General features: G+C 39.5%; 2 protein-coding genes across 2 annotated transcripts; both read left to right on the top strand.

Moving 5' to 3' along the window:
• Nucleotides 1-20,501: 20,501 nt before the first annotated feature.
• On the top strand, nucleotides 20,502-37,199 carry epcam (epithelial cell adhesion molecule). Its single transcript, XM_062970478.1, has 9 exons — nucleotides 20,502-20,902; nucleotides 31,050-31,157; nucleotides 32,257-32,500; nucleotides 32,947-33,012; nucleotides 33,446-33,506; nucleotides 34,423-34,524; nucleotides 34,655-34,849; nucleotides 36,281-36,322; nucleotides 36,742-37,199. The coding sequence occupies exons 1-9, from the start codon at nucleotides 20,842-20,844 to the stop codon at nucleotides 36,781-36,783; spliced, it is 921 nt and encodes a 306-aa protein (XP_062826548.1). The 5' UTR covers nucleotides 20,502-20,841; the 3' UTR covers nucleotides 36,784-37,199.
• A 5,190-nt stretch (nucleotides 37,200-42,389) lies between these two features.
• Nucleotides 42,390-118,460, top strand: msh2 (mutS homolog 2). The gene is made up of 16 exons (XM_062970472.1): nucleotides 42,390-42,721; nucleotides 43,665-43,819; nucleotides 46,930-47,208; nucleotides 49,954-50,100; nucleotides 53,733-53,882; nucleotides 58,823-58,956; nucleotides 79,610-79,806; nucleotides 83,151-83,260; nucleotides 95,595-95,718; nucleotides 97,539-97,689; nucleotides 97,842-97,939; nucleotides 108,130-108,375; nucleotides 110,506-110,710; nucleotides 111,828-112,075; nucleotides 113,654-113,838; nucleotides 116,890-118,460. The coding sequence occupies exons 1-16, from the start codon at nucleotides 42,460-42,462 to the stop codon at nucleotides 117,058-117,060; spliced, it is 2,862 nt and encodes a 953-aa protein (XP_062826542.1). The 5' UTR covers nucleotides 42,390-42,459; the 3' UTR covers nucleotides 117,061-118,460.
• Nucleotides 118,461-129,839: the final 11,379 nt, after the last annotated feature.

Genomic DNA, 129,839 nt, shown 5'->3' with positions numbered 1-129,839 from the left:
GTGGATCGCTCCTTCCACTCCCTTTCTGAGAAATGGACGTTTGATTGCTGCAAAATGGGTGAGAGGGCCGTTACAATGTTCAATGGCTATAAAAGCCGCCTCCCATCAAACCTAGTGCCATAAAATGCATTCAGTGCTAGGTGTGTAGAAGAAAACACTACAGGTGCAATCAAAGTCCATTTGGCAGCTAAAACACCATAGTACTTTTTATTTTTTAGCTGGCTAGAATTTCACTCAGCCACTTTCTTGAGCGTTGAACAACAACAACAAAACATTTGCAACTGGGGGATGGTCCTCCATCCATATTCCATCATGTATTCCCTAAGTGTTACTACATGTAATATGAGTGGCCGAACAGGTAGACCACTCACATTACCAAAAAAAACCCCTCAATACTTTTCAGTGGAGTCAGCTTTACACAAGGAGCATCCAGAAAAAGGCATTGTGTAAAAACTGTTTTGTGTGTGTGTGTGTGTCAGGAGCGACTTGAGAAACTGCAAGTCACTTCTGGTGTGAGAAAATTTGCCATCTGCAAGGATGTTGCCCAGGGGACACCCAGATGTTTTATCTTCCTGTTGGAGGCTTCTCTCATGTCCCACATAGGAAGTTGAAGCTGACAGATGGGAGCTCATCTCACTCTCCGGATTCAAACAACCGACCTTTTGGTCAGCAGTCCTGCCAGCATAAGGATTTAACCCTTTGCACCACCTCAATACTTTTCAGTGGAGTCAGCTTTACACAATGAACTTCCAGAGAAACTCATTGTGTAAAAGCTGGTGAACGATTAATCCTCATTTATTATTTCAATGGGTCTTAGTTTGGAATAGGTAGTTACAGGACTATTAAATACAGTTTTGTCCTCCATATTTGCACATTTGACTTTTGCAAACTTAATTTGTGCAGAAGTTCCAGTGCAACCTCTACCTTAATTTGAACACAGATATGTGCTGGAAGACATAGAAATGCATAGAGAGAACACTTTTCCAAGAAGTCATAGGTCCTCTAGCACCATTTTCTAGTCAACTTCCAGTGGAAGTCACACTAGAGGACCTAGAGAGGTGGTCTCTCAGATTTTTTAAAATATATTTTTAAAATTTGCAGCTTTCCCACTTTTGCAGGGCAAGGGGGCTGCATCCCTAACACCAATTAATATGGAGTCTGACTGTAACATGAATGCAAAAGTGAACTAGCAATCACACAGCCAAACTCTATATGGTTTGAACATTTTCAAAATGAGAGCAGCTGAATTACCTCAATTGCAGAGGGGGGACATTTCCCACATGCTCTCAGTGCGCACTGGTGTTTGCCATTTGCAACACCACAATCATAGTTAGCATCTTATTGTGCAATATTATGGTCAAAATGTCAGAGGGAAGTCTCTTGAGACTATGGTGAGCACTGAACAAAACCTGTGTAGAATACTCTCGTCTGTGGTCAGAGCCTTATGTTTGTTCTCTCGTTGTCTCTCTCTCTGTATGCACATACAGCAGGGTGTGTAGCAACTGCCTTGTTGATGGTGGAACCAATAAAGCTGCCTGTCATAAAAATAACCGGTGCTCCAACTTTAGTCACTGAATGGGTGACCTTCAATAAATAAGAAACTTCTGACTGATCAGGAGCGATACTCTTGATTAATTAAACTGTAGCCTTTTTTTGAGAATTGTTTTTTTTAAAAAACAACAACAAAAAACAAGTACTTAGACCACAAGGAAGGCTGAGAGGAGAAAGATAGACAAAACTGAACTGTGGTGCTGGAGGCAAATCCTGGGAGTGCCTTGGACCGCAAGAAGATCCAACCAGTCCATCCTCCAGGAAATAATGCCCGGCTGCTCACTAGAGGGAAGGATATTAGAGGCAAAGATGAAGTACGTTGGCCACATAATGAGAAGACAGGAAAGCTTGGAGAAGATAATGATGCTGGGGAAAATGGAAAGAAAAAGGAAGAGGGGCCGACCAAAGGCAAGATGGATGGTATCCTTGAAGTGACTGGCTTGACCTTGAAGGAACTGGGGGTGGCGACCAATAACAGGGAGCTCTGGCATGGGCTAGTCCATGAGGTCACAAAGAAGTGGAAGCGACTGAATTAATAAACAACAAACATAGGTAAAACATGGGCAAGAAGAAGCCATTTTCTACAATACATTAGTTAAAATAAATACATTCATCATCATCAAGAGACATTATAGAATTATTTTATGTATTAGCAGATTTATGGGGAAATAATATTGCCATAGGTTGACCAACAACTTGAAGGCACTGACCCACACAAGTGCTACATATTCTTCATACACAACATTAAATAGAATCTATTCTTTCCTGTTGTGTGCCTGTTATTCCTGACCTAAGATAACCCTAAGGTGAACCTATCACAATCACAGAGTTTTCTTGGCAGGATTTGTTACAGGAAAGAGGTGTGTGGGTTTCCACTGCCTTTCTCTAAGGATGAAAGAATGTGACTTGTCCAAGGTCACCCAGTGGATTTCCATGTCTTAATATGGATTTGAATCCTGGTCTCCAAAACCTAGTCCAGTGCCCACACCACTGTACAACACTGGCTCTCCACAAAATATATACCAGTGCAATATTCATGTAACAGATACTGGTTCAATATTCAATCAAGGAGATTCCATCTGAACATTAGGAAGAATTTCCTAACTGTGAGAGCTGTTCAGCTGTGGAACTCTCTGCCCCAGAGTGTGGTGGAGGCTCCTTCTTTGGAGGCTTTTAAACAGAGGCTGGATGGCCATCTGTCAGGGCTGCTTTGATTATGCTTTTCCTGCATGGCAGGGGGTTGAAATCGATGGCCCATGTGGTTTTTTCCAACTCTAAGATTCTAGGATTCTATAAAATCATAACTCCGAGTATACAAGACCTGAAAAGGACAGCTGATGACCACGGACTTTGGAGGCCTCTCACTCACAGGATCTCCATTAAGTTAAAGTTGACTTGGTTAAAATAACAAAACCTACCCATCTAGAACCATAGGATTGTTCTGTCAACAAACTGAAAATCATTTAGCCAACAAACCTTGTGGGAGCTCTAAAAAACAAGAATTCGGTGCTAATTCCTTAAACACAGTTCTAAATTACATATCCAATGTTTTCTTCTACCTTGTGATAATAGTTGTTGCTGTGATTGTTGGTTTCTTATCCCTAAAAGAGACAGAAAGTGTCTTATCCCAAAGAGAAACATAATAGTTTTACTTGTCTCCTTTGCTCTTTTCCTTTCTCATACTTCGCTTTGTAAACATTTAATCAGTATCTGCATTGTCTAATCTTTTACACACTGAATATATATACATGGCCTAGTATAAATATATTCAAACTTTAATCAACTATGCAATGCTCTCTGGAAAAATGCCACTCCCTATCTTACTAGCTGTCACCAGTTAAAACCACAGACGAGGCTGATTCAGCTCTTGGCAAACGCATATCACGCTTTGTGGAATTTGTTTTGTACCTTGCTCTACAGAACCAGTTCAGCAAGGAGGCTCAACTGTAGCTTGTGGCCTGGAGCTTTTAGCAATTGCATGGTGATGATGGTGATGATGATGATGATGAGTTCTGTCTCTTCAAAATTTCTGGAGAACGTAAGACACTAAAGGGTTTGGATAAAGGCTAGAGGAGAAGAAGTTGAGATGGTTAAAAGGACTTTGCTAGCATCCAAAGGCACTAAGAACATCTGGTGTATCAGATTTATTCTGCTGCAGGATACATTGGGTGGTAGGAAACCATCTTATTTCACTTTATCATCTATCTCAACAGTGTCTACATTGGGGTGAGCAATCTGTAATCCTTCAAATGTTGCTGGACAGTACCTCTCATAAACCCTAGATAGCACAGGCAATGGTAAGTGATGACAGCCCTTGCAATCCAACAACATCTTGAAGACTACAAGTTGCCTACCCAGGCCTATAGTGACTAGCAGCGGCTTTCTGGCATCTCTGGCAGATCTTTCCAGGGATTGGATTTGGATATTTCACATACAAAATGCCATATCGTAAGATATTGTGGTCTCTCTCCTTCAAAGCCTCCAATGAAGCTGTGGTCGTTGTTTCACTGACTCCCTTGTTTGTTGTCTTCAGGTTGTTCCTAACTTATGGCAACTTTAAAATGAAACTATCAAGGTATTGTCAAAGGCTTTCATGGCCGGAATCACTGGGTTTCTGTGAGTCTTTCGGGCGGTATGGCCATGTTCCAGAAGCTTTATCGCCTGATGGTTCACCCACATCTGTAGCAGGTATCCCCAGAGGTTGTGAGGCATACTCACAGCAACCCAGAATTTATCAAGGTATCTACTATTTATTTCATTTATATCTTACCTTCTCCTGGGATATGAGGTGATATGAAAAGAATCAACTGTGAAATGATGTGTGGCTACGGCAGGGTAAACCTACACATCAGCATAGTGCTCAATTTGCAGTAAAATCAAGATTTGCTGGTTTACCCCCATCCCACCCCAATATTTTTAAGCCATGGTTGGTTGAAACTACGGGTACAGAACCTTTCAGGGTACAGGACTGACTGTACCAGGCAGAAATTTAATCACACACAACAGCAAAAAAACCCAGAAGAAGCGCAAGTAGAACTTTTTTGTTTTATCTCATTTGAGTCCTCCAAAGCATGGAGGATAGTTATGTAACCCCCCCCAGATGTCCTGACTGTGATGACTTTTTGTAAATGAAACACTGTCTCTAAGTGAATTTGGCCTGCAATTACATGCAGCTTTGTTTGTCTTGTGAATCAGAAAGACATGGAGTTCTTATTTTGAAAGGATTTCCCTTCTTCCTTCTTATTTTGAAATATGACTCAAGTCTTAACTTGCTACACATATGTGGGGAATTCCTGGCTGGTGCGGAGACACGGCTATTCAGTGGTGCAACCAATCATTTCCCTGACATAGCTTCAATTAAATCTAATTCCTAAAGAACAATTTAACATCAGAACTTTCCATAGTATAATAATTTCAGAGCAGAGCTTCAAAATTTACTTTTAAATTAATTTGTGTGACTCATTACGTTGCATGGGAATAATTCATTACTGTTACTCAAAAAGGAGAAAATGAATAAGAAGTGCAACAAGGGGGAAAAGAGTTCTCAAAATTGCAATTAATAAGGAAGATGATATAAAACTCCTGACAGTATTTATGCACGTACTTTTGAAAATAAGTAGAAAATATTACTCATTGCACCTATAAAGCAGTTTCACCCTTCCTTCTTACATTTCAAAATGTAATTTTGTCATACATCATTAGAGCAACTAGTTGCAGTTAAATACATTGACTGGCATTCTGCTTTGATCTTATGTTTCATAAATGGCCTTCTGTTATGCAAAATTGAATTGAGTAGTTTCACAATGTCTGAATTCAGCTGGGGACTGCTGTGATCTTACAGCTATGGCTCAATGGTAGCCACTGGCATGACTGATGTGCCGTGAGCCAATGTGCCATGGGGATAAGTGAGCATGGGACAACCTTTGATGCACATCAGAACATTGGCTTGGAAGTGAGTGCCAGAATATGACAAGAGGGACCAATGCATATCAGAAGTGCCCAACACATACCAGAAGTTCCTGGTGGGCGTCTTTGCAATTCACTGATAGTTATGGATTGGTAAAGTTATGAGATGTAGGCTGTAATGTAGAAAGTCTGCAATTGGCTGTAACTCATTATTTACAAGCTCTGTTTCAAAGCTTATTGGTGGAACAATGAACATATTTTAAAATTACTTCATTCCTCAAATGTGATAGCACCACAGAGGAATAAAGGTGACTTATGGCAATCTTAAGGTAAACCTATCACCGGGGTTTCTCGGCATAATTTGTTCAGAAGGGATTTGCCTTTGCCTTCCTCAGAGGCTGAGAAGGTGTGACTTGCCTACGGTCACCCAGTGGATTATTATGGTGACGGGGAATTGAAATTTGGTCTCCTGAGACACAGTTCAAAACTCAATCAACTTTACCATGCTGGCTCCCTACAAATGTATTATATTGTACCTTTATTTTTATAATTATTTTCTGAAACTGTTCACAATATATATAAAAGACGAGGAAACAGATCTTTTGATTTGAAACAAGAATGTTGTGCAAATCTTCCAGTGTCAACGCCAAAGTAGTGCACCATCAAGTTATGTCATGATTTTGCTTTACTTAGCATGTTTACAAGATTATTTTCAGTTTCCTAAGGCCTTTACCTTTTCTCTCCTTAATGCAAATAAGGGATTTGTCAGTAAGCTGGAAAGAAGGGGTCCTTCTTCTGACACTAAGGAAACCTCACAAGCCTCTATCAGCAAATAGGCATTAAAAAAGAAGGATGATGGCAGCCACTTGGTCAACCAGAATTACAACTAAGGACCTCTTAAGAGGCTCTTATCCTGTTTTTAACACATTCAGGGGACTACAGAAAACCTGTATGTAGGTGGGTTTATATTTATGGCAATATTTTATGTGCTGCATATAAGAACAATGAAGTCACCCAACTATGTGTTCTTTTGCAAGACGGAACTTTAAAGATAGTTATTAACCCAGATGCATGCCATCCCTTTGGTCATACCGATATAGAATGTTTTATCTTGATGAAAATGTTGTTTTTCCACTTTTGAAAACGTTGTCAAGGTGCTCCCTGTGAACTTCTCAGATGGACATACTAAGAAGCAATACTTGTACATGTCTTGACAGGTTGCAAAGGAACTCAATGTCTCTTGCAGAATTGTGAGAGGAAACAGAGAAGATTAATGCCACAAAAGTCCTGTGTGCATAGAAAGTAAACAGAGCTCGTTGCTGTGCTTCAACTTGTCAAGTTAAAGCATTGAAATGCAACTTAGCTCCTTCTTTATAACAATATGAAAGATAAAGACACTAGTTTTCTTAGTTATTTCCCATTTTAATGCCTAAATAACTGCCATGGAAACGAGTGCTTAGAAATCTTTCTGGCTCATATCCATTCATAAAAGTTCTTCTGGTCAAATTCTGCTGTGATACACAACAGTAATCTTCTACATGTACTTGCTTCCCAAACATTTCGACAACATATATGGAGAACTTCCTGCTTAGCTGTGGAATGAAGCAAAGAGCAGCTCCACAGCTAAGCAAAGGGAACAGATAGCATCTAGGAGAAGATAAGAAAGGTCTTCTTGACTCCAACTGAAGACCTTTCTAGACTAGCTTTCTCTTACATTACCAACTACTTGTGATCAGGACATGAATCAGCACCCTTCAGCTCTTCTATGTTCCCCATCAGCTACTTTTGAGTCTCCTTGTGGAGAGAAAATGCAAAGGTAAAGGTTTTCCCCTGACATTAAGTCTAGTCATGTCCAACCCTGGGGGTTGGTGCCCATCTCCATTTCCAAGCTGAAGAGCTGGTATTGTCTGTAGACACCTCTAAGGTCATGTGGCTGGCATGACTACATGTAGCGCCATTTCCTTCCCGCTGGAGCAGTATCCATTGATGTCACATCTGCATGTTTTCGAACTGTTAGGTTGGCAGGAGCTGGGGCTAACAGAGGGAGCTTACCCTTTTTGGTAAGCAAGTACAGCAGCTCAGTGGTTTAACCTGTTGCGGCAACATCATTAACATCATCATCATCATCATCATCAGGTACTGAAAAACATACTGCCTCTAATAAGAGGTAACATCTGTCCAGCCACTAATTAATTTCATTAATTTGAAATAGGTATTGAGGCTCTTTAAAAACACTTTGAAGCAAGTGACAGACAAATAAGTAATGACAACTCATCAAAATTTTGGATTCATTGTGAATGGCTAAAAAGATCTGATATAGAATACATTGTGCTTCAACCACACACACATTACTATTTGAAAATGATACAAGATTGGGATCGAGGTTGGCAAGCTAGAGGGAATTAAACAAACTGATTAACTGAACATAGAAAGGGGTAATTCCTCAAAGGAGATATCTCTATGAAAAAGAAATACTGACAGATAGGACAATTGGAATTATATTTTTAGTGGAGGGATGCACCAATTGGGAATTGTGAGCACTGATACCTGCATGCCATACAGACACACAGGCAGCCTATGATTATCATGACACATATCCATTCACTCACACAATTAACACTTACTTCAGCTGCAGGTTAGCAATGCCAGGACTCAAGCGTTCCTCTGGGCATGGTCCACTTCTCACAATCAGAACAGATGAAAGGAAGGAGACACACCACAGAGTGGGCAGGGAGCCTGTAGAAAATCCATCTTTCCTTGTGATGAGGGTTGAAGGCTTGACCTGAGAGGGAAATGTATTGTTTTGATAAGTCATCCATAGCTTATGCTACAGAGCAGGTTGTTGGGAAACAGGTGGTGGGACTTGGAGTACATTAGGGAAGAACTGGAAGTCAGTAGGACTACATTCACCTTTTACAAGACAGAGGCAAAAGAGATATGATTTAAATGGCAAAAGAGAGCAGCCTCCAGGAATTCCAAACCATCTGGACCTGCAACCAGTCACAAACAAGAACACAGGGGCTACTGGTGGAGCTGAAGTATGTTGGAGATCCTTAGTATGAATCCTGATGGCAGTGAACAACAGGTGAAAGGGGATCCTTCTGACCATCTACGAAGAGCCATTCAATCAGCAGGAATACTCCACAGCAAACGAAATCCCTTTGTCCCTATCTCCAGAAACCCATTTGATAATCCTGGTTGTTGTGTGACAGCATGGCCTTGCCAGAGAGCAACAAAATCCACTAACAAATAACCCTGCCCACTGACTCCTACACCCAGGCTGACAGCAGCACCCTTTTTACTTTTGTAGCATGACTTCAGAGAAGTACAGCCAGGTCCTCTGAGCTCTGATAGATACATGAATTGACTCATGAGGTGCAATATAGTAAGATCCTACTATAGTAAGATCATACTACAACTACATAGGAAAGAAGCATTATTTGTCTCCTATTCTCTGGCAGTAAAGACAAATCATGTGGCAACATGATTTAGGGCGGAAATCTTGAAGTCTGGTCCCACATCCAACTTGGCCTGGTTCTTCATGTTGTGCTTGGAAATCTGTGTCAGAATAACAGCTGGGCTGGCAGAATGATCTATTAGCATGCCTTTCATGGCGGCAGCAGACCTACTGTTCCACTGATGTAGTGGTGCTTCCACTGAGTCTTATGTCTCATGATCTGACAGATCTCCAGGTCAGGAGTGCAGTTTGTAGTCTGCTTGGTCAAGGAGGACACAGGAGGCTCATATATTAATAAGGGTTCCTCTCATAATGTGGGTGGGAAACTGGCATGTATTGGCAGAGGTGAATTAGCACCCCATGGGATGGTGGAGTGGTACAAACCCTCCTAACATGTAATCCAATTTTAAAACCTTTTTAAAAAAGGACAATCCAAAAAGGCCCTCCTATATCCTCTGGGGCTATGAGGAATGTTTTCCCCATATTCTATGCTTTTGGGGACTTTGTTAGGCACTGGGAGACCCTTTTTTTCAACCACAACTTGACTTTTTACAGCCAGAGAGTAAATGGGAAGTCAACTTTTGCTTTACTTTCTGGTTGTAACAAAAAGTCTTTCCTGCACTCCAAATAGCCCTTGGCCCCTGAAAAGGAGGTGAGAGACAGGTTTCTCCATGGCTGCTCCCAGTCTGTAGAACTCCCTCCCACAAGAAGCCTGGTTGGATTCCTCCCTGTCTTTCCATTTAAGCAGCATTTCAGCATTTAATATGATGTGGCTGAGCAGTATTTTAAATGGGGGGAGTAGGTCATGATCCTCTTCAATCCGGCTTCAGGCCGGGTTACGGGACAGAAACGGCTTTGGTCGCCTTGGTGGATGATCTTTGGGGGGAACTGGACAGGGAAATGTGACTCTGCTCGTCCTCCTAGACCTCTCAGCGGTGTTTGAAACTATCAACCATGGTATCCTTTGGAGCGTTTGGTGGGGATGGGACTTGGAGGCACTGTACTGCAGTAGTTCCAGTCCTTCCTCTTGGGATGTCTCCAGAAGGTGGTGTTGGGAGGAGTCCTGCTCAGGCCCATGGCCAGTTGGCTTTGAGGTCCCAAAGGGCTCATCACTATCCTCGATGTTGGGTAACATCTACATGAAACAGCTGGGAGAGATCATCCGGAGTTTTGGATATAGGTACCATCTGTATGCAGATGATACCCAGCTCTACTACTCCTTTCCACCTGATGTCAAGGAAGTAGTTCCGCACCTGAACAGTTACCTGAGGGCAGTAATGGACTGGATGATGGCAAACCAATAGAAGCTTAATCCAGACAAAACGGAAGTACTGGAGGTCTTACGCAGGATCAATCTGGAAATAGGGTTACAATTTGAGCTGGAAGGGGTTACACTCCGGCAGTGACCAGGGATGTCTTTGCACAATTAAAACTTGTGCACCAGTTGCGCCCATTTCTGGAGAAATCCGACCTGGCCACAGTAGTACATCCAGTATGGACTACTACAATGTGCTCTATGTGGGATTACCCTTAAAAAGTGTCCAGAAACTGCAATTGGTTCAGCACAAGGCAGCCAGATTGCTCAAGATGACTCCAGGGAGCACATCACTCCCTTGTAGAAACAGCTCCACTGGCTCTCGATTACTTTCCGGGCCCAATTTAAGGTGCTGGTTTTAACCCATAAAGCCCTACACAGTTTCAGTCCAGGCTACTTGAGACACCTAATCTTACCATATAGACCAGGCAGACCCTTAAGGTCCAGGAGTGAGACGCTAATCTCCACCCAGATTAGGGACAGCCTTCACTTAAAACTGTCCAGAGAGGGCACTTTCTCGGGCACAGCACCAAAGCTCTGGAATACACTGCCAGAAGTGATTAGAGCAGTGTCCACCCTTATGTCCTTTAGGAAAAATCTGAAGACGTTCCTGTTTGGAATAGCTTTTAAAAGATCTGTAACTTTATAATTATATTTTCTCTCCCTCCGGGAAGTTTTAGAGTGTTTTTACTTATTTTAATGATACTTTTAAAATCATACAAGGAAGGACTTTGTAACCTATTTGGGTTAATTGTAATGGTCTATTTTATATTATATGTTTCTATGCTGTTGTAAACTGCCTTGAGTCAGTTAGAGAAAGGCGATATAGAAATTTCTGAAATAAAATTTTCTGGTTTATTATACATGTTTTTTAAAACTGCTTTTTTGTCTGCTGTTATAAAAATAGAAATTTGCCCTAATTGTACTAAATGTTTATTTTTAATTTTTTTTGAAAGATTATATACAACTTTAGATCCCATGTTTGGAGAAAGGCAGGATATACATTATAAATAAATAAATGGGCACACACCAGGGATGAAGAGGAAAAATGCATTACAGGTTGATTGAGTCATTTAAGGAAGCCACAGCCCTGTGTTTGCAAGACCTCATCAGGAATATTGATAACAGGGTGACCTGAAGGTCTTTTATGTATATGAGGAAACCAGCATGTAAAGGCTTGTCTAGGACATTGTGAGGCTATAGGGTTCAAATGCTTGCTCAGTTCTGGAAACTCACTGGGAGACTATGGGCAAGTCATACTCAGAGGAAGACAAGGACAAACTCCCTCTGAATAAATTCTGCCAAGAAAATACCTTAGGGCAGTGGTGCCCAAGCTTTATTTTAATCAGGGACCACTTGACCAGGGACCACTCTCCAACATTAGTACCAAAAAAGTTACAAATCAGTTTTTGGTCAACTTTAGATTTAGTTTTGTTTTTATGGGGAGCTGATTCAGAAAATTGCATTGGATAGACCACATCAGCTCTAGCTTCTCATACAAAGTATATGCCACCCATTAGTCACCATCTGCTCGCCCACAGAAAACCATATTTAATAATTTAGAGCTGTTGTGGTCTATCCAATGCAATTTTCTGAATCAGCACCCCAAATAACCCCAGGAACAAGCCGAAAAACGAAGACACCAAGGTGTCCCCACTTCCATGCACCACATAGAACGGCTCCACTCAGCGGGAAGGAGAAGGAGGAGAAGCAGCAGTCAGGAGGCTTGTTGTTGCGCCTTTCATGGGTAGTCAGCCTCTCCCCTCCTGACATTCCTGTTGCCTCACCACCTTAAGATGGTTTCATGAGACCAGTTGCTCTAGTTGCAATGGTGTAGTAACAGTGAGGTTGTGGACCATATTTTAGTTCTTGGGGACCACTAGTGGTCCATGGACTACAGGTTGGGAACCACTGCCTTAGGGTCATCATAAGTCATAAATTTAAAGGTATATGATAACAACAAGCAGACATACATTAAATCCAATTGATAGCTGCCATGTAAATAAGACTTACCTTGAAAGAATCCTAAATTGAGACAGATTTGTCACAGTTTGCAAATGATAGTAATGATTGCATTGGCTAACACACATTTTGGTGCCTCAGATGTTAGTCCTATTTTGGGGCATATTTGTCCTTTTGATTCTAAAAATAGCATCGCTTTTCCCCTATCAGCTCTAGTTTTTGAGATACTGAACATATGACATATACCACTCATCTACTTGCCCATAGGAAATCATGATAACTATATCTAAGAAACTAGAGGTGATGTGGTTTATTCCATGCAAGTTTCTGAAACAATGTCCCAAATTACCCCATGAACAGGCCTAAAAACCAAGACACCAAGAACAATGGGGGGGGGGGGTGTTATTAACAAAAGTGGGCTTGGATTCTTGAATTATAATTAAAACATATTAATACATCTCTAATGTTGATGTTTTTATGTCTTTAAGGTTGGTTGCAGTTCATATAGCTGTAGGGAGAGGAGGGTGAGAAATAATAATAATAATAATAATAATAATAATAATAATAATAATAATAATAATAATAATAATAATAATAATAATTGACAAGGAAAAACATGGATGTGGCTCACAAATGGAATTTTGAAAAAGGAGACAGAGGGCCTGATTCTTGCAGACCAAGAACAAGCAATTAGAACAAATGCCATCAAAGCCAGAATTGAAAGGTTGACTAGATTCCAAGTGTAGACTTTGCAAGGAAGCAGATGAAATGATGGATCACATCCTCAGCTGCTGCAAGAAGAATGCCCAGACGGACTACAAGCAGAGGCATAATACTGATCCATTGGAACTTGTGCCACAAATATCATCTGCCTGTGACAAAGAACTGGTGGGATCATTAGCCTGAAAAAGTTATAGAAAATGAACATGTTAAACTACTCTTGTCAGAATCCAGACTGACAAGAGTTTTGGAGCACAATACTTGACCTCACGATCGTATTGAACAACAAAGTATGGATCGTCAATGTTGTAATCCTGGGCGACAAAGGGATTGATGAGAAGCAACTGGAAAAGCTGACACGATACGAGGATTTAAAGATTGAACTGCAAAGACCCTGGCACAAGCCAGTAAAGGTGGTCCCAATGGTGATCGGCACATTGGGCGCAGTGCCTAAAGATCTTGGCCAGCACTTGAAAACCATAGTCGCTGACAAAATTACCATCTGTCAGCTGCAAAAGGCTACTCTACTAGGATCGGCATGAATTATTTGCCGATACATCACATAGTCCTAGACACTTGGAAAGTGTCCAACATGTAATCCAATACAACAGGTAGCATAGTGATCTTGTTTGCTGTGTACTCATCTTGTTGTGTATCAATAATAATAATAATATAGTTCAGGTTGAGCTAACCAACCAAGATCAGAGCACTAGAGGTGCTGGGGAAGCTGAGCACTACGTCATGAACAAGAGAGAGATTACCAAAGGCTCTGAGAAAATGTGTCATCGAAAAGCAAGAGATCTTTCTACCACCAACTGCATATAAAACCAATGAGTAACAGTTTCCTCTGTCTAGCAAAAGCATCATGTGTGGCTTGTCTCGGTGACGTGACACTGAATTATACTCCTCCCCTCCCAGCATCCACCCTTGCACTTTGCTTCTCTTTTGTATTGCTTTACCTCTTTGGCTTTTATCTTCTGGATCTCCCTTTCTGCCTCTTCTCTCCCTTTCCTGTTCAGAATGCCCTTAGGTCCTGTACGAAAACAATGTGCTGAACTCTGAAAAAGCCCTGCCTGTTTCTTAACACTTGGATACTCTTGTCTGCTGTGGTTTGGAGAATTATACATCTTTTTGTGCACTTAAACACCTAAGGCAACCCTATGAAAGTTAAACTAGAGCAGGTATGGAGCTCATAAACAACTTTTACTTAATAGAGATTCATTGCTAACCCCTGTATCCATCTTCAGATTAGTTCATGATAATTAGAAAGTCAGCATGGTGTAGAGCAGGCATGGGCAAACTTGGGTCCTCCAGGTGCTTTGGACTTCAACTCCCACAATTCCTAACAGCCTCAGGCCCTTTCCTTTTCTCCCTCGGCCTGCTTAAGCTGCAGCTGTTAGGAATGGTGGGAGTTGAAGTCCAAAACACCTGGAAGGCCCAAGTTTGCCCATGTCTGGTGTAGAGGTTTGAGCATTGCATTAAAGTTCTGGAAGCTAGCTATCGAATCTCTGCTTTGCCATAAAACCCACTGGGAGGTGAGTCACACTCTCTCAGCCTCAAAGGGAGAGAAAGTCAAACCCACCTATGAGCAAATCATGCCAGGAAAACCCTTTCATTAGGTTGAAATCTATTTGAAGGCACATAATAACAACTGGAAGCAAATATTTACTCCAAAGTATCTAAACATGCATTGGCTTTGTTTTTCTCTTAGTAACAATAATGCATTTCTTCTGGAACCCTTTCTGTCTCCTCATTCTTACATATTAATAGTCACTTGTGCAAAAAGAAAGAAAATGAGAAGAAAAATTAAAAAGGGATAAAAGAGGAGGTAAAATGAAAGTAAATAAGAAGTATTTGGCCATGTATCTTCAAACATAAATGAAACATAGGCAATTTGCTAAGGTCCACCCTGGTAAAATTGGTTTTTCCCATCTACTTTTCACTGTATACTTACAGGTGGAGTAATCATTCCCATCTGTGACTGCTTACGGATGCTGAATATGTAGGAGGTAGCTATTTTGGATTAATTGAACTGAATAGAAGGGTGTATTCTTATATACGTTTATAGAATAGTGTCGTCGTGAATGTGAGAAAATCCATTTTTTCCAGGAGTGGCAAGTGCCTGAAAACTATTTTTGTTCCATGTGTTATCGAAGGCTTTCATGGCCGGAATCACTGGGGTGCTGTGAGTTTTCTGGGCTGTATGGCCATGTTCCAGAAGCATTCTCTCCTGATGTTTTGCCCACATCTATGGTAGGCATCTAACATATGACTCTCCCAGGTAGGAAGTAGCCAGGGTTTGAAGCTGAAAGCCCATTCAATGTTAATTAAGGTAGCCAACTGCAACATTCACACTTGCCTCAAACAGACAAGACTTCTTTCTCTAAACCTGGACATTCCACAGATCTATAAAGCCCACCTGCCTAGTTTCCAACAGACCTCACCACCTCTGAGGATGCCTGCCATAGATGTGGGTGAAACGTCAGGAGAAAATGCTTCTGGAACATGGCCATACAGCCCAGAAAACTCACAGTAACCCTATATTTTTGTTTCACTGAATTCTGTGAAATACTTGCCAGTGGCACAAACAGAGGGACAAGGCAAAATGACAAATTTGTACTATATTCATCTTTAGTACTACTCTAATTTTTGCAGCATTTTACAGAGTAATAGGTGCTTTACAACCTCACTAATGTTTATGTACCCAGACTATAAGTATTTATCTTAAATACAGATGGAAAGGATATGATAATTGATTTTGTGTGGAATTGCATAAAAAAGGAGAGGAATTCCTGGTCTTTGTCTCTGACAAAGGGAACAAGGGCTGAGGGGGCGTTTGTATCTGCTTTCTTCCTGCCAATCTGAGTACATAAAGACCAAAGAATAATCCAAACCTAATCACCAACCAGAAATAAAGCAACTGTAAACAGCTTGCCTTCTCCTACTCCAAGCACCTGTTGTCTAAGGGTGCACCTACACTGTAGAATTAATGCAGTTTGACACCACTTGAACTGCCATGGCTCAGTGCTATGGAATCTCAGGAGTTGTAGTTTGATAAGACATCAGCAGTCTTTGGCTGTTGGAAAACCACAACTGCCATTATTCCATGACAATTAAAATGGTGTCAAACTGCATTAATTCTACAGTGTAGAACCTGCAAGTGTTAGGGAAAGGACACAACAGCACCTGCCACTGACTAGAGCAGGAGTGTCAACCTCATTTTCATTGAGGGTCACATCAGCCTTATGGTTGCCTTCAAAGGGCTGTTAAATGCATTAATGGAGAATCTGTGGAAACAGAGGGCTAATTATATTTTTATAGGGAGTGGTGCTGTTTAGGTTTTACCTAGTTTGGGTCCCCAGATGTCACTGAAGGACAATTCCCATCACTTTTGATTATCCACCAGTGGACTGGGGATAATGGGACTTGCATCCCAACAGCACTTGTGGCTCTGAGGTTGGGGAAAAGGGCATTTTAACATAAGACATCATATCCACAAGACTTGTATCTCAATTCAAATCCCACTATCCTGAGTAAACAGAACGAACTGCAGCCTTTCAGATGTTGCTGTGTCACACCTCCCATCAACTCTTGGCATGATGCTGGACGATGAGGAAGACAAGAGTTGTAGTCTAGCATCTGGATGGGGACATACAGAATGACATGGTGAGCTGGATTTGGCCCGTGGGCCTTGCATTTGACACATGTGGACTAGAGAAACAGAGTCCACCAGGAATCTAGGAAACTTCTATTCAAGCAAAAACATCAATGAGAGTGTCAACTCTGAATATTCCTTGCCTAGGAAAACACTATGAAATTCAAGGGGCTGCCAGAAGTTGACAGGTGATATGAAGCATATATATTATATACGAATACACACAGCCAACCACATACAGTATAGAGTCTCACTTATCCAAGCCTCGCTTATCCAAGCCTCTGGATAATCCAAGCCATTTTTGTAGTCAGTGTTTTCAATATATCATGATATTTTGGTGCTAAATTCGTAAATACAGTAATTACTACGTAGCATTACTGCATATTGAACTACTTTTTCTGTCAAATTTGTTGTATTACATGAAGTTTTGGTGCTTAATTTGTAAAATCATATCCTAATTTGATGTTTAATAGACTTTTCCTTAATCCCTCCTTATTATCCAAGATATTCACTTATCCAAGCTTCTGCCGGCCCGTTTACGTTGGATAAGTGAGACTCTACTGTATTTCAGTTTAAGTTGGATAGTCTGGGATGAGACCCTGGGATAAAGGGAAGGATAGTATAACGCAAGCAGGGGCAAACTTGGGCCATCCAGGTGTTTTGGACTCCAACTCCCATCATTCCTAACAGCCTCAGGCCCTTTCCTTTTCTCCCTCGGCCTGCTTAAGCTGCAGCTGTTAGGAATGGTGGGAGTTGAAGTCCAAAACACCTGGAAGGCCCAAGTTTGCCCATGTCTGGTGTAGAGGTTTGAGCATTGCATTAAAGTTCTGGAAGCTAGCTATCGAATCTCTGCTTTGCCATAAAACCCACTGGGAGGTGAGTCACACTCTCTCAGCCTCAAAGGGAGAGAAAGTCAAACCCACCTATGAGCAAATCATGCCAGGAAAACCCTTTCATTAGGTTGAAATCTATTTGAAGGCACATAATAACAACTGGAAGCAAATATTTACTCCAAAGTATCTAAACATGCATTGGCTTTGTTTTTCTCTTAGTAACAATAATGCATTTCTTCTGGAACCCTTTCTGTCTCCTCATTCTTACATATTAATAGTCACTTGTGCAAAAAGAAAGAAAATGAGAAGAAAAATTAAAAAGGGATAAAAGAGGAGGTAAAATGAAAGTAAATAAGAAGTATTTGGCCATGTATCTTCAAACATAAATGAAACATAGGCAATTTGCTAAGGTCCACCCTGGTAAAATTGGTTTTTCCCATCTACTTTTCACTGTATACTTACAGGTGGAGTAATCATTCCCATCTGTGACTGCTTACGGATGCTGAATATGTAGGAGGTAGCTATTTTGGATTAATTGAACTGAATAGAAGGGTGTATTCTTATATACGTTTATAGAATAGTGTCGTCGTGAATGTGAGAAAATCCATTTTTTCCAGGAGTGGCAAGTGCCTGAAAACTATTTTTGTTCCATGTGTTATCGAAGGCTTTCATGGCCGGAATCACTGGGGTGCTGTGAGTTTTCTGGGCTGTATGGCCATGTTCCAGAAGCATTCTCTCCTGATGTTTTGCCCACATCTATGGTAGGCATCTAACATATGACTCTCCCAGGTAGGAAGTAGCCAGGGTTTGAAGCTGAAAGCCCATTCAATGTTAATTAAGGTAGCCAACTGCAACATTCACACTTGCCTCAAACAGACAAGACTTCTTTCTCTAAACCTGGACATTCCACAGATCTATAAAGCCCACCTGCCTAGTTTCCAACAGACCTCACCACCTCTGAGGATGCCTGCCATAGATGTGGGTGAAACGTCAGGAGAAAATGCTTCTGGAACATGGCCATACAGCCCAGAAAACTCACAGTAACCCTATATTTTTGTTTCACTGAATTCTGTGAAATACTTGCCAGTGGCACAAACAGAGGGACAAGGCAAAATGACAAATTTGTACTATATTCATCTTTAGTACTACTCTAATTTTTGCAGCATTTTACAGAGTAATAGGTGCTTTACAACCTCACTAATGTTTATGTACCCAGACTATAAGTATTTATCTTAAATACAGATGGAAAGGATATGATAATTGATTTTGTGTGGAATTGCATAAAAAAGGAGAGGAATTCCTGGTCTTTGTCTCTGACAAAGGGAACAAGGGCTGAGGGGGCGTTTGTATCTGCTTTCTTCCTGCCAATCTGAGTACATAAAGACCAAAGAATAATCCAAACCTAATCACCAACCAGAAATAAAGCAACTGTAAACAGCTTGCCTTCTCCTACTCCAAGCACCTGTTGTCTAAGGGTGCACCTACACTGTAGAATTAATGCAGTTTGACACCACTTGAACTGCCATGGCTCAGTGCTATGGAATCTCAGGAGTTGTAGTTTGATAAGACATCAGCAGTCTTTGGCTGTTGGAAAACCACAACTGCCATTATTCCATGACAATTAAAATGGTGTCAAACTGCATTAATTCTACAGTGTAGAACCTGCAAGTGTTAGGGAAAGGACACAACAGCACCTGCCACTGACTAGAGCAGGAGTGTCAACCTCATTTTCATTGAGGGTCACATCAGCCTTATGGTTGCCTTCAAAGGGCTGTTAAATGCATTAATGGAGAATCTGTGGAAACAGAGGGCTAATTATATTTTTATAGGGAGTGGTGCTGTTTAGGTTTTACCTAGTTTGGGTCCCCAGATGTCACTGAAGGACAATTCCCATCACTTTTGATTATCCACCAGTGGACTGGGGATAATGGGACTTGCATCCCAACAGCACTTGTGGCTCTGAGGTTGGGGAAAAGGGCATTTTAACATAAGACATCATATCCACAAGACTTGTATCTCAATTCAAATCCCACTATCCTGAGTAAACAGAACGAACTGCAGCCTTTCAGATGTTGCTGTGTCACACCTCCCATCAACTCTTGGCATGATGCTGGACGATGAGGAAGACAAGAGTTGTAGTCTAGCATCTGGATGGGGACATACAGAATGACATGGTGAGCTGGATTTGGCCCGTGGGCCTTGCATTTGACACATGTGGACTAGAGAAACAGAGTCCACCAGGAATCTAGGAAACTTCTATTCAAGCAAAAACATCAATGAGAGTGTCAACTCTGAATATTCCTTGCCTAGGAAAACACTATGAAATTCAAGGGGCTGCCAGAAGTTGACAGGTGATATGAAGCATATATATTATATACGAATACACACAGCCAACCACATACAGTATAGAGTCTCACTTATCCAAGCCTCGCTTATCCAAGCCTCTGGATAATCCAAGCCATTTTTGTAGTCAGTGTTTTCAATATATCATGATATTTTGGTGCTAAATTCGTAAATACAGTAATTACTACGTAGCATTACTGCATATTGAACTACTTTTTCTGTCAAATTTGTTGTATTACATGAAGTTTTGGTGCTTAATTTGTAAAATCATATCCTAATTTGATGTTTAATAGACTTTTCCTTAATCCCTCCTTATTATCCAAGATATTCACTTATCCAAGCTTCTGCCGGCCCGTTTACGTTGGATAAGTGAGACTCTACTGTATTTCAGTTTAAGGTGGATAGTCTGGGATGAGACCCTGGGATAAAGGGAAGGATAGTATAACGCAAGCATGGGCAAACTTGGGCCATCCAGGTGTTTTGGACTCCAACTCCCATCATTCCTAACAGCCTCAGGCCCTTTCCTTTTCCCCCTCAGCCGCTTAAGCGGCTGAGGGGGAAAAGGAAGGGGCCTGAGGCTGTTAGGAATGATGGGAGTTGAAGTCCAAAACACCTAGACGGCCCATGTTTGCCCCTGCTTGCCTTAAAAAGAACCATAAAGTTGAAAACACCAGTTTCCCTCTCTGACTTTCCCCACCTGCGCCATCTCTCAGGAAAGGCCATATATGGCGGCAGGTGAGTCTCCCAAGCGCCGCCTCGGGGACCAGGCCGCTCCCAGTTTCGCTCAGGTGGGGCGGAGGCCAGGTATAAGGAGCCAGCGCTGGGGGAAACCAAGCTGGAGCTGGGAAGGAAAGAAGGAAGAAAGAAAGGGAGGCAAGGAGGAAGGGCCGCCCTTGTAACCTGAGCAGAAGGAGGGAGAAGAGGGCGAGGCCGGCGGAGGAGAAAGCCAGGGGCTGGGCTTACCTGTGGAACCAGTCCAGCAGCTCCACCGAAGGAGAAGGAAGCCTCCAAGCCTGAGAGAGAAAGAGAAAGAGAGAGAAATAGTTCCTCGACTTGGCTCTTCAGTTCAGCCTTTTTTTCCTCCCCAAATCCACGCGCGATGGAGTTCCTTCCTGGGGTTGCTTTGCTGCTGCTTCTCGCTGCCACTGTTTCTTGCCAAGGTGAGTGAGTGAGTGAGGAAAGTGGGAGAGAAAGGTATCTGCACAATAGCCCAATGTTAAATGAAGTCCTTGGAGTTTGTAGTTTGGGGGAGGCACTCTTTGGCAGAGAAGGCCAAAGGCCTTGCCAAACAACAAGGTTAGGGTTATGCTTTACTTCATGTTTTTCATGATTGTCTGTTATATTTTCTAAAATAATAATAATAATAAAATAAATAAAAGGTTATGATTGTGCTGCTGAGTTTTATTTCAGTGGTCAGCCCCGTGTGAGGATAAGACTACACTATGGAACAAAATGTGAAATATTTTCTGTTCCTGGTTTGAAAATGTTCTTTCCTGCTTAATTGTGCGATGGATTCGCATTGAAAGTAATTAATACTAAACTCCAGAAAACTTGTTTTTGTGACTGCCACAAACTGTATGTCGGATTGGTTACGACACTATGAAATATTCATTGCAGTTTGATAAACCCTTTCCATTTTTTTAAAATGAAAGAACCAGTTAGGAAATAAGGCTTATGACCCAGGAACAAAAATTGTGTTACATGTTATAATTAATAATTTATCATGTCAGTTTGCTTTTGACCCGGTAAATAAATATATTAACATTAATAATAATAATGATCCAGGAACAAAAATCGTGTTACATAGTACAGTAGAGTCTTACTTATCCAACATAAACGGGCCGGCAGAATGTTGGATAAGCAAATATGTTCGATAATAAGGAGGGATTAAGGAAAAGCCTATTAAACATCAAATTAGGTTATGGTTTTACAAATTAAGCACCAAAACATCATGTTATACAACAAATTTGACAGAAAAAGTAGTTCAATATGCAATAATGCTACGTAGTAATTACTGTATTTACGAATTAAGCACCAAAATATCACAATATATTGAAAACATTGACTACAAAAATGCGTTGGATAATCCAGAATGTTGGATAAGCGAATCTTGGATGAGTAGTACTAAACTCCAGAAAACCTTGTTTTTGTGGCTGCCGCAAAGTAAATGTCGGATTGGTTGAGACACTATGAGATATTCATTGCAGTTTGATAAACCCCTTTTTTAATGATAGAACCAGTTAGGAAGTGAGGCTTATGACCCAGGAACAAATATTGTTTTATAGTGTTATTATTATGAATAATAATTTATGTATCATGTCAATTTGCTTTTGACACGGCAAATAAATAAATTAATAATAACCCAGGAACAAAAATCGTGTTACATAGTATTATTACGACTAGTGTTATTTATTTATAGTGTCAACTTGCTTCTGACACGATAAATTAAATAAATAATAGTAATGGTAATAACACTATGTAACACGATTTTTGTGCCTGGGCTATAAGCATCATTTCCTAATTGGTCTCAGGGCATCTCTAAGTTCTCCTGTGTGAGTTTTCTGGGCTATATGGCCATGTTCCAAAAGCATTCTCTCCTGACGTTTATGGCAGGCATCCTCAGAGGTTGTGAGGTTTGTTGGAAACTAGGCAAGTGGGGTTTATATATCTGTGGAATAATGTCCAGGGTGTGAGAAAGAACTCTTGTCTGTTTGAGGCAAGTGTGAATATTGTAATTGGCCACCTTGATTAGCATTGAATGGCCTTGCAGCTTCAAAGCCTGGCTGCTTCCTGCCTGGGCAAATCCTTTGTTGGGAGGCAATTAGCTGGCCCCGATTGTTTCTTATTTGGAATTCCCCAGTTTTTGAGTGGTGGTCTTTATTTACTGTCCTGATTTTATTTACTGTCCTGATTTTCCCATGTTTGTTTAAATGATAGAACCAATTGGGAAATGATGTTCATAACACAGGAACAAAAATCATATTACATAGTAGTGTTGTTGTTATTATTATAACACTATGTAACACTATTTTTGTTCCTGGGTTATAAACATCATTTCGTAATGGGCCCCAGGGCCTCTCTGAGTTCTCTTGTATGGTTTTCAGTCTCTTTGAGGAGAGGAAGGTGGATTATTATTATTGTTATACCTTCTCCTCCTCAAATAGACTCAAAACCATATGAGTAATGTGTTGTTGTGAGTCTTTCGGGCTGTATGGCCATGTTCCAGAAATGGTACATGGCCATCCAGCCTGAAAGACTCACAGCAACCCAGTGATTCTGACCATGAAGGCCTTCGACGATACATATAAGAGAACTCGGAGATGCCTTGGGACATGTTGTACCCACTTGTTGTAATGCTTTTATCCCACTTCAGCTGCCATGGAGACATTTGTGTATGGAGGAGGGTTGTAGATCCACTAAAGTGGCTGAAAATCCTAAATTTATATCTCAAGGGAGGCTTTGAAGAGTTCATATGGTTCGGAAGCCTAATTTAATTTGCAGGGATGGTGGCCTTGGGTACAAAATGGCGCCATTTTGGGGGGTGAATAGGCCTCAAAAGGCGAGTTTCATCTACACTGGCCGTTTAATGCAGTTCAGAACTAGCTTTCAAAGTTTCAGGTCTCTGGGATTTGTGTGATCACAAATCCTTGATTCTTGGGTCCCTTCCACACAGCTGAATAAAATCCTTGAACTGGAATATATGGCAGTGTGGGCTCAGGTAAGCCAGTTCGAAGTATGATATTGTGGGATTTTCTGCCTTGCTATTCTGGGTTATATGGCTGTGGATTCTGGAATTTCCTATGTAATCCTGTCCTTCAGTACCAGTTTGAAAGGGTTTTAAATGTTCACTGGAGACAGGCCTTTGTCTTCAGGGGCTGTGTAGGCCCTTTTTAGGCCTTTGTCTTCATAGGCCCTTCCTGGGGGATCAGTGTGGCTTTTTCTTCTCACAGAAGTCTGGGGAAATGGCCGCCGAGGCTCTGCCTTGAGGCCTCATGAGGGAAACGCCCTGCAAAGCAGTTTCTCCTGCAAACAACTCTGCCACCGGGCTTCATCATCGAAGCCATGGAATGCATGCAGTTTGGCACCACTTTAACCGACGTGACTCATTAGTATGGGATGGTGGGAGTTGTAGTTTGGTGAGGCGCCAGCATGCTTTGGCAGAGAAGGCCTTGTATAATTGCAACCTTCCAGGATTTGATAGCATTGAGCCATGGCAGTTACAGTGTTGATCAGGCCTGGGCAAACTTGGGCCTTCTCTCCAGGTGTTTTGGATTGCAACTCCCACCATTCCTAACAGCCTCAGCTTAAGCGGCTGAGGGGCAAAAGGAAAGGGCCTGAGGCTGTTAGGGATGGTGGGAGTTGTAATCCAAAACACCTGATGAGAAGGCCCAAGTTTGCCCAGGCCTTGTGTATCCTTTGTTGTACTCCTTGCACCCTGTTGAACCATATAGACCAGGGGTCCCCAAACTTTTTAAGCAGAGGGCCAGTCCACAATCCTTCAGACTGTTGAAGGGCCGAATTATCATTTGAAAGAAAAAAAAACTGAACAAATTCCTGTGCACACTGCACTTGTCTTATTTGTAGTGCAAAAACAACAACAATTAAAGAACAATGAAAGAGTAATACAATATTTAAAAATAAAAACAATTTTAACCAACATACATTTATCAGGATTTCAATGGGAAGTGTGGGCCTGCTTCTGGTCAATGAGATAGTCAAGTTAATTAGGATTGTTGTTGTTGTTGCGTGCCTTCAAGTCATTTCAGACTTTGGGCGAGCCTAAGTCTAAAATTATTTATTTATTTACTATATTTTTTTACTACATTTGTATCCTACCCTTCTCACCCCAAAGGGCTGGCTTACAATTTATATATCCAATACAATATATTATATTATTAGCATAGCACACTATTAGCATTATATATTACTATATTGAACTATACCACTATACTGTAATATTATTAGTAATATTATTAGTAATATATAATATATAATTAATATTATTATATGGTATTATTATTAGTGTTATATTGTATTACATTATAATATTATTATACAACACATTTTATTATAAAACTGAGGGCAGGGGCCAGGTAAATGACCTTGGAGGGCCGCATGTAGCCCCCGGGCCTTAGTTTGGGGACCCCTGATATAGACTTTTGTGTACACATCCTTGGGAATAGGTGTTGTCTATCTCACCTTTTCTAGGACATTCTTAAATAATTGAAAAGGCATCAATACTGTATATATGATTTCACGAGGAGTTCAAAAACCAAGCAAAATCCATAGGCACAGCCTTTCTTTTGAAGTTTTTCACATCATGAAATAATTGTATGGGCTTTCTTGCATAAAAATTATTATCTCTACAATTAGAAAAGAATTCTCTATGACCTCAGATAATAATCTTGCTGAAACCTTTGGCTTCTAAGGAGCTTCACTTTATTTCTTAATTAGTCGCTTTCCACCAAAGTGCTCCGAGCGACTTAAAATTTAAAATATCATTCCACAATATAAAAACAGTCAACATAAAAAACATTCAGCAGTGACTATTTGGTAAATTTGATCTGATTAACTAACAGCAAATGCTCAGCCAATAATAATACGTCTTCCAATAAACATTGGAAAGATATCCTAAATTAGTCACTAGTACCGATATTAAATTATGTGATTTTATGTGAGCTCTGATAAACCCTGGCCTGTTGGATCCCCAGCTAAAGATATCTCTTTCTTCTCGTCTTAAACACAAAATGTCCTAGGGCCCTTCTGCACAATCATATAACCCAGAATATCAAGGTGGATAATCCACAATATTTGCTTTGAACTGGGTTATCTGAGTCCACACTGCCATATAATCCAGTCCAATGTGGATTTTATACAACTGTGTGGAAGGGGTCTTAGATTTGGGGTTGTATGTTTTCTGGGCTATATGGTCATGTCTCATAAACGTGGGCGAAACGTCAGGAGAGAATACTTCTGGAACATGACCATATAGCCCGGAAAACATACAACAACCCTGTGATCCCAGCCATGAAAGCCTTCGACAACACTCTTAGATTCGTTGTATGCTTTGTAGGTACAGTAGAGTCTCGCTTATTCAACCTAAACGGGCCGGCAGAATGTTGGATTAGTGAAAACGTTGGATAATAAAGAGGGATTAAGGAAAAGCCTATTAAATGCCAAATTATGTTATGATTTTACAAATCAAGTGCCAAAACATCATATTTTACAACAAATTGACTGAAAAGGCAGTTCAGTACACAGTAACATTATGTAGTAATTAGTGTATTTACGAATTTAGCGGCAAAACATCACAATGCATTAAAAACATTTGACTATAAAAAACATGGGCCATGTTCCAGAAGCATTTTCTTTCAATGTTTCGCCCACATCTATGGGAGGCATCCTCATAGATTGTGAGGTCTCTTGGAAACTAGGCAAGTGGGTTCTATGTATCTGTGGAAGGTCCAGGGTGGGAGAAAGAACTCTTGTGTGTTTGAATCAAGTGTGAATATTGCAACCGGCCAGCTTGATTAGCATTGAATAGCCTTGCAGCTTCAAAGCCTGACTGCTTCCTGCCTGGAGGAATCCTTTGTTGGGAGGTGTTAGCTGGCCCTAACAAAGGATTCCCGCAGGCAAGAAGTAGACAGGCTTGAATCTGCAAGGCCATTAAATACTAGTCAAGCTGGCCATTTGCAACATTCACACTTGTCTCCAACAGACAGGAGTTCTTCCTCCCAACATGGACTTTCCACAGATATATAAACCTCACTTGCCTAGTTTGCAACAGATCTCACAAACTGTGGATGTCTGCCATAGATGTGGGCGCAACTTCAGGGGAGAATGCTTCTGAAATATGGCCACACAGCCCAGAAATCTCACAGCAACTCATTATTCCGGCCATGATAGCCTTCGACAACACAATGTCTTTGTGCTTTTTTGACTCACATTCATAGCCAAGGAGAGGCGCTCTACTCTGTGCATAAATTTTATCATCTTTTGGTTGACTAAATAAAGAGAATAGACTAACATGGCCTTTGGAACCAATTTTCTTTCCAGGGAGCCTTTCTTTGGATAGGGACTTTTTCTCCCAGTTGCAAAGGTTGAGGCTAGGAGGTTCCTCCTGTGGACTCCCAAAGAGGAAGTGCCTTTAAAATATATCTGATGAGCCTATACTTCCTCGAAGCATTATGTAATTGTGGCTGCAACATAAAGATTGCTTTAACTTTGTTCCCTCCCCACACATTGCAGACAATCGAATTGGCCTGTGTGAATATATAGGTTGTCAGCACTGCCTACATCCTGCTTCTGAAAGGGAGTGCCTGAAAGACAAAAGAGCAGGCAGATTGTTTTGCATTCATCCCTTGGTGTCAATTGAGTTGAATGGGGATGGGGGGGGGGGGCTCTTCCCCTCTCCCAATACTTGCATTTCCCCAGGAGTAACTTTGAGGTGTGATAGGTATACGAAGTGATAGATATGTTTTAATTCTGAAAGACACAAAGAAACCCAGTAGCTCCTTTTGAGACTTCACAGGGAGAAAAATGTCTAGCATGGCCTTTGTGGTTTTGGTCACAAAATTGAGTCAGTTGGCAGTGGAGTGCGGTCAAAACCAAAATTAGAAGGTGTTGTCTTTCTGGCCTTCTATTCTCTTTCCCTCCCCGATAGGTTGTAAGTAAGGGAGGCAGGTTGCTTTTGTAAGTTGTATGTTGCATTGCATAAAGTGCTTAAATTTAATCTGTTTGTATGCAGCTCTGGTTGTCTACCTCTAGATTAAAAGTGTGCAAAATCCAGCTGTGTGGGTTTTGCTAATATCCTCTCCTATTAAGAAAAGGGAAGCCTTCTTTTCAGGTGCGGAGAGGCCAACAGCAAGCTGGTAACTTGCCTTGTCATGAACACAAAGAAGATAAAAGGAATACTTCTTGTTAGAAAATGGGAACTTCTATAGAGATCATTAACTTGAGTGTTGAGGGTAATACTTCATTTCACCCTAGAGGTGAAGTATGGTGACCCTTCCAAGAGATCCTGTCCTCAGCTGATTCATGTATGTCTTTAACAAGGCTGTAGCTTCCTGGACTGAATCAAAATACCTGTAGTTCGCCTCCTTTTCCTCCTGTCTTCTACTTTACAAGCATTGTTGTTTTCCCCCAGTGCGTCATGTTGCCTTACACATCCAAATTACGACAGTCTCAGTTTAGTCATCTTGGTTTCTGATGAGAGTTGTGGCTTGGTTTGCTGTAACACTCATTCATATGTCTTTTTCACAGTCCACATTCTCTGTAACCCCCTCTCCAGAACCACAATTTAAATGTGTTAATTTTCTTCCGAACAGCTTTCTTCACTGTCCAGGTTTCACAGCCATATACAGAAATGGAAATAGGTTGGCTTTGTCAAGTAGGTTCCTGCCCTCTCTCACCTTCCAAACCCCAACCGTCAACTGCAGCGGTTCCTCCCAGCATAGCTATTGCTCCACCTGTGGAGGGTGTTGTGTGCTGAGGCATTCAACAAGAACAGAGCAGGAAGTTCCTCTTTATGTGTACTTTTCTCAAACAAGGCAATAGCTGGGATTTGGAAGATAAGGTGGGGACTGGGCAGGTACTTTTGCCCATCTTGATGAAGTTCCTACTCCTGCTCCTAGGTCTCCTAAGGCAGTGGTTCTCAACCTGTGGGGCCCCAGGTGTTTTGGCCTATAACTCCCAGAAATCTCAGCCAGTTAACAGCTGTTAGGATTTCTGGGAGTTGAAGGCCAAATCATCTGGGGACTCACAGATTGAGAACCACTGCTCTAGTTGATATATGTAATCGGGAGATGGCTTGGGCAATTGGCGCAGTTGTGTCTTACCGGTAGTGTAGTAACCTTTACTTGGGAGCAGAGCATGGCCTCCTTGGTTTTTTGGGGTGCTCTGGCAAATGAAGTACATAGGTAGATTACTAGAGTGACAGTGGAGTAAAAGGCAGGATGAACCCAAGTGAACACAGTTTAAGGGATGTTTCAGAACCTAGTTAGCAGCATTGAGAATATCAACTCCATCTCATCAGCACAGCTTTTCTAGGCAGTTAAAGTGCTATTACTTCCTAGACCTCACACTGCTGAGAAAGAGCCCCTGAAAAAGCATTGTAATGAATATGTTAAATACTTTGCAGAGAAAATTGCTTAAATTCTGACTTGGACTCCACACTGAAGGTGTGGTGGCAGTACAATTTAGACTCATTCCAATTGACATCAGGCCTGGTGATGGGACAGAAGCAACCTTGGTAGATGATGTAACAGAGCTGGACAGGGTGATTGAGTCCCTATTGATCCTTCTGGATCTTTCAGCAGCATTTGATACCATCAACCATTTTATTCCTCTAGGCCCTCTGACTGATACAGGACTTGCTTTGCTGTGGTTTCTGATAGTTCTTGGTTGAATGTTCCCAAAGAGTGATGCTGGGGAACTGTTGTGTTCAGCCTTTTGGCCATTAGCACGGGGGCTCCTCAGGGGTCGATATTGTCCTCTAGGCTTTTCAACACCTACATGAATTTGACAGGAGCATTTGTAGCTTTGGAGTATGTTGAGGATACCAACACTATCTCCCCTTTCAATTGATACGAAGGAGGTAGTGGTAATTGTAAAAGATGTGGTATATGCGAGTAGACTTAAGCATAATCTAGATACATACTGTTGAATAGTAGGAAAACCAATGTTGGCTTTTGGTTACAGCCTGTTCTGGGTGGGCTTGCACTCACTCTGAAAAATCAGGTTCATAACTTGTAGTTGCTCTTGTACCCAGTGCCTTTGCTTGAAAGGGCAGGTTGCTGGAGTGACCAGGAGTGCCTTTGCCTGTCTTCGGCCAGTGTGTCAACTGCACTCTTTCTTTTGGAAGGCAGCTATTGCTACAGCGATTCATGCCTTAGTTACGTCTTGATTACACTGGTGTAATTTATTCTACATGGGGCTGCCCCTGAAAAGTACTTGGAAGCTGCATCGAGACCATAAAACACTGGCCCTGCAAGAACTGCTCTGGCTTCCAATTTGCTTTTGAGATCAATTCAGAATGCTGATGTTGACCTAGAAAGCCCTAAATGACTTGGGGCTAAGAAATCAGAAAGGCTGCCTTCTCCATATGAACCATTTTTGGATTTTCAGAGGAGGCTCTGCTGTGTGTCCCAATACCTAGTGAAATTAAATTGGTAAGTGGATGTAACAGGGTTTTCTCTGTAGCAACTTCCAAGGAAGTTAGGTTGACCTCTTCTCTTTCAAGCTTCTGGTAAGCAGCTAAAACATTGCTGCTCTGCATGGTATTTGGTGTTTGGAAATGCTGTTTAACTGTTTCAGAACTAGATTCTATTATTGTTTTTAGACTGCTTTAAAGTGCATTTCAATGTGTTTTTTTGGGTATTGTTTTAATTGGCTTTCATTTGTTTATCGCCTCAGAAACCTTTGTGGGATGAGAAGAAATATAGAAATACTGTAAATAATTAAATATTAAATTAATGTGCCAAAAGGGGTTCAATTTTTCTCAGTTTCCAAAACTAAAGACGTTCTTAGGATGGAGACATTAATCTTGCAATTGAAGCAATACTTCAGGGCTAGTTCTGACATTATGTCTCCAAATGGAAAATCATTTTAAATTATTTTACAGGTGCATAACTGAAAGTAATGCAAAAATATAAAATCTGTTGGATATCCTTGCTTCTGTTAGATTCAGGTCAAGGTAGTGAAGATTGTGGTAACATTTACAACACTGTTACAGTGCAAATAATTTTATATACAGTAGGGTCTCACTTATCCAAGCCTCGCTTATCCAAGCCTCTGGATAATCCAAGCCATTTTTGTAGTCAATGTTTTCAATATATCGTGATATTTTGCTGCTAAATTCGTAAATACAGTAATTACAACATAACATTACTGCATATTGAACTACTTTTTCTGTCAAATTTGTTGTATAACATGAAGTTTTGGTGCTTAATTTGTGAAATCATAACCTAATTTGATGTTTAATAGGCTTTTCCTTAATCCCTCCTTATTATCCAAGATATTCACTTATCCAAGCTTCTGCTGGCCCGTTTAGCTTGGATAAGTGAGACTCTACTGTAGTAACTACTTTGGAACTGGCCTCAAAAGCTCAGTGCTACCTTATAGTGGGAGCTCAACTAAAATCCTCTGCTTTAGGGGGTATTTTACAAATAACTTGTTTCCAACTTGTGTAACAGTAAATGATATTGTGATACCGTTTTTGTTTCTCCCTCTAATATAATGATTATTGTTTGTCTTTTTGAAAATGGTAACTAAGAATGTTTTTTAACTGATGGGTTTTAAATGTTACAGAGGGATGTGTATGTGAAAAGAACAAACGGACAGCAGACTGCGTTCAAGTGGGCAGCAGCTGCCAATGCAAATCTCTTGGGTCTAATACCACAGTGAACTGTTCAACATGTAAGTACAAGAGCACAAGAAAGCCTAGAGAGCTTGCTTTACTGTTCTGAATATGAAATTGAAATGCGTTGCTGCATCACAACTTATATTTATTCAACATTAGCTTGGGTACTTGGCATTGCCCGGGTTATTTGAAAAAGTCATTTTTAAAAATAATTGTACAAACGTAAATAATTGTACAAAATGCATAAGGTTGTAGATGAACTACAACTGACATCATGCCAGGTTAACCCCGAGAAACTCCATCAGTCCTTAAAGTTTGTTATGTTGGGCAAGTTTGCTCTGGATTCATCATCAGTGGGGTTCAGTGTGCTCTCTGGCTGTAGGGACAACTCCCACTATGGTGAATCAGTTCCCTCAAACCCCTTGAGTTGGTCATGGGGATTCTGTGTGCCAAGTTTGGACCAGGTCCATCAGTGGAGATCACAATTTCCCTGGTTGTGGGTGAACACAACTCCCAGAAAGGAAGGTCAGCCCCCCCCCCCCTGCAAACCCCACAAATAATCAAATTTTGGCATATCAGGTATGTGTGCCAAGTTGGGTTCAGATCCATCAGTGTTTGGGTTCACAGTGCTGTCTTGATGTAGGTGAACTATAACTCCCCCAAACCAAGGTGAATTTTCCCCAAAGACCTCTAGTATTTTTTGCTGCTCATGGGGGCTATGTGTGCCAAGGTAGTTCCATGCCCATCGTTATTGGAGTTCGGAGTGCTCTTACGTAGATTGCAGGTGAACTATACATTCCAGTACCTATAAATCATGGTGAATTCTCCCCAAACCTCTCAAGTATGTTCAGTTGCTGATCAAGTCCTCTGTTTGCTGTGTGCCATAGAAAAGAATAGGAAAGGGTTATGGGAGAGGCAGTGGGCTGGGTTATGCAAATTCCACACCAAGGTACACTGGGATAAATGTGGTGGAAGAAACACATGAAATCTAGGATGAAATGGTTCCCATATGAAAGCAGGAGCTTGTCTGTGTAAGTGGACAATGCTGCCACACACACACACACATATTTTCACCTTTATTATGTGTATACATTTTAAAATGAAATGAAATGTCTGATAAACTTGAGATTTATATCAAGGGTCTTTCATTTTCAGTGACATCGAAATGCCTGTTGATGAAAGCGGAAATGTTTGGAACAGGTAGTGGCAGAAGGGGAAGACCAAAAACAGCATACATAGATAACGATGGCATTTATAACCCGGAATGTGACAACAGTGGTAAATTCAAAGCTAAGCAGTGCAATGGGACAACCACTTGCTGGTGCGTGAACAGTGCTGGAGTACGGAGAACTGAAAAGGGCGATCTGGACCTGACATGCAGCGAGGTAGTAAGGACAAGGTAAGTCTTCTCATGTGCAATCTAACATACCTTTGGTCCTGTGTGTTTCACCAAACAATTTTAAATGGGAATATCCAAATACCATATATACCAGGCATGGTCAAACTTGGGCCCTCCAGGTGTTTTGGACTTCAACTCCCACAATTCCTAACAGCCTCAGGCCCTTTCCTTTCCCCCCTCAGCTGCTTAAGCGGCTGAGGGGGAAAAGGAAAGGGCCTAAGGTTGTTAGGAATTGTGGGAGTTGAAGTCCAAAACACCTGGAGGGCCCAAGTTTGACCATGCCTGCCTTAAAGTGACTATGCCTCACAATAGACAAGAGTATTCGGTCCCTATCCTTAGACTTGCAATGTAAAGCTGTCTGCAAAGTGCATAAATATCATGAGTATTCTTTAAGCTCCGTATTACTGTATAGACTCACTGGGGTTTGTTTTAACTTCATTTTTCAGTTTTATTATTATGGAAATGAAACATGAAGACAGAAGTAGTCCTGTGGACCAAGCCACCCTTGAAAGGTAAATCTTAATAGTCTTCACAGTCAACATATCTTTTGTAGTATTAAAGATTTCCAACATAAAAAATTCTGATAATGGGTTCTCCTTAATGAGTGAATGATTTGCAGAACTGAGTCTAGTACTTTGTATATTTGTATTGTCTGAGTTACCACTATTTAAACCCTTTTCCTAGATGTTAAGCTTATATTGATAGCACAAAATAGGTGAACTAAAGAGTTGGCTCAGCCTCTATCACTTCTGTCAAGTATAAGAAAAGGTAGAGATATGATTGGAGAGTCCGGAGTTAAGGAGCCAATAAAAATTACTGAAGATTTCATGTATGTGTTGGATCACTTAAAGACATAGTGATTGCAGGTGACATGGGTTTCAGAATTGACCACCATGCTAAAATTATGTGTTTTAGGGTAAATGTTCTTGTTCTTTTAATTTCCAGGGAAATAAAAAATTCGTTCCAACAGCGTTATGGTTTGGATCCGAAGCACATCCATGTTGAGGTATGAATAGGACTTCTTGTGGGTCCAGGGGCAATGCTTCTAATTCTTGTATTCTTCCTCTTTGGTTGAGAACATTGACTTTTCAGGTGTAGAAATCATTTTGAGCCCCAAGATCGAACTTGCTAGACTTGCTAGAAACATGTAACTTCACTGTATCAAGATCTGTTTCAAAAACTATTTATACTAATTTAAATAAATATTAAAGTGGCTTATATAACAGGAGCTTGCTGAAAGCAATACAGTTGTGTGATAAATCAATTAAAGAAGGCAGATACATTTTAACTTGCCTTAACCCATGTTCAAGATACAGCTATCCAAATTTCTCATGGAGGAATTCTGGAACTGCAACCCCAGACATTCCTGAACCTTCTGGGATTGGCTTTAAGGCAGGCATGGGCAAATTTGGACCCCTCCATGTGTTTTGGACTTCAACTCTCACAATTCCTAACAGCTGGTTGGAGTTGAAGTCCAAAACACCTGGAGGGCCCAAGTTTGCCCATGCCTGCTTTAGGGGCTGCAAAATAGAAGTCATGTGTAGTCTTTTTGCTATATGTGCCCCACCCAGTAACGGGAGTCTTCATCAAACATCAATATGTAACAAGTCCTAATTTCATAATTGAAAATCTGGAATTCTTGTTTGTTGCGCTGTTGAATTACATGTTCATGTTCTCTATTTATTTGCACACTGTCAAAGCTAAGCATTGGGAAGCATGCAAATCAGGAACACCAAAAAGCTTTGATACTTGATACTTTACCTCCTGTTATACATCTTACTGAAACATAAATTGCATGTGATGAACTGTGAAGTTTTCAAAGGAATATTATACTTAAACTCTCAAGACTTCTAAAAACATTAAAAGTCAAAGAAAAGGTGATTGGATTGTGTGGTGGTAACATTCTGCCTTATTCTTTCCAGTATAAAGACCCTTACATTTTTATTGATTTGAAACAAAATGCTTCAGAGAAATCTTTTGGAGATGTGGACATAGCAGACGTGGCATACTACTTTGAGAAAGATGTAAGTATGCCGCTTTGTTAGAACAAGATGAAATGCAATGGCTTGTGTAAATTTAGTGATGTATTAAAAAGTTTATATCACTTGGAAAAATAGTTAAATTAATATATATATATACATATTTTTCTTTTAGGTGAAAGAGGACCCCATGATCTCAGGTGGCAGACTTGATATTCCGATTGCCGGACAAACTCTGAAACTCAAGGATGCTGTAATCTACTATGTTGATGAAAAGCCACCAGAGTTCTCAATGAAAGGCCTGACAGCTGGAGTTATTGCTGTAATTGTGGTTGTAGTCCTGGCAATAGTTGCTGGTATTCTTGTATTGGTACGTTTTTTTTGGCTTTTCCTTTGGAAATTATCCCCATTCTTCATACAACCGCCAGGAGCCCCCAGATGACGTAGTGGACTAAGTGACTTGAAGGTTGGGTTGCTGACCTGAAAGCTGCCAGGTTCGAATCCCACCTGGGGAGAGTGTGGATGAGCTCCCTCTATCAGCTCCAGCTCCATGCGGGGACATGAGAGAAGCCTCCCACAAGGATGGTAAAAACATCAAAACATCCGGGCGTCCCCTGGGCAACGTCCTTGCAGACGGCCAATTCTCTCACTCCAGAAGCAACTCCGGTTGCTCCTGACATGAAAAAAAAAATACAACCGCCAAAGTGTCTAATATTTAAATTGTTTAAAATATAATAAGCTTTCAGCGAGGTTGAGCTGAAAAAACTACTGAGAGAATCTGTCATAATGATGGTTGTGATGTGGTAAGGTAGATTAATGTTATGTTTGAGGGGGCATCTACACTGTAGAATTAATGCAGTTCGACACCACTTTAAGTGCCATGACTCAATGTAATAATTTGAATTGTAGTTTTGTAAAAGTTTGGTGTTGTTGCCTCACAAAGTACAAATCCCAGGCTTCCATAACAATGATCTATCGCAGTTAAAGTGGTCTCAAACTGCATGTGGTATCAAACTGCATCGATTTAACAGCCTACGGCTGTTAGGAATTATGGGAGTTGGAATCCAAAACGCCTGGAGGGACCAAGCTTGCCCATACCTGGTAGAGATCCAGCTTGAAACAATGTTTGGCAATCTTATCAGGTTATATTGTTTACTGGCTTGGTCCTAAATATATTATAAAGTTTAGGTTAATTAGAGATAAATAGCAGTCTCTCCAGTAAATAAAAACTTATTCTAGCAGCTGCCTAGGTGTGTTTGTGGACTTGGGAATGATTTTATATACAGGCAAATCACAAATTACATACAAGATTATGTAGGTTCTTTAGTTGAATTTGTATGGAAATTAAAATGGGTACATTCTTTGAGTGTAAGTAATTCCAGCTAAAAAATATTTTTAAAGCTTTAGATAGTATAGCGAAGGGTCAGCAAGCTCCTTCGCAGTTCCTCTCTAGACAAAGCACTCTTGTTTTATGCCAAACACACCACTGATGCATCAAACTCAATGCCACCTACATAAACTGGCAGCAACTCTCCATTTATTTATTTGAGCCTTTCCTAGCCCTCAATGGAGATAACCGGGGATTATTGTAGACACAAATGTCTTGCAAATAAAAGGTGATTCATTTTTTCCCCTTCAGTGTTTCGAGAGCAAGGTAAATTTGTTCAACAGCGTTAGTAATCACTAAGTGACCTCAGTGACATCAAGATAATACCTGTGAATTGTATCAATGTTTTCTTAGATCTTTCAAACATTAAAAAAATTTTTAAGACCTGACCTAATGTATTTTTTTCCACTACAGTTCTTTACTAGAAGGAAGAGGGGGAAATATGAGAAGGCTGAGGTAAGTGCTTGGTTTCTTTAAAAAGAAGAGGTACATAAAGCCTGGGTGATAAACTTTTCCTGTAATAATATATGCATTTGATTATTTCATGTACTAGTTAGAGCAGCAGTTGAAAAGCTGAACAAAATAGTTTGTAAGTTAGTATTAGAACTACATGCATCTCAAAACTCGCCATTCCATTCAAAAATAAACATTGCTCATTAGTTTTTGTTATCAAATTGGATTCAGAAGGGTTATCATAATCAATCTGGGGTTGAATTCTCCCAGAGCACATTCAGTCCCGTTTTACCTTGGCGTGCACAGTTGTATTCATGTGTCATAGGTTTTAACTTGTCTAAATTGTATTGCCATTGAGTGATTAAAATGTTTTCTAAAGACATACGTTTGAGAAAGAATAAAAACGTATTTTTTCTATGCAGATAAAAGAATTGAATGAAATACCAAGAGAAAGAAACTCGTAAATGCTGTAATAATAAACAGAAGAATGAATGCAGCAAAGGTGTAAAAACGTCTTGAAGACTAGGCATATGGACACTTCGGTTTTATATTTTCCTGTAGTTTAGTGAGAGGATTACTTTTTTTGAGCCTAGAGTGTTCCGTTTTGGGGGATGTAAACTATTTTAAAATTGGAGAACTTGTTTGGCCAGATTAGTGTCATTCCTTTGTCACAGTTACGATTGTAACACTAGCAATACCTTATAATTGGATATATGCTTAGACACCATTTCATGTAAACTTTTTGGAACTGTCTAGCAAATGTTGGTTGCTAGACAGCTCTTGCATACAGTAAAATGCAGCGTGTTTTCTAATGTTTGTACATACTTTTCTTCAAATTTGCTGGATTTTTTTACAAGTAATTAATAAATTCTGGAACAAACCCTTGTGCTCTTCTGTGGTATCAATAATGTTTATTTCCACGACACTCTTCCTGGTACTGTGTCTCTTCTCTTCTAATTCATTCATAGGTTCTGCATTGGTCAGACCTCACCTAGACTACTGTGTCTAGTTCTGGACACCACAAATCAAGAAGGATATTGACAAAATGGATTGTGTCCAGAGAAGGGTGACCAAAATGAGCAAATGAAGCCAAGCCTTAGGAGGAGCTGCTTAGAGAAAAGAAAGCTGAGAGGGGACATGATACCCATGTTCAAATATTTGAAAGGAAGTCATATTGAGGAGAGGGCAAGCTTGTTTTCTGCTCCTCTGGAGACTAGATCACAGGACAATGGATTCAACTGGAAGGAAAAGAGATTCCACCTAAACATTAGGAAGAACTTCCTGACAGAAAGAGCTGTTCAGCAGTAGAATATGCTGCCTCAGAGTATGATGGAGGTTTTTAAGCAGAGGCTGGACGGCCATCTGTTGAGTGCTTTGGTTATATTTTTTCTACATGGCAGAGGATTGGATGGCAAGTGGAAGTGAAAAAAAATGCAAATATTGCTAATTTTTTACTGCACAGCATACCTTTATAGGAATTTCTAAATTCTAATGTTTGTTGAAAGCTGACCATAGAATTACATTGGAAGACCTTGATATTCATAAAGAAATGCTCTTGTCTACAAATCTCTAGGTCCTCCAGGATGATTGGATGATGTTGACCATAAAGTCACACTGGAAGACCCAGAAAAAACATTTTTATCATGTCCGCATAAATGTGTGTGTGTGTGTGGGTGGGGGGGGGGCGGGCTGGAAGCTGTGTCCAAAAGAGAACTCATGTCCTTCTTGTGTTCAGAAAGGCTTACCTTTGAGGAAGGCTGCACAGGACCTAAGCATACTCATTTCTTCATCTATGATCTATCTGTTGGTCACAGTGATCTCCTTAGACCAAACCTACCATGCTTTTAAGAATTGTGTATTATCCAGTATTATCCATCTGTCTCTGCCTGAATAGAAACAGGATACAGTAGAGTCTCACTTAACATAAATGGGCTGGCAGAATGTTGGATAAGTGAATATGTTGGATAATAAGGAGGGATTAAGGAAAAGCCTATTAAACATCAAATTAGGTTATGATTTTACAAATTAAGCACCCAAACATGTTATACAACAAATTTGACAGAAAAAGTAGTTCAGTATGCAGTAATGCTATGTAGTGATTACTGTACGAATTTAGCACCAAAATATCATGATGTATTGACAACATTGACTACAAAAATGCGTTGGATAATCCAGAATGTTGGATAAGCGAATGTTGGATAAGTGAGACTCTACTGTAAGTGTACAGTACATGGATGCATGCAAATGTCTAATTTTAGAAATATCTTAAATAACATCATTCCTCCAAAGGAAGAAACTTTTCCTTTGGTTTGAATTTCTGAGCAGCACTGCAAATGATATGTAGGGGTTTGAGTATTTGATTAATTTGAAGCCCAGGGTTCAAATCACCACTCGGCCATGAAACTCACTGTTACATTCAGAGGGAGACAATGGCAAACTTCTGAACATACCTTGACAAGAAAAACTAGTGAAAAGTTTGCCATAGGGTTGCCATTGGTCAGAAATGACTCCACGTCACACAACAACAAATCATAGACAGGCAGTCCCCAAGTTAAAAACACCCAACTTACAAATGACTCATAGTTAAAAACGGATGAGACAATAGGAAGCGAGAGAAATCTACCCCTCGGAAGGGAAATTTACTCCTGAAAGTGTTATCACGGGGAAAAAGTGATGCACTGATCCTATATCACCAATCCTTGTTTCTACAACAAGCCAAATTTTTCAAAATCTATCACAGGGACAGGAAGTGAGGTGAAATCATCTGAACAAGAGCACAGACAGCAAAACAAACATCACAGGAGTGTTAATCCTTCTGTATGCTATCCAAAGCTATCTATCTATGCATATTGGTTGGAGCTACACTTAAAAATATACCTGTTTCAACTTACAAATTCAACTTAACAAATCTACAGAACCTGTCTTGTTTGTAACTTGGAGACTGCTTGTACTAAGCTTCATTTGTAACCCACAATGCTACAATCATTGTTTTTGGTGATTCTGTGCAATACAGAAAACATAATGGCTTCTATGTGCAATACATCTAGCCAAGGAATGTGTTCTTTTAGTCAGATTATACTGTATACTGCTATGGGGTTTGAGATCCTATCATGAGATGGAAGCCTTTACCCTCCTCCCAAGCCTAGAGTACAGTTCTTTTATTCTAAGAAACCTCTATTAGAGATTATAAGGCTTTTTAATGAGATAGTTCCAGTGGGAAAAGATGGGGAAGATAGATAAGGGATTAAGAAAAACGACTAGCTAGAAAAGACCATTGAAGGAGAGAGCTACAGCTAAACATCCTCCATACCTTCATCCACTGGCAACTGAAACTGGAGTGAAATATCACGGCATTCCAGCCCAGGGCAATTCTTATCAGGTTGATCTTCTTCAGAAGCTTACATTAAAATGTATACTTATCTGGATTTTTTAATACATTATTTCCTTCCTGCCCTCAATTAAATGACACTATGTCTGGAGCTACACTGCAATATAATCCAGATTATCAAATCAGAAAATCCAGATTATCTGATTTGAACTGGATTATGAGTCTACAATGTCATATAATCCAGTTCAAATCAGATAATCAGATTTTATATGGTAGCCTCCGGTGGCCTAGGGGATAAAAGCCTAGTGACTTGAAAGTTGGGTTGTTGACCTGAAAGCTGCCAGGTTCGAATCCCACCCCGGGAGAGTGGGGATGAGCTCCCTCTATCAGCTCCAGCTCCATGCGGGGACATGAGAGAAGCCTCCCACAAGGATGGTAAAACATCAAAAACATCTGGGCGTTCCCTTGCAGACGGCCAATTCTCTCACTCCAGAAGCAACTCCGGTTGCTCCTGACACGAAAAAAATATGGCAGTATGGATCCGGCCTATGTAACATGATTTTTGTTCCTGGGTTATAAATGTCATTTCCTAATTGGATCTATCATAAAAACACAGAAAAAAAAATATTAAACTGCAAAAACTTTGTTTTTGTGGGACTTCCTGCAGCACATTTTGCTATGGTTCTTATTGATCTCATTGAATTTCAACCAATTCAACATAGTTTGTGGCAGCCACAAAAACTAAGTTTCTGGAGTAGAACTACTTTCAATGTAAGTACTGCACAGTGAAACAGGAAATAACACTTTCAAATAGAACATTGTTCAAATTTTGTTACATAGTGTAATAAATATGATGGAGTCTTATTGTCAGTGGACGGCCACAAAATCCCAGCTAGCCTTAAGGAGGCCATAGTAAAACCTCTACTAAAAAAAACCAGTACTGGATCACACTCAACTAAACAACTATCGGCCGGTTTGGGCAAGGTTCTGGAGAGTGTGGTGGCTTTTCAGCTCCAGGGTTTCTTGGAAGAACCCTTTATCTGGATCAATTTCAATCTGTTTTCAGACCTGGTTACGGAAATGAAACGGCACTGGTCACCTTGGTAGATGATCTACGAAGAGAGCTAGACAGGGGGAGTGTGTCCCTATTGGTTCTCCTGGACCTCTCAGCAGCATTCAATACCATTGACCATGGTATCGTTCTGGGCCATCTCTCTGAGATGGGACTAGGGGACCTTCCACACAGCCATATAACCCAGAATATCGAGGCAGAAAATCCCACAATATCTGCTTTGAAGTAGGATATCTGAGTCCACACTGCCATATATTCCAGTTCAAAGTAGATAATGTGGAATTTTACTCAGTTGGGTGGAAGGGGGCTAGGTGGCACTGTGCTACAATGGCTCTGTTCCTTCTTGGAGGATCATATCCAGGTGGTGGTGCCAGGGGGACTCCTGTTCGACCCCTTGGCCAGTGGCCTATGGGGTGCCGCTGGGCTCTATTCTGCCCCCCATGCTGTTTAACATCTACATGAAGCCGCTAGAGTTTGGTGTCACATATATGTAGATTTTTTTCGTGTCAGGAGCGACTTGAGAAACTGCAAGTTGCTTCTGGTGTGAGAGAATTGGCCATCTGCAAGGACGATGCCTGGACGTTTTGATGTTTTTACCATCCTTGTGGGAGGCTTCTCTCATGTCCCTGCATGGAGCTGGAGCTGACATGTATACATATCATGGAGCTCCATATATACATGATATATGTAGATGACACCCAATTCTATTGCTCTTTTCCACCAAAAGCCAAGGATGCTGGCCGTCCTGGTCCTGAACCAGTCCGTCAACAGTTATACAGTCATGAAAGCCTTCGACAACACCAGCACTTATAGCCGGCATGGACAAGCTTCAGCCCTCCAGGTGTTTTGGACTTCAACTCCCACCATTCCTAACAGCCTCAGGCCCCTTAAGCGGCTGAGGGGAAAAAGGAAAAGACCTGAGGCTGTTAGAAATTCTGGGAGTTGAAGTCCAAAACACCTGGAGGGCTGAAGTTTGCCCATGCCTGACTTATAGTTTTACAAGGCCTATAGGCCCCTTCCACACAGCTGTATCTACTTTTAACTGGATTATATGGTAGTGTGGACTCAGATAACCCAGTTCAAAGCAGATACTGTGGATTATCCGCCTAGATATTCTGAGTGATGATGGCTGTGTTGAAGGGCCCTTATCCTTCTCTGCTAGGTTGCCTTTCCAAACTACAAACTCCAAGCATTCCATTTTTTTTTCGTGTCAGGAGCAACCGGAGTTGCTTCTGGAGTGAGAGAACTGGCCGTCTGCAAGGACGTTGCCCAGGAAACGCCCGGATGTTTTTGATGTTTTACCATCCTTGTGGGAGGCTTCTCTCATGTCCCCGCATGGAGCTGGAGCTGACAGAGGGAGCTCATCCGCGCTCTCCCCGGGTGGGTTTCGAACCTGTCAGCCTTCAGGTCAGGAACCCGACCTTCAAGTCACAAGCCTTTTATCCCCTAGGCCACCGGAGGCTCCTAGGATTCCATATAACACTGAGCCACGGAAGTGAAAAAGTAATGTAGAGCAGCATTCATTTTTCCTTGTTTCCCCCTCACACCCGTGGCAGCCATTTTGAGACGGCGGCCGGGACGGTCCACGCCTCTGAGAAACGCGTTCTCAGGAATGCTGCAGGAGGCCACTACGCGCGCTCGCGAGAACGAGAGAGAGCGGCGCCCTGATTGGCCACGGCGTGCGTGGCGACGCAGGAAGAGGTCCTCGCGGCGCCCTCGAGGTTGGCGGGAGATTTCAGCATGGCGGCCGACTTCAGCCTGAATTCTGCCTCCTCGCCGTCCTCCTCCTCCGCCGCCGCTTCCCCGCGCGAGGGCTGCTGGCCCGAGGGGACGGTGGCGGAGACGGGCTTCGTGCGCGCCGTGCTCAGCCTCCCGGAGAAGCCCAGCACCACCATCCGCTTCTTCGAGCGGGGCGACTACTACACCGTCCACGGCACCGATGCCTTCTTGGCGGCTTCGGAGGTCTTCAAGACACGGGGCGTCATCCGGGCGCTGGGGAAAGGTAGGCCGCGGCCCTGGGAGGCCAACTAGGCAGGCCAGCTTGGGCCCGCTCTCCGCGTGTTTTGGATTCCAACTCCCACAATTCCTAACAGCCTCAGGTCTCTTCCTTTTGCCCCTCAGCCTCCCAGGGCCCCTCAGCAGCTTAATCGGAATTGTGGGAGTTGGAGTCCAAAACACAGAGAGGGTCGAATGAGTGACCATAGGTAGGTAGGTAAAGGGTAAAGGTTTCCCCTGACGTTAAGTCCAGTCGTGTCCGACTCTGGGGGTTGGTGCTCATCTCCATTTCTAAGCCGAAGAGCCGGCCCCTGGGTCTCCAGGGTCAGCGCTGAGTCCAGGAGGACCCCCATACTTATGACCTTTAAAGCCCTAAATGGTTTGGTCTAGGCTATTTGGCCGACCACATCCCCTTGTACAAATGTGCCATGGTCATGAGATCTTCAGGAGAGGCACTTCTCTTGGTCCCACCTCCATCTCAGGCTCCGTTGTGGGGAATGAGAGAGCGGGCCTTCCTTCTTGATGGCTGCCCCTTGACTCTGGAACTCCCTACCCAGGGAAGCCAGAACGGTCCCTTCCCTGTTGTCTTTCCAGTGGCAGGCTAAAACCTTTATATTCAGGCAGGCTCTTAAAGATTAAGGTGTTTAAGATCAATTAAGGGAGTCCTGTGGTTTTTAACTTTGAATGTGTTTTAATGGTTTTAAACTGGGAATTTTTTTAATACTGGTTGTATTCAATTCTGTTTTAACGTTCGTATATTTGTATATTTTTAAATTATGTTGATGCTTTTATGCTAAGTTACTTTGAAACTCCTTCGGGGAATATAAAGCAGGGTAAAATAAATGCAATAATAATAATAATAATAATAATCATCATCAGTGAGAATGGATTATGCTCTCCCATTTGTAGTGTGCCAGCCAGATTCCTTAAATGTGTTTCTCATCCCTTAGGACCCCGGACGCTTGATAGTGTTGCCCTTAGCAAGAGTAATTTCGAATCATTTTTGAGAGATCTTCTCCTGGTGCGTCAATACAGGGCTGAGGTGTACAAGAACAAAGCAGGAAACAAATCCACCAAGGAGAGTGAATGGTACCTGGCCTACAAGGTATGTCTTCTTGGTAACTGGTTGGAGTAAATAGCAATAAGGCTGTAGACATGGCAGCGAGAAGTGTTTAAATGGGGCACAACAGTCAAGGCTATATCTGGTTTCATTGGTGTTCCCTTGCTGTCACTATGTGTCGCTCCACAAACTGTCCTATACTTATGCAACAGATTACACAGGCCAACAAAAGTAATCCTTGGTGTTTTGGGTTTTAGACCTGTTTCTGGGGTCATTTGATTCAGAAGTTTCAGAAGATTGCCTTGGATAGACCGCTCTAGTTTCTTAGATTTGTATCATAGGGTTTGTATCCTAAATTTTTGCTTTTTGTATGAAGTAAGTGTAGTTTCGTGTAGTAATAATCATCATCATCTTTATTTATATTCTAAACTAGTCTTCAGGCACACTAGAGCACTTTATCTGATTGCTAATGTTGAATAAAGGTTCTACTACCTTTGTGGTCAGCTTCGGTATGTGTAATGGAGGGTATGTGTACCATTCCATTAGGCATCAAAATGCCTTGTAACTCTCAAGACTTATATCCCCATAATGTATTATGGGATATATGGTCAAACACAAGTTCTCCAGTCATCCTGGAGATTTACTCTTGACTGATTTACCGCAAACAAATAGGGTGACATAATCTGCTTACACCAGTGGTTCTCAATCTGGGCTGCGGCCCAGCAGTGGGCAGTGAGAACGAAAATCCAGTCTGTGAACCTCTTTCCTCTGTATTTTATTTTATTAATTTTATTCCCGCCCCTTTCTGCAGAGCTGACCATTGCATTGGATAGACCGCGTCAGGTCTAGATGATTAGATATGGTTTTTCTGTGGGCGAGCAGATGGTGACTACTGGATGGCATATGTTCTGTATCAGAACATATGCCATCCAGTGCAATTTTCTATTCAGTGCACTTTTCTGAATGAGCACCTCAAATAACCCAACCGAATCCAAAGTTGACCAAAAACAGATTCATAACCCTTTTGGTATTAATGTTGGAAAGCGGGCCCTGGTCAAAAAAAGGTTGGAAACCACTGGCTTACACCAAGTAATTTATCTCCTTGGAAGGACTCGGGCAGCTTACAGCATAAATAAATGCAACGAATAATATATACGAAATTAATAACAAATCGGTATAAAAGGGTAACTTTTCTTTCAATTTTTAATGCTTCCTTCATGATTAAAATACAGTAATTTAAACACTACATTAAAATATTCTGATTTTTATGGGCATGAAGAATGGTATACAGCATATGTTCTTTGTCTCAAAAACTATAGTTGACGGGAAGATTGGTGCCATTTTTGGAATCACCAGGTTAAATATATCCAGAAACAGATCTATATGTTGGCCAGTATTATTATTCCATCGTAAGTTATTAATAGGATTCCATTCTATATGTTACTCTGACTGAAATATGTATGGATAATTTTCAGCTAACAGCCTTTACAGAGTTGTGCATATTCATCTGTATCAGGTATTTTTCTGCTACCCACTAGGATGAGTTTTGTACTTTAATAACTGAATGCACCTCATAGAACTGGAGAAAAGTTTCATACATTCATGGATCAGCACCAATTTTTAGACACTAGTCCCTCTAAGGGTTGAGTATCTTGAAGTTTATGGAAGACAAGATCTTGCTGAGGTGGTATGCCTGTTTCAGCTTGTAATAATAATGATAATAGTAATATTTATAACAATAATTGAATTGCAGTTCCCAGAATTCTCCAACCAATGTGGTCACTAGCCATGCTGCCCGGGGAATTGTAGAGATTGCAATCTAAAACAGATATCTGTTCTAAGCTGCAGTCTGGACCCATATAATGTCAGTCAAAAACCACATAGTTAACTTCTTTTTTATACAGAAAAGGTTATCTTTACAAAGATGAAGCCCTTCACTGCCATGCCTACTTTTCTGTGTACACCCACCTGCAGCCTGGCCTGACAGCCCAAAAGCAGTTCTATTGTTTCAATGAACATTAGGCCCAAGAGCCAGGGATTATACTAGCTGTTAGGCCTGTAGAGTGCTTGCTTGCAAGATACAGCACTAAATACCCAAGAAATGAAATTATTTCGGTTTCTTTACTTTTAAACTTGAAACGGCAACCTTAGGAAGATGGAGTCATGAAACACAATCCATGTGATATGATTAATTGCTGGTGCTAAATCTCTCTGCCAGGTTATGTGCACAATATGTCTGAGGAATATCATGTTTCCCTAGATTTGTCCATCTCTTTTTATTTGATTTGCATCATATAATACATTTCTCCTAAAAGTTGTGTTTATGGTTTTGGGCAACTCATGTAAATACAACAATTTCACATTTCATCAAGAAATAAAAAAGGGAGTCAGGACCTTCCTAAATTTTTCATAAATATGACTTGAATAGTAGTGCGTTGTGGCTTTAGCACACCATTTATATCCGGACATCTCCAGATGAAAGCTATACCTGTAACGTGGAAGATGTGTTTTTTATTAATTTCTTTCTAGAGCTCCAGTGTTATTCCAGAAAATCCCAGATCAGCTGTCTGGGAGAACAGTGCTCCCAATAGCAATATTTTACCTGACATCATTATCATGTGTGATTGTGAATTGAGGAACTGGTCAAAATGGTGTACCATAAATTATTTATTTACATTACTACTTTGTTTTTAAAAATTATCTGGCAGTTCATGTATTCTGGACTTCTCAGGGTCTTGTGGCAGTGTACCCACATTATTACCCCTTTTTAAATATTTTGGCAGCTTGCTTGGGATGTACAGTAGAGTCTCACTTATCCAAGCTAAACGGGCCGGCAGAAGCTTGGATAAGCGAATATCTTGGATAATAAGGAGGGATTAAGGAAAAGCCTATTAAACATCAAATTAGGTTATGATTTTACAAATTAAGCTCCAAAACTTCATGTTATACAACAAATTTGACAGAAAAAGTAGTTCAATACGCAGTAATGTTATGTTGTAATTACTGTATTTACGAATTTAGCACCAAAATATCACGTTATATTGAAAACATTGACTACAAAAATGGCTTGGATTATCCAGAGGCTTCTCATTCCACTGTACTTCAAAACTGGGTCTTTACCTATCTCTTCATTTTTCTTTTCTTTTCTCAAATAGGGTTCTCCAGGGAACATTGCCCAATTTGAGGATGTTCTGTTTGGCAACCATGACATATCCTCATCTGTTGGTGTTATGGGCATTAAGCTGTTGTCAGCTGATGGACAAAAAGTTGTTGGAGTTGGGTTTGTAGATACTTTAATGAGGAAGCTGGAAGTATGTGAGTTTGTAGACAACGAACAATTTTCAAATCTTGAAGCTCTGCTAGTTCAGATGGGACCAAAGGAATGTTTGCTACCTATGGGAGAAAATGGTGCAGATATGGAGAAGCTGAGACAGGTAAGCTCCAAAATTGGTAGACCGTTGTCTTTGTTTACAAAAACTTGTGACCCTATGAGTGTTATTGCATTGTACTCTCATAATCTCTCAACCTTGGTTCTGCTGGCTACAGTAGTTGGACACCGCAGTCAAACAAAACTTTGAAATCCATAACTTTGGTGTTGGGTTACGGAAGAGAAAAAGTTGACAGTACAATTTTAACAGGCCTGTACTTGTAAGCTTTCAATTTGTTTAACTATATACTCATTTTAGTTAAAGTTTTTGCTAAAACGCTGGTGAGAACTGGTGCTGCTGCCTGGTATTCCACACTAATTAAATTTACAGAGTTTGTGGGACATGGTATTACTTTTGTTCCTGCAAGTAGTTTGCAGATCTCAGTTTGGCTTACTTGTTGTGACCTTTTATGTCTTCTCTACCAATCATATATATGGAAGACTTGGGCTTCTTTCTTTAACATGTGCTGCTAAAACTTGAAATTGGTAAGAATCTAGTATCTTTTATTTTCTTGCCTTTTTCATACTCTGGTGTGAAAATGAGAAAACAGGCCGCTATTTCACCTGATCTTCATTCCATCCAGTTCTTTAGTGAGCACACAGCAGGAGATGTTAAGCAAAGGACTGTATGTTTGATTTAAACCAGCTTTGGAAAATAGCAAAAATGGGGACAATCCTTACAGTTTCTTTCCATTGCTAGGGAAGATGTTGTTTCTCTGTCATATCTTGGTGTGTAGAAGAGAGAGGTCATACTCAACTGCCGTGGATAGCGAGAGTGAAGAGAAGCTGATTGAAGGGCCTGTGTTGGAGCTAGAGTGCCCAGCAGCTCCCTCAGTCAAGCTTAGAAGAAAGGTCTATAGAGGTAGCTATCACTTCTCAGCCTACAGAGCAAGTACAAGCAAGCTCCTCTGAGTAGGCAGAGGAAGGGTTAAGTGTTCCAGCTTTTGTGGAGCTTCGAAGAGAGAAGGTCCAACTTTGCAGGTCCTCTAGATGAGCAGAGAAATGAGCTAGCTTTAGATACCACCTGATAACCTAGCATATAAGGAGTTCAAGTGTGGTATCATGTTGCTGGCAGCAACGTCAGTGTTGGAATTGTGACTTCCGACTGTTAGCTGTCTTTGATTTGTGATCTTTGGACTTAGGCTGTTTGGATTTTTGATTGACCTTGGACTCTAGACCCTGTTGGATTTGGCTTTAGAGATTTGGAATGGACGCTTTGCTTCCCTGGTGTGTTTCTCTGCTGTTGTCGCCTCTCGGTTGGACTCTTTGGCTTGAACTCAGAACATTTTGTAACTCCCCACTTGTAAACGGAGTCGAGGCTCGTGACACTCACTTGCAGGAAACTGTAAAGGACATAAATAATAGGACTGCTGCTGTTTCTATCTTTCCCCAAACTTTCCTGTCAGGGAGGAGGAAAAATCTTATATTTAGCTTAAGCCCTCAGGTGGTCGTGGAGAGTTCAATTGAACATGTAGAGGCATGAAGACAACGTGGAAGCAGTGAGATAAACACCTGATTCTTTTAAAATTAAGGGTGGAAACTAAAATAATGTGTCAGAATGTGCCCCAATCTCACGCAAGATCGCAACTTGATACTAAATGCTTTTATCTTAAATGTGTATTTGAAAGAACACTTAATTTATATATACCCTATTTACTCATGTATAAGTCTAGAGGTTTTAGTCAAAAAGAATCAGCCAAAAATACCTGGGTTGATGTATCTACAGGTCAGTGTGAGTGCTGTGTCTTAACCTTTATCAAAAAATGGAACCATCTCTTTCTCTGAGTAGAATGGAGAAAGGCAAGAGCAGTCCATCCCTGGACAACTATGGTACCATTTCTTAACATTTTTGAATGCAGTAGGGAAATATGGCAATTGCAAGGGGCAGCTCTGAATCAGCATTGGTGCCTTTCCCTCTGTGGAATGAGCCTTGGCTTATCCACTGGTCATGCACCATCATTCATATATGAGGTTGACTTACATATGAACAGATTACAAGCATAGTATCTTTATGCGTGTAATGTGTTCAACCAAGAAAGAAATACAGATCTATTTTGACAAGTAGCTGGATAATAGTAAATATGGTCTCCAAACAAAAATATTTTTTCCGAAAGTATAAGAATTATATGAACTTGATAAAAACAGTGGAAATAGATTTGCATTTTTAGTGAGATTTGTTATTGTATCATAGATACATTTATAACATTAATGCAGTCTTTCAGATAAATCGTCAACATTGGTAGTTACTCATCCCATTCCAACTACTTGCAGAAGCTCATGGCTATGTGGTCTTTGACTACAAGGCCCATCTGCCTTAGCCAGTATAGCTTTTGGTGACTAGCGATGTGAACTGCAGCATCTAGAGGGCAACATTATTTCTATTCCTTCTGTATATTGTCTGTTTTCCTTATTTGTTCATGGATAAGCTCAACAATCTATCTTTCTCAGTTGTAAGTTTTTTGGAAGAAATTCTGCTCATGCTAAATTTTATTGCTTTTTCATTCTGTACATTTTAAATCATACTTTTACCCTAGCATACTGGGAAGAGAACTGGTATGAAAGGGGCCCTGCCAATAGTTTGAGCTATAACTCCAGTTATTCTTACCCATTGGCTATACTGTCTTTGCGTTACTAAAATAATAATCAAGAATATCTGGACGGCATTTGATTATCTGCCTTGTGTTATTGCATGCATTGTTTGTTGAGAGAATCTGCAGTTTGGAAAGTTGCAACTTATGATTTCTATCCGCAGGTCATTCAAAGGGGAGGAATTCTGATTACAAACAAGAAAAAAAGTGATTTTTTACCAAAAGACATCACTCAAGATCTCAACCGTTTATTGAGATCAAAAAAGAAAGAGCATGTGTCTAGTGCAGCATTGCCTGAGATGGACAAACAGGTGAGTAACCTAGCTGAGCAATTTGCTTTGTCGCCTTTAATATACAGAGCAGCTCAAATATAAGATTTTTGTTGAAGGGTGTGAAGAAGTGGGAAAGGAAATGCCTATCCTTGTTTCTATGGTCATAGGTCCACTATTTTCTGACTAAAATCTACAGACAGTAATAGAACATAATACATCTATGCTTTGCACAATAATAATTGATTACACTACACTGAACACTACACACTACTAGAACAAGCACTAGCACTAAAAACGTATTTTTGGCTTTAGAGAAATGTAAAATATGCTAACTAGAATCCCTCAGTGCTGCTCTGTACTTTGTATTGTTTTGATCTGCAGTTACATGCAGTGCCTTAGAGCAGGTGTTCTCAAACTGTGCTCAGTGGAAACTCTTGGAGCTCTGTAGGTGATAGTAGGGACCCCGGGGCACCGTGCTGCTTCCCACCGCCTCCTCTTTCCTCCTGAGAAATACAGGAAAATTAAAGTGTTGAGCTGCTGGAAACAACAGCAGCAACAGGGGCACAGGATCCTTTCTCCCCCACCTGCCTTACCGCCCAGACCACCCCTTCGCTTTCTTTGCTTCCAAAACCCTATTTCCCTCCCATCACTCAGGGGATGCTTTGATTGTGTTTTTCCTGTATGGCACAAGGGGGTTGGACTGGGTGTCCCTGGGGGTCTTCCACTGAAATACTGTTAAGGTTATGTTGGTTAAAATAGTTCTTCATTTTAATTATTATATTGTTCTTTCTTTCTCATGCCTGAGATAGATAGATAGATAGATAGATAGATAGATAGATACACACACACACACACACACACATATACACACATACACACACACACACACACACATATATACACACACACACACATATATACACACACACACATATTATAATATGATATAATATAATATGATATATAATATATAAACATTTCTTGGGGCTCCAGGAGTTTGAGAACCCCTGCCTTAGAGGATTATAGTAAAATTGTGTCATAATAGTTTTATTACAGGAATGAAAGAAATCCCATCCATAACTGAAATCACCCGTAATGTGTCCGTTTCAATTGATGTAGCTTAACATTATGGGTGATTTCAGTTATGGGTGGGCTTTCTTTCATTCTTGTCTCAGTAGAACATCAAGAACCACTAGCTGGAGTAGTGTTAGTGGGAAGGACTCAGTTATTTACCTGCACACCATAAGGGCGGCGTGACCTTCATATGTAGCTCTACAATTTAGTTATTGAGACCAGAGCTTCTTCACACACCTGTTAAACCTGCCCAGCAAAACTACAAAAAAAATCTGGTGAAAAATCTGATCAATCCTGTTTTACAAGAGGAAACAAGTAGACAAATTAAAACACATCACATACCAGCCTTGGGCCCTTTTTATTCTTAGAAATCCTTGCAGATTTGCTGCAGAAGATCAAAAGACAAATCAATAGATCTTCACCTTTGTTTTTTTGGCCTGATTGTGTAGTATGAACTTTTCCCATGATGATGTAAATAAATACAGTCAGTTAGTCCTGTGAGTTTTGTGTAGCGCCCCGCCCCTCCCTTACTTGTGCTGGTAGAAGGAAAGGTCTTGAGCTGTTCTCAAAGTGTTGCTCCAGCGAGGTAGACCATAGGACAAAAATGCACTGTTTTATTTCTAGGGATATTGCTTGATGAAAGAAATCTTGATTAACTGGATTATCAGCTGCTGATTAAATGTTCATGTGAGCATAAGTAATAGCTCTGAAGGAAGAAATACATGTTTATTTTTAGATGTTACCCACATGTGATTTATTAGCAGGCATCATCTTGGAGAGCCAGGTGCAGTGAATAGAGTGAGACTCTGGTAGATAAGGTTCAAATATTTGGCCAGCCATGAAAATTCAGTGAGTGATCTTAAGCAAGTCACACTCTCTCAACCTTAGAGTAATCATAGAATCACAGGGTTGGAAGATATCACAAGCGCCATCTAGTCCAACCTCATTCTGCCATGTAGGAACACACAATCAAAGCACTCCTGACAATTGGCCATCCAGAGAAGGAGAGTCGACCACACTCTAAAGCAGCATATGCCACTGCTGAATAGCAGTTCTGCCTAACATTTAGGTGGAATCTTTTTTCCTACAATTTGAATTCATCACTCCATGTCCTAGTTTCTACATCAGCAGTAAACAAGGCAGTGTCAAACCTTCTCTAAATGAACCTTGCCAAGAAACTTGTAGGCTTGCCATAAATTGGAGTTGATTTGTCATTATAACATGACAGTACTTAATGCAAGAGAGGGAAAAGTGGCTCTTAAGATGACATTTGGCAGTTGTAATTTTAAAATCAGAATATAAAACATAGAAATTTAAATATTGCATGTGTATATTAAGAAGTCTCACTTGTTGGATAAATATATTGTAGCTGTGGTTGGTTTTGGAGCTTTGGTTTCCTGTTGTGTTTGGTTGCAATGCATTATATCCACCAGGTGGCACTCTTCCTATACGGGAGCTTGAAGGATCTGCCAAAGCCAGGTAGTAATTAAGAGGGGGGGGGGGAAAGCATTTTTAGAGTTGGGCTGTATGTGGAAATCAAAATGATATGGACTTGTTCTACACTGCCAAATAATGGAGTTTGAACTGGCCAGTGTAGATAACATATAATGCAGTTCAGTGCAGTTCAAACTGCATTATTTGGCAATGTAAATGCAGCCATGGTTTTAAAAGAAGTTCTCTTGAGCCATTTCTTGTTAATATCTTAAAATGATGTAATTGTTATTTATTAGTGAGACCTTCAGATACAATAGTTGAAAACAATAGAAGGTATACATTTGTTTTTCTATATGAACTTTGTATTTATAAAGGCGAAATGTCACGTAGCCCTCATCAAATAGTCTTGGAAAAGTTTCACATTTTTCCCTTGAAAAATGAAATAATTGCCCTACTGTGCTGTAGGGATAGGCAGGATTAAGTGTGTAAAATATTCAATTTTGCACTGTGTAGTTTGCTTATCACTTATCTATAGATGAGAAAATATTTTCAATATTTTTCCTGTCTTGTTTGTATATCACCTTGTTGCTGCTGTGTGCCTTTGGTGAGTTTCCCACTTACAGCAACCCTTGGCAAGATTTATTCAGAGGGGTTGAGAGAGTGTGAGTTTTTATGATGGAGCAGGGATTTGGTCTCCAAACTCATAGTCCAATACTCAATCTACTCCACTGCACTGATTCTCCTCACAAATTACCTGCCCACAGTTTAATCCTTGTTTTGAATTTTTAAAGGACATGATACTTTGAAAAGATCTGTTGTAGTATTTGTGTAGGTATTTCAGCTTGGAATAAACTGTTGTTGCTATTTTTACTTTAGTCTAAGGAGAACATGAGGAAAACATCATTTGGATGCTCTGTCCAGGACTTGATGCTGCTTCCTTATTTAGTGGCTTCCATGACACTTTTTTTCAAGCATCTTTGTAAAGGCAACTCTGTGTTAGTGAAATCATTCAGCAATAATTTAGAAGTATTGGTGGTCAGGAGGGGAAAATAATATATTGGTTGGGGTACATTCACCCTTAATCCCAGCAGTACATTAATGGCATGCTACCAGTCTGAATGTATTCAGAATAACCATTATCTTGAATTGTGTTTTCTGTTTAGGTTGCCATCTCTTCCTTGGCAGCGGCAATTAAGTATTTAGAGCTCTTAAATGATGACTCTAATTTTGGACAGTTTGAACTCTCTATCTTTGACCTCAACCAGTACATGACACTTGATCATGCTGCTGCCAGAGCCCTTAACCTTTTCCCGGTAAGTCATTTGCATTTGAGGCTGCCATCATCTATTACCTGTTATTCTCAGAAACTGTAAATAAGTTTGGAATTCTGTTACTTTATTGGCTTTCTATCCCATTGGTTTATGGACTGAGCCAGTTTCCATCTCACTGTTGTGCTGCAGGCTCACATGCTTGTCACATTAGATTTCACTGATGTTTCATGATTTAAGATCTACAGGGGAAGGACACAAGAGAGCCTTCTCAGTGGCTGCTTCTAATCTCTGGAAACCCCTTCCACAGGCTGACTCTCCCTGTCTTCCTTTTACCAGCATGAAAAATGTTTTTTATTCAAATAGGCTTCAAATATGTAATTATTCTCAGGGAAGGAATTGGGATTTGTGCTCTATATTTTGTATTAGTACAGTAGAGTCTCACTTATCCAAGCCTCGCTTATCCAAGCTTCTGGATAATCCAAGCCATTTTTGTAGTCAATGTTTTCAATATATCATGATATTTTGGTGCTAAATTCATAAATACAGTAATTACAACATAACATTACTGCATATTGAACTACATTTTCTGTCAATTTTGTTGTAAAACATGATGTTTTGGTGCTTAATTTGTAAAATCATAACCTAATTTGATGTTAAATAGGCTTTTCCTTAATCCCTCCTTATTATCCAAGATATTCGCTTATCCAAGCTTCTGCCGGCCCGTTTAGCTTGGATAAGTGAGACTCTACTGTATATATATACTGACTGGGTATGCATTTTCTTTCCTTCCTCTGTTTCCCTCACACACTTTCTTCCTCTCCCTCCCTCCCTCCCTCCCTCCCTCCCTCCCTCCCTCCCTCCCTCCCTCCCTCCCTCCTTCCTTCCTTCCTTCTTTTGCTTTACCTCATATACTTTTCTTTTATTTCCTTTCTCTTTCTTTTCTTTCCCTCCCTTTCTTTGTCCCTTCGTTTCCTTCCTTCCTTCCTTCCTTCCTTCCTTCCTTCCTTCCTTCCTTCCTTCCTTCCTTCCTTCCTTCCTTCCTCCCTTTTTTATTTATTTATTTATTTACTTACAGCATTTATATTCCGCCCTTCTCACCCCGAAGGGAACTCAGGGTGGATCACATTACACATATAGGCAAACATTAAATGCCTTTTAACATAGAACAAAGACAAACAAACATAGGCTCTGAGCGGCCTCGAACTCATGACCTCCTGGTCAGAGTGATTCATTGCAGTTAATTGCAGCTGGCTTGCTCTCCCGCCTGCGCCACAGCCCGGGCGGGAGAGCAAGCCAGTATTTTTTCTCATACATTTTTCCTCCCTCCTTTTTTCTTTCTTCTCCCTCTTCCCTTTCCCTGTCCCTTCCCTCACCCTCCCTTCGACACATCACATAGCAGCAGCCAATCTGCTTTGTTCCCTTTCTTTCCCAGTAACATGACAGAACCATTTTGCCTAGCCAGAGCCTATTTGCTTTGTTCTTTCTCTTCTCTCAGCTCTGGGTCCAAAAGGGGTGGTTTTTAAAGTTTATGCCACACCACAGACCTGAAGCCATTTATGACCAGAGCACCACACCAGAGTTCAGAGTAAAGGCAAACGGTTTATTGTAAAAACACACAAAAGATATATAGTAAAAAGCAGGGATAAGTAAGAAGGTGTAGAATCCAAAAAGGCAGCAATCAGATGTATCTTGTAAACCCAAAAGCAAGGCAGTTCAAGAATAGTCCCAAAAACCAAAAGAAACTTGAGTCTATAAGGAAAACTTGAACAAGGATACAGAACATGAACATGGAAAAACTCCCAGAATATTTGAGTCACAAAACCAAGAGAAGAACTAGAGAATCCAGACCTGGCTGTAACTTGAAAGCCTCGCTGCCTGACCTGAAGAGCAGGGTGCCCGTTAGCTCCTAGTAAACAGACATGAAAGCATTACATCTTCCCTGGAATTTTTGCTTCCTATAAAGGCATGTTGACCTGCAAAGCTGGCCATCTGCTTGAATTTGCAGGCAAGCTTCCTGGTTTAGGTCAGTGTCACCAGGTGCTTTCCCATGAGAATTTCTCATCAATTTGTCTTTGCTAGATTTCTTATCTGGAGATAATGATTCCAACTGTTGTGACTGGCCTTGAAGCCTTGAGATTCAGAGGCAATTACATTCTCAGGCCCATCTGTGCCTGTCTCTGTGTCTGAAGCACTTTGAATTTCTGACTCTACATGAGATGGAATCCCAGGGCCTGCATCAGAATGAATCCCAGGAAAGCCCACAATCCCATCTGACTCTTAAGTTATCTGTGAACCCATCAGCCCCTGCCTGCTGTAACTGCTGCTGGGCTACAACAGTTCAAGCCTCTCAATTATTTTAAATTGGAAAATTAAGGGCTCAGATTAAGCTGTGTAGGAGCCTTTTGGTATAAACCAACATACATACATACATAATTTGACTTTCATATATAGAGATGTTTTTAACTTTTACACCTTTACAAAATAGCATTATACTGTTTACAATTGTTTCTAAATTGGGATTGTATTGGCTGAGCCGCATAGGAGCTCCACTTGGGAGAAAAGTGGTGTATAAATTTAATAAACTAGCTTAGGTAACCGATGATGCCCTTGTTAGGTCTTTGGAACGCTATTTGTTAGAAAAATATTTATTCTTTTTTAATGAATGGTCCAATTAGAAAATGCATAAGGATCTGAATGAACTACAATTCCCACATTTGCATATGGGCAAGTAATAACTCCCATTGTTTTCTGACATTGCCACCCAAACCCCACCAGTAATTAAAATTGGTCACGGTGGGTATGCATGCCAAGTTGGGTCAAGATCCATTGTCAGCAGAAATCACCAGGCTCTCCTACTCAGAATGTCTTAGAATTTTTCTACTTAATTAGATTTATCTGCCAGGGTACATTAGGTGAAAACAAAATATTTACAAAGATGAGGGGGTGAGTGAGAAGAGAATGTTGGCTGCCATTGTTTTACCTCTAGGCATCCCTTGTTTGATATTTGGCTCTTAGTGTGAATACTATCCTCAAAACAGCAGTGAGCAACTGTATGGGAGCCTTGAGTTTATTTCCATCAAATTCCCCTCTCTGCATGTCATAATTCCTTCGTTATCCTCTGCCTTCCTTCTCAAAATGTTGTTAGGAAGTGACGCCATGTCAGTTCTGGTTACTAGTTTTGAGAGAGACTACAGTAACATTTGGGAGTATGGGTATATGTCCACTCTTTGTGAGTTTGTGGGTTTAGGGCAAAAATGGTTTGAACATGTTCTGATTTTGTTAAAATGTAAAGCCGAAGGGCCTTGATCAAAGGTTTCCCATGCTATTTGCACATGAAATTCCCCCATTCCTGTGTGGTGAGGGTTTCCCCATTTTTCAAGAAGTGTTTTTGTTAAATTGCCAGAATCGTAGATTCATAGAGTTGGAAGAGACCACAAGGGCCATCTAGTCCAATCCCTTGCCTTGGAGGAATACACAGTCAAAGCATCTCTGACAGATGGCCATCCAGCCTCTGTTTAACAGCCTCCAGAAAAGCAGGTTCCACTACATTCTGAGGCAGCATATTCCAAACAGTTCTTACGAGCAAGAAGTTCTTCCTAATGTTTAGGTGGAAATTCTTTTCCCGCAATTTCAATCCATTGCTTTGTGTCATTGTCTATAAAGCAGTGGTTCTCAACGTGGGGTCCTGAGATGTTTTTGTCCTGCAACTCTCAGAAATCCCAGCCAGTTTATCAGCTTTTAGGATTTCTGGGAGTTGAAGGCTTAAAACATCTGGGGACCCCAGGTTGAGAACTACTGCTGTAGAACAACAGGAAACAAGCTCCCTCCCCTCTCCAATGTGACATCATTTCAAATATGTAAACATGAGTATCAGACCCCCTCTCAGCTTTCTTTTCTCCAAACTTTTGACCATTTTGATTGCTCAGTTGTTTGAACCGACAAGTCAATTCTTGAATGGTTGTGCCCAGAACTGGACACAGTGTTATTCCAGGTTAAGTCTGAGCAAAGCAGAAGAGAATGGGACTATGACTTCCCTTGATTTAGACACTATACTCCTATTGATTCAGACTAGAATTGCATTGGCTTTTTTAGAAATTAAGAAATTTTCTTAATCAGATGCCACGGGGACATTTTCATTATGCTTGAGCCATGTTTTTGGTTTAGGGGAACCTTTCCTCCAAGCTAGAGGTGCCAAAAGACAGCAGAATTGTCCCAATGACCATATGTTGCGTCCCCCAGAGATGGAGTGAGAGACAGCCCTCCTAGGTCTGATGAGTGGTATGTTTAGCTCTCCAGCCCACCCTGAATTTGGGTAGCCGCCTTTCCTTGCTCTGGAAGCATATAAGACAAATTGAGCAGCCTTGGTGGATCAGATAGCATTTGAAAAGACAAAATATATTGAAGAAAACTTTTTTCCACATAATATGTCAGTATCTATTTTAACATGAGGAAAGGCTGATTATATAAGTCACATTATAAACCTAGCAGGGATGCTTTCAAGTAGTATTGATCTCAGGATATACCCCTGTGGAGACCAGTGTTTTATTTCCAAGCTCTAAGTGGGTTTTATTTGTTTTTTAAAAGAGGCTGTTCTCTGATTTGGCTTCACAGTTGGGCTTCTAGACTCCCATTTGCCATCAAATGTGGTACATTTGCACAATTATGCATGGAGGGGAGTCTTCTATCTCCTTGTTGTTGTTCTTCTCTTCCTCTGCTCATCTCTTCACTGAACATGTCTTATCTTCCTTTGAATTTTCTCTTCTTTTCTTGATGAAAGGGTGGATTATATTTTACAACTGCTTACCCAAATGTTAAATTGTACATTACAATAAAACTAAAGCATAAAAAGTACTTAAGGTATAGACATTTTACATGTCCTCTTCTGCCATAATTCTTTTGCTTTTAAAGTGGATTTTAAAATAATAAGACTGCTGGGTTTTGATTGACTTTATACCAGATTGTGTATTTTTTTTCCTACTCAGGGTTCATCAGGTAACACCCAAAGTACACAGTCTCTATCTGGATTGTTAAATAAGTGCAAAACACCTCAAGGACAGAGGCTGGTGAACCAGTGGATCAAACAGCCCTTGATGGACAAGAACAAAATAGAGGAAAGGTAAATAAATAAAAGAAGAAGGAAGCTGGATTCTTTTTCTCTTTCTGACTCTTGATGCTTGGAAGTGTCTAGACAATGCACTACTCCACTGCTACCAGTTTTTGGACTTAGGTCATAGTCGGCAGCTTTAAATAACATCCTGAATATATTTAATTCTGTACATACCACCGACATGAAATAGGAACACACTAGGCAATGCTTGGTGCACTGAAAACATTCTTTGGCGTATTAAACACAATTGTATGTTGTTTTGTTCAAAGCAAGCAATTTGAAGCAAAGAAACATGGGTGGGATGTGTTCTGAAATTGTGTGAATTTAAGCTTCTGCTTTTTTAGTCTGTTTTTGCCTTCACAGTTTTGTACCATTCCCTGTGGTTTTTAAAGGCAGAGATATTTTGAAATGAAAGCTGTGGTTTTTTATACATAGTCTTAGGAATTGTACACCTGAAATTGTATTCTCAATTTGTTGTTGTTGTATCTTGTCAAATTGGCTTCACTTTACTGTGAATGGAAAACCCTGTATTAAGAGTCCTGCTCAGATCTTGTGAAGTTAGGGCTGTGATTTCCTTGATTTAGTCAGTTTACCTGTAATGTAGTTGTCCTCGTTTTCTGCATCTTTCTATCTTATTGGGCATTATTGGCATTGCATTATCATCTTTTCACGGGAGGCATCTTCTTTCATGATATGTGTAAAATATAATCGCCTCAGTATTGTCATTTTGTCTGAGGCTTGATTTGCTCTAAAAACTCATCTGTTTGTCTTTTTGGCAGATCAAGGTATCCTTATAAATCTCTGCTCCAGTGCCACGTTTCAATTTATTTTCACTATACAGCGTTCATATGCATATATAGAACCCAGAAATAAAATAGTATTATCCCTTGCTCTAATTTTAAAAAATAGCAGCTGTTATTCCTGCAGTATAGAGGATGGTTGCTTATGGTATTCTATGTGAGCTTTGAAAAACATATTTGAATTCAGTAGGGAAAATGCAGAGTATAAATGTGACTAATATGTTAAAATAACAAACAACATAATTTAGCTGGAGAGCTTCATATGCCCTTTGTGGTAAGGATATCCTTTTTAGTGCCTGAGTCACCTTTGTGAGTTTTCTCTTCCTCACATCTGTTATATTGGCCAAAATAAATTAACATGTTTCCCACACAATGTGTTGGGTTGCATCCAAATTATATTAATTGCAGTTATTTGAAAACGCAATCAGAAGTGCTAAAAATAATAGTCTGGATCCAACCTAATAAATTTTCTTCTAATTCTACTCTGATACAGTATGAGTACCACCAAGGAGCCCTGGTGGCGAAGTGTGTTAAAGCACTGAGCTGCTGAACTTGCAGACCGAAAGGTCCCAGGTTTAAACCCCGGGAGCGGTGTGAGCGCTGCTGTTAGCTCCAGCTTCTGCCAGCCTAGCAGTTCGAAAACATGCCAATGTGAGTAGATCAATAGGCACCGCTCCGGCAGGAAGGTAACGGCGCTCCATGCAGTCATGCTGGCCACATGACCTTGGAGGTGTCTACAGACAACGCTGGCTCTTCGGCTTAGAAATGGAAATGAGCACCAACCCCCAGAGTTAGACATGACTGGACTTAACGTCAGGGGAAACCTTTACCTTTACCTTACCATACTAGATACTTGGGATGCATCTGCACTGTAGGATAGTGCAGTTTGATACCACCTTAACTGCCGTGGTTCATTACTATGGAAACATGGGAGCTGTAATTTAGTGAGGCATCAGAACTTTATGCAGGGAGGGCTATAGATCTTCTAAAAGTAAAATTCCCATGTTTCCAAACTATTGTGTCATGGTAGGTAATGTGGTGTGGTCTTTCTGTATTGTAAAAAACTGCTTTTGTGGCACCAGCCTGAGTTTTACATTGGGCATGTTAGCAGTTGAGTATCTGACCTTTTTATAAAGCTAATGTTGATTTACAGACCCTTTCTTAGAAATGACAAAATCACTGTGAAGGCTGTGTGGCTCCCTTGTGGGTCAATGAAAAATGAAAAGGATTCTTAATGCCAGTCAGTGCCCCTGCTGTGTTACAAGGCCACAGGACTCCGGCTCATACTTGCCGCTCCAGAAATATCTTCAATAGACGAACATATTCTGGAAGGTTGACTTACAGTATAGATGTAGGAATGTACAGACGATGTAGGAACTTTCCTGTTGGAACCCTAGGGAGGAATTAGTTCTCAAAACCTCTAGGTCCTCCCATATGATCAGAGGAGGTATAGAGTCATACTGGAAAACCCCTAGAGACTACGAGAGATAACACTTTTAGTTAAATATGTGAATTTTTAAAAAATGTAAAACTCACAACCACAGTGTGACTATGACTGTTTTTATCTGCAAGTGGCTGCCTTCTTCATTTTACTGCTGTATATATCAAGATGCACCATGGTCACTCTATAGTGCAATGGTTCTCAACCTGTGGGTTCCCAGATTTGTTAACCTTAAATTCCCAGAAATCCTAACAACTGGTAAACTGCCTGGGATTCCTGGGAGTTGTAGGCCAAAACACCTGGGGACCCACAGGTTGAGAACCACTGCTATAGTGTCTAATTCCACTTTGTTTTCACATCTCCACAGGGAAGCTGCACCATTTTTTCAGCATGCTGTAAATGGCATCATGTCCCTTCTGGCCAATTTTCTGCACTTTTGATTGGGTTTTCTTCTGGTATTGGTTGGGGGCAGGAATGGGAAGCAAACCACCACATTTGGGACTGTTTTAGGATTGATCTTGGTGGTGTTAAGGCCATTTAATTTGTGTGAGAAAGGTATGGGATCCCAAGGACTGTGTGCAACCTGCAGACAACACAACAAAGCCCAACATATGAAGCTAGTTTCTTATATTTTGTTTTATTTATTTATTTACTATATTTATATCCTGTCTTTCTCAACCCCAGAGGGGAGTTAAGGAGGCTTGCAGATATATAGTTTTGGTCTCCTTACCATGTATCACCTTGAATCTTCCAGAAGAGATTACAGCCACTGAAATATGTATTGTGGCATATTGCACTATAGAAGGTACTAGTTGTATGGAGTAAGATAATCTTGATCAGTAATTCTATTGTAATCGGAGAGTTGCATTACTTCAGTAACTGTTGTCCTCAAAAGCATATATAAAACTTGACAGTAGTTACAAGTTACAAACAAGATAGTGTCTATAGGTTTGTTCTTAAATTGAATTTGTTTGTAAGTCGGAACAGTTCCAGCAAAAAGTGAGAGAAGAAAAGGGAAAAGGAGTTTTGACAGATCAATAGGAAGAAAAAGGAAACAAGTGGAGAAAAATACAGGCACGCTATAGCTCGGCACTAAGGTTTCATGGCATATTGAAGATAAAAATGAGATAATCCCTCATGTGTTATCATCCTGACAATATTCATACAATAAGTAGTCATCTTACTTAGGCTTTTGGAAAATTTAAGTAGCCTGTTCACTTACAAACACAGTTAGTTTATAATCAAAGCAAAAACTAGGGGGAGAACTGCACATTTTATAAAGTAGATCTAAAGCTATGTTTCCGTTGCCAGTTTGGATTTTTCTTTTTTGCTTCCCTTTCAAATGTATTGTAATATGTACTTACAGTGACCACCAATATGCTGCTTGTCTTTGCCAATAATTGGTGGAAGTGAGCGATGTAACCACCCAATTATTTACATTCTGGTCTATCTCTTAACACAATTAGACCTGGCCTGTGTTTGTTTTGCCCCTGTTGCTCCTTATCAGCCTATCCTCTTATCATCCTTCCTAGAAGGTTGTCCTATTTCTTGCCCTTCCAACCATCTACTAAATTTTAATGAAGCACCTGCTGTCTTATTCAGCACAACTTTTAAAACTGCTTTTATACATTTTTATTCAATTATTTTGCATATTAACATTTTCCTTGGAATTTCCTCCACCAGGTTTCTCAGATGCTACCATAACATACTACGTGTTTTGAGTTCAAGATCCTTATATTTATCATTGTCAATCATATGCACTTGTATTAATAATTGGCTTCTATTACTTGTTAGGTTTTGATCAACATCTTTATTAATGACTTAGACGAAGGGTTAGAAGGCATGATCATCAAGTTTGCAGACAATACCAAATTGGGAGGGATAGCTAATAAATACTCAAGACAGGAGTAGCATTCAAAACGATCTTAACAGATTAGAAAGATGGGCTGAAACTAACAAAATGAAGTTCATTAGGGACAAATGCAAGATACTCCACTTAGGGAGCTGTGGCGTGGAGTGGTCCATGAGGTCACGAAGAGTTGGAAACGACTGCATGAATGAAGATGAAACTCCACTTAGACAGAAAAAAATGGAATACAAAGCTATAGAATGGAAGACGCCTGGCTCAATAGCAGTACGTGAGAAAAAGACCTTGGAGTCCTCGTGGACAACAAGTTAAACGTGAGCCTACAATGTAACGCGGCAGCTAAGAAAGTCAATGGGATTTTGGCCTGCATCAATAGGAGTAGAGTGTCTAGATCCAGGGAAGTCATGTTACCTCTCTATTCCGCCTTGGTCAGACCACACCTGGAATACTGTGTCCAATTCTGGGCACCACAATTTAAGGGAGACATTGACAAATGGAATGTATCCAGAGGAGGGTGACTAAAATGATCAAGGGTCTGGAGAACAAGCCCTATGAGGAGCGGCTGGGCATGTTTAGCCAGCAGAAGAGATGGCTGAGAGGAGACATGATGGCCATGCATAAATATGTGAGGGGAAGTCATAGGGAGGAAGGGAGCAAGCTTGTTTTCTGCTGCCCTGGGGACTAGGACACAATGGAGCAATGGCTTCAAACTACAGGAAAGGAGATTCCACCTGAACATCAGTAAGAACTTCCTCACTGTGAGAGCTGTTTGGCAGTGGAACTCTGCCCCGGAATGTGGTGGAGGTTTCTTTTTTTGGAGGCCTTTAAGCAGAGGCTGGATGGCCATCTGTCGGGAGTGCTTTGAATGCAATTTTCCTGCTTCTTGGCAGGGGGTTGGACTGGATGGCCCATGACGTCTCTTCCAACTCTGTTCTATGATTCTATAATTACAGTATAACCATGTATAATCCTACTACTTTAGAAATATTGTAGACTGCAGATTGTGATAATTCTTGGCATATATGAGGAGTGAGGATAAGGTAGAACTTCTGGCTGGAATTTCTGCCTTTGTTGGCCTATAGTGATTTGAATTTCATAGGCTCTTCTTAGGCAAGGAGTGATGGTTTTGCCATTTTTTCTTATGAAACAGAGCCTACTGCACCTAGTCTCTTATCCAAGTACTAACCAGGGCTGATTATGCTTACTGTCCAAGATCAGATGGATCTAGTACCTTTAAATATATCTAGGTATGCCCCTCCATGAAACCTAGCTATGGCTGTACGTAGAAAACTAGATACTCCACTGCAGTTAATGCTTCTCTCTCTCTCTCTCTTTTTTTTTAAAAAGACCCTTTGACAAAAGTGCCTCTAGCTTTCATCCTTATAATCACAGTTGCATGCTAATAAACAATTCATTAAAAGCAATTGAACACTCTGGTACTGAGCTCTAGAATCTATATAATATAAAACCTAGCGTGAAGCTGAATTATGGCTACCAGTACCAAGTAGTGTTTTAATGCCTCTGACAGCATAAAAATTTAACTTTTCACCACCCACTCCCAACCACTAAACACACCAACTTAAAATGAATGTGAAACAGCAATAATGTTGCCTGCTATGTCTTACATGTAAATCTAATGCGGACTTGTTGTGTAATTCCTTTTCTTCCCCTCCTCCCCCTCTTGGGTTTATTTTGTCAAAATAGCATAGAGTTGAAGATTAAATAGGAATGAAAACAGAGAATGCTTTCCTAGGCTGTCTGTTATCCTCCTATATGTGCTGTGACGTGCCTCGAGCCATGAGGAAAGGTGGACAAGAAATAATTTTCTCTCTGGGGGAGAAGAGCAGTGTATAAAATAAATAAATAAATAAATAGATACACAACAAGATTAATACACAGCAAACAAGGTCACTATGCTGGCTTTTGTATTTGATCACACGTCAGACACGTCAGTGTCTAGGTCTGTATGATGTATTGGTGAATAATGCGTTCAGATCTGAGTAGAGTGGCCTTTTGCAGCTGACAGATGGTAATTTTGTCAGTGCCAATTGTGCTTAAGTGCAAGCTAAGATCTTTAGGTACTGCACCCAGTGTGCCGGTCATCCTTGGGACCTCCTTTACTGGCTTGTGCCAGAGTCTTTGCAGTTCAGTCTTTAAATCCTCGTATCGTGTCAATTTTTCCAGTTGCTTCTCATCAATTCTGCTGTCACTTGGGATTGCAACATGGGCGATCCATACTTAGTTTTTTTTTTTTCTATGATCGTGAGGTCAGGAGTATTGCACTCCAAAACTCTGTCAGTCTGAATTTGGAAGTCCTGAATTATTATTTTATGAACCTGATACCGAGTATAAGAGCCTCTGGGCAGTGCCATCATCACAGGTCTCTTTGAGAAAACACCAGAGATAACCTTTTCAGAGGCTGTTCCCATCCTGTGAATTCCCTATTGTTCAAACAGGCTATTAATGAGTAATTGTTTCCAGGGAGCCTTCATATGCGGTGGGTACTCTAATTTTTACTTCTCTATGTTTTGAAATAATTTTATATCATTTACTTTATGATATTGAGATGGCAGTCTTTTATTTATCTTATTTTTCCAACCATTTGTCCCTCTCTGTGATTCCTACATTAAAGACACAAAGCACTTCATTAATATCATAGAAAATCTCAAAATTGAGGAGGACAGCATTTTAGTTACGATTGATGTCACCTCACTCTATACTAACATTCCACTAGATGAGGCTCGTACCATCATAGAGAATATCCTTCGTAGGAGAACAAAATTGCAACCACCTACACATTTCTTGATGGACCTGTTAGATATAGTACTGGAGAAAAATTATTTCCGTTTTCAAAACCAATTTTACTTTCAGACCTTCGGTGTTGCTATGGGAAGTCCGTTAGCCCCATCGATTGCCAATCTATTCATGGCACATTTAGAAAACACTATATTGCTTAATCCATCTTTAAATATGTACTATGCTAATATAATATACTATGGCCGATTTATTGATGATATATTCATAGTATTTAAAACAACTGAGGCCGCAGTAGGATTCTCTAATTGGATTAACACTATACATACGTCTATTAAGTTTACCAGTCATCTCAACCTGTCACATATCAATTTTTTAGATGTTACTGTGTATAAATATCATAACAAACTTTTGGTCAAGAACTTCAGAAAACCATCAGATAAAAATTCTTTTCTTCATTATAACAGCTTCCACCACTTTGGTTTAAAGACCAATCTTCCATTTTCACAACTACTTAGACTAAAGCGTAACTCAAGCTCTAATGAACACTTCATTCATGAAAGCCTGACCTTAAGCCAGGAGTTTAGAAGTAGAGGCTATCCTAAACATGTCATCAAAAAGGCATTAATTAAAGCTGAAAAAACTGATAGAACCACCCTACTGAAAGAATCTGCTAAACCAACTAAAAATCAAATTATCTGGACACAAGAATTATCGCATTACTCCAAACACATAATCCAAATTATAAAAAAGCACTGGCATCTTCTTCAAGATATTTCAGGTTGTGATAAATTACCTATTTTTGGAAACAGGCGTACTAAAAATATTAGAGAATATTTAATCCATACAGATTTAATCACTCCCATTAGTACACCGAAGAGCACCCTGAGAGGCCATTATCCTTGTGGTCACTGTAAGTGTTGTCCTCAATCTTGGAAGACTAAGGAGATATATAATCATAGGAACAAAGTGGGCACCACACTAAAACATTTTTCTACTTGTAATAGCAGCAATGTAATCTACCTCTTGACATGTGACTGTGATCTCTGGTATATCGGAAAAACAACCAGATCCTTGAGAATCAGAATCTCTGAACATAAATCCAGAATCAAAAATTTATCTACAGAATCTCTTTTATATTCACACTTCACCCAATACAAACATTCATCTACCTCATTTAAATTTTGTGCTCTGGAATGCATCTCTCAAAAACCTTTCATGGACTTGGAAAAACTATTATCCCAAAGGGAAATGTACTGGATCTTTAAGTTTAAAACCTTTTCCCCTCAGGGACTTAATGAATCACTTAATTTTAGCTGTTTCCTTTAAACCTTCAAGTACTCTTTAAAAACCTTTGAATGAACCTCCAGAATTACTCGCAGTTGAAATCACCACAAGCAGAGTCACTCAGTGAAAGCATTTAGCACTATGTAAGTATAATACTGTTATATGGGTTACCTTTACTTCTGTTAATACTGCTGGTAAAATACTTGTTACTCTATGTTTTGTTTTAAATAGAAATTCATTGTTGCTGAGTTTAACAACTCCTGAAGAAGGGGTTTTTCCCTGAAACAGGGTCAAAAATACCCGGGACCCCTGTAGACTTGAGACTTTATTTGGACTTTACTTTTGAAGACTTTTTTGAGAGCGGTGCTCCATCATTATTTTCTTCAATCCAGTATACAGCAACACGACCAACCATCTGTTTGGAAGATATTTTCATTGACTGTATCCCTGAAGCCTATATGTATTGGAACCAATACCAGACTTGAACAACTTTTGTGTTAGAGCTGTTGCTCCTTTTCATTTTGTCGGGTACGGCCAAATTGAGCTTTGTACGGGGAACTGTAACAATATATGTCATTTGGACACATTTTCTTTGTACATAGACAATCGTTTGTGTGTATAGATACTTTACAAGTATTCTGGGACTTTGTATAGCTCTTTGAGAAAACACCAGAGATAACCTTTTCAGAGGCTGTTCCCATCCTGTGAATTCCCTATTGTTCAAACAGGCTATTAATGAGTAATTGTTTCCAGGGAGCCTTCATATGCGGTGGGTACTCTAATTTTTACTTCTCTATGTTTTGAAATAATTTTATATCATTTACTTTATGATATTGAGATGGCAGTCTTTTATTTATCTTATTTTGTTATTGACTGATGTTGTTTTATGGGTTTTGCGCCATCTTAGATCCCACTTCGGGAGAAAGGCAGCATATATATTCAGTAGTAATAAATAAGTAATTTCCTTCCAATTTAGAGAATGATATTCTATGATGCATGGATCCATAACAGTGTTTTTCATTACTGTATCCTCTTTCCGCAACTGGTGAGCAGCAGTTCCCAAGAAAGGTGTTGTTTATCATTATTAATGATTATTATAAATTTTATCTACACCCTCTTAGTTCCTCAAGATTAGATTTGGATAGGCTTACAACTCTCATAGGATAAGCCACAGTTGTCCATGATCAAAAATTATGACAGTTATCATCCCCAAAACATCTAAAAAGGGCCAGGCCACCAAATAGGAATCTTTGCCTTTTGCTGCAGACATAGCCTCTGCAGTTGTAGCACTTAACCCTGACTTTTGTGTGGCCTCAGATCCCGTCTGATTTTGGAAGCTAAGCAGAGTTAGCCCTTTTAGTGCTTGGATAGAGAACTGTCAATTAATACCAGGTACTACAGGTTATATTTCAGAGAAAGGAACTGAAAAACCATCTCCTGAGTACTCTTTGTGTAAGAAACTCTTATAAAATTCATGGAGTTGCCAAGTTGATAGATGTTTTGAAAGCACATATATATACATTATGGGTAGGTGGATGGATAGATTGGTAGAAAGAAGGACCTTTCTTGTTTTGGGGTCTTCCTCTTTTCCTCCCCAGAATTTTTGGTCCTCTTTCTTTCTTGGAGAAATGTTTTATTTATTTAGTGTCAAAAGCATTGCATAATAAATAAGTTTAAAAGTGATGAAATAGAGGAATCTCAAGCAACTAAATAGTTTTAGACCAAAAGCGGACAACAGCAACCACATTGGCCATAGCTTTAAACAACTCTTCCTCGGTACATGAGGCAGGGCATTGTGGGCAAGCATACATATGCGGAGTTGTTTGTTCTGCTTTTGATCTTCCCACTCCATTTCTGAGTCTATTTAGGGACTTCCAAGTTGCCCATTCTTGATTTGCCCCTGAAAGCAGACCCTCATGGGTGGCGGGGGGGGGGGGGGAATCCAGTTGGAATTGCCTGGTTTAGCTGCCCAGAGGGAAGAACATTCAGAGGAGTGGTGGTTCTCATGAAGCTTTTCCTTGATTTGAGTCTAGTGGGAGGAGGCTGATGGTCATGCAGTGGGTGGCTTTCGCAATGTTTGACCTTATTTCTCTCACAGTTTGCAGCAACTTCCCGTCGCACATCGGGGGAGCAATGCCAGCTAACTTATAGAGTTTATCAACAGGTGTAGGTTTAAGGCATCCTGTGATTATTCTGCATGTTTTCCTGTTTTGGGGTCTTCCTTTCTTCCTCCCCAGAATCTTTGGTCCTCTTTCTTTCTTGGAGACCTGAGGGCACTTAACATAGAGGATTAACTATCTTGCTTGTCTTCTGATAGAATTCACAGCTCAGCATCTGGCTGCTCAAGGACCAGGGTTAAAACAAAGTTACATTGGCTGAAGCCCCTCAAAGCCAGGGCATTAGAAGCTAAGCCTAAAGCTTTAGGATGTGTCCTGTGATCCAATAATAATCTTCTTCAAGTAGCAGATTGTGTTTCTTTGTAGCTTACTTTCCATGTGCCCCACTTGGTGTTTCAGGCCCAAATCCAGATGTGCAGGATATGGAACCAGGATATCATCACATCTGATTCACATTTGCCATTGATTCCTGGAGGTTATAATTGCACAAATCAGAAATGTGCATTTACTAAGGAGGCATTCTAATGTCCCTGTACATTAAATAATAGGGTGCACTATGCCCACTACTTTCCATCTCATTATAACTGGAGTTTGTTTGCTGACCCCATCTTGGCTTTCATCTACAGAAGTAATCAGTGAGTGTCTTCCTCCTACCATCTCAGCCCTCACTGTGCCTTGTCAGTCTTCATTGGTCCTGATGGAACGAGAAAGCACAGCCAGAGTCTAAGCAGAGCTCTTTTTGAGTGAATTGTATTGGCTGATACTAAGCTGTTGCTGTGGCAGTCGCTGTTGTGGAGAAGTTCTTCTCTGTAATGCTGAACTCAAAATAGAATTTTTTCCTTTTCACAAGCAATTAGAACTGATTGAATGTTTGGAGTTCATTGGTTTTCAATAATTGCAAGAACAGATAGCTATAGTAGGCATGTTGGCAAGACACTGCTCTGCCTTTTATCTTGCCACCCAAAGCTTAAATATGTAAGGTCAGCTTTTAAACACTGTTAGTTTCCCCGGCTAATTACTGCTCCTACTGCAGTGTGTCGATTGTTTCAGCCACAAGGTTTACTTTGGATATCATGAACTGATGACAGAATGAACTGCGAGTCTGAGAATGAAAAAATGCATAAAATTCTAGCGGTGGCTATAGTAGCACTGGCTGAACTTTTTCATGGAGTACTTGTGCAGATTTCATATAATTCCATGATTTTTAAATGAATAAAAATAATCTTATGAAACTCAGATCAAATTGTTAAAAATGTAAGTCAAACTGCAATTTTTTAAAACGATTTGTAAAAACCTTGTGAATAGTGCTTATACAGCTTTTAATTATATTTGAACAAATTATATTTGAACATGTGATGCTGTCCTGAGTCTCCTTTGGGGTGAGAAAGGTGAGATACAAGTATGGGAAATAAAATAAATATTAAAAGCATTTTATGGATGTGCAAGGCAAATACTTTCTACAGGCAGTGTATAATCATACCTCTACATTTGCGGTTTTGATTTTTTTTACTTGATTGTTCACATATTTGATTAAAATGTACTATCTAGCAATCTCTAGGTTCGCTGGTGAAACTCTATAGTCAGCCTTCTCCATTTTTGCTGGAGGACCTAGCAATTTCTAGAAGGAACACTTCTCTAGGAATCTCTAGAGCAGGCCTTTTTAACCTGTGGTCCTCCAGGTCTACGGCTGAACATTAGTAGCCACTGTACTTCAGTTTCTATTAGCTCTGAAGTTTGGAGCACATAGATATAATATCTATTACTTATAATGAATAGCATCAGTAAGTCACAACAGCATGAACATATTACTAAGGCATAACAGTATTGAAGGTATACCACCATGAAATAATCTCAGATAACAATCTCAAACCTGGCAGATGCTAAACATAGAATCCTGACACGTAGATTTGATGGATAACTGCTGGGATGTTGTGATGGTGGTGAATTGCTGTCAAGCTAACCTTGAGTTATGGTAACCCTATTGTTAGGACTCACTGCTGTGTCCCTTTAAAAGGCAACCCCAGAACCCCTAGGGTCTCTATCCAATTAGACACTATGAGGCGAGGAGATCAAATACTCTATGAATGAGAGATCTCTGAGTCATGCTATCATCAACAGCTCTTTTCAAGCCTTGCAGACTTGGCTGTGGCTTTCAATTGAATCTTTCCATTTCTCATGTGATCTTCCTCTTTTCCTACTGCCTTCTACCTTATCAAGCATTATTGTTTTTCTTAATGAGTCATGTCTTCTCATATATGTTCAAAGTATGACAGTCTCAGATTAGTCATCTTCACTTCTAATGAGAGTTAAAGCTTAATTTGCTATTGATTCTGTTTATTTGTTTTTTTTTAACCCATCCCTGGGATCCATAGAATTCTTCTCCAGCATCGCATTTCATGCAAATTGATTTTCTTCATGTCAGCTTTCACAGCCATGCAAAAAAAAAAATTGATGTATGGTCAGTGACCCTGTTCTTGATATTCAGTGATTTTTTTTATGCTTGAGGATCTTGTCTAGTTCATTCATAGTTGTCCCTACAAGTCTTAGTCTTCTTCTGATTTCATTATCACAGTCCTAATTTTTGTGATATCATGGAGTTGGAAGAGACCACAAATACCATCCATTCCAATTCCCTGTCATCAGGAATACACAATCCAAGCCATCCAGGCCATTTTTATAAACCCCCAAAGAAAGTTTTGATTTATGAATAAGCCAAAGATTGGCAAATCTTTATTTCAATATCTTCATTCTCTACCTTATGTAAATTATATGTAGTCATTATTTTTATTTTCTAAATGTTCAACTGTAATCTGGCCTTACATTTTTTCCTTTACTTTTTTCACTAGTCATTCCAAATATTTACTATTTTTTGCCAGCTGCACCATCATATGTAGTACACTTGCATTCCTTCTTTTTTCTCCCCCTCTTTCCTCCTCACCCATCTTTATCAGATGAAACCTAGGGCAACACAGTCATTTCTTGACAGAAGCTGAAGATGTGGATATGTTTTTTGAATACTGCCTGTAATTATGGTGCACTGAACAAACTTCCATGCAAGTACAGTTTTGAAGTTCTTGTGTTTTGAGTTCTCTCAATAAAAGCAGTTGTGGGAACTAAGGACTGTGCTTTGAAAGAAAATGAAAAGTACACAACAGAAATGGGAAAAAAGCCTACTGAACTTCTGAAATAACCTTAAAAGCAGAACATAGTATCTTTTTAAATTAGCTCTAAAGAGAGAATTACTGGATTGTCTCTTCTTTTCACATCCCTGTGACTCAGGACTGTTTATCAAAAAGAAAGGATGACAATTGAGGAATGGAAATTGTCTTCCTCAGAAGATCTGGAAAGGGCTGCATAGCTGAATTTGAACTGTCAGACTAAGTTGTATCAAATGAGTATATGCAATGTTATTGAGTTGCACATGAGAACTGTGAGATAAAAGACAACACTGCACTGCCCTTGTTAGGGTGATATAGATACATATCTGAGTGATAAGGAGCATCCAATAAGATTTGCATGGCATCAGCCTGTGCTTTGAGGTTGCAACAAGGAGGAATCTAAAATATCCATCTATAGTTCAATTGATTAAACAGATTTACTCTATTTGAGCCTAACAATGGAGTGTGTGTGTGTGTGTAAGTGTGTTTCTGCTGTGGCAGAGCAGTAGTACTTTGCTTCTCAAATTTGCAGTAATGGATTTTGCTGAGTGCTAGTAAAAACTGTGTAGGCTGTGCCATACCTAGATGCCTCAGCATGTAGCTTCAGAACTTCTCTCCAGGCAGCTGTTACAGTATGCTTCCATTTAATCATATTGAAGAACCCCAGGAAGGGAGAGAATTTTAATATATATCCGTAACTATATTTGTGTGAGAGCTGTGTGAACTACATGACTCAGCCCTTGGTTTGGAGTATAAATGTTCTCTTGACCCTTACCCACCCTGACTTACTCAAGCCAGCTAAGTAGATTTCACTGGAGGAGTCATTGGGGGAATTGATTCCTGCTGCCCTTAAGGAAACAGGGCTACAGCCATTCCTGAAAGGGATAATCCATGGAGCATAAGGTTTAGAATAGCTACTGGTTAGTGTTGACTCACTGTTTTGGGGGTAAAGTGCTCAAGATGAAAGAGTGACTCATCTCCAGGTCCTCTTGGAGGCTACTGATTATTTCAATTAGTGCAACTCAAAGTGTTAGCCCCTGGACTGGGACCAGTCTTCAGGCCATTGGCTGCTGGTCCCTGGTCAGTCTTCATGAAAGAAAGAAAAAAACAAATGGGTGGCATTCCCTGGTATACTGAAAAAATAATAATGGCTGATCCCTCACATCAGATAGCCTGAGAAGCCTTGATCCAGAGCTCCTTGAGCCTAGTTTTTGTCCTGGGTCGCCCTGTGGGATAGCTTTTTTCAAGAGAAGGGCATACAAAATAACTCTTTAGCGTTAGAAGGTGCAACGAAGTCCATATTGTCCAGACATGGGCAAACGTTGGCCTTCCAGGTGTTTTGGACTTCAGCTCCCACAATTCCTAACAGCCAGTCCAATCCCTTGCCATGAAGAAATATACAAATAAAATACTATTGATTTCCCTCAGGAGCTTTTGATTTCAGTAATCATGGTATTCTTCTAGATTAGCTTAGCAGATTGGGAATTGGGACCACTTTCTTAAATTGGTTCTTCTTCTATAGATAGAGAGAGATTCTGGGCCTGCATGTCTGTAAACATTATTAAGATACCTTCCTGTTATAGCTATCTGGATGCTCTTTGGACAGAATGCATAGACAATTCGTGGGAAATCCTTCTAACTTGATTTAGAAATACTAAGTCATAGCTGTTATATAGAGGCGATGGCATCTGGCACTCATAGGCTATTGCCTCTTAGTGTTTTCTGCCAGACCGTTCATTCACTCTTGTTTCTAAAGCAGTGGGAAATATTCTCCAACAATATGTGCCATGGCTGTAAATGAGAGTAGTATCTATGCAAAATCCAATCTTTGCTTCAGCCACCAATGTTGTCTTGAGCAAACTGCAGTTCACTGTGTGTCAGCCTTCCACTTACCACATAAGAACACTAACATTGAGTGATTTCCATCATGTTGGCGCTTCAGTTAGTAGTGATTTATGAATACTTTCTGGATGTCTCTGCGGTTCTTGGCAAAGTTGCTCTTTAGTCTTTATCTCTTTGAAATTGGACCATATTATTCCCACCTTTTTGATTCTATGAAAGTTATTTTTTTAACTGATTTATAGTGTATTGTACAATTTTTATATATGCGTTTTATTGTAAGCCGCCCTGAGTCCCCTGTTGGGTGAGAAGGGCGGGATATAAATATTGTAATAAATAAATAAATAAGTGAATCCACTGGGGAACATAGCTTTGAAAATAAATATCCAGAAGACTGTTGATAACAACTTAGCTGATACAGAAAAGGACAGCCACAACTCTTTCCTTTTTCTTCTCATCTTTCAAGTACTCTAGACAGGAATAAAGCTAATGGCGAGAAAGCTAGAGGCAGAAGAGTACAGGCAGTCCCCAAGTTACAAACAAGATAGGTTCTGTAGCTTTGTTCTTAAGCTGAATTTGTATGTAAATTGGAATAGGTACATTTTTAAAGTGTAATTCCAGCCAAATATTTATATTTTTCAGCTTTGGATAGCATAGGGAAGGGTCAATATCCCTGTGGTGTTTATTTTGCTGTCTGTGTTCCTGTTCAGAAAATTTCACCTCACTTTCTGTCACTGTGATAAGTAGATTTTGAAAAATTTGGCTTGTTCTGGAAACAAGGATCGGTGAGAAAATTTCAGTGAAGACACCTTTTCCCCATGATAACTTAGGAGTGAATTTCTCTTCTTAGGAGTACATTTCTCTCACTTCCTATTGTCTCATTCCCATTCTCAACGATGAGTTGTTTGTAAGTCGGATATTTGTAACTTGGGGACTGCATGCTTTCTCTAAGACCAGAGATTCTTTGAACCCCCACCAGATGTTGGCTTCTTACGAACATAAGAGTTAGATTGGGATCAGCCCAAAGGCCAGTGCAATCCATCATTCTGTTCATGGACTATCCAATCAGTTTCCCATGAGAAACCCTCAAGCAGAACATGAGTGCAGTTGCACCTTTCTTCTTGTGGTCACATGACAGACAACTGACAGACAAAAACATAGGCCCTCTGATAGTGCAGGTGGCTTCTAGCTAGTCTTTACCGGTACTGTCAGGAAGTGTGAACCTAGAGGAAGGAACCTCCTCACAGCTAGAGCTTGAAGTAGATTCTTTATTTCCAAGTCATGCAGGTTAGAGAGAAAATCACTTCTGAGCATTAAGTGGCGGGGGGCGGGGGGACCCAGTGTTATACCCCCAGATACAACCTCCTCCTTTTCCTCTCAACTCAGTTGTTTATACATTCTCATGTGCCTTAAGCTTATTTAAATAACAAATGTTATGGCTGCCATTCCTTTCCCAGCCATGACCAGGCCAGATGGCGGCAATTAACAGGTTGTTGTAAATTTCCCTTCATGGCTTGGATGTCTCTTAAGACTTCTTTGAAGTTTTAGAGGGATCCATGACAAGGAGCTAATTAATAGTGCTAACCTCTGTGAGTCCTATTGTTGGTAACCATTTGTAATCACTATGTTTTTAGGTCAGGCTATCCCAGAAATGAAGTTTCATCATCCCTGCCAGCAATTTTAAATTTCATGAATGGAGTCTGTTAGTTCATTTAGATTTATTTATCATATCAGAAGCAAACTGAGGGTACAGTTGTAATGCATTTAAAAACACATACAAAGTTAAAAGCTTGGCATTATACTAAATGTTCTTTGATCAGTAGCTGTCCACTTGGCGTGCCTCTGGTGTTGCTATAAGAAGGTCCTCCATTGTGCATGTGGCAGGGCTCAGACTGCATTGTTATAGGTGGACTGTGGTTTGCTCTTTTTCACACTTTCATGTCGTGGACTACCCATTTCTTAAGGTTGGCTCTGCATCTCATGGTGCCAGAGCACAGTCTGTTCAGTGTCTTCCAAGTCGCCCAGTCTTCTGTGTGCCCAGGACGGAGTCTCTCATTTGGTATCAGCCATAGTTTGAGGTTCCGGGTTTTAGCCTGCCACTTTTGGACTTTTCGCTGAGGTGTTCCTGCGAATATCTCTGTGGGTCTTAGAAAACAATTTCTTGATTTAAGGTGTTTGCGTGCTGGCTGATATCCGAACAGGGGATGGGGCAGTGATGTCACTGCCCTGGTCCTTTCATTATTGGCTGCTACTTTCCGGCGGAGGCCAGGTGGTACAATACTGGCTAAACAGTATAATTTCTCCAGTGGTGTGGGGCATAGACATCTTGTGGTAATGCGACATGTCAAGAGCCATATTCACTGTTTTAACTTGGTGAGATGTGTTTCACACTGGGCATGTGTACTCAGCAGCAGAGTAGTAGAGTGCAAGTGCAGATGTCTTCAGTTCATTAAGATAAACACAGCACAATATAGACATTGACCTGCATGCTCATATCAAGCATGATTTCCAAACTATATGCCACACTTGTTTTCTGTGTCTTACACTAATGTTCTAATGTGTAATTAGAATTTAATGTGTAAACTATGGTTTCTTTTCAGTAGATCATGTCAATCTGTGTAAGAATATGGTTCAGGGTGGTTTGCACCAAAGAATGTACAGTATTTCCTATTCTAAGTAGACTTTTGTCTCCAGCATGGTTCTATCCTTTGTGTGCCATATGGTCACTTTCCGATATTTTCTCTTTATATAAGCTGTTTCTTACTGCCCCATCTTGGAGCAATGAGTTCCATAATGAATGCACCCTGTAAAGATGTATGTCATCTTATGTGTCCTGAATCTTGCACCATTCATCTTTAGTGGAATACTAAACATTTTGGAATTATGAGAGAAGCCCTCCCTGTCTGTGTAGTCTACATTTGGCTTACTTCTGTGCATTTTTATCATGCCTCTTTGTACTCACTCTTTACCCTTCAGATGAAATAGCTCCAAATGTTGTTACCTTCTGAGGGCAGCTGCTCATGCCCCTTGATAATTTTGATTGCCTTTTTCTGCAACTGGAATCCCACAGCCACAACTATGTTTGTGAAGACTAGAAGTTCAATGCTAGTAATACTCTTAGCAAGATCACACTAGAAGTTTGTACATAATCTGGGAGCATTTATCAGAATGCCAGCCTTAGCCGCCATCTGCTTGCAAGTGCATGATTTAACAAGACAGCTGTGCACTGAACTGATGGCAGATCTCAGCCCTCTGTGCCTTTGTGGCCATCAAAGCCTTACCCTAATTTGTTCTTCCTAGAACCAAAAAGGGCGGCGGGGGGGGGGGGGGGGAGCTTTTCATGTAAGAAAATCTCCATTTATGAGAGTGGGGAGCAGGTGCGGAAGAAGTAACAAAAGCCGAGAGCACTTAGCTTTGCTGCAGAGGTAAAAAGTGGAATTTTAATGTTAAGGAAGCATCGCAACACGGAAGAAAAAAATATTCTCTGGAGGAATTCCCAGAGACTGCATTATGTTTTTGGGAAAATATAGTCCATTGCTTCTGTAATCATCTTTTGTCATAAAGTCTTCTACTTTATTACCTTCTTTTAAGAGCGCTTTAAAAATATAAACTGCTACACGATGCCAAAAACAAATGCAATAAAGAGAACTAAAAACAAAAAGTTTTCTTAGTCTCTTTTATTTTATGCTGTTTTTTTAAATATCCCTCCTGTCTTCCAGCATGAGATGCAAGGCAGCTCACATGATATTCAGAAAAAAGTAATGTCTAGTAAAAATGTATTCAATGCAAAGGTTAAAAAGTATCATACCATATATAAAAATACAGTATAGTTAAAAGGAAATAAATGTCCAGTTGGAAAGATACTTTTGGCAAAATAACTCAAACACCAAAACTTGGCCTCAATCAGAAAAAGGCTTTACCTGCCTCGGAAAGAAATGTAGACAGAGCCAACCAAGTCTCCTGAGGGAGGGAACACCATCAATTGAAGTATTCACCAAAAAGATGTTTTCCCTAATCCTTGAAAATGCATTTCTGAGGATGTTGGGACAGTGAGATAACTCTCTTCTGAAGAGTCAGGCAGGCTTAAAGGAGATAGCCTTCAGCTTCAGAGTTAATCTCGAAGGCAAGGATGTATGTTTTGACTCAGCAGTTTTTCAAAAGACAGAGCTTTGGCAAGTGATTTAATAAGCAGAAATATTTACCAATTCCACCTCTTCCCTTCCATCCCTCTGCAGACCTGTACAGTATGACCTGCACAACCATAGTCCTGGTGCCCTTGGTTTCATTTACCCTTTCTGATAATGCATGTTCTCTCTAGCATTTTCTAGGTCCTACGGGTGATTTTACGTTATGTTTCCACTGGAAGCTGCCTATAGAACCTTGCAGTGCCTAAAGATATGTCGTTTGTAGGCATTTGCTAAGTTCTCAAACACTACATTGTGCCACACTTCTGTTGGAAGTCATTTGTTCAATAGGGTTTGTTATTACCCATGGTTTTGCACATCCATGCGAAATCCTGAAACACATCCCCTGTGGATATAGGTCTTTTCTTATATATGTAGAATGCATACTGGGTTTCCTGTATCCTTTTCCAAAATGGAAAAATTTAGAAGGTGATGCACAGGTTGGAAAATCTAGATTTTCGAAGTGTAATACTGCTGGGGATTCTGGGAATGGTATCCCCCAGCCAAAAAGAACTTTTGCATGGTCTTAATGGTGGAGGGTGGCATGTGGAAGTGCTAATAAAAGGTAGAGATTCCCCCTGACCTAAACCACTTACACACTGATAATCTCACTGCTTCTAAACTTACTAAATATGGTGGCCAGGTGTAGTCTGAATACGTGACACTGATTCTGAAACCTGTATGTGATGCATCAATTACAGGGTATATTGGTTTTTTTCTTAAGTGATTCAAGTAGGAATGTATTAGTACTACATCTTCAATGTGTGTGTGTGCGCGTGCGTGCGTGCCTGCCTTCAAGTTGCATGTTGACTTATGGCAACTTAATGAAATTCAAAGGATTATACTTTAAGGCACATGCACATGTCAACAATAATAAGGGCGACTGAATTTAATCTTCTTTAAAATATGACCTCAGGGAAGGTGTAGCTAAATTGTTGAAGAGTCACTTTTTTCACCGATTTTCTTTGAAGTATCATTGTTTTAAAGTATTTAGTAGATGCTGTCATTAATGTTTTCAGTGTCCGCAAAGCAAACTGGCTAGAAGCTGTCAAGGTCTGTAAATGTTGGCTCTTCTCAGTGTGTTTTTCCCTCCAGCCGCCATAGGAGAGTTGCCTATTGGTGCAAGAAAAACCTTTGTACCATTATTTATTGAAGTAATGCTCTCAAAATGATGAAACTTTATGCATTTTAACTATTTTTTCCCCTTTCCCCTAGGTTAAATTTGGTTGAAGCCTTTGTAGAAGATGCAGAGCTAAGGCAGTCTCTTCAAGAAGACATCCTCCGTCGATTTCCAGACTTCAGTCGAATAGCAAAAAAATTTCAGAAGAAGGCCACTTTGCAGGATTGTTACAAAATATACCAGTCTGTTAATCAGATACCTAATGTGATTCATGTACTGGGCAAAACTGATGGTAATGGGCTTTTCTTCTACTAAATCTGGGGTTGCTGGTTACTTAAACTGGATGAAGGGGGACAAATCACATTGGTTCCTAGCAGTCCCAGTAGACATGCTGGGAGTGTTAGTCCAAACAGTAACTTTTCTGAGTTCTGTGCTGACATCCTGGTTCTTCTATAATGGAGAATTTTTGCAGTTGTGAGAAATCGTTTTCTCTCTGTTTTCAGAACTGTGTGATAAGAGAGATGAGGAGGAAGACAGTGTGCTTAGCTAGCTACTTGTCGTAAGTTTGGAATAGGAGAGGAACAACTCCTTGCCCATCATAATATGAGGCGTTATTTTGTTCTTCATCTTTTCTAATCAGGAAGAAAACTGAGGAGGTTTAGATGGTATGGAAAACAAGAGAGAAAAATTCTCATAATTGAGTCAATGTGAAAGCAATACAGTGCCTCTCAGGGCTACAATTTAGATTCTGAGAAAAGTGAACCATAAACCAATTAAACACCCCCCACAAACAGCTGAGGCAATAATAATCAGGAAACCAATATAAACAGCAAAGAATAAAAGAAAACTAGGTAAATAAAACAAGATTGGAAAGACTGTGGGAAATAAATCTGCTTGCAGCTAGCACTGAAAAGACAACAAAAGGCCTCTGCTGAACCTGCAGCTTTGGGCTCTCCCCTAGAAGTGTGCTTACAAAGCAAGTCAGCTATGGTTGACCCTCCATATCCATGGATTCTGCACCCACAGATTCAACTATAAAAATATTTTCAAAAATTTGCAAAAGCAGGCCTTGATTTTGCCATTTCATATAAGGGGTGCCATTTTACTATGTCATTGTATGTATATATGGGTCTTGAGCATCCGCAGATTTTGGTATCTACAGTGGTCCTGGAACCAAACTCAGCTGATATTATTGAGTACCTGCTGTACTGCACCTCAACAGATGGGGATTATAGCATCTTCAAGTAGGATAGGTTGCAAGGAATGGTATTAGGAGACAAGTGAATCCCAGGCTGTTCTTGAAGAATGAGTATCTATGCGGAGTCCTGTGATCAAAGTGGGAGCACCGAGTGTCTCGGAGCTCTGATGAACTTCAGAACAAGGAATGCTAAGGGATCAAAGACTCTAGCTTGAACTTAGAATGGGATAAAACAAAAGGATAAATGGCTGGATTCTTTAGCGCAGTAATTCCCAACCTGTTCTACACGGAGCTGTAAGGGCTGTGTGTGCACTTCCCAGGAGCTCTGCAGCCACTCCAGGAAAATAAAATAAATGAAAATTGAATGAAATTAAAGAATAAGAAACAAAAAGTAGAAACTACATTCTGAATGGAAATTTGCCAAGTTGAATTTCACAACTCCTCTAGTAGAGGACGCTTGGTCATTCTGATGCCATTAGCTGGTCATTCTGCTGTCATCTGTGAGTCAAAAAGGTTGGGAACCACTTCTTTACAGAATGAAAGGCCATTGACCTCAGAGGGTTCTCAGTTGCTTAACTGAATTAAAGCAAAGTGATTTAGTATTACAAAGGCCAAGAGATCACCAGCTTAGACATGATTGTTGTACTCATTTTTTGTGTTGTGCCTGTGTTGTGCTGCTTCATTTTTTGTTTAAAAAGAGACGTGTTGCTTTTTCGTATACTGATTTCTAAAGCATGCCATTCTACTTTCATTGGTATTTTTCAAGACCTTAGATGGACATTTTTTAGGGTAGTGTGTCCAGAATGACTAGACTATTTCCCTCCACCATCACTATATAGTAAGCGTATGTTGGGACCCTCAACAATTTAAGGTTGACATTTTGCAAAAGTGATAAAACCTGCTTTGCTTATTAAGTTAACACAAGATGAACTTGGCCAACGTCTGCAAATCTACTCTTCTGGTTATAGGAGTTGAGCAAATCAGATGGGAATGTCTGAAGAAAACTCTTTATTAATTTGACAAACTGATTGAGTGGTTTTAAAACTTGGGCTGTAGGAATGTTCTGTTTGGAAGTGCAGAAATTTGGAAATAGATTCATTAGGTCTCTACAAATAGGCCCTGAACTATGTAAATTATCTTTTTTTCAGCCAGCCAAACCCTTTTACAAGATGCGCCACTCCATCACCTTTTTATTTATTTTATTTATTTATTTACCCTATTTCTACTCCGCCTTTCTCTACCCCACAGGGGCGTCAAGGCGGCTAACATACGGCAATTATTCAATTCCTTAAAAACACATATAAAACATAAGCTTAAATATTTTAAAATTAAAAATTAATACATATTGACATTTAAAACATTACATTCAGTTAAAATAGTATTCTAAAGCTGTTCCATGGTCATTATACATATTACACATCTATTATTCACTGTGCAGAAGTTTTTTACCTTGCAGCAAAAGTTAGCCAACATTTCATGCACATAGATTAAACTCATGCTCCATTTTTGTGCCTATCCTCCTTAAGTATTTTTCCTAAAGAAAGTTTGGGGTGCCTTGGAAGTCTCATGGGCATGCCAATGCCCTTTCCTTGTGCATGGATGGTACCATTTGACTACATTAGAGTCATCACAAGGATATTACGTATTGGCCTATAGGACTTATTTTGTAGACCCAAAGAATCAAATTAGTTTGAATACAACGTTGGATGACCTTGTATGTCAGACATATAAAACAGAGATTCCTAATCATTTTGATTTGGTGGATATATTTGCAGGTGCTATGGGTATTCTCAGAAAATGCTCATGGCTGCCTTGTGGATGTGGTCAGTTCAATTATATCCATACCAGCATTCCCACCCATTGTTAAGGCTAACAATAATGTAACTTGCCCAAGAACCTAAGTGAAAGACGGAGGTAGGATGTGACCTCCAAAAGCAGTCTTTTGAAACTTATGTATTCCTGTAACATTGACTCCATAGAAACAAAAACTGAGTAGGCTTAAAAATAAGTGATGTACGAGGGCTATCCAGAAAGTAGATTACATTTTGGAATTAAAAATGAACGAAGTATAGGAGAAAACATTTACCATATGCAGTTGAAAGCCAGACCCAGATACCACTTCTCAACATAGTCCCCATTGAAATCTAGGCAGTTATCATAGCGATAAAAGAGTTTGGAAAGTCCTTCCCCACCAAACTTTGCTGCTTGGCTTGCGTCCTCAACCAGGCGGGCGTCCCTTCCTGCAGCTGCGCATGTACATCTGTCTTGCCAAGTGGCACATCTGTCTTGCCAAGTGGTTACATGCAGACATTGTGATAAGTTGCCACTGGTGAGTTTTGATCTGTACTTACGCACTGAAGGCTTAAAAATAGTATCTGACACGTATATGAAGAATGTATTAGTTCATTCTTAAGTATGTATGTACTTTGTTTTGTCAGGAAACCATGATATGCTGTTGGAAGCAGTGTTTATAAGGCCTCTTAAGGAGCTACACTCAGATTTCTCTAATTTCCAAATGATGATTGAAGAAACTTTGGACATGAATACGGTAATGTATAAAAGCAGAATGGTGCATTTTTCACTCTGTACAAACTCTGGCACTGTTGCTTTATTGCGCAATAAATTTTAATTATTTAACCTATGCTTACAGTGGCAAATATTTAAACCACCTCACAGGCCAAAAAACAAATCAATGTACACTGCAATTTAAAATAATTAAATATTAGGAAGAATGGAATGACGAAAACACAACTGATTCATTTATCTGGCCAGTGCCTCATGCTAAATGAAATGTAGAAGGAAAATGGATCTAAGTTGAATGTGGAGGGGATTACAGATGCTCCAGCAACAGAAAAGGTTCTGCAGTAGGTAGCCATGAAATCCTCCTCCCACATGAAAGAAAATGTATAGTAGCCATTACAAAAGATTGGAAGGAGGGCCGTGCATGCCTGAATTGTCATTTATAGTATAGAACTGAAAAAAATATCAGAAGGCCTCCAATCCTAAACTTACCCGTCCAAGGCAACAACATTAACATCCATGGATCAAATCACTGAGCCCCCGGTGACACAATGGGTTAAACCCTTGTGTCAGCAGGACAGTTGACCGAAAGGGGAACGGGGTGAGCTCTAGTCTGTCAGCTCTAGCTCCCCATGTGGGGACATGACAGAAACCTCTCGTAGGATGATAAATCATCAAATATCTGGGTGTCCCCTGGGCAACATCCTTGCAGACAGCCAATTCTCACACCAGAAGCGACTTGCTGTTTCTCAGGTTGCTCCTGACACTAAAAAAAAAATCACTGAGTACTGCTCACCACATCAGAAAGAGGGCATATTTTCTATTAGCTAAAAGTTAAATGTTCTCAAGGCTCAGATGCTAGTCAGATTGAGAAAACCCCACTTGAAATAGGAAGGAAATGGGAAGTTAAACATACAGCCTGGAATAGGTAATGTTCTGGACTGCAGTTCCCAGAAGCCCCAGGCTACTTGACAAGTGAGAGATTCTGTTACCTTTTCCAAGCTATAAGTGTGTTGTTTCTTCTCCCATCAAAGCTGCCGTCAAGAAAAACTGGGTTCTGCCGTTTCCATGATGCTGATAAAATTGCTTTGTAATATATATTTTTTTCCTTTCTGAAGCTTGTTCTCTTGGCCTGCAAGAACTCTGCTGAGGAAGTATCTGTCCTTTGGGATTTTTCATAGTGTTGGAGACATGCTTTGATAACAATAAGAGCTAGAAACCTTTAAACAATCTCAGGTTCACCAGATACAGTAGATTCTCACTTATGCAACATTCGCTTATCCAACGTTCTGGATTATCCAATGCATTTTTGTAGTCATTGTTTTCAATACATCATGATATTTTGGTGCTAAATGTGTAAATACAGTAATTACTACATAGCATTACTGTGTATTGAACTACTTTTTCTGTCAAATTTGTTGTATAACATGATGTTTTGGTGCTTAATTTGTAAAATCATAACCCAATTTGATGTTTAATAGGCTTTTCCTTAATCCCTCCTTATTATCCAACATATTCGCTTATCCAACGTTCTGCCAGCCCATTTATGTTGGATAAGTGAGACTCTACTGTACTACATTCAGTTCTTATGTAGACTTCTGGGATGAGTACTGCGTTAGTTGGGTAGTTGTCCTCATTTCATAAGGTTGAGTGAATTCTTTCATTTTTTCTCTCCTTAAAAAGGTCCAATAATACTTGTTTGTAGGCCCAAATACCTATAGGTCATGAGTACAACTGTTAGGTTTGTAGTTTTGGGAATGAGTGTTTTGCATTCTTAGAAAATAAAACACAAAGTTGTTGCCTCCTATTTTAATTTGAGATTTTTTTTTTAAAGTAAGTTTCTTATTAAACAAGAAGAGAGGTGTGGAAAGAGAATCCTGGTCTTTCTTGCTGGAGTTTTCATTCTCTGGGTGCATCTACATTGTAGAAATAATGCAGTTTGAAAACACTTTAATTGCCATGACTCAATGTGATAGAATTCTGGAAGTTGTAGTTTGGTGAAACACCAGCACTCTTTGGCAGCAAAGGCTTAATACTTTGTAAAACTACAATTCCTATGATTCATTAACATTGAACCATGGCAGTTAAAGTGGTGTCAGACTGCCTTAATTCTACAATGTAGATGCAGCCCGTGGCTCCATTTCAAGAATCTTTCTTGTGCTGCTGCAGTGCAAGGCTACGAACCCAGTCATCTCAATGGAGCAGAGGGGCATTATGTATCTTGTCTGTGCCTTTTGTTGTATATAAATGAACATTGTGGTGCTTAATGAAGCATGATGCCATGTGCATGAAAGGTAATGATGATTGATGCTGGGACGAGAAGGACCCATCCTGCTGTAGAAAACTATATTTCATGCCAGAAATATTATGTAGGGACACATGCATGCAATTTCCCCCTGATCTGAAGCACCTGAATATTTTGAATATGCCAAGACAATATTTATCTCTCTTTTTTGGTACATCTGTCCTTTAGCCTTTGAAAAAGGAGAAAAGGAATACAGGAGAAATCTTGAATTTAGTGTCTGATGTTGCCAAAGCGATGAATGCTTGTATTCTAGTTGGAAGACAGCGGCTGATACTATCAGGACTCTTCACCCGAACAGATAGCTTTCCCCGTTATCTCTCCAAAGCTTCCACTTGTTTTTACTTCTTGACATAAACAGGTTGTTTGAACCCTTCAGATTTTAAAGAAAAACAACAGAGGGGGGATTTTTAATGAAGTCTCATAAAACATGATGTACCAAGCTTTATTGCCCTTTTTTTGAGTCCACGGCAATTAGTTAAAGTTGATTTTGAGAGGATAGCTTGAAATCTGTGTAGCTGCTGAAATGGTGAACTTTCCACAGTACAAGAATCAGTAGCTCCTGGCTTGAGATTTTATGGACTTGTGTTTTGAGTTAAAACCTGTAAAAAAAATTCAATCTTTTTCCTCTTTAAGAGAGTATGCTAAAGCTGCTGCAAGTTGCCAAGGCAACCCAATTATATTGTTAGCCCGTTCTGAGTAAAGTTCTTGGTTATGGACTGAGGTTTATAGAGCTGCAGATATGCTGCATTAGGTAACATGCATTTATTACTCATATTTATATAGTGCCACTGTATATTGCATTTTACAGCGTAGGCAATAAAGGGCTGTCCTCAATCCAGGGAAGCTATTATACAATTTAAACATTGAGAGGAGTAGTAGAAGAGAAAAAGAAGGGAGCAAGATCTTGTTTTCTTCTAAGAGGTAGTATGGCTGTTACATTGAAAAGAGAAAAGGATTGCAGCAGAATTGAGAAAATGGATGTAATTCAGAGTGGATTACACCGGATGAGTTCAGTCTCATTGTAGCTCATGTAGTGAACTTCAAGATTTCCCGGTGTTGCAGAGTGCTTTGGTTCCACAGCGTAAAACATAAATCAATATGTGTTGTTGAAGGCTTTCATGGCCGCACTCAACTGGGTTGCTGTGTTTTTTCTGGGCTGTATGGCCATGTTCCAGAAGCATTTGCTCCTGTCATTTCGCTCACAACTATGACAGGCATCCTCAGAGGTTGTGGAGTCTGTTGGAAACTAGACAAGTGGAGTTTATATATCTGTGAAAAGTCCAGAGTGGGAGAAAGAACTCTTGTCTGTTGAGGTAAGTATGAATGTTGCAATTGGCCAGCTTGATTAGAATTTAATGGCCTTGCAGCTGTGGGCAAGTCTACATAGGGACCACAAACGCAACATTGCCCAAACACAAATCAAGGAACATTAAAGGAACTGCAGACTAACTCAACCAGAGACGTCAGCCATAGCAGAGCACTTGATGAACCAAACTGGGCACAGCATATTTTTTGAGAACACAGAAAATGATCACTCTAACAACCACCATGTCCAACTACACAGAAAAGCCACTGAAATCCACAAGCACGTGGACAATTTTAACAGAAAGGAGGAAACCATGAAAATCAACAAAATCTGGCTAACAGTATTTAAAAACTCTAAAATCAGGACAGTAAATCAAGAACAACACTCAGAAGACAGGGGAATTCCAGACAGGAAACAGTGAGGACCAGCTAATACCTCCCAACAAAGGATTCCCTCAGGCAGGAAGCAGCCGTGCTTTGAAGTTGCAAGGCCATTAAATACTAATCAAGGTGGCCAATTGTAACATTCACACTTGCCTCAAACAGACAAGAATTCTTTTTTCCACCCTGGATATTCCACACATATGTAAACCCCACTTGACTTGTTTCTAACAGACCTCACAACCTCTGAGGATGCCTGCCATAGATGTGGGCAAAATGTCAGGAGAAAATGCTTCTGAAACACGGCTATACAGCCCGGAGAACTTAAAGCAACCCATAAATCAACATACTCAGCAACATAAATCAGCATAAATAATAAAATCTAGGATGTATGGCCTTGACATTTTAGAGAAGTTTCCCCCTATTTTTAAGAAATTAATTCTTACAATGTTTGCACATTATATAAAATATCACAGTGGTTACAAATCACTATTTACAGTGCTTCATTATCTTATCCCATCTACTTTCTTAAGCTCTCTAAGTCCCAGATGTTTGCAAACTACTTCCCTGTCAGATCTCTAGTAAATTATTTTCTAGACAGAGACTATTATCTAGTATTCTTAGTAATAGGTACATCTTACCCTTAGTCATTTAACCAAAATCTCACTTGATCTGAGGGTGATTTGAATTTGCTGTTTCTTTGGCCCCTATATCTAATAAATGGTTTCCATATAGCTTGAAACAAATCCTCTTTTATTACTTGTCTCCCTGATCTCACATGCTTTGCATACACCAGAATTTCGCATTGTGGGGCATCAACAGTTTCTAGGCATAAACTTTTCCAATTGTGAGTTCATTTCTTGATTCACTTTTTAATTTAAAATAACTATTTCAATAAATCTCAACCATTTCTCAAAATCTCCTAAGGAGATAAAAACACATTTCTTGATTTACTTACTTCCTTTATATCTCACCTTTCTCCCGATGTAGAGACTCAAGGCAGCTAACAATAAATATAAAACAATGCAAACTAAAACAGTGTGAATGCATTAAAATATAACTATGAAAATTAAAAAACAATAACATTGTACCATTTGTCATTTAAACCATCAACATTAAAATATGCAAATTTATTAAAACTCCACACTTACCCCCAAATTCCAATCATACCGTTGCCAAAAAGCCACTTCTCATCATTTCATGAGTACCCAATGGCAGAGGCATTGTTAAATGAAGCAGAGATGGGGCCATTGTGATCTCTCCAGGGAAGGAGTTTCAGAGTCAGGGAGCAGCCACCGAAAAGGCCTTCTCTTGTTCCCACCAAATGCTCTTGAGAGTGTGTATTCATTCAAAACAGTTGCAAACAAGTTTTGCCATTAACTATGATATCTAGACATTGTGCTGTGAAGGAGGTGAGACCTTCGGCGTGTTGGCATTAACGTATTCAATATGGGAGGCTAATTTTCAACAAATAGGATGTTATAATCAGCAGTTTTTTCCCACATTGTCCTCAACTTTTTCCATCAACCAAGTACAGGCAGTCCCCAAGTTACAAATGTCCAAGTTACAAACGACACATAGTTAAGAACAGGGCTGAGACAACATAAAGTGAGAGAAATCTTCCCCTTGGAAAGAAAATTCACTCCTGAGAGAATTATGGGGAAAAGGGGATCTCCACTGAAGCTTTTTCACCAATTCTTGTTTCTACAACAAGCCAATTTTTTCAAAGTTCAGTGATCATAGGGATAGAAAGGAGAGGTGAAATCTTCTGAACGGTCACTGACAGCAAGACAAACTCCACAGGGGTGTTAACTTTTCCCTACGCTATCTAAAGCTTATCCACAAGGTCTCCATTGAAAAATTCTCTATTTTCTGATTCATAGCAATTCACCATCTTGTGACAGAGATTAGAGATGCATTTACACTGTAGAACTGATGCAGTTTGAGACCGTTTTAATTGCCATAAATCCTAGGAGCTGTAGTTTTACAAGATCTTTAGACCTTTCTGCCAAAGAGTGTTGGTACCTTGCCAAACAAAAGCTTCCATGGTTCCATAGCAGTGAGCCATGGCAATTAAGACTGGTATCAAACTGCAGATGCACCCTAGGAAAACTGCCAGCTCTTCATTTTTCGATCCTTTATTCCTATACACATAGTAAGAACAAAAGAGGGAAGGCAATGGCCTTATTTGTTTTGTCACTTCATTAATGAAACTATTAATTTTAAGTCAGAATTGGGCTGTTTTGGAGCACTCTTCCCACACGTGTCAATCAGTCCCTTTACAGTCATAACCTCATTCTTTATAAAAGTTAGCATTTATTCATAAAATGTATTATAAATGGGTCCCAGAACTGCTATGTATTTTGACTAGCAGCATTTTGCCTTACCATCAGGATATATCTTGCTGTCAACGTAAGAGAAAGAGATAGGTGGCATAGAGATATGAGTGAAAATAGAATTTGATGAGTGTAGGATTAATTTTCTAGTGGTCAGCAAAAGTTCTGAAAAGATCAGAGGCTGGAAAATTACTTTTTGGCTTCTAGCTGTCAGAATAGCCCAACCATTATTGTTGGCTAAGTGATTCTGTTAGTTATCGTCCTGAAAAATGAATTGGTCTGAGCTCTGGAAAGGCCATTAGCTGTTTCTGTCACAGACTAGAAACTAGATTCAGACTGGCAGACTTCTGTAGTTACATAATAAATTGACAAAGCTGCATTATATTATTTATAATTTCATTTGTCTATGCATTGTGGATTGGAGGAAATAGCACAGTATGGGAAAGAAACAAAGCAAATAAAACTATAGCAGTTTTCAAGCAATCATTTAAGATGGAGAGACCATCTGGTCATTGAGTCTCTGTATTTTTCTCTGACTGGCAGCTGCAGTCCAAGGTTTGGGACCCCATGTCCTGAGATGCTCTTAATGGTAAGGATTGAGTCAAGCAGTGTCTGCATGCAGAACATGTTCTCTGCTGTGGAGTTATAGTCCCAAAGAAGGAGGGAGGGGTTCACAGAAGGAAGGGAAAGGGAGAGAATTCATATGTCTTGTGTTCAGTCTAGATATGCCCTGAGAGAGGTATGGAAAGATCGTTCGTTACCCCTGATAACAACTGGTTTGTTTTTCAAGGAAACTTTGGCTTATGCGGTGCCGTTCTTGGTCCTCAAACCAGCAGGATTTCCTGCGTCGGAGCTGACATTGCAGTCTAATCACTAAGCTCCATCCCTCCTCCCTCCTTCCTGCAGGTTCTCAATGACTTTTCTTTGCTGCAGTGCAGGTTTTAGAATATAATGTGCTTAGGTACAGAGAGTACATAAATCCTTGGCAAGGTTTCTCATGTAGGTATCTCTCTCTCCCTTTCTCAATATATCATCCTCCCAGGCTTGAGAGTGGGGGAAAGGAGCCAAAAAGATGCATAAAATACAGCTCTTTTAATAATGTTTTCCCCCAAAGCTTTTGGTCTTTTTCCTCCCCTCTTTTCATTTTTTAAGCATGGTCTCAACAAAACCTATTTTCCTGATGTGGTTTCTGCTTTGAAAGAGCATTTTGAGATCAGACTTTGCCAAAAATGAAGGGTGTTTTTATTTATTTGTTGGAGTAATACTGCCTTTCTCATGGAAATGGACTGAAGGAGATTTACAGTAATATTGAAAAATGTATTATTGAATCAAGATCAAAGATCAAAGCAACACCAAAGATTAAAGTACTAAAAGTTTTATAAAGTAAAAACATAACATAAAAGCTCCAAATAAAGGGAATTGCTCGGAAGGGATTTATTGGAAAAGTCCTTATTAATTTTTCTTTCACAAACACATTATGTGGATTTTTTAAAATTTTAGATTTGCTATGCATTTCTTACAGTCCCTTTGGTTAATACTTTAATCCAACACATGTGTTAACAGTAGGTAAAGTAGAGCCTATGGATATTTACCTTACCAAGCCATCAACTGTTATTATCTCATAGTTTTTCCCACCAAAGATTTAGAGGTCCAAAAATGATCATTATTGCTATTTACAGGGTACAATTGAGCATTTTATCCCTTTCCTTGCTTGTCCTGTTTTAGGACCCTTTTAAAATTCAGAAATTATCACTTCTGGTTTTTTGGGCCCCCAGAGAGTATGATTGACCTTTTGTAATAACTAGAAATTCCTACAAATGAGAGTGAAAGTGTCATTCAGACATATGGGGGCGGTTTAGCGGCCTGAGTATAACTTTAGACAATAAAATAAAGTAAAAGCAATGCCAAATATCCTTAGAAATCGTTGGCAAAGAGTCATTTTTCTCTGAAGCTACCTTGTTGCTTCTCCCCTAGGTATATGTTAGCTGTGAAGATGAATACACTTTTTAAATAGTTGGATTATTTTTTGTACTTCTTTACTTGGAAGCACTGCTGAAGTTTAGGCAGTAGACCATTACTACAGTTTCATTTTCTTTTTTTGCTTATTTGTCTCTGTTGAGTAAATGTGAGAACATCACTGTGACAAAATGATCACAGAAACAGCTGCATCTTTTCACAAATACTCTTCCAAGCAGAAGGGAACCTCTGGGAGGGCACCACTTTCTGTTTTGGGTCTGCTGTGACATTTTGCTAATGGAAATGCAAATTTCCAAATGGGAACATCACAGGAGGATCCCTGCTGCCTTTCCAAAAGAGGGAAAGGTATGTGTTTGAACCAATATGCTGCTTCTTTGTACAGCAGCCACACATGCCAGGCACAAAAGTAGGAGCCATCTGTACTGTTGCCCCTTGGTAACTGGTTTTTGGATTATACTTCCTTGAAATATGGAGGCTCCACTTAGCTTTTGTTGTTGATATTAAGGGTGCTTTCTTTTACTCATTGTGGATGTGATTTTCCATACTTTTCTGACTCTTTGCAAAAATTTCTTTGTACAAAAAGCTTCCTACCATAGCAATGTTTTTGTGTAGCCCTCCCCACTTGTTATTTGGCATGTCTAACCAGTCAATTTTAAACTGTTAATTTTAAATCATGTTATTGGTACTGGTCTTTTTTCTATGTGTTTTGTAGTATGCACATATGCATTTTAATGGTATTGTATTTGCCTGGCTGATTTAACCATGATGTACCCTGCCTTGAGCCATAGGGAGAGGCAGGTAATAATTTTAAATTATTATTATTATTATTAGTATTAGTATTAGCATCATCATGATCATCACCACCATTTAAAACCAATTTATTTAGTTTTATTTATTTTGGCAAAATGAATAAATAAAACTAAATATATATAATTTCACATGCACATATATCGTTGCACATGTGCATAAACCCGTCTCCCACTGGGAAGAAAATGTTTGATATTTTTCTGTCTTGTAAATGATAATATAAAATAATGGAAATCATATGATTACATGCTTTCTTAATAGGTACTGGTAGATCCATAAATTTGGCTATGCTCCCTTTACAAACATTTCAGCTTGTGGTTTTATACATGCTTTCTAGGTACCTGTTAGAAGTGGGTTGCTGAACTACATGAGTCTTTGAACCAATTCAGCCAAACTTTGTATTTGAGAGGAACTCGTGTCTGCCCTTATGTTCACCTCTTTGATAAATATGGATACCAATTGAATATTTACATTAGAGTCTACAGATATGAAACTAGAACCAGGAGCTGGGAGGACAGTTTGAGATGGAAGCTAAAGCTGAGTAAAGTTTAGAGTACCTCTCCCAGAGATCAAACAAGAGGAGTCCCTTGAGACCCAAGCAGTGGATACCAGGCCCTTGCTTATTTATTTGCAGACATTCATCTGTGCTGGTCTTCTCAGACATCTGCTGAAGCTGCCTTTATTTAAGCATGTCTTTATATTCATGGGTCTGCCTTTTTGCACTTGGATACAATATCAGTACTATATGTTATCTATATAAACACAGTCCAATTCAGCCTAAAAACCAAATTGGCAACAGAATTATCAGCTGTTGAAATCATCGATGAAACAAGGTAAGAAATTCCAGAAAGTTTTCCTTAGAAAGCTTGTTAGTAGGGTTCCAAACCACTTACTGAGCTGTCTGTGAAAGAGGTATAGACAAATTGAACCATGAACCATGAATAGAAAGCCCTGTTTAAATAAATTCAGCTTCACTAGTTGTCTGGGAAGACCAGCATAGATGGTAACCTGAGCCTTAGTCAGGGAATTTTTCAGAGAATCATAGTTGGAAGAGACCACAGAGTCATCCAGTCAAACTCTCTGCCATGAAGGAACACTTAAAGCATTCCTGACAGATGGCCATTCAGCCACTACGTAAAAACTTTCAGAGAAGGATACGCCATCACACTCTGAGGCAGCATATTCACCAATAATCAGTCAAGCATTCAATCCTATATTCTTGTTACCAGCATTCTTTGAGGGAAATTAATGTTCTTAGTTGGAGATCTGCCTTGAGGTGTTTTTTTATAGTGTATTTCTAAACCTAATCTTTGTGTGTTTTCATAACTAAGATACCTTGCACCACATAATTAGATAACAAGATAGAATCACATATTCTATGATGATACTGGAGGGTAGTAGCAACAGATTTAAATTGCCAGACATGATTTTGGCAAGATATGGACTGTACAGTTGATCTATTGTATCTTTTCTTTTAGTATTTCTCAAGCCAGTTATGCTAAGTCAAGTGTATTTTGAAATTCTATTCCCTTTCTGGTATGGTTTTGGTGGAGTGTACTTTCCATTCTCCAATGTGTTTCTTATCTGCAGAATAGATAGTATTCAGCAGGATGTACAACTGGATCTGAACACAATGGAGGGAGTCCAGGATCTATTGTAGTGATTCAGCAGCCAAGTGAAAGAAACACTATGAATTGAACAAACTGAATGGTTCAAGAATGTGCTTTTATCTTCCTTATACTTGGGGATCTTCATTAGTGCTTTGTGGTTTGAAGCAGTTCCAGTTAACCCTTTGGCCTCAGACATAGCTACTAGGCACAGATTAATTGAAGCTGAAACTGAAGCCTGATGAAGACAAGACAGGTGCCCCTTTTCAGTTGACAGACTGACCAGGGAATAGGGATGCAGCCTATGCTGGGTGGGGTTACTCTTCCTCTGAAATTTCAGGCTTGTAGCGTGGATTTATTCCTGCACTCAACCCTCATCCTGGATGCCTGTATTTCAGCAACAGGCAAGAATGCATTTGCTTGGTTAAAGCTAGTGCTTCAGATGTGACTGTTCCTAGAGATATCAGATCTGACTACGGCTAACACATGCTCCGATTACATCCTGTTTAGATTACTGTAACATGCTCTATATGAGGTTGCCTTGGAAACTTTGTTAGGTCCAAAATGCCCCATCCAGAGTTTGACTGGCAACATGTAATCTCACTGTTGACTGTTCTCTTTCTGGGCACAATTCAGAATGTTAGTTATTACTTATACAACCCGGTATGGCTTAGGTCCAGACTGTCCGAAAGAGTGTGAACCTGTCCAAGTCTTCAATATTTAGAGCAAGGCTTTCTCTTAGCTTTCCGAAGACATTTGGGTGGAAAAATGATAGAGCTTCTTGGTGGCTGTTCCTAGACTTCAAATTCTCTTCTATGGGAGGTTGAACTGCCCTCCATTTGGTTATCTTTTCATCAGCAGGCAAAGTCCATTTTATTTAAAGAATGCTTCAGCTTTCATCTGGTGGTGGCAGAAGAGCAGTTTAACAGAGTCTGCTGTATTTTTATCTTTACTATGCTTTGAATGTGTTTTTTAACTGTCTTACTATTTAAAAAGATATTTGGTCAATATTATATATTTTATATTTTTAGTTCTATTTTGTTTTTAATTCATATTGCAAGGTGCCTTGGGCACCACATTTGGAAAAAGGTGGGATATAAATTGCAAATATAAGTGCGTAAGCTTCAAGACATGGTATGAGTAGAGTCTAGATCTCTGATTATCTGGCAAAGGCCATCACTAAACTGGTCTCTCATTTTTTCATTATTCCTCTTTCAGTACTCTGATCGCCATCAGGAATCTAGTCCATTACATTTCCTAGGCACTATATTGAGTGAATGCATTAGGGCAGCATGTTTAAGTGTTTATCAAAGTCATAAAGTAGAATCTTTCCTTTGGCTTTGTAATTCATCTTTTCTGCAGGAATTTTTGAAAACGAATATTCTTTCACATAAAGAAAAGCCCGTGTTTATGTCACTTCCATACAAGAGGCCTTAATTGAATAAAACATCCCTTGTTCATCTACAGGACTTTTTAAGAGGTCTAGATTTTTGTCACATTCCACAATCTGGTGTGTTATTTCTTATTGCAAGAAAATCTATTGAGGAGGTGACAATGGAAGAGCTGCACAACACTATTTGATTTGTAGACAAATGCGATGATGAGGTCTGATTATGAGGAATTTCCTGCCACTTTGTATTCCAGGTTGAGAATCATGAATACCTTGTGAAGCCTTCTATTGATCCAAACCTTGCTGGCATAAGAAAAGTCATGGACAAATTAGAAGAAAAAATGCGAGGTGCACTGAAGACTGCAGCCTCAGAGCTAAGTATGTTGAGAATTTTTTTTCTTATTAATTGATTTCTTATTCAAAAAAGCCTCATAGTCTCACAGCTTAAAATACAGTGTTACACTTGCATCATTTAAAAAAAAATCTATTCTTAGATATTTATTGAATTGTTTGGGGTGAAAAAAGGTAAAGGCATATAGTTTGCTTGCACGACTGTTTGCCTTCACTTATAATATTCTCTAATAACATATAATAAGAGAAAATAGGATATTGTCCATTGGCTGGAGATAATGGAAGCTTTAGTCAACAGGCGTGGCAAGTCCTTAGGCGGGGAAACCTGCCTTAGAACCAGAGCTTGGAAAGTTTCTTTTAAAATCAGGTATAGTAAAATGCTGAAGCTGTCCATAACTGTGCAATAGTACAATGATGCTTTGACTGTAACATTCCATTACGTTAATCAGTATATCTTTCTATGCTCCGATTCTGCCATGCGCAAGGTTTTATTGGCATATATCCAGGGATCTTGCAGCACACTAACTGAAACCGAACTGTTTTCAACAAATTTTACTTTTATTGATAAAGAAAATGGACTAGTTTTATAGAATCATAGAGTTGGAAAAGTGTTTAAGGGCCATCAGGTCCAACTACCTGCTAAACGCAGGATCTCCAGCTAGAACATTCCCAAAAGGAATCAGCCTCTTTTTGAAGACAATGAGAGAAGGACACCCCACCCCCTCTCTAGACATTGGTGAATAACTCTAACTGTCAAGAAATTCCTCCTATTTGTGGCTTTTCTTGAGATATCTAAAGAATGTGCTCATGTCACTGTCAATGTTCTCTTCGCCATAACCTCTTCCTTCAACCTCTCCTCATGTTTTGTCTCTTATCATTTTCATTGCCTTCTCTAATCTCACTCCAATTTGTCTATATCTTTCTTAAAATGAGGCACCCAGAAATGAACATGGTACTCCAGATGAGACCTCCTCAGTGTTGAATACAGGGGGAACTATTGCTTACTTTTACTTGGAATTTATGGTTTATGGAAAGAATAAAAGAGAGAGATTCTATGTTTCTGTGTTACTTTTTTGGTTTTACACGCGGTGCTGTCATTGTACATATAGGGCTGCAAAACTATGAACCATTTACTGCTTGGTGCAGCAGTTCTATGTGGATAAAGAACTCACTCCACAAACATGCTTATCATCTATGGTCTACTCTAGAGCAGCCAACCTGGAACCTTCTGGGTATTTTGGGCTACAAATGCTTTCATTTCTGCCATTTGACATGTTGGTTGGGTTTGATGGGATATACCATTTGAAACATTTGGAGGCTTTGGGACAATCTGCAGTCTGAAGTGGCCACGGAGACCAGAGGGGTTGTTAGTCTCTTTCCTAGAAATATTGTAATTTTGAAGGGAAGAGTGGAAGATTGAAGAAGCTGGATTGAAACAACCCAGCATGCCCTGCAGTATCTGTTTCAGGAACTTTATTCTGCCAATCGAATGCAGGTCAATAAATGTTTATATTAAGAATGATCCCCTGCCCTTTGCCAATTTAGCTGAACATAGGTGGTATGCCATTATAATTCAGAAATCCTTCTAGTTCAAGGAAACCAACAGCTCCAAAATAATAAGCGAAACCCACCTTGACTCTCTCGTCTCACCATCTAGGTGTTAGGACTTGTGGACTTGTGACCATGAGTTAACTTCTCAGCAAGTGGCCTGGTACAATATCAAGCAGCAAAAACCAGCCAAGAGAGAAATTTGACTCACTGAATGGTGATAATGAAAATGTGAGTTGTGTTTTATAAAGCCACAGTCAGTCATGTCTTTTATTCCTCCTTTGCTTTCTGTGGAACAGGTCTGGAAGCTGGGAAGAGCATCAAATTGGAATGCAATGCTCAGTATGGACATCATTTCCGAATTACCTACAGAGAGGAGAAGGTTCTGCGAAACAATCTCAAATATAAGGTGCTGGAAACACAGAAGAATGGAGTGAAGTTCTCCAACATGTATGTAAACTGTACAGAGCAATTCTAATCCTGTATTTAAACCTAAATTATAGCAAAAGAAAGTACCGTATTCTCCTTTTCTTTCTGGGAAATCAGCTTATTTTGCAAGATTGTTGAATTTTGCAAACATTATTTGTTTTGTTCACATACAGTGCATTGAAAGACTTGAATGAGGAATACATAAAGAACAGAAAGGAGTATGAAGAAATGCAAGATGTTGTTGTTAAAGAAATCATCAATGTTGCATCAGGTAAAACAGGAAAACAATATTGCCAAATGTGCCCTTAGACATTGCAGCATCCCTTTTCTTATAAATTATGCCATGCCTAATTGGGAATGCGTGGCATTTGTGTAGAGATACAGTTGTCCTATATACAGAATAGAACAATGATAACAGACAAAATATAATCATTACAGGCGCATGAGTAATGCACAAATGAAAACTGTTTACAACATTACATCAAACATTATATTCATGCTTGTATGTTTTTCCAGTAACAGATAAGTATATTCAGTGAATGAGTTCAACACTTTGAATTTCAGTATTGTCCCATGCAGATAAAAGTCTTAGGAATGTAGGGTCAATGCAATAAACAACTGATAATTTCTTCTGTAAATTGTGGTTCACACTTTAGATAAATTCATCATTGTCCCATGCAAGTTAATATCTCGGAGATGCGTATAAAGGAATGTGAAAAATAAAGGAGTGTAGAACAACAAGGATGCATGGCATTTGCCAGTTGTGAGAAATCTCCACCCAGATTCTCATTATGAGATCAAAATACTAGAACTTGGGAAATTATTTTTAAAGTACAGTATTTCATTGTATAACTTGTTACATTACGCCACCTATAACTCGTTGCTGTTGATATGGGAGGTTATTTTGATGACCCACTAAGTCGACTTATATGTTCCTCTTTGTATGAGAGAATGGGCCCATCTTATAATTAAGACAATTGCTTAAATTTTGAAGAAAAAAAAACTGCCAAATGCTATTTTGCCTCCAAAAAGCAAAGAGAAAATGTAATCAGTAAATGTTCTTTGTTATACAGAAAAAGCATCAAGTTATCAGGGCTTTTTTTTTTTGCAAATGAATATTATTTTGTCCTTTGTTACCCTGGCTCCCAAAGGTAGCATGTCAAAAATAACACAGTTTTATATACAGTATATATATCTAAAGCTACAATGAGCCATATAGTCTAATGAGCATCTCAATTTTAGCCATGTAAATGAGCCAAATAAGGTGAGTGTTAGACTCAAGTAAATATGTTGTGTGTGTATGTGTGTGTGTGTGTGTGTGTATTATATATGAGTAAGACTTCCATCCAACTTCTGTTTAAAGACTTCCTGAGAAATATGTTCATTCTCTGTTCATCCCTGTCAGCCTGACAGAGAGAATCAACATGGTGTACTAGTCTGTGTATTGGACTCGGACTCTGGGACGTCTGGGTATGAATTCTTTCTTGGCCATGGAAACCCACTGAGTAACCTTGAACAGCTCACATTTTCATAAGGTAGTGGTAGACTCCAGTGAATATATCTTGCCAAGAAAATCCTATAATAAATTCCTCTTGTGTGTGTGTGTGTGTGTGTGTGTGTGTGTCTATGCCCGAATCATCTGTTGGCTTACGGTGACCTCATGGATTTCAAGTCAGAAGTAACTTGAAGGCACATAACAATTACCCTGTCATCAACACTATATATCAGGATGGTGAGATATACTCCCAATCAGAACTGTTTATTTTTTTCTCTGCAGCCTTTTATAGTGGTTAATCTTATAAAAAATACCTGCCACAGATGTTTACACAAATGGAACTTCGGCAAATGAGACATATCAAAACCCTCTTTCTCTATTTGTCATATATTTCATCACTATCACACAGGTTTTTCTGTTGCTATTCAGTTTTTCAACAAACATGTGAGGCTTGAAAGTAGGCTTGTGCGTGGGATCCATTTTAGCCGTTTTCCTTCGGCCAATCCTGCTCCTTCGGCTTGGTTGGATGGCCGTAATGCCATGGTTTCCTGTCTGTAATGGGATCACATAGCTGCCAATTACGGCTCCTTTTCCCCTTTTCGGGAGCACACAGTGCGCAAAGCTCCTCCTTTCATGGAGTTTCCCTGTGAGCCCTGCTTGTTGGGCCAGTTGGAATGCTGTGACATGTCTTATGGAAGCTGCATCTATGTAATGGGGCAACTGCCTCCATTGCTCTCTCAGTTGCGTCCTGGCTTCAGTCCGATTGCCCTAAAATGACAGGAAGGGGAGGCTCTTCCCCCCCCCCCCCCCCATTGCTGTCAATAGACTGTATTTAGCCGTATTTTCTGGTTGTGGGCCGAAAACTGCTATCCGATTACCTGCCCATTTTCAGGAGGTGTGCAAATACGGATATGGGGGTCTACTGGAATCTGGCAAGTAGAAACAGATCATGGTTCATCCGAAATGCACAAGCCTACTTGAAAGGCGCCTAAGGAACCAAAGGCATCCAGCCCCTTGCTGAATGCAGGATCTCCAGTGTCATAGACATTCAACCGTAGATAGCTGATCTCACTTTTATAAGTGGAAGTGTGAGGTCTAGAGTTTCTAAATTTAGCTTCTTCTGGGGCCACAGTAGCTTTGCTATTGGTTGGAGAAGTTGTTAAGACTGGCCGCAGTTACTATCCCGTGTCATAACCTTCTGTTGTTTTTGTCAATGACATGGTCTTATACTCTTTTTCTCATTGTAGTATTTTGATAAATATGTGCTTTTAATTTGATAATGTATTCAAAGAGATAGCAGTGTTTGTCTCTTGATTGGTATCCTCAAAAGCTCATGCTAGAATAAGCCAATTAGTCTCAGAGGTGCTACTGGATTATTTTAACTTGATAATGGGCATCTCTGCATCCGTATGTATGCTGAAACAGTGTCCACATAGATACTTTGTTCTCACGAATTGAGAACAAGCATCTTTGATTCAAGCAATCCTTCTCTTAACCTATTTTGAAGGTAAGGGAGAGTGAGCTTTTTCGGAATGACAGGGAGATGATGAATCAACAGTATAAACATGAGTTAGGCAGTGATGCAAACAAACTGAACAGATTACAGCTTTCTTTTGCATAAGATGTTCCAGATTGTCTGAGTGCTCAGGTCTAATGACCGCCTAAACATTTGGTCATGGCTGCTAAAAGAACATGTTGTTCAAAACAAAATGAGCAATGTATGTCAGGTTGGGCTTTTTGGTAATCAACAAATTTGCAACAGTCTGCACAGCTAACAGCTGCTTTGAATGAAACAAAAACGCGGCCTACATAAATACATTGATAGGAAATCACAATACATATTTGAAATACATTTGTGAGCTTGAATTTTACGGATTTCATTCTGATATTCTCTCTGGGAATCTCTAGGTCCTCCTATGCAACCCCATTTCTGTCAGTTGTTAGTTTTGCGGTTTTCACTTTCACTGGGGTTCTATTCCCCTAACCCCAGGGAATGGGGATAGTTCACTGCAAGCTATTATTTTTAAAACCTTTTTTTTCAAAGTCTATTTTAAGGTTCATTCACACAAGCAATATGTGCCCATCCTACATGTTGACTTACATTCAGTGTATAATTGTAAATGGATGGCTTCTGAAGGGATTAGGTTCATTATGATACTTGCACTGAAAACTTCAAAACATACTCCTATATTGTCCACTCCTATCTGGAGTTTCTCCTTTACTTTTATAAGTATTGCTGCTTATTTGTGTGCGTCATCTTTGATGACATTTTAACTATTCTGATGTTTTGAAATTTTTATTTCTACCCTTTCCTGAAATGCCTAGGGAATTTTAGATTGAAAGGGCAGGATATGAATCTCTTAAATAAAATAATGATGACAGACAGGTGGCTTGGAATGGGAAGGAACTTGAAGTGGCCTCAGACTGAAATGGGATTTTTTGTGTTTTGAAAATAAGGCACAGTCAGTTTAGCCATTTCTGAAACAATATCACTGAGGACAGCTCTAATGAAATGCTTTGATAACATTCAAATTTTTATTCTGCTGAATGAATGGAGAAAAGGATTGTACCAATTAGTGTTTTCATTCTTCATTTGTCATATTCTTTGGGGCATAGTTAGGTCATGAGCTCTGCTACTTTTTTGTTTTTTAATTGGATTGTGGGTTTACTGTCTAGAATGGAATGTATATGGTGTCAGAGGAAGGGCAGAAGAGAGAATATTAAGAGGATCGGCATAATCAAATTCACTACAGAGATGTTCTTTCTCCAAAATAAAGTTTGAAGATTATCAAAGTCCATCTACAGCACTGTCATCAAAGCTCAGAAGATGTTTGGGGCAAGGCTGTGTTTTACTCCATGCCCACCTAGTCCTTGCAAGGATAGGCACCATTTGCCATCTTGTTGGGCAGCTAGACATATGGGAAGTGAACTTGCATTTTACTAATGTTTGTGAGGGATAATGTAGCACTTCTCACTCTCCGATATCACCTTATTTGTTTTCTCAGTTGGAGAGGAGAGTTACTTTCTGTGGACCCTCTATAAGTTAGAGCAGGGGTCCCCAAACTAAGGCCCGGGGGCCGGATGTGGCCCTCCAAGGTCATTTACCTGGCCCCCGCCCTCAGTTTTATAATATAATATTTGTATATCATTTTAAATAATATAATATATTGTATATAAATATAATATTGATAATAATATTATGTTATACAATATAATACTAATAATAATACCATATAATAATATTAATTATATGGTATATATTACATATAATATTACAGTATAGTGGTATATTCAATATAGTAATATATAATGCTAATATTGTGCTATGCTAATACAGTAGAGTCTCACTTATCCAACACTCGCTTATCCAACGTTCTGGAATATCCAACGCATTTTTGTAGTCAATGTTTTCAATAAGTCATGATATTTTGGTGCTAAATTCGTAAATAGAGTAATTACTACATAGCCTTATTTTGTATTTAACTACTTTTTCTGTCAAATTTTTTGTATAACATGATGTTTTGGTGCATAATTTGTAAAATCATAACCTAATTTGATGTTTAATAGGCTTTTCTTTAATCCCTCCTTATTATCCAAAATATCCGCTTATCCAACGTTCTGCCGGCCCGTTTATGTTGGATAAGTGAGACTCTACTGTAATATAATATATTATATGTACATACAGCTGCTCTGAGTCCCCTTCGGGGTGAGAAGGGAGGGAAATAAATGTAGTAAATAAATGTAGTAAATGAATAAATAAATAATTTTAGACTTAAGCTCGCCCAAAGTCTGAAATAACTTGAAGGCACACAACAATAACAATCCTAATTAACTTGACTATCTCATTGGCCAGAAGCAGGCCCACACTTCCCATTGAAATCCTGATAGGTTTGTGTTGGCTACAATTGTTTTCATTTTTAAATATTGTATTATTCTTTCATTGTTGTTGTTGTTTTGCACTACAAATAAGACACGTGCAGTGTGCATAGGAATTTGTTCAGTTTTTTTTTAATGATAATTCGGCCCCTCCACAGTCTCAAGGATTGTGGACCGGCCCTCTGCTTTAAAAGTTTGAGGACCCCTGAGTTAGAGTTTTCTTTCTGCTAGTAGTGTCTGTACTGCAAAGATATCTGTGAGATAGAACAAGTTGCCCAGAATAGTATCATTCCATTATGCTTTGGTCATAACTTGCTTGTACTGTTGTAGCCCAGTCCCAGGCACAATGGTATAAAGCAGGTGTTTTCAAACTTTTAAATCTGCTGAGCCCTTTCTGAAATTTGACTGATGGGCAGGGCCAGTGGCAGATGGATGGAGAACTAATTGAGAAAAAAAACATGAACAAATGCCTATGCATACTGCACCTATCTTGCTTGTAGTGCCAAAAAGAAAGAAAGAACAATACAATATTTAAAATGAAGAACAATTTTAGTCAACATAAACTTAATAGTATTTCAGTGGAAGACCCCAGGGGCCATCCAGCCTTTGCAGCAATATTAATAATAATAATAATAACAACAACAACAACAACAACAACAACAACTTTATTTTTATACCCTGCCCCATCTCCCCGAAGGGACTTGGGGCGGCTTACATGGGGCCAAGCCTAATCCACAACAATAAAACAACAACAACAATAATAATAATAACAGTAGAGAGCAAAATTGACAAGGAAAAAACATGGATTTGGCTCACACATGGAACTTTGAAGAAGGAGACTGACAAAGAACTGGTGGGATCATTAGCCTGAAAAGGTTATAGAAAATGAACATGTCAAACTACTCTGGGACTTCCGAATTCAGACTGACAAAGAGTTTTGGAGCACAATACTTCTGACCTCACAATCGTATTAACAAACAAAGTATGGCTCATCAATGTTGCAATCCCAGGCGACAGCAGGATTGACGAGGAGCAACTGGAAAAGCTGACATGATACGAGGATTTAAAAATTGAACAGCAAAGACACTGGCACAGGCCAGTGAAGGTGACCCCAGAGGTGATCGGCACACTGAGTGCAGTGCCTAAAGACCTTGGCCTGCACTGAAACACAATCAGCACTGACAAAATTACCATCTGTCAGCTAAAAAGGCCACCCTACTCCGATCTGCACACATTATTTCCCGATACTCCACAGTCCTAGACACTTGGGAAGTATCTGACGTATGATCCAATACAACAGCCAGCATAGTGATCTTGTTTGCTGTGTACTAATCTTTTTGTGTATCTAATCATCATCATCAAAGCAACCCCAGGGGCCACCCTATTTCTGCCAGCAAGAAAAGCACGAATCAAAGCACCCCTAATGTAACCATAGGGAAACTTCTTTAGAAATTCAGTGTTCTCTGCCTAAGAAAGGGGCAGTTAGCTTTGCTCAGAGACTGTGAAAAAATTGATCTTAAGGGAAGTTACCTTTCTGTTGCTAATGAGTTGCTATTTTATTGCCTGTATTTTATTGCCCTTTGTCATTAGTACCCACATGGCTGTGCAAGGGAGAGGTTTCTGACTGCGTAGATATCCTGCTCTAAACAATCTTAACTAACAAAGTGACTTCTAAACAAAAGCCATATTCCTGTGACTCTTTAATAATCTGTTTTTTAATACTTTTGCCTGATGAAGAAGCTGGAGAGGCTTTGATGCATTTTGTGCATTTCATTTGGCCAGTAGAGTTATCATTTTTTTTTTTGTGGGACATGAATTTTGTTGTATTCCAGTGACAAATTGTTGGATTAGACAACCATTCTGTGATTCGTGTGTCATGCCGCTCAGGAATGTAGACAGCTCATTTGAGATGTTAACAATGTGCCATTTGCTCATTCAGCATATGAATCACAGCAGCATGCTCATTTGCGAAAGTAGAGATTACAGTAAAATAACATGCTCAGTTGCTACAAGTGCTTTGAAATGTTGCTGAAAGTGTCAGCCGCATTACTTTGTGTGAATTGTATCACTCTAAGACAGTGAAATAATAATAATGGTTATAGTAATAAGTAATATTATCAAGTGCACTTTAATCCTGGTCATGTTCTAGGAAGCTTAGAGGTGGATGTGGATGTGGATTCCACATCAAGCCTGTGGAGGTGATTAAAGTTGAGAGATTCATACAAACTCAGCCTTTGGACTTTTAGAGTGGAAATTTGGGTCAAAGACTTTTCTGTTTGTGGGCCAAACTATACAAACTACACATGAAAGATTTGTGAATGGATCCTCCCTCTCTTTAAATCTATATGCTGTGTATCTACCATATCTGCATTTGTCTCCATTAGAGACAACTGCCTTCAAAATATGTTGCCTCCAAGAGCTACTGTTTGAAGAAGTTACTTTGGGGAAGTTCCTAATGGCAAAGCACACACTTAGTGTGTAAATGATCTGATGTTCCAGTTTGTAGGGTTGAGAAACCAGTATCTAAAACATTAAAGACCTATTTCCAGTAAAGAACTACAGACTTAAATTTATGCTTTTATTTGACCTGTGAAGCAACTTTCAAGGACACCATCACCATCAATAGAAATGGGACATCCGATTCATTATCCAACATCTCATCTAGTTTGGCCTTCAATCCAAGTTCAGCTCTTCTGCACTACATTAGTTCAGGAATTGTTTCAGAAGTAAGTTACTAGATGTAGACCATTACATTGGAGAAAGGTGTAGTGGGAGCAATATCATACATCTCAATGGATATGTTAATAGTAGTTTTGACATTTTATTACCGGCACCTCTCATCTCTTAAACATCTCCTTCAGGGATAATTGCTCAGTGATTGTTTTCTCAATAGCCTTTTGTGTGTTGAAATTGCTCTCTAAACATCTGGCCCAAACATGCTAACACAATAGTTGTTAGCACCGTTTCTGTGCAGTAAAACACACAGTTGGGAAGCTGAAATAAATTGAATTGTTTCAGGTCAGGAGAGGATGCCAAAAAGACCAAAACAAATTTCTGTTAAAAATGTCAACCAATAAGGGAGATGGTGTTCTTTCATAGTCAGGAGGGATAAACAGAACATAACTGCATTTTGCTCTTTATGACTTTCTAATTTTGTGCCAGAAGTAGGGTTTTTTGGAAAACTTTCCAGAGACAGCACTGAGATGTGTAAGAAAGATTATTATGGTCTGCCTTTGTGGAACAAACATTCATAGCATGAAAATGCTGTCAGTTGACAGAAAGTTTTAAAATGCATACGTGAAGCCTTTTGATATTAGATTCAATCCTGAGCTGACTCCATGCAAAGCATAGTGAGCCCTCCTTATCCATGGATTCTGCATCCGTGGATTCCATCATCCACAATTTGAAAATATTCTTCTTAAAAAGCCAAAAACATCTTGATTTTGCCATTTTATATAAGAGACACTATTTTACTGTGCCATTGGGCAATATTTAATTGCTCTTCTAATATCTAGATCTTGCTTTTGCTTTCCCAGTTTTTGGTGAGTAAAGAGGATGGGTCATGGTATAAATATCCCCAAAGCAGATCTTTCTTATTTGATACTTATCCATGCTAGCTGAAGATGATGGGACCTGTATCTTAATTCCCTGAATATCTCAAGAGTTCAATGTTAGGGAATACTGCTCAAACAACAAGGGAAACGTAGATGATCCTTCTTTACTCCTCCCACCTCTGCTTTTATCTCAGTCCTGTGATTCACCTTTATCCAAACAGAGGCTTTATGTTCTCCAATCATTCTTCCTCTCTACTGGGCAAAACAAAACCCCATAGAAAAAGCTTCTATATTGTAGCACACTATTTACAATTGACATTTTTCTTTCTGAAAAAATATTAAAATTATAAAGCTGTGGCACCTGTAGAAAAATGGCACCCAAAGCAACAAGTCTGGAAGCAGTTTTTGACATTCATAAAAAGAAAAATCAATGCTGTTCAGTAAATTGCAAGCAGAAGAATACCAGATCAAAGAGCCAATGGGAAATTAAAATAGTTGTGAATTTTGAAAGATCTCCGTTGAGCTGGCAAGGAATGTCCCAGGTCTTAACTTGGTGCCCAGAAGCACACGCCAAATAAATCTCACTTGTACAGTGTTGGTCTCAGCAGAGAGAAAGTGAGAGAGAAGGCGTAAGAGTAGGAGCAGTGGCTCCTTTGAGATACACAGGGCTTAGACTCTTCAAGCAGCTGAAGGTCAGCACCAGCACTTTGAAGTTGGTTCTGGATGACAGCCATGGTGGCTGACTTAGGATCAGAGCACTATGCTTTCAGCGACTTCCTCTGCAAAAAAAAGACGAGCTGCAATATTCTTTAGTATTCCAGCTCATCTTTTTACAGTTAGAAGACTGACAGAGGATGCATCTGCACTGTAGAATGAATGCAATTTGAGACCATTTTGACTGCCATGGCTCAATGCTATGGAATATGGGAGTCATAGTTTTTACAAAGCTTTAGCCTTCTCTGCCAAAGAGTGCTGGCATTTCACTAAACTACAGCCATACCATGGAATCATTACAGTCAAAAGTAGTGTTGAGAGATTCTGGGAATTATAGTCTTACAATGTGATCTAGTCATGGATTTACGAAATCACAAACTACTTCAGGATGTAATGAGAGAGGCAAATTGTGCTTTCTCTGTCCTTACATTAAGTTACAAAATTTGTTATGATCAGGACTTTAGCAGTGGTTAAATTCTGGGCTGGACCTCGTACGGGATGATTACCAAGTCAGGAGAATTCAAAGGGACATCTCCCAAAGGTGTTGAAATTAAACACTTATATCCTGAATCCAGCAGCTCAAGTACATCCCCAAATTGAAGTTCCTTACCAAGAAACCTTGATGGCCATTTCCCTAAGGAATATGCAAACGTCCCTCCTAATGTCCCTTTTAATTCTAAATGAATTATCAAATTATCAGCTGTATTTCATCTATGCTGAAATAATTAGGGAATGGAGTGGTTCCATTTAAGGATGTGGGTTCATTTTGGAAGAGTAAACAGTGCATTGCTCTTTCACTGAGCAGTGTTTCTCTCTCAACAGGTTACAAAGAGCCTATACAACGCCTGAACGATGTCATCGCCCAGCTGGACGCTGTGGTCAGCTTTGCTCAAGCCTCTAATGCGGCACCAATGCCATACGTGCGCCCCACAATTCTGGAAAAGGGGGAAGGGGGCATTGTGCTGAAAGCTGCGAGACACCCTTGCATTGAGGTCCAAGATGATGTTTCCTTCATCCCCAATGATGTGACCTTTGAGAAGGGCAAGCAGATGTTCCATATCATTACTGGTAAGGATTTCATTTAGGTGCTGCATTTATTCTCAGAAAAGTTGTTTTTATGGTGTTGCTTTTAAATAACAACAATGATAACAATGATGTTTCCTTGCCTTAAAATGAACAGGAAAAAAGGATGGTTCCTTCCAGTCACTATTTGACATATAGATAGGTATCCAGTTTTGGAAGGGTGGTGAAGGAGAGTCCTTTTCAAACAGTCTGAATATTTCCTGTTGCAGTTTTAAAGACTGCTTGTTGCACAATTGGACCAAGAAAAGTAGTAGGTATGATTTTCATGATACCCAGAGGAAGCAATAAATGGAGCAGCGGTAGCTGTGTGGGTGTTTACTGTGCAAGAAGTCTGGAGCACCCTGCCTGTTCTTTTATGCTACTTGTTTACTTGTTTTGTACTTTTTCCTCATCTCCTCTTCCAAGAAGCCCCAAATAGAAACAACTTTCTGCTTTCCCTCACCCCACCATTGTCAGGCTTATTTTTTTTATTTTTTTAAATTTAGTGTTTTTTCAAAGCTTTATTGATCAGCTCAGGCAGATCTCTAGATGACAAGCCTGGACATGACATCATCTTTTTGGACCCCAGTGAAAGTCCTCTACCTCAAGAGCCTTCCCTATTATGGTTCTCTGACGTCATCCTAATTTTTCCTTATAACTTGTTTCTGGAGGAAGGGTGTGGCCAGACATTTGTAGGTACCAAATCTCACATGAATCATCATCAGAGTTTTGATGTTCTTGCCCTCCCCAAGCTGCCGCCATGACTCACCTTCAGTAGGTACCAGGGATCACTGGAATGATGGAGATAATCAATCTCATTTCAAATTGACAACTTTCCCACTACTTCCAAAGTAATAACCTTGATTGTGAAATTGTCTTGCAATCGTGCTTTTTGGTGAGCTTTGTTTGTCCACCTCACCTGTCTTTGTTGGTTAGAGCTTTTAAAATATTTTTGGACTGCAATTTCCAGAATTTTTAGGAGTTGTAATCCAAAAGCGTAGCATCTCCAAGCTCTAGCTTGGTGTTGGTGGGTTTGTTTTTATGATTTAGGTTCCTCATAAATAACCTTTTGTCATTGGATTCTGTGTTATATTTTTTAAAATCCTGTTTTTCTTTGGCTGCTTTTTAAATAAACATACTAATTTGACAGCAGGAATTGTGGCTTTTTTACATAGCCTGAGGATAGTTTTACTCAAATGCCTAACAAGACTTTTAGCCTGGTATAATGATATTTAAACAAGGTCTGGTTTTTTAAAAGGTAGCTGTCTTCCATCAATGGATTACCCTTGTGATCAGGTTATTAACAATGTGATTGATGCCAGCTTTATCTCTGAAACATAGTTTTACGGAGGTGGAGGAACAAACTCCAGTTTGCTACATTGCCTCTGTGGCTTTCTCCCAAATAGGTACATTAGTGAAGCATTTTGTAGCTTTCTTGTTGACAAGCAATTTGACAAATAGAAGCGACTATTGCTTCTGGACATTGCCTTTCTTTCTGGTTTACAGGTGCCAAAATGGTCTATACCTGGTTTTCAAGTATTAACATAATGTGGGGTTTAGAAGTACATTTGGTGACATGCTAAAGCCAACAGTACAGTGTTCCCTCACTTATCGCTGGGGTTAGGTTCCAGGGCCACCCGCAATAAGTGAAAATCCACAAAGTAGGGACACTATATTTATTTTAATATTTATACATTATTTTAGTAGTTATACACTATTTTCAGTCTTTATCAACCAATTGTGTGTTGATAAATCACCTCCTTCTCCTCCCGTTGCCACTTGGGCTTCTTTTCTCTCCCTTTGGCTTCTCCTCCCTCCCTTCCTTAGACTGTAAATTGTATTTTTTATGGTTTATAATACTCTTTTAGAGTCTATTGAAAAACCGCGATATAGCAAATCCACGAAAAGTGAACTGCGAAGTAGGGAGGAAACACTAATTACAAAATATTTCTCCTAGATTGCCCTTCCTTGACAGTGAAATGCTAAATGAAAAGGAGGCTAGATTCTCACCTTCTGCAAAAATAACAAGAATATTTTCAACTGTTGTGGATCTTAGGTTCCTGAAATTACCATTGTCTCCTTGTTTAAGAAAACTAGTATGGCTGCTTTTAATTCTTGGTTATGTTTGCTCTACAGGTCCAAATATGGGAGGGAAGTCAACCTACATCCGACAAGCTGGTGTCATTGTTCTTATGGCTCAAATTGGATGTTTTGTGCCATGCGATTCTGCAGATATAACAATTGTCGATTGCATCCTTGCACGAGTAGGAGCTGGAGATAGTCAGCTGAAAGGAGTGTCTACCTTCATGGCAGAAATGTTGGAGACATCTTCCATCCTTCGGTAAGAGTTGGATTGCTTTTTGCTTGGGAAATATATGTCTCTATCTGTGTAGACTTAATTTGAAGGCTTCTGGTCTGTTTTGTGTTTAGGACACACAAACTATATATAGTCTTTTATTTGTTTCTCTTGCCATCTTCCAAGGTACTTCCTGCCTTTCCATTCCTGCTTAGGGTTTTTGCTAAGCGAAGTTCCGCTTTGGAGGAACTTCTTTAATTACCTACTAACTCTTTCCCAGATCACCACTCTATTTGTCTCCTCTCCTCCACTCTGCTTTCTCGTTCAGGATCCAGTAACCTTGCAAGTTGTCATTTGGCTGGATATTATTTTAATAATAAATAAACAAATAAACAAGCAAACTTTATTTATATCCAGCCACCATCTCTCAGAAGGACTCGGGGTGGTTCACAAAACACTCAAGGTGTGACACAAAATACAAAACACAACAAGTGCAATTAATATATATATATTAATCTAGTTTTTATTTAAACTGTCAGTTAGTATAGTTGAGTATATCCAATGTCTCCTAATCTAGATTTGAGGAGATCCCTGCCTTATTTTGTGATGGCTTCTAGATTGATAAGCATGGGACCATCCCAGTCCTGTCTTAATCAAAGCATGCAAAACCTACATCAGCAGGATAGAATTGTCCTGTTCAAAATATTCCTTCAGTTCCATATCATAAAGTTCTCATGTTCTTCTCACTTTCTCAATAGTAGCCAGTATTCTTTGACTACTGAGAATTGTCTGTCCTTGTTGGACAGTTGGGGCAAGGCTGCCCCAATTTAGTTTTATATCACAATATATGCTTCTACTTCTGCACATTTGGATTCCAGCATGCCTTGTGCATAGATGTTGCTAATTTGGCTTCTTAAGTATCTGTGGTAAGTCCAGTCCATGCACTGAACAGCATCACAAGAGAGGATAATAATCATCTGCAGTAGATCTGTAGGGAGCTTTTGAATGGAAGGTATGTCCGTATGAAACAGTTAAAGTTTATTCTTAAATCATGTTCCTGGTGTTTCAGAAGTTTGTAACAGCGGGCCTACTGTGTTGCATATTCTTGAAGCTCTCCTAATTTAAACTGAGACCAGATCTGATAATATGTCATTTCTTTTAGAACTGCAACAGAAAATTCCCTGATAATCATCGATGAATTGGGGAGAGGAACATCTACATATGACGGGTTTGGATTAGCCTGGGCAATCTCAGAATATATTGCCACTAAAATTGGAGCCTTTTGCATGTTTGCCACTCATTTCCATGAACTGACGGCACTCGATGAAGAAATTCCAACTGTGAATAACTTACACGTCACAGCACTAACCACAGACGACACCCTCACAATGTTGTACCGTGTGAAAAAAGGTAAGATGCACCATTGAATAAGGATGGGAAAAAACTTGTTCAGTTCATTGTACTGTATATCAAACATATTGTTATGACAAAAAATCAATGACTGGTTGCCTCAAAGACAGCTTTTTATATATTTCAGAATGGACAGTTTTAACGCATCTTATTTTCACTAAGGTTTCATTGCTTTTCTCCATCTATGGACCCAGTGCAGATATAATATCAGAAAACAAGACAGGTGATAATATTCCCCAAGGAATATTTGCCTCTGAAGTAAGCTCATTGTTCTGCCTGATAACATTTACATTTGAGAGTTGCACATCAAGAAAAGCAGTAGACTGCATACCACCAGCTTCTGCCATAATTTCCTGTTGCCATTTTCCATGCAATGGCCAGATAAAACATTATAGGTCAAAACACATTAGATGAATTGATTTTAATCTTGCATTCTACTCATATCATGCAATTGCAATGTTTTGTACTTTTGCCTCTAATTTTCTGTTTAATGTTTTTCTAGGGTAGTTATTTTACCTTTTCTTTTTCATTCTCATAGTACTTCACTATCATTGAGCACTATAATTGAATAGCCAAACCACAGCTATTCAAAAAAGGGAAGCTGCAGTTTGAAGCATACATATTGTGCATGTCCTGTATTGTAATGCATTTTTTTTTCTTGCTACCCTTTGAATCCCTTCCCATTTTTCTTTTTATCACTGTCCATTGGTTTAATTTGTGCTGGCTTTGATACGTTTCTGTTAATATAATGGAAGGACGCTTTAATATTTTTCACTGTTCCCACATTTTCATTAGTGATACTCAGAACTTCAAAGTGGGTAGAGTCAATATTTTTCTACCTGTAATTATTGAAATTACGTTTGGCTGCTAGAAACTGTTTAGCCTTTGCAGTGTCACAGAAGCATAGAGCTGGCAGGGGCCTCATGGACCACCAAGTCCAACCCTTTGTTCAGTGTGGGATTTCCAGCAAAAGCAGGCAAGAGCAAACTGTGGCCTTCCAGGTGTTTTGGGCTTCACCTCCCACATTGGCTGTTAGGAATTGTGGGAGTTGAAGTCCAAAACACCTGGAAGGCTGAAGTTTGCACATGGCTGAGCTAGAGCATCCCCATCGGGTAGCTGTCCAACTTTCTTTTTGACAACATTCAGTGAGAGAGGTCCCATCATTTCTCTGTGCAGTTACTTCCATTGCCAAGCCACTCTCAATGTCAAGAAGTTCCTTCTAATATTCAGTTTGAAATCTATTCTCTATCCTCTAGTTTCCAATTTACAGAATTAAGACAGTATAAACTACAACAAAGGAACACAAACACATACATTTAAAGACCACCAAGGCAACAATAAAATCAAATTAGCATTGGCAGCTGGATTTAAGAGGCTCAATTTGTGACCACCACTTGGTCTCCCTCCTTACAACATTTTCAAGATCTTATAACCATTTAGACTAGAAGAATTCTGCCACCCACCCACACAAATAAAGCAAATAGTAATAACAAACTGTATGTCTCTCAGCGTAAATATCAGAACTGGACACATGAGTTGTTATGTTTCTTCTGTTGTAATCTCTGCTGCTTTTTCCAGGGGTTTGCGATCAGAGCTTTGGTATCCATGTAGCAGAGCTAGCTGCTTTTCCCAAGCATGTAATAGAGAATGCCAAGGCAAAGGCTCTGGAGTTAGAGGAATTCCAGAGTATTGGAAACCCTGAAGGAAAAGAGGAGGATGGTGATGGGGAGCCAGCAGCCAAGAAATGCTACAGAGAGAAGGAGGTTTGTGCCAATCCATTTATTCATTAATTCATTGAAAAAAATGTTTTCTTAAGAAGACAGTGTTAAAATGTGATTCACACAAAATTAGCAAGTTGCTTCTTCAGCTATGGACACAGACCACTTAAAATCACATTCAGAACCAAAGTACAGTCCCTCTCTTCAGCAGAAATATCTAGTCATTCAAAAAGGGAAGGATCTCTTGGAAGATGCCATGGTTGCTTCACTAGTTATTTATGTTTAGGACATATCCACTGGTCTCTTACTATACTTGCTTAAGTTTCCTTTTCACTGTCTCTCTGGACCAGGCATGTAGCCGGGGTGGGGGGTGGGTGGGGGTGGGCTCGAGGGGCTTCAGGGTGGTCCGCGAGAAGGCCTTACATTTATTACTTAAACTGTTATGTTTATTCATATCATGATCGAATCACCATGCTCAATATATCCCATATGCATGGGGGTATTGGGATAATGATACAAAAGGTTTGCTAGGATAGATCCTCTCTCACTTAGACTCAGCCCTCCCCAAATCAAAATCCTGGCTATGGGCCTGCTCTGGACTGTTCAGAAACGTCAACCACACCTCTTTCATTCATCTCTCATCCACAGACCCCCAGCTGAGCGACACAGGCACAAACTTGTATTTCCCTCTGTTCGACTCAGTCTAATATTCTGGAAACAGATCCCTTTTCAGACCAGAACAATGTGCTGTAGGGCCAAAAGGGTAAAGATGGAGGTCTTTTGTTTGCACTCTTAACTTCAGGGAAACTGCAGTTCTCTCTTCCTTTTCATCTTGAAACTCCTCTTGCGAAGCATGAAGTATTTGTTTACTTACTACACTTCATAATCACCTTTCTTCCATACCTGGGGATTGTCAGATAGACATCTGTTAATGCAGTGGTCAGGTACAGATGTGCTTAGCTTTAGCAAGGTAGCTGTATCGCAGGCATGGGCAAATTTCAGGCCTCCGGCTGTTTGGACTTCAAATCCTACAATTCCTAACAGCCTACCAAATGTTAGGAATTGTGGGAGTTGAAGTCCAAAACACCCAGAGGGCTGAAGTTTCTCCATGTCTGCTGTATCATCTGTCTTCAGACTACTGTTTGAGAGTGAAGCTCTATTTATAAGAAGCATGGAGTCAGTCGTACTGTCCTTGTATTGAACAGGAAGGGCCGCGGGATCTTCCAATTTAGCACCATACTGAAAAGCACTGGGAATAGGGCTTTCTCCCTTCACATTTGTGCATTCTATGACTTAAAAGGACTTAAATACAAGAAAGGATCTATCTTTCCTCAGACTTTCTACTTGCCTGTCCATCTCCTATCAATTGAACTTTAACAAGGATCTTTTTGTGCTTTTCAGACTTTCTGTTTGGAGAGCTATAGTGTAAAATTACAGGGATGTTTATGCGGTTCGGAATTGAAGATGCTAATTTTTAGCCAGAAGGTGGTATTTAAAGGCTGTTTAAATGCTTGGAGCAGGGCTCAACAGTAGAGTTGGAAGCAAGACATTTTTGGAGGGTGGAGATGAAAAATGTTCAAGAAAATGTGAAGGCATAAAAGGAGGGAACCTTTGTTTTTTCACCCTGTTTATTTGGAAGGAAATGGGAATAATGAAACAGTTGTAAATAAAAATGCAATATTAATATCATTTATAGCTTGAAAGTTATTTACTACTTTCAGAACATAATGTGTACTTCTCTTGGCATAAAAGTATCATGTTTGATATATTAAAAGTACAGTTTACTCAGGAAATCATTAAAAATACAATTTACTTGTTAAAATATTGCTGTTACTAATGGAGCTACAAGGTCCTGCTGTAAGGAACACCTGAACTATAAAGAACCTCTTTGCCTTTGCCAGTTTATGAGAAGCAATAAAAAGCAGCAACATTAAAAACAGGAGAAGCCATCAGTATTAATAAAACAAACAAAAGTATTTTGTCTCCTTTAATCCTTCATAGTGTTAAGCAGACATAAACTACTCATTCCAATAAAAAGATCTAAGAAAAGGAAAGCAAGACCTGAAATTATAGCGATGTCATAGATACTAAATGTAGTCTTACCTAAATGTCTGTCTATAACAGTGGTTCTCAACCTGTGGATCCCCAAGTGTTTTGGCCTTCGAATCCCAGAAATCCTAACAGCTGGTAAACTGGCTGGGATTTCTGGGAGTTGTACGCCAAAACAACTGGGGGACCTACAGGTTGAGAATCACTGGTTTACTACATAAAGTGAGGAATATATATCTATATATTAAAGCGCATTAATGATCATTCTTAAAAGACGCCCCATCATTTTTTTTTAAATGGGGAGAGACATTAAAAAGTTACACCCCCAAAGAAAAACCCTATCATTTTCTTCCAAATTGTTTATTTCTTTTCCTGGCTTCTAATGGCAAGGAGTGCTTTAGTTACTGATGCAACAAGTGTTCATTATAAAGCAGCAGCACTGCAGTATAAAAATTCTTCACTGGTCAAATAATCTAAACATTCCAGTACTTGGCAGATATGTTGCAAAGAACTCAAATACAGTAGAGTTTCCTTATCCAACATAAACGGGCCAGCAGAATGTTAGATAAGCGAAAATGTTGGAGAATAAGGAGGGATTAAGGAAAAACCTATTAAAAGTCAAAATATGTTATGATTAAGTACTAAAACATCCTGTTTTACAACAAATCAACAGAAAAAGCAGTTCAATACATGGTAACATTATATAGTAATTACTGTATTTACACATTTATCACCAAAACATCACAATATATTGAAAACATTGACTACAAAAACACTGACTACTAAAAGGCAGACTGCGTTGGATAATACAGAACGTTGGATAAGCGAGACTCTGCCGTAGTAGGAATCTATTCTTTATATGTGTGTATATATGCTGAAAAGTGGTGGTTGATGTATTCTGTTATCAAAATGTGTTAGGCTGCAACATCTACAAGCCTCCAGACAATATAGGTGTGTCAAATACATCTGATGGGCGTCCGTTTGGAGGAATAATCTAGGAGGTCACTCTTCAAAGATTGACAATCTATTTCTTTCTTCTTTTTCCAGGAAGGTGAAAAAATAATCCAGGATTTCCTTACTAAAGTGAAAGCGATGCCCCTGGAAGATATGTCTGAGACAGACATCCAGACCAAACTGAAAGAACTGAAAAATGAGGTTCTAGCATTTAACAACAGCTTTGTAAACGAAATCCTTTCCCGAACAAAAGTTGTGTCATAATGTGAAAGAACGAAACAAGATGTTTCTTGAACTTGGGCTTTTGGGGTTAGAGATACATGTCACACTAAAAGAAGGTCTGTTGCCAAATCAGGCGTATGTGTCATCCGCCTTTTCCCCTCTGTAACATAAGGCAAGACACATGATGTGCCAGTGTGATGTTGCAGATTTCTCCACCCACATGAGTGGCAGATAACAAAACAGATTTGAACTCTGACGATACATAAAACAACATTGCATCATTTGTTTTGCCTTTCTAGGGTGAATTGTTGTAGGACTATTAGTTTTGGTGCTGGCCATGTTCAGTCTGTAGGTCTGGTTGCTACAGAAGCAACAGCTGTTCTACTATATTGCATCAGTCATTGAGATGACTCTTATGTCAATTTGACTTTTGACTTGTAGGTGTTTGTTTCATCTGCTGAAATGTTTTCTGCTTTGCCTTTTGAATACATTGTATTCTCCCATCTACTCTTTTTTGTTTTAAAAGACATGTTAATCTTTTAGAAACTAAAGCAGTCATGGAGTTTTCCCAACTTTAGCTGCAACCTCTTGGTCAGTGGCAGCATATTCAATGCTGGGATGGCTGTGTTACACTTGTATGTATGTTTATGATGAATGTTATTTTATGACTTCCGAGGACTTGTTGAATATGCTCTCCAACAGAGATAGGGAATGTTTGGTTCTCCTCTCATTCCCTATCATTTGCTATGCTGGCCAGGACTGATGAAAGCTACAGTCTAATAATCGGAGAAGGGGGCTATATTATGCTATGGTTACTTTTATGTAAATGCAGAATTGCAAACTGCTTCGCCTGTCTTTTTGTCTGTATAACACACACAATCTTTAAACAAACGACTTGATGGAAAAAATAAAATTAGATTGTATTCACTGTTTTAGGAAAAACTTAAATTATATCTCAGCATCCTTTTACAACTGTATGATTCCAAAGCAACATCATAAAATCTGACATATATCCGTTTTATTGTGTTAACCGGCTCCTTCCAAGAAAATTTTTCAAAAGCAAATCATAGTTTTTTAAGGGCAATTTGATTTGTCCCTTAGTATTTTGAGACTGATACCTTTGATAGTGTTGTTATGTATAACAGATAAAGGTATAATTTTGATCTGAAGCAAACTGAAGGGAAAAGCTTGCTGGACTTTGGTTATTGTGGAAACTCTATATGGAATAGAGTGTTTGAACATTTCTTGGCAAAAATATGACTTAACTGGATGTTTTATGATCTGCTTTTTGAGAACCATACCTCCAGCACTTCATTTGAAATAAATATCCATGTAGTCTTCCATCATGGGGTCATATTGCCAAATAATTCTAAATTGATTTTTGATTATGTTCTCATTAAAACTTGTAAAATTGTTCATTAAAACTAAAGCTTCTCTTTTCATTGCCATCTTCACTATGACCTTGGAAGCAAGAATGTTGGTTTGGGTTATCACATGAATGCATGACACTTCCCTGCACTCTTTATTTAGGACTCGAGGACCAATCTACAAGCATAGAAAGTTTAGCTCCAAAAGTGAGTACATTATGACATGACATAACTCCATGCTGGTGTTCCAGATTATGTTGAATAGATTGTATGGTCCAAGTGAGCCCCACACCTGTTCCCTGCAGGGGATGTGAACAGGCACTATTATGACCTGAAAACAGTGCCATATGTGTAATTTATACATGCTGTTCTACCTCAAGGTCCGAGGCAGTTCAGCAGCTGTCTCCACGATTGAACGGTCCTGAAGAGAGCCCCAATTTGTGGTACTCAACTCAGGCAGGGGGAAATCTTTTTTTGAATCCCACCGCTGCCACCAATTTGCGAAGAGGCGATGTGTGAATTTGTGCAAATATGACAGGGAGGAATCCTTTTGATCCCACCACTTGCTAATAGTTGTGAACAGTCTTTCAAATGTGGAGGGAAGATATGTTTGGATTATATATATCAGGAGGATTTGGAGGGTAAGGAAGGATAACAAAACTGATGAACTTATATGGGTAAATATGGTAACTTATATAGGAAAGTACGGTAACTGCCACCAACGTGAGGTAATGGCTTTCCCTCAGGCTCAGAGTGAAGCAAGGAGACTGATCTTTGTGAACAATAACAAAATTCAAGTTTATTTGTACATAAGCGTATTGTTCCAATACATAAACGTTTCAGGATCTTAAGTTACAATGCCGTCTTGTTTGAATGGATATTTCTTAAATAACTTCTCTTCAAAGAACAGTAAATAAAACTCCTGGTCAACTTATATCCCCAGCCTTTCCCCTGAGTGACCATAAGCTGCCGTCTGCTTGTGACCAAGCCTCTATTTCCTAACTACCTAAAACTGTCCAAGAACAGCGTCTCTTTTCCTGATTCCCCACAGCTCCTAACTTCCTTAGAAGTCTAACAGCAACTGTTTTTTTCAAAAGGCACAGGCTTTAACTGCCAACTAAGCCACGCCCCCTTCTCCTCCAGAGAGAGGTTACGTTGCCATGGCAACCCGCTGAACACAGCTGGCTTCCATGTGAGACCAGTCTTCATCAATACATAACTCCCCTTTTTTCCTTTTAATAAACAAATAAAATCATATCAATACTTCCCATTAACTCATAACATCCTTACATCCTATTTAGGATTCATTCTTTTCGCCCCATATGAGGAGGGGGCTAGAAAAGGTGCCCTAAACATAGTCTGCCTCTCTTACTCATAGTCTGCCCTCCAGGTGTTTTGGACTTCAACTCCCACAATTACTAACTTGGGGACTCTTTATCACTTTTACAAAGAAGAAAGAAAAGGTGAAGAGACCTGTGGGTTCAGAGGAGTAAATGTAATAGACACGGGAATATAAACTAGAAGCATAAAACAAATATACCGTAATAGTGAGAAGAAAAATATTTTATTTAAGGAGCTAATGAGATGAGTTAATTTTAACTGCTTGTTTTTTGTTTTTTAGATTGTTTTAAGAGGGAGTGGAGACGTGTTTTAGGGGATTATAGTTTAGTAATATAAGCGAGTAATAAACACAGTATATGACATGTATGATAATTTTTAAAGGAATACTACCATAGAAGTCGTCAAGGACAAAGGAATAGGATAAAAGGAGTTACCTCTTCCCAAGATACAAAGGCTTTCTTAGGAAAAGCTCTGTAGTGTTTACGCGCACATACACATAGGTTTGGTTTCTATCACCAGAAAACCCAGCTTGCATGCCTTTCATCCTCCAAAGCAATTCCAGATAGCCAGGGGAGTCTCTGCTCTGGTTTTTTTTGCCTGTTGTAAAAATTCTGCAGCACCTGACCAGCTATTGCATCCATAAAAGTAGTTCTTTAGGGCCAAATTCTGCACAGATATGCCCTCTTCCACATCATTGACCAAACAAAGACTCGAGAAAGAGGGAGAACCTGGTCCTGCTCTGATGTTCTTCCCCTCCCTCTCCATCTCAGCAAGATCGCTTTACCTTGCTCTATAATTGCAATTTGTATAAGTATATGCACAGTTTTATGATATGTGTGGCACATCATGTTATTTTATTAAGAGAAGAAGACTACCTCGAATAATATCCAGTTTTGTTATGTTGCTTCTCAGTATGTGGAAGTCAGAATTATATCTATATTGAACCAACAAGCTCCATTGTAGTTATCTTTGCTGGTAACTGTTGTTCAATGTATCCTCCATACAAGTTTTAAAACATAACCTGCCCATCGTACTGTCTTTGTCACAGTGGATTCAGTAAATTTCAGTGGGCCTGGGATCCACTGAAGTTTGGTTCTGGGACCCTCCCCCCCTCCCCCAGTGGATACCAAATCTTCCTTTTGGTTGATGGGCATTTTCTGGTCTCTTTCTTTTATGGTGTTGTAAAATGCCCTCCCCGCTTTTTAGCAGTACCTAATTTCTCTATTTACAGCTCTAAGCTGTTTTCTTAACTGCTTAGGTAAACAGTGAGCTGGGCTGACAGTCGGGTACTTATCCGACCCGAGCTTCGAACTGGCAACCTTTCAGTTGGTAGATCTTACTGCTGTGGGTGATTTACCAGCTGTACTTGTGTCCTTTGTGAAATAGCAATGTATCTGCCTTCATCCAACTGCCAGAAATTTTTATTAGGTGTTCCATGTTTTATTCTTGTTCTGAGAGTATAGGAACATTTTGTGTATCTTCTCTGGACATAGGCAGCTGCCCCTGAATGAATTTTTTGACTATAATTCTCATAATTCTGCACTGTTGGTCATGCTGGCTAGGAATTATAGCCCAAAACATTTGGAAAGCCATCGTTGTTCATCTCTCCACTTCATGTTCCATATGAAAGCTACAGATCAGTGGTGGTTCTTGCATCCCAATAATAGAATAATAGAGTTAGAAGAGACCCCATGAGCCGTCTAGTCCAACCCCCTGCCATGCAGGAAAAACACAATCAAAATATCCCTGAGAGATGTCCATCCAATCTTGTGCTTGTTCCTATTCATGTGTACATATCTGTGTACGGTGAATTAACCCCGGTAGGATTTCAACCAGTTGACTGTTGGATGGATTTCCATAGTACAATCCTTTATTCTACTACTAATCCATTTCTTTTCAACAGATTGAAAACGCAGGAGCGTGCACAAACTACCCTGTCATGCTTACTCGCCAAAGCAGAACAAAGATAAAGGTATTTGCCTTCGATTAGACTTTGAAATATGAGGTCACTCCTCTTCCCTTTTTCTTGAGTATATATGCACCAACAAAGCAGCGGCAGGAGGAATGGAAAGATAATGAAAGCCTCCCAGCTTAAATGGCGCTGCTGTTGAGAGACCTGGAGTACCACTTAACAGCCAGCCCTTTCTGCAGATGAGATTCTCTTTCTTTTCTTTTCTCATTCCCACTGATACTCATCGCGAGCAGGGATTGAGTGCTTATGGCACATGCAATATTAGTAACATGTTCAGTGGGTTTTCAATTAAGGAGAAAACGTTTGGTGGCAATGAAAGAGCTCGTTTTCCAAAACATAGCTCAAGCAGGCTATTTTCAGACACACTGTCGTTCTTTAAAATGATGTCTTCTGTTTCCATTCCACACAGGAAATTAGGATATGATATGGTAGAGCTGTGCATAATATGTGGGCAAAATACATTTTCAATATTTCATTTAAAAATAATCTGAATACTGCCCAGTCTTTATAATTGGGAATACCATATCTACATGTCTTTCCTTTCTTTTCACTGGACTGATGCCCAGCTGGAAATGCCAGAATATTGATGCTGTGTTCCCTCATGTTAAGCAGTTAGTCTCCATAGTCCAGTCATATGTTATTTTGTTTCCAAAATCTGTAGCAAGTGGCTTTCCTGAATCAGCTACCTGATATCCTTTTTAACTGTGGATACCAGGAATTCAAAATATGCTAGATTTATTGATAGGGTTGCAACAAGTTGGGTTTGATTTTTGATAAATCCATGAATGAGACACCTCCAAAGCACCCTGTCTTCGGTAGTTCTGCTCAGATCCTGCACATTCAAGGCTGTACTTCCTTCATTGAGTCTATGCATACATAATGCAATCTTCCCTCTTTCCTACTGCCTTCCACTTTACCAAGCCAATGAGTCATGTCATAATATGATATTTCCAAAATGCAATCGCCATGGTTTAATCATTTTGGCTCCTAGGGAGAGTTCAGGCTATACAACATACTGGGCAATATGCAAGTGTACATCTCAAGTACACTATGTTTACTTGACTATAATCAGATCAAACAGAACTCTTATCTAATCAGTTGGGAAAATACAATCAACAAATGGGACAATGATCTCTGAAGAGCTGGTGCTCCTTTCATGCACCTGAAAGGAGTTTTCTTTTTGCTTTCTAACCTACTGGAGCACACTCACATGTATAAATTATTTAAATTATAGAGTTGGAAGGGAATCCCAAAGGCCATCTAGAGTAATCTCATAGCACTCGAAGTATCCACTACTAAAGCATTGAGAAGTAGCCTTCTCTCTTTTTAAAAAGTAAAGAGTCACATAGGGAAAGTTAACTAGTTTGTGAAGAAGTCTGTTTGCTAACAAACAGCTCTTATCATCAAGCTGTTCCTCATGTTTAATTTCAACTCTCTTGAAACGTGAATCTATCAATAATTCTGGAACAACAACAAACACCCCCCCCCCACACACACACATTAATCTTAGCTCTTCTTTCACATGAGAGCTCTTCAAATATTTAAAGATTACATTCACATGACTCTCAGCCTTCTTTTCTCCAGGTGAAACATACCCGATTCCTCACCAATTTCTCATCAAGCTTGGCTCCTATGTTTTTACCACTTTAGTCATCAACCTTTGGACGTGTTGTAACTTGTCAGTTCCCTTGAATGAATTATGATGTCCAGAATTGGACACAGTATTTCAATAAGATATGACTAAAGCAACCTACAGTGATTCTGTTACTTTCCTTGATCTGAACATTATAGTTCTGCTTAGAATTGCTTTTTGTTTTTCTGGCTGCTGCAACACATTTTTTATTCATGTTGGACTTGTACTGTTCCAAACCTCAGATTCTTTTTGTGAATGTATTCTTTTTGTGAATACAGTAGAGTCTCGCTTATCCAACGTAAATGGGCCGGCAGAATGTTGGATAAGCGAATATGTTGGATAATAAGGAGAGATTAAGGAAAAGCCTATTAAACATCAAATTAGGTTATGATTTTACAAATTAAGCACCAAAACATCATGTTATACAACAAATTTGACAGAAAACGTAGTTCAATATGCAGTAATGCTATGTAGTAATTACTGTATTTACGAATTTAGCACCAAAATATCACGATGTATTGAAAACATTGACTACAAAAATGCGTTGGATAATCCAGAACGTTGGATAAGCGAGTGTTGGATAAGTGAGACTCTACTGTATTGTGTTTTTAACTTATTGTGTATATTTTATTGGTTTTTGTTTTTGTCCTGATGTTTTATATTTTATCATTGTTTGTATTTTGATTTTGCTGTAAGCCGCCCCGAGTCCCCTTCGGGGGAAATGGAGGCGGGATACAAATAAACTTATTATTATTATTATTATTATTATTATTATTATTATTATTATTATTGTATATCAAATCAAGTACCAAGCTCATTCTGTCTTGTTCGCTTTCAAACTGTTTTGGTCATTTTGAGTCTTAATCATCTTCAAAGGTGTTAGTTAACCTTGCTAGTTTAGTGACCATGCCTTCTGTGTCATCATCCATATCATTTACAAATACACATTTGATTAAATTAATCAGTTGCCTCTACTTAGTTCATAAATATAATTAAATTCAACGTGGAAACTTTACTAGCAAAAAAACCTCCTCTCATTTAAAATGAGATGCTGGACTTGAATTCTATAGACGTGAACTGACAAAAAGGCAAATAAATGAGTGTAAGACCAACTAGAAGCCAAAGCGAGAGTAAAGTGAGGTTATTGTCATTTGTCTATATTAAGAAGAGTACATGAGTTATTGGAAGACAATCATGCTTGGTAAATTGCAAGGTGGTAGAAAAACAGAAAGACCACATTACAGGTAGATTGATTCAATCAAGGAAATTACAGCCCTGAGTTTACAGGACCTGAACACACATTATTAATAATAAGGTGTCTTGGATGTCTCTGTCACAGGACTGCCATATATCACAGTAAATTACAAGACTAACAGCAGAAAGGGACGCACTCTGAGATTCTTAAGTGTTTAAAACTGGTTGAAAATTGGTTTTCATTTGTTGGGTAAATATCTCATATTAGATAGCATTCGGCAGGCATTTCTACTAGGCTGGAGAGTTAATAAGTAGAGTTGGAAAGTTCAGAAGAATTATGTGTGATCCAGAATAATGGCTTTGAGCTTTAAAGGTAAATAAAGCATGCTTTGAATTAAAGGGAGAATGGTGTGTTTGCCAACAAAACTGGAATAAAAATAATCAGTTCAAGGTGGCCAGAGTGCTTGGCAGATGGACTGTATATAAAATAGGAAGATTTCTAGTGATAACAAACATGGTTATGAGATGAGATTTTTTTTTTCTTGCAGCACATACCTCAGTTCAATTATAGTATCTCTGAAGCTCTTGTTACCATCTCTTGCAGTGTAATTGCTCTCCATGGCTGGATTATACAGGTTGATTGGTGCTGGAGGAAGACCAAAAAATGACTGCCCCACCTTTGTCAAATGAATATCGGGTCCCTTTGAGTGTTATGGCCCCAAAGAACAGGCTAAAATTGCAGCAGACCAACTTAATGCTCCAAATAATCTTGGTGCAGACCTACCTGAGAGCACTAAATATCCTCTTAGGGTTGTTTGGTGGAAGAGATGGATATGGTAGATAAAAATATGGTTCTATCCTGCCTACTGCTGAACTAGATATGACAGCCATAACAAGTTTTCAGTCTTGAAAGGTACAGTCAGTAGCTTCAGCTTGTGTTTTTGTCAGCCTCCTCCAGCATTTTTTTAAAAAAATTCTCAACGTCTGACATCTATATATAATTCTCACATCCCTATGTTTCAGCTCGGCATTTATGTTTATGGTGGGGGTTTTGGGTTGGTGAGATGTGCTAGAAATGCATTCTGACAAGCGATTATGCTGATGAAAATAAATGACATTTTAATAATATAAGATGTGGACACATATTTTGCCCATGCTCACCCTCAAGTTGCTTATTAAAGAGAACATAGAAAATAACTGCTCCAGCAAACTGGCACAGACATTTCTAACATTAGAATGTAACATTTCCTTGTCAGCTTCACAGAATCGTCTCCCACGTTGTTTCCTGCTTCCTCTCCTTTCTAGTGGCAAAGGAAGAGCGAGAATTCATCTAGCGACAGGTATATTAAAGTTAGCAAAGTAAATGTGTTCCTGTGCATTACTTCTTTAGCAGAAAATCTATCAGAGGGAGAAATAACACGGAAATATGCGGATATGATCCTGCACAACAACAAAAAAGAACAGTTCAAGGGGTTTCAACAAAAAAATAACCCAAGACTAACAATACGCATGTGTGAAATTAAACAGCTAGGTCATGTAAGTCTTGTATAAGTAAAAAACATTTTGAAAGCTCCACTTTTCTTATAGCTTTTATTTTGATGGGCAGACTTGTAGATCTGTGCTTTTTTAACATACTGCGGAAGGAGCTGGTAAAGCAGACATATCTACCCTTCCCTTTTCTTTCAGTTCAAGCATGCTTAGTAAGGGATCCTGGGGGTAGCTGCTATTTGCCTTGGCTTTTGTACATAAGCACACATGGCTCTACTCCTGGTTCACTGTAGTAGAATATAGTCATCCCTCTACCTTTGCAGTTTTGACTTTTGTGGGTTTGATTATTCACAGATTTCCTTAAAATGCTCTCCAGGTCCTCCAGTGTGACACTGTAGCCAACATCCTCCAGTCATGCTGGAGGAACTGAGAGATCACATCTCTAGAAATCAGTCTTTCAGTATGATTCTGGTCAGTTAACAGTTGCCTGTAGAGTCTTGCTGGAAGACTTAGAAATTCCTAGTGAGATGTTCTCTCAGATAAAAAATATGTATGATGATTTCATTATTCACATCTTTTCACTATCATGGGAGTCCTGTATTCCTAAATCCAGCAAATGTACCATTCATTCCCAGGCCAAGCTTTTACTGCATATTTACTACAGACATGTTCCTGCAATCTGGAAATATCGTATGTTTCCCCAACTGTCCCAACATTCTCACCCACCCTTTTAGTGCTGATGAACCTGAAATTTTTTTTCCAGCTAAACAGAGGACAAGGGGGAAAAGGGGCCTAAGGGGGCATAAAAAGATTTTATAAAAAGGTAATCCTTTTTTACAAGTTTCAATAACTGAGGTACGCCTGTTTTCCAATACCTCAACTGGATCTACACTGCCCTATATCCCAGGATCTGATCCCAGATTACACTATGTAACACAATTTGAAAAAAGGTTCTGTTCCTGGTTTGAAGGTGTTATTTCCTGTTTAATTGTGCAGTACTTTGAAAGTAATTTTTATACTCCAAAAACTTCGTTTTTGTGGCTGCCACAAAGTGTCTTGAATTGGTCGAGACTCTTTGAGATCTTGAGATTGAAAAACTATAGCAAAATGTGCTGTAGGATGTTCCATAAAACAAAGTTTTTGCAATTTAATAAACTTTTTTTCAAGTTTTTATGATAGAACCAATTAGAAAAGGACATTTATAACTCCGGAACAAAAAACTTGTTACATAGTGTTATCTACTTATTTGGTGGTGTAGACTCATATAATCCAGTTCAAAGCAGATTATGTGGGATCAGATCATAGGATAAAGTGCAGAGCAGATCCAGCCTAAGACTCAAGCTTACGAGGGAAGTTGGAGATCTGGTGTACTCCAGATGTTTTGAACTACAACAAATCAGCACGGCTAATTTTCAAGGATTAAAAGGTTCAAAGCATCTGTAGGCAATAACTACATCAGTGAGCATTTAATAGATTGCAGGTGGTCTCCTTATGCTTTATTCATATAAAGCAGGACTAGGTAACTGCTAGGAAGAGGTATTAGCCTGCCTTGAGTTTACAATGCTGCTCCAGCAAAGATCAACATTTCTATTCAAAAATCCTATAGGGAATGCATGCTTTGTTTCACAATAGAACTGGAGTCCCAGCAGCTTGCCAACGCACAAATCTATGGGGAAGCAGAGCAGGCACACCATGTTTTTCCAGCAGAAACTGATTTTTGCAACAATGGCAGCAGTTGGTGGAAGGTGCAGAGGGATCCCCAGTCCAATTAGAAAATTCTCTGAACATACGAAACTGGCGCCAGAAAAACTATTAGAGTTGAGTCTCTTGTTTATAGAACAGCTTGTTTTGTTGTAATCTTTAAATATGGTTAAATATGGTTTCCACATACATACATGCACCTGCCATCCATTAAATGCTCACTGATGTAGTTATTGCTTCCAGATGTTCTAATCTAAACCATCCTGTCTGTGGTGGTTTGGAACATCTGATTGCTAATATACAGCCTTAGTTAAAAGTCCATATAGAAATAATTGTGTGTTTAAAAATAATTGCATATATTATTAAACATTAAATAGCAGTTACACAGGGAAAGGTTACACCGGCTTTTAGGAATTGTGGGAGTTGAAGTCCAAAATACCTGGAGGGCCGAAATTTGCCCGTGCCTGACTTAAAGTCATCAGATCCTGTCTGATCTTGGAAATTAAGCCCTGGATAATATCTGATGGGGGACCACTGATACAGGTTGAATACCCATTATCCAAATATTTGGAATCAGAAGTGATTTGGATTTTGAAATACCTATTTTTGCCTACATGTACATATTGAGATATCTTGAAGACACGATCCAAATTTAAACCTGAAATTCATTTTTGTTTCAAACACACTTTACAATACACACATAGCCTGAAGGAAAGTTTAGACAATATTTTAAAAAATAATGTGTGTATGAAAGTTTTTGTACATTGCAGCATTAGAAATGCAAAGGTGCCACTTTCTTTACCAGCTATTTAGCCAGTTTTGAATTTTGGAGTATTTCGGATGCTGGAATTCCAGAAAAGGGATGCTTGACATGTATTAAGTGCTGTAGGCCATATTTCAGAGGAAGAAATTGGCAAAACCACCTCTGAATGTTCTTTGCCTATGAAATCCATGAGGTTGTTGTAAGTTGACAGGTAACTTGAAAACACAGTAACACACAAACAGTTGTGGAGTAAGAAACTCATGAATCATAGCTGCTATTCGAAGTACAACACAGTTCCTTATGTACATCTCAACTTTGCCCAGAGCTGAATAGGAAGGCTACATGTGGGAGCTCTGCATGAGCAAGGTTACACCTTTTGCCTTGGACCTACACGTTAGTATGCTAGTCCTTGCTTTGAGTAGTTAAACAACCGATGGCTTGATTTTCCAGTTACTGCAATTCTGACCTTAAAGGCTTTTTTGCTGATGGAAATAAGTTATGATTCTGCCTATAATTGGCTGATGCATTTGATATTTTCTCAAGTGTCAAACATTTTGTTCATTTTCTTGAAATATGCTTGACACAATGGTTCTGATCTTGCGGCACAGTCTCAGGTTCTGATGGGTTTCCAGCATCGAATGTCAACAGGTTCCTTTTAATGATGGTAAAGCATTCCTGCAGGGGAAATAATGGGTTTAATGAGAACTCCTGCTGCCTCAGCTGCTACCATTTGTTGATTGTATGTGCTGCACATGAAAAGAAGGATCAGAGTACCCAAGTCTGTATCCAGGTCAAAATGCTAGTTTTCTTTCTTCTTTCCTTCTCAATGAAGTAAATCAACAAAAGTAGGAAAAGCAATAGCAACCTCTTTAATGATATGAAACCATAACAGATTAAATTCCCTGAGGTTTAAGAGCCTGCTTCCCATCTTATTGGGTTATTTATATTCCATACGAGCCACAACAGGTAACCTTGAATTAATGTTCCCAAGTTTACAATCCTGCTATTCTAGTGTTCTGATCACTATTACGCCAGGTACGGATCTTGGCTGTTAGCTGCTTAATTTTTAAAATGGCAAAGGGAATCATTATAATAACAAATTGGGAGGAGAGGCCATTATGCACGAATGTCTCTTGGCAGCAGTCCTGTGAAGAAGAAAAAAACTAAATAAAAATAATGTTGTCCTTAATACGGCAATGTGCCTAAATGGAGTGAACATGTTGTCTCCTGCACACAAAACATGGCCAGTCTTGGCATCAAACAGCCAGTGAGAGGGGAATATTTAAAACATTTGCCATCAGGCATCTATATTTTATCCTCCCAAGAAAAAAATACAGCTTATCAAGTAATGCCATGGCACTC

The sequence above is a fragment of the Anolis carolinensis genome, chromosome 1, assembly GCF_035594765.1.
Source record: "Anolis carolinensis isolate JA03-04 chromosome 1, rAnoCar3.1.pri, whole genome shotgun sequence".
Taxonomy (NCBI): Eukaryota; Metazoa; Chordata; class Lepidosauria; order Squamata; family Dactyloidae; genus Anolis; species Anolis carolinensis.
Note: the sequence above shows the minus strand (reverse complement) of the source record. Positions and strands in the feature narration are given on the sequence as shown.

What these genes read in the sequence shown, in the direction of transcription:
- msh2 (XM_062970472.1), top strand. Translation starts at nt 42,460, where the DNA reads ATGGCGGCCGACTTCAGCCTGAATTCTGCCTCCTCGCCGTCCTCCTCC. An exon ending in TGTACTGGGCAAAACTGATG is followed by an intron (nt 79,807 to 83,150) that starts GTAATGGGCTTT and finishes TTGTTTTGTCAG; the next exon opens with GAAACCATGATATGCTGTTG. An exon ending in AATGCTACAGAGAGAAGGAG is followed by an intron (nt 113,839 to 116,889) that starts GTTTGTGCCAAT and finishes TTCTTTTTCCAG; the next exon opens with GAAGGTGAAAAAATAATCCA.
- epcam (XM_062970478.1), top strand. Translation starts at nt 20,842, where the DNA reads ATGGAGTTCCTTCCTGGGGTTGCTTTGCTGCTGCTTCTCGCTGCCACT. An exon ending in AGCGAGGTAGTAAGGACAAG is followed by an intron (nt 32,501 to 32,946) that starts GTAAGTCTTCTC and finishes TTCATTTTTCAG; the next exon opens with TTTTATTATTATGGAAATGA. An exon ending in CGAAGCACATCCATGTTGAG is followed by an intron (nt 33,507 to 34,422) that starts GTATGAATAGGA and finishes TATTCTTTCCAG; the next exon opens with TATAAAGACCCTTACATTTT.